We start from the raw sequence: 144,179 nt of genomic DNA, 5'->3' as shown, positions 1-144,179 counted from the left end.
GCGCCCCCATCCCCTCCATCCTCCTCGCGCACGGCATCACCTGCGCCCAAACCCCAGCTCCTACTAAGCGCAAGGCACAAGCAGAGACTGAAAACCCTACCCCTATCGTCACCGCGCCGCTGATTGCCTTAACTGTAGCCATACAAACCAGGCAGGCTAGCCTCACCTCAATGCAAAAAGACAACACAGCCTGGATCGCTAACATCGTAAACAGGTTGACAGCGCTCCAGCAGCGCCAGCATGCACAAGAGGCCACCACGGCTCAAATGCAGGCCCAGTTTAATGGGCTTCAACTCCCCAAAATGACAGGACCGTAACCGGTCGAACACCGTTCCCTCACCCCGCCAGCACAACATGGCTGCACACCGTAAAGGGATACTTACATATGTAAGACAGTGGAATTGTAGGAGTTCCCGTTCGAAACGAAACTTACAACACCTGCAAACCCTTCCGAATCCCAACATTCCCCCCATAATCACCTTACAAAAAGTCTTTAAAACGCCGCGCCCGCTACTATCCTGTCGAGAATGCTATGTCATGCTGATAACGCGCATGCCGTTCGTTACTGGAAAGTACCGGGCTCACCACGTTAAAGAAAGTAGATGAGGACAAGACAGATGACGATAATCGTTGTGTGGCAAAAGGGTGTAATTTTCTTTAAGAGTGTAGTCTGTGGTCATCCCGCGGCCGGTTCCAATCCAGTTTCAGAGAGCGCGCCGGGTCCCGGGCCGGTTCCAGATCTACCTTAGCCGCAACAGTATAATTGTCGTCTGCCTTGCTTGCGTTTCCTTTCTTCAAAACGCCTCGCCCGCTACTTTCCTGTCGGGAATTCTGACATGCTGATAACGCGCATACCGTTCGTTACTGGAAAGTACTGGGCTCACTACTTTAAAGGAAGCAGATGAGGCCAAGACAGATGACGATTATCGTTATGTGGCAAAAGGGTGTAATCTTGCTTAAGAGTGTAGTCTGTGGTCATCCCGCGGCCGGTTCCAATCCACTTTCAGAGAGCGCGCCAGGTCCCGGGCCGGTTGCAGATCTACCTCAGCCGCAACAGGATAATCGTCGTCTGCCTTGCCTGCGTTTCCTTTCTTTAAAACGCAGCGCCCGCTACTTTCCTGTCGAGAATGCTATGTCATGCTGATAACGCGCATGCGGTTCGTTACTGGAAAGTACCGGGCTCACCACGTTAAAGAAAGCAGATGAGGACAAGACAGATGACGATTATCTTTGTGTGGCAAAAGGGTGTAATTTTGTTTAGGAGTGTAGTCTGTGGTAATCCCGCGGCCGGTTCCAATCCAGTTTCAGAAAGCGGGCCGGGCCCCGGGCCGGTTCCAGATCTACCTCAGCCGCAACAGGAGTCGGTCCACTTCCTTTCCACCCCTCACTGGCCAGAGGAACCAGCCCACCGCACTACAACAGGTGAGCTGGAAAGCACGATCGCTATCGCTCGCTAGAGAAAACACGAAGCTAAGAGCACAACCCCATTAACAAAACCTCGAGATCTCGGAGCTCAAACAACCGCTTCAAATCATTCTCCAATAACTTCCCCAACAACAGTATATATAGCTCCCCAGCTTACCCCACTCAAACAGCCAGCACACATAAAGAGGCGCCCCTATCGCCTCCATCCTCCTCGCGCACGGCATCACCTGCGCCCAAACCCCAGCTCCTACTAAGCGCAAGGCACAAGCAGAGACTGAAAATCCTACCCCTATCATCACCGCGCCGCTGATTGCCTTAACTGTAGCCATACAAACCAGGCAGGCTAGCCTCACCTCAATGCAAAAAGACAACACAGCCTGGATCGCTAACATCGTCAACAGGTTGACAGCGCTCGAGCAGCGCCAGGATGCCCAAGAGGCCACCACGGCTCAAATGCAGGCCCAGTTTAATGGGCTTCTACTCCCCAAAATGACAGGACCGTAACCGGTCGAACACCGTTCCCTCACCCCGCCAGCACAACATGGCTGCACACCGTAACGGGATACTTACATATGTAAGACAGTGGAATTGTAGGAGTTTCCGTTCGAAACGAAACTTACAACACGTGCAAACCCTTCCGAATCCCAACACTCCCCCCATAATCACCTTACAAAAAGTCTTTAAAACGCCGCGCCTGCTACTATCCTGTCGAGAATGCTATGTCATGCTGATAACGCGCATGCCGTTCGTCACTGGAAAGTACCGGGCTCACCACGTTAAAGAATGTAGATGAGGACAAGACAGATGACGATTATCGTTGTGTGGCAAAAGGGTGTAATTTTGCTTAAGAGTGTAGTCTGTGGTCATCCCGCGGCCGGTTCCAATCCAGTTTCAGAGAGCGCGCCGGGTCCCGGGCCGGTTCCAGATCTACCTTAGCCGCAACAGTATAATTGTCGTCTGCCTTGCTTGCGTTTCCTTATTTTAAAACGCTTCGCCCGCTACTTTCCTGTCGGGAATTCTGACATGCTGATAACGCGCATGCCGTTCGTTACTGGAAAGTACCGGCCTCGCCACATTAAAGGAAGCAGATGAGGCCAAGACAGATGACGATTATCGTTATGTGGCAAAAGGGTGTAATGTTGCTTAAGAGTGTAGTCTGTGGTCAACCCGCCGCCGGTTCCAATCGAGTTTCAGAGAGCGCACTGGGTCCCGGGCCGGTTGCAGATCTACCTCAGCCGCAACAGGATAATCGTCGTATGCCTTGCTTGCGTTTCCTTTCTTTAAAACGCCGCGCCCGCTACTTTCCTGTCGAGAATGCTATGTCATGCTGATAACGCGCATGCCGTTCGTTACTGGAAAGTACTGGGCTCACTACTTTAAAGGAAGCAGATGAGGCCAAGACAGATGACGATTATCGTTATGTGGCAAAAGGGTGTATTGTTGCTTAAGAGTGTAGTCTGTGGTCAACCCGCCGCCGGTTCCAATCCAGTTTCAGAGAGAGCGCTGGGTCCCCGGCCGGCTGCAGATCTACTTCTGCCGCAACAGGATAATCGACGTCTGCCTTGCTTGCGTTTCCTTTCTTTAAAACGCCGCACCCGCTACTTTCCTGTCGAGAATGCTATGTCATGCTGATAACGCGCATGCCGTTCGTTACTGGAAAGTACCGGGCTCACCACGTTAAAGAAAGCAGATGAGGACAAGACAGATGACGATTATCGTTTTGTGGCAAAAGGGTGTAATTTTGCCTAAGAGGGCAGTCTGTGGTCATCCCGTGGCCTGTTACAATCCAGTTTCAAGAGCGCGCAGGGTCCCGGGCCGGTTCCAGATCTACCTCAGCCGCAACAGGTGTCGGTCCTCTTCCTTTCCACCCCTCACTGGCCAGAGGAACCAGCCCACCGCACTACAACAGGTGAGCTGGAAAGCACGATCGCTATCGCTCGCTAGAGAAAACACGAAGCTAAGAGCACAACCCCATTAACAAAACCTCAAGATCTCGGAGCTCAAACAACCGCTTCAAATCATTCTCCAATAACTTCCCCAACAACAGTATAGCTCCCCAGCTTACCCCACTCAAACAGCCAGCACACAAAAAGAGGCGCCCCTATCCCCTCCATCCTCCTCGCGCACGGCATCACCTGCGCCCAACCCCCAGCTCCTACTAAGCGCAAGGCACAAGCAGAGACTGAAAATCCTACCCCTATCGTCACCGCGCCGCTGATTGCCTTAACTGTAGCCATACAAACCAGGCAGGCTAGCCTCACCTCAATGCAAAAAGACAACACAGCCTGGATCGCTAACATCGTCAACAGGTTGACAGCGCTCGAACAGCGCCAGCATGCACAAGAGGCCACCACGGCTCAAATGCAGGCCCAGTTTAATGGGCTTCTACTCCCCAAAATGACAGGACCGTAACCGGTCGAACACCGTTCCCTCACCCCGCCAGCACAACATGGCTGCACACCGTAACGGGATACTTACATATGTAAGACAGTGGAATTGTAGGAGTTTCCGTTCGAAACGAAACTTACAACACCTGCAAACCCTTCCGAATCCCAACACTCCCCCCATAATCACCTTACAAAAAGTCTTTAAAACGCCGCGCCCGCTACTATCCTGTCGAGAATGCTATGTCATGCTGATAACGCGCATGCCGTTCGTTACTGGAAAGTACCGGGCTCACCACGTTAAAGAAAGCAGATGAGGACAAGACAGAGGACGATTATCGTTTTGTGGCAAAAGGGTGTAATTTTGCCTAAGAGGGCAGTCTGTGGTCATCCCGCGGCCTGTTACAATCCAGTTTCAAGAGCGCGCAGGGTCCCGGGCCGGTTCCAGATCTACCTCAGCCGCAACAGGACTCGGTCCACTTCCTTTCCACCCCTCACTGGCCAGTGGAACCAGCCCACCGCACAACAACAGGTGAGCTGGAAAGCACGATCGCTATCGCTCGCTAGAGAAAACACGAAGCTAAGAGCACAACCCCATTAACAAAACCTCGAGATCTCGGAGCTCAAACAACCGCTTCAAATCATTCTCCAATAACTTCCCCAACAACAGTATAGCTCCCCAGCTTACCCCACTCAAACAGCCAGCACACAAAAAGACGCGCCCCTATCCCCTCCATCCTCCTCGCGCACGGCATCACCTGCGCCCAACCCCCAGCTCCTACTAAGCGCAAGGCACAAGCAGAGACTGAAAATCCTACCCCTATCGTCACCGCGCCGCTGATTGCCTTAACTGTAGCCATACAAACCAGGCAGGCTAGCCTCACCTCAATGCAAAAAGACAACACAGCCTGGATCGCTAACATCGTAAACAGGTTGACAGCGCTCGAGCAGCGCCAGGATGCACAAGAGGCCACCACGGCTCAAATGCAGGCCCAGTTTAATGGGCTTACACTCCCCAAAATGACAGGACCGTAACCGGTCGAACACCGTTCCCTCACCCCGCCAGCACAACATGGCTGCACACCGTAACGGGATACTTACATATGTAAGACAGTGGAATTGTAGGAGTTCCCGTTCGAAACGAAACTTACAACACCTGCAAACCCTTCCGAATCCCAACATTCCCCCCATAATCACCTTACAAAAAGTCTTTAAAACGCCGCGCCCGCTACTATCCTGTCGAGAATGCTATGTCATGCTGATAACGCGCATGCCGTTCGTTACTGGAAAGTACCGGGCTCACCACGTTAAAGAAAGTAGATGAGGACAAGACAGATGACGATAATCGTTGTGTGGCAAAAGGGTGTAATTTTGTTTAAGAGTGTAGTCTGTGGTCATCCCGCGGCCGGTTCCAATCCAGTTTCAGAGAGCGCGCCGGGTCCCGGGCCGGTTCCAGATCTACCTTAGCCGCAACAGTATAATTGTCGTCTGCCTTGCTTGCGTTTCCTTTCTTTAAAACGCCTCGCCCGCTACTTTCCTGTCGGGAATTCTGACATGCTGATAACGCGCATGCCGTTCGTTACTGGAAAGTACTGGGCTCACTACTTTAAAGGAAGCAGATGAGGCCAAGACAGATGACGATTATCGTTATGTGGCAAAAGGGTGTAATCTTGCTTAAGAGTGTAGTCTGTGGTCATCCCGCGGCCGGTTCCAATCCAGTTTCAGAGAGCGCGCCCGGTCCCGGGCCGGTTGCAGATCTACCTCAGTCGCAACAGGATAATCGTCGTCTGCCTTGCCTGCGTTTCCTTTCTTTAAAACGCCGCGCCCGCTACTTTCCTGTCGAGAATGCTATGTCATGCTGATAACGCGCATGCGGTTCGTTACTGGAAAGTACCGGGCTCACCACGTTAAAGAAAGTAGATGAGGACAAGACAGATGACGATTATCGTTGTGTGGCAAAAGGGTGTAATTTTGCTTAAGAGTGTAGTCTGTGGTCATCCCGCGGCCGGTTCCAATCCAGTTTCAGAGAGCGCACCAGGTCCCGGGCCGGTTGCAGATCTACCTCAGCCGCAACAGGATAATCGTCGTCTGCCTTGCCTGCGTTTCCTTTCTTTAAAACGCCGCGCCCGCTACTTTCCTGTCGGGAATTCTGACATGCTGATAACGCGCATGCCGTTCGTTACTGGAAAGTACCGGCCTCGCCACATTAAAGGAAGCAGATGAGGCCAAGACAGATGACGATTATCGTTATGTGGCAAAAGGGTGTAATGTTGCTTAAGAGTGTAGTCTGTGGTCAACCCGCCGCCGGTTCCAATCGAGTTTCAGAGAGCGCACTGGGTCCCGGGCCGGTTGCAGATCTACCTCACCCGCAACAGGATAATCGTCGTATGCCTTGCTTGCGTTTCCTTTCTTTAAAACGCCGCGCCCGCTACTTTCCTGTCGAGAATGCTATGTCATGCTGATAACGCGCATGCCGTTCGTTACTGGAAAGTACTGGGCTCACTACTTTAAAGGAAGCAGATGAGGCCAAGACAGATGACGATTATCGTTATGTGGCAAAAGGGTGTATTGTTGCTTAAGAGTGTAGTCTGTGGTCAACCCGCCGCCGGTTCCAATCCAGTTTCAGAGAGAGCGCTGGGTCCCCGGCCGGTTGCAGATCTACTTCTGCCGCAACAGGATAATCGACGTCTGCCTTGCTTGCGTTTCCTTTCCTTAAAACGCCGCACCCGCTACTTTCCTGTCGAGAATGCTATGTCATGCTGATAACGCGCATGCCGTTCGTTACTGGAAAGTACCGGGCTCACCACGTTAAAGAAAGCAGATGAGGACAAGACAGATGACGATTATCGTTTTGTGGCAAAAGGGTGTAATTTTGCCTAAGAGGGCAGTCTGTGGTAATCCCGCGGCCGGTTCCAATCCAGTTTCAGAAAACGGGCCGGGCCCCGGGCCGGTTCCAGATCTACCTCAGCCGCAACAGGAGTCGGTCCTCTTCCTTTCCACCCCTCACTGGCCAGTGGAACCAGCCCACCGCACTACAACAGGTGAGCTGGAAAGCACGATCGCTATCGCTCGCTAGAGAAAACACGAAGCTCAGAGCACAACTCCATTAACAAAACCTCGAGATCTCGGAGCTCAAACAACCGCTTCAAATCATTCTCCATTAACTTCCCCAACAACAGTATAGCTCCCCAGCTTACCCCACTCAAACAGGCAGCACACAAAAAGAGGCGCCCCTATCCCCTCCATCCTCCTCGCGCACGGCATCACCTGCGCCCAACCCCCAGCTCCTACTAAGCGCAAGGCACAAGCAGAGACTGAAAATCCTACCCCTATCGTCACCGCGCCGCTGATTGCCTTAACTGTAGCCATACAAACCAGGCAGGCTAGCCTCACCTCAATGCAAAAAGACAACACAGCCTGGATCGCTAACATCGTCAACAGGTTGACAGCGCTCCAGCAGCGCCAGCATGCACAAGAGGCCACCACGGCTCAAATGCAGGCCCAGTTTAATGGGCTTCTACTCCCCAAAATGACAGGACCGTAACCGGTCGAACACCGTTCCCTCACCCCGCCAGCACAACATGGCTGCACACCGTAACGGGATACTTACATATGGAAGACAGTGGAATTGTAGGAGTTTCCGTTCGAAACGAAACTTACAACACCTGCAAACCCTTCCGAATCCCAACACTCCCCCTATAATCACCTTACAAAAAGTCTTTAAAACGCCGCGCCCGCTACTATCCTGTCGAGAATGCTATGTCATGCTGATAACGCGCATGCCGTTCGTTACTGGAAAGTACCGGGCTCACCACGTTAAAGAAAGTAGATGAGGACAAGACAGATGACGATTATCGTTGTGTGGCAAAAGGGTGTAATTTTGCTTAAGAGTGTAGTCTGTGGTCATCCCGCGGCCGGTTCCAATCCAGTTTCAGAGAGCGCGCCGGGTCCCGGGCCGGTTCCAGATCTACCTTAGCCGCAAGAGTATAATTGTCGTCTGCCTTGCTTGCGTTTCCTTTCTTTAAAACGCCTCGCCCGCTACTTTCCTGTCGGGAATTCTGACATGCTGATAACGCGCATGCCGTTCGTTACTGGAAAGTACCGGCCTCGCCACATTAAAGGAAGCAGATGAGGCCAAGACAGATGACGATTATCGTTATGTGGCAAAAGGGTGTAATGTTGCTTAAGAGTGTAGTCTGTGGTCAACCCGCCGCCGGTTCCAATCGAGTTTCAGAGAGCGCACTGGGTCCCGGGCCGGTTGCAGATCTACCTCAGCCGCAACAGGATAATCGTCGTATGCCTTGCTTGCGTTTCCTTTCTTTAAAACGCCGCGCCCGCTACTTTCCTGTCGAGAATGCTATGTCATGCTGATAACGCGCATGCCGTTCGTTACTGGAAAGTACCGGGCTCACCACGTTAAAGAAAGCAGATGAGGACAAGACAGATGACGATTATCGTTTTGTGGCAAAAGGGTGTAATTTTGCCTAAGAGGGCAGTCTGTGGTCATCCCGTGGCCTGTTACAATCCAGTTTCAAGAGCGCGCAGGGTCCCGGGCCGGTTCCAGATCTACCTCAGCCGCAACAGGTGTCGGTCCTCTTCCTTTCCACCCCTCACTGGCCAGTGGAACCAGCCCACCGCACTACAACAGGTGAGCTGGAAAGCACGATCGCTATCGCTCGCTAGAGAAAACACGAAGCTCAGAGCACAACTCCATTAACAAAACCTCGAGATCTCGGAGCTCAAACAACCGCTTCAAATCATTCTCCATTAACTTCCCCAACAACAGTATAGCTCCCCAGCTTACCCCACTCAAACAGGCAGCACACAAAAAGAGGCGCCCCTATCCCCTCCATCCTCCTCGCGCACGGCATCACCTGCGCCCAACCCCCAGCTCCTACTAAGCGCAAGGCACAAGCAGAGACTGAAAATCCTACCCCTATCGTCACCGCGCCGCTGATTGCCTTAACTGTAGCCATACAAACCAGGCAGGCTAGCCTCGCCTCAATGCAAAAAGACAACACAGCCTGGATCGTTAACATCGTCAACAGGTTGACAGCGCTCGAGCAGCGCCAGGATGCACACGAGGCCACCACGGCTCAAATGCAGGCCCAGTTTAATGGGCTCCTACTCCCCAAAATGACAGGACCGTAACCGGTCGAACACCGTTCCCTCACCCCGCCAGCACAACATGGCTGCACAATGTAACGGAATACTTACATATGTAAGACAGTGGAATTGTAGGAGTTTCCGTTCGAAACGAAACTTACAACACCTGCAAACCCTTCCGAATCCCAACACTCCCCCCATAATCACCTTACAAAAAGTCTTTAAAACGCCGCGCCCGCTACTATCCTGTCGAGAATGCTATGTCATGCTGATAACGCGCATGCCGTTCGTTACTGGAAAGTACCGGGCTCACCACGTTAAAGAATGTAGAAGAGGACAAGACAGATGACGATTATCGTTGTGTGGCAAAAGGGTATAATTTTGCTTAAGAGTGTAGTCTGTGGTCATCCCGCGGCCGGTTCCAATCCAGTTTCAGAGAGCGCACCAGGTCCCGGGCCGGTTGCAGATCTACCTCAGCCGCAACAGGATAATCGTCGTCTGCCTTGCCTGCGTTTCCTTTCTTTAAAACGCCGCGCCCGCTACTTTCCTGTCGGGAATTCTGACATGCTGATAACGCGCATGCCGTTCGTTACTGGAAAGTACCGGCCTCGCCACATTAAAGGAAGCAGATGAGGCCAAGACAGATGACGATATTCGTTATGTGGCAAAAGGGTGTAATGTTGCTTAAGAGTGTAGTCTGTGGTCAACCCGCCGCCGGTTCCAATCGAGTTTCAGAGAGCGCACTGGGTCCCGGGCCGGTTGCAGATCTACCTCACCCGCAACAGGATAATCGTCGTATGCCTTGCTTGCGTTTCCTTTCTTTAAAACGCCGCGCCCGCTACTTTCCTGTCGAGAATGCTATGTCATGCTGATAACGCGCATGCCGTTCGTTACTGGAAAGTACTGGGCTCACTACTTTAAAGGAAGCAGATGAGGCCAAGACAGATGACGATTATCGTTATGTGGCAAAAGGGTGTATTGTTGCTTAAGAGTGTAGTCTGTGGTCAACCCGCCGCCGGTTCCAATCCAGTTTCAGAGAGAGCGCTGGGTCCCCGGCCGGTTGCAGATCTACTTCTGCCGCAACAGGATAATCGACGTCTGCCTTGCTTGCGTTTCCTTTCCTTAAAACGCCGCACCCGCTACTTTCCTGTCGAGAATGCTATGTCATGCTGATAACGCGCATGCCGTTCGTTACTGGAAAGTACCGGGCTCACCACGTTAAAGAAAGCAGATGAGGACAAGACAGATGACGATTATCGTTTTGTGGCAAAAGGGTGTAATTTTGCCTAAGAGGGCAGTCTGTGGTAATCCCGCGGCCGGTTCCAATCCAGTTTCAGAAAACGGGCCGGGCCCCGGGCCGGTTCCAGATCTACCTCAGCCGCAACAGGAGTCGGTCCTCTTCCTTTCCACCCCTCACTGGCCAGTGGAACCAGCCCACCGCACTACAACAGGTGAGCTGGAAAGCACGATCGCTATCGCTCGCTAGAGAAAACACGAAGCTCAGAGCACAACTCCATTAACAAAACCTCGAGATCTCGGAGCTCAAACAACCGCTTCAAATCATTCTCCATTAACTTCCCCAACAACAGTATAGCTCCCCAGCTTACCCCACTCAAACAGGCAGCACACAAAAAGAGGCGCCCCTATCCCCTCCATCCTCCTCGCGCACGGCATCACCTGCGCCCAACCCCCAGCTCCTACTAAGCGCAAGGCACAAGCAGAGACTGAAAATCCTACCCCTATCGTCACCGCGCCGCTGATTGCCTTAACTGTAGCCATACAAACCAGGCAGGCTAGCCTCACCTCAATGCAAAAAGACAACACAGCCTGGATCGCTAACATCGTCAACAGGTTGACAGCGCTCCAGCAGCGCCAGCATGCACAAGAGGCCACCACGGCTCAAATGCAGGCCCAGTTTAATGGGCTTCTACTCCCCAAAATGACAGGACCGTAACCGGTCGAACACCGTTCCCTCACCCCGCCAGCACAACATGGCTGCACACCGTAACGGGATACTTACATATGGAAGACAGTGGAATTGTAGGAGTTTCCGTTCGAAACGAAACTTACAACACCTGCAAACCCTTCCGAATCCCAACACTCCCCCTATAATCACCTTACAAAAAGTCTTTAAAACGCCGCGCCCGCTACTATCCTGTCGAGAATGCTATGTCATGCTGATAACGCGCATGCCGTTCGTTACTGGAAAGTACCGGGCTCACCACGTTAAAGAAAGTAGATGAGGACAAGACAGATGACGATTATCGTTGTGTGGCAAAAGGGTGTAATTTTGCTTAAGAGTGTAGTCTGTGGTCATCCCGCGGCCGGTTCCAATCCAGTTTCAGAGAGCGCGCCGGGTCCCGGGCCGGTTCCAGATCTACCTTAGCCGCAAGAGTATAATTGTCGTCTGCCTTGCTTGCGTTTCCTTTCTTTAAAACGCCTCGCCCGCTACTTTCCTGTCGGGAATTCTGACATGCTGATAACGCGCATGCCGTTCGTTACTGGAAAGTACCGGCCTCGCCACATTAAAGGAAGCAGATGAGGCCAAGACAGATGACGATTATCTTTATGTGGCAAAAGGGTGTAATGTTGCTTAAGAGTGTAGTCTGTGGTCAACCCGCCGCCGGTTCCAATCCAGTTTCAGAGAGAGCGCTGGGTCCCCGGCCGGTTGCAGATCTACTTCTGCCGCAACAGGATAATCGACGTCTGCCTTGCTTCCGTTTCCTTTCTTCAAAACACCGCACCCGCTACTTTCCTGTCGAGAATGCTATGTCATGCTGATAACGCGCATGCCGTTCGTTACTGGAAAGTACCGGGCTCACCACGTTAAAGAAAGCAGATGAGGACAAGACAGATGACGATTATCGTTTTGTGGCAAAAGGGTGTAATTTTGCCTAAGAGGGCAGTCTGTGGTCATCCCGTGGCCTGTTACAATCCAGTTTCAAGAGCGCGCAGGGTCCCGGGCCGGTTCCAGATCTACCTCAGCCGCAACAGGTGTCGGTCCTCTTCCTTTCCACCCCTCACTGGCCAGTGGAACCAGCCCACCGCACTACAACAGGTGAGCTGGAAAGCACTCTCGCTATCGCTCGCTAGAGAAAACACGAAGCTCAGAGCACAACTCCATTAACAAAACCTCGAGATCTCGGAGCTCAAACAACCGCTTCAAATCATTCTCCATTAACTTCCCCAACAACAGTATAGCTCCCCAGCTTACCCCACTCAAACAGGCAGCACACAAAAAGAGGCGCCCCTATCCCCTCCATCCTCCTCGCGCACGGCATCACCTGCGCCCAACCCCCAGCTCCTACTAAGCGCAAGGCACAAGCAGAGACTGAAAATCCTACCCCTATCGTCACCGCGCCGCTGATTGCCTTAACTGTAGCCATACAAACCAGGCAGGCTAGCCTCGCCTCAATGCAAAAAGACAACACAGCCTGGATCGTTAACATCGTCAACAGGTTGACAGCGCTCGAGCAGCGCCAGGATGCACACGAGGCCACCACGGCTCAAATGCAGGCCCAGTTTAATGGGCTCCTACTCCCCAAAATGACAGGACCGTAACCGGTCGAACACCGTTCCCTCACCCCGCCAGCACAACATGGCTGCACAATGTAACGGAATACTTACATATGTAAGACAGTGGAATTGTAGGAGTTTCCGTTCGAAACGAAACTTACAACACCTGCAAACCCTTCCGAATCCCAACACTCCCCCATAATCACCTTACAAAAAGTCTTTAAAACGCCGCGCCCGCTACTATCCTGTCGAGAATGCTATGTCATGCTGATAACGCGCATGCCGTTCGTTACTGGAAAGTACCGGGCTCACCACGTTAAAGAATGTAGAAGAGGACAAGACAGATGACGATTATCGTTGTGTGGCAAAAGGGTGTAATTTTGCTTAAGAGTGTAGTCTGTGGTCATCCCGCGGCCGGTTCCAATCCAGTTTCAGAGAGCGCACCAGGTCCCGGGCCGGTTGCAGATCTACCTCAGCCGCAACAGGATAATCGTCGTCTGCCTTGCCTGCGTTTCCTTTCTTTAAAACGCCGCGCCCGCTACTTTCCTGTCGGGAATTCTGACATGCTGATAACGCGCATGCCGTTCGTTACTGGAAAGTACCGGCCTCGCCACATTAAAGGAAGCAGATGAGGCCAAGACAGATGACGATTATCGTTATGTGGCAAAAGGGTGTAATGTTGCTTAAGAGTGTAGTCTGTGGTCAACCCGCCTCCGGTTCCAATCGAGTTTCAGAGAGCGCACTGGGTCCCGGGCCGGTTGCAGATCTACCTCACCCGCAACAGGATAATCGTCGTATGCCTTGCTTGCGTTTCCTTTCTTTAAAACGCCGCGCCCGCTACTTTCCTGTCGAGAATGCTATGTCATGCTGATAACGCGCATGCCGTTCGTTACTGGAAAGTACTGGGCTCACTACTTTAAAGGAAGCAGATGAGGCCAAGACAGATGACGATTATCGTTATGTGGCAAAAGGGTGTATTGTTGCTTAAGAGTGTAGTCTGTGGTCAACCCGCCGCCGGTTCCAATCCAGTTTCAGAGAGAGCGCTGGGTCCCCGGCCGGTTGCAGATCTACTTCTGCCGCAACAGGATAATCGACGTCTGCCTTGCTTGCGTTTCCTTTCCTTAAAACGCCGCACCCGCTACTTTCCTGTCGAGAATGCTATGTCATGCTGATAACGCGCATGCAGTTCGTTACTGGAAAGTACCGGGCTCACCACATTAAAGAAAGCAGATGAGGACAAGACAGATGACGATTATCGTTTTGTGGCAAAAGGGTGTAATTTTGCCTAAGAGGGCAGTCTGTGGTAATCCCGCGGCCGGTTCCAATCCAGTTTCAGAAAACGGGCCGGGCCCCGGGCCGGTTCCAGATCTACCTCAGCCGCAACAGGAGTCGGTCCACTTCCTTTCCACCCCTCACTGGCCAGAGGAACCAGCCCACCGCACTACAACAGGTGAGCTCGAAAGCACGATCGCCCTCGCTCGCTAGAGAAAACACGAAGCTCAGAGCACAACAACATTAACAAAACCTCGAAATCTCGGAGCTCAAACAACCGCTTCAAATCATTCTACAATAACTTCCCCAACAACAGTATAGCTCCCCAGCCTACCCCACTCAAACAGCCAGCAAACATAAAGAGGCGCCCCTATCCCCTCCATCCTCCTCGTGCACGGCATCACCTGCGCCCAAACCCCAGCTCCTACTAAGCGCAAGGCACAAGCAGAGACTGAAAATCCTACCCCTATCATCACCGCGCCGCTGATTGCCTTAACTGTAGCCATACAAACCAGGCAGGCTAGCCTCACCTCAATGCAAAAAGACAACACAGCCTGGATCGCTAACATCGTCAACAGGTTGACAGCGCTCGAGCAGCGCCAGGATGCCCAAGAGGCCACCACGGCTCAAATGCAGGCCCAGTTTAATGGGCTTCTACTCCCCAAAATGACAGGACCGTAACCGGTCGAACACCGTTCCCTCACCCCGCCAGCACAACATGGCTGCACACCGTAACGGGATACTTACATATGTAAGACAGTGGAATCGTAGGAGTTCCCGTTCGAAACGAAACTTACAACACCTGCAAACCCTTCCGAATCCCAACACTCCCCCCATAATCACCTTACAAAAAGTCTTTAAAACGCCGCGCCTGCTACTATCCTGTCGAGAATGCTATGTCATGCTGATAACGCGCATGCCGTTCGTCACTGGAAAGTACCGGGCTCACCAGGTTAAAGAATGTAGATGAGGACAAGACAGATGACGATTATCGTTGTGTGGCAAAAGGGTGTAATTTTGCTTAAGAGTGTAGTCTGTGGTCATCCCGCGGCCGGTTCCAATCCAGTTTCAGAGAGCGCGCCGGGTCCCGGGCCGGTTCCAGATCTACCTTAGCCGCAACAGTATAATTGTCGTCTGCCTTGCTTGCGTTTCCTTTTTTTAAAACGCCTCGCCCGCTACTTTTCTGTCGGGAATTCTGACATGCTGATAACGCGCATGCCGTTCGTTACTGGAAAGTACCGGCCTCGCCACATTAAAGGAAGCAGATGAGGCCAAGACAGATGACGATTATCGTTATGTGGCAAAAGCGTGTAATGTTGCTTAAGAGTGTAGTCTGTGGTCAACCCGCCGCCGGTTCCAATCGAGTTTCAGAGAGCGCACTGGGTCCCGGGCCGGTTGCAGATCTACCTCAGCCGCAACAGGATAATCGTCGTATGCCTTGCTTGCGTTTCCTTTCTTTAAAACGCCGCGCCCGCTACTTTCCTGTCGAGAATGCTAGGTCATGCTGATAACGCGCATGCCGTTCGTTACTGGAAAGTACTGGGCTCACTACTTTAAAGGAAGCAGATGAGGCCAAGACAGATGACGATTATCGTTATGTGGCAAAAGGGTGTATTGTTGCTTAAGAGTGTAGTCTGTGGTCAACCCGCCGCCGGTTCCAATCCAGTTTCAGAGAGAGCGCTGGGTCCCCGGCCGGTTGCAGATCTACTTCTGCCGCAACAGGATAATCGACGTCTGCCTTGCTTGCGTTTCCTTTCCTTAAAACGCCGCACCCGCTACTTTCCTGTCGAGAATGCTATGTCATGCTGATAACGCGCATGCCGTTCGTTACTGGAAAGTACCGGGCTCACCACGTTAAAGAAAGCAGATGAGCACAAGACAGATGACGATTATCGTTTTGTGGCAAAAGGGTGTAATTTTGCCTAAGAGGGCAGTCTGTGGTAATCCCGCGGCCGGTTCCAATCCAGTTTCAGAAAACGGGCCGGGCCCCGGGCCGGTTCCAGATCTACCTCAGCCGCAACAGGAGTCGGTCCACTTCCTTTCCACCCCTCACTGGCCAGAGGAACCAGCCCACCGCACTACAACAGGTGAGCTCGAAAGCACGATCGCCCTCGCTCGCTAGAGAAAACACGAAGCTCAGAGCACAACTCCATTAACAAAACCTCGAGATCTCGGAGCTCAAACAACCGCTTCAAATCATTCTCCAGTAACTTCCCCAACAACAGTATAGCTCCCCAGCTTACCCCACTCAAACAGCCAGCACACAAAAAGAGGCGCCCCCATCCCCTCCATCCTCCTCGCGCACGGCATCACCTGCGCCCAAACCCCAGCTCCTACTAAGCGCAAGGCACAAGCAGAGACTGAAAACCCTACCCCTATCGTCACCGCGCCGCTGATTGCCTTAACTGTAGCCATACAAACCAGGCAGGCTAGCCTCACCTCAATGCAAAAAGACAACACAGCCTGGATCGCTAACATCGTAAACAGGTTGACAGCGCTCCAGCAGCGCCAGCATGCACAAGAGGCCACCACGGCTCAAATGCAGGCCCAGTTTAATGGGCTTCAACTCCCCAAAATGACAGGACCGTAACCGGTCGAACACCGTTCCCTCACCCCGCCAGCACAACATGGCTGCACACCGTAAAGGGATACTTACATATGTAAGACAGTGGAATTGTAGGAGTTCCCGTTCGAAACGAAACTTACAACACCTGCAAACCCTTCCGAATCCCAACATTCCCCCCATAATCACCTTACAAAAAGTCTTTAAAACGCCGCGCCCGCTACTATCCTGTCGAGAATGCTATGTCATGCTGATAACGCGCATGCCGTTCGTTACTGGAAAGTACCGGGCTCACCACGTTAAAGAAAGTAGATGAGGACAAGACAGATGACGATAATCGTTGTGTGGCAAAAGGGTGTAATTTTCTTTAAGAGTGTAGTCTGTGGTCATCCCGCGGCCGGTTCCAATCCAGTTTCAGAGAGCGCGCCGGGTCCCGGGCCGGTTCCAGATCTACCTTAGCCGCAACAGTATAATTGTCGTCTGCCTTGCTTGCGTTTCCTTTCTTCAAAACGCCTCGCCCGCTACTTTCCTGTCGGGAATTCTGACATGCTGATAACGCGCATACCGTTCGTTACTGGAAAGTACTGGGCTCACTACTTTAAAGGAAGCAGATGAGGCCAAGACAGATGACGATTATCGTTATGTGGCAAAAGGGTGTAATCTTGCTTAAGAGTGTAGTCTGTGGTCATCCCGCGGCCGGTTCCAATCCACTTTCAGAGAGCGCGCCAGGTCCCGGGCCGGTTGCAGATCTACCTCAGCCGCAACAGGATAATCGTCGTCTGCCTTGCCTGCGTTTCCTTTCTTTAAAACGCAGCGCCCGCTACTTTCCTGTCGAGAATGCTATGTCATGCTGATAACGCGCATGCGGTTCGTTACTGGAAAGTACCGGGCTCACCACGTTAAAGAAAGCAGATGAGGACAAGACAGATGACGATTATCTTTGTGTGGCAAAAGGGTGTAATTTTGTTTAGGAGTGTAGTCTGTGGTAATCCCGCGGCCGGTTCCAATCCAGTTTCAGAAAGCGGGCCGGGCCCCGGGCCGGTTCCAGATCTACCTCAGCCGCAACAGGAGTCGGTCCACTTCCTTTCCACCCCTCACTGGCCAGAGGAACCAGCCCACCGCACTACAACAGGTGAGCTGGAAAGCACGATCGCTATCGCTCGCTAGAGAAAACACGAAGCTAAGAGCACAACCCCATTAACAAAACCTCGAGATCTCGGAGCTCAAACAACCGCTTCAAATCATTCTCCAATAACTTCCCCAACAACAGTATATATAGCTCCCCAGCTTACCCCACTCAAACAGCCAGCACACATAAAGAGGCGCCCCTATCGCCTCCATCCTCCTCGCGCACGGCATCACCTGCGCCCAAACCCCAGCTCCTACTAAGCGCAAGGCACAAGCAGAGACTGAAAATCCTACCCCTATCATCACCGCGCCGCTGATTGCCTTAACTGTAGCCATACAAACCAGGCAGGCTAGCCTCACCTCAATGCAAAAAGACAACACAGCCTGGATCGCTAACATCGTCAACAGGTTGACAGCGCTCGAGCAGCGCCAGGATGCCCAAGAGGCCACCACGGCTCAAATGCAGGCCCAGTTTAATGGGCTTCTACTCCCCAAAATGACAGGACCGTAACCGGTCGAACACCGTTCCCTCACCCCGCCAGCACAACATGGCTGCACACCGTAACGGGATACTTACATATGTAAGACAGTGGAATTGTAGGAGTTTCCGTTCGAAACGAAACTTACAACACGTGCAAACCCTTCCGAATCCCAACACTCCCCCCATAATCACCTTACAAAAAGTCTTTAAAACGCCGCGCCTGCTACTATCCTGTCGAGAATGCTATGTCATGCTGATAACGCGCATGCCGTTCGTCACTGGAAAGTACCGGGCTCACCACGTTAAAGAATGTAGATGAGGACAAGACAGATGACGATTATCGTTGTGTGGCAAAAGGGTGTAATTTTGCTTAAGAGTGTAGTCTGTGGTCATCCCGCGGCCGGTTCCAATCCAGTTTCAGAGAGCGCGCCGGGTCCCGGGCCGGTTCCAGATCTACCTTAGCCGCAACAGTATAATTGTCGTCTGCCTTGCTTGCGTTTCCTTATTTTAAAACGCTTCGCCCGCTACTTTCCTGTCGGGAATTCTGACATGCTGATAACGCGCATGCCGTTCGTTACTGGAAAGTACCGGCCTCGCCACATTAAAGGAAGCAGATGAGGCCAAGACAGATGACGATTATCGTTATGTGGCAAAAGGGTGTAATGTTGCTTAAGAGTGTAGTCTGTGGTCAACCCGCCGCCGGTTCCAATCGAGTTTCAGAGAGCGCACTGGGTCCCGGGCCGGTTGCAGATCTACCTCAGCCGCAACAGGATAATCGTCGTATGCCTTGCTTGCGTTTCCTTTCTTTAAAACGCCGCGCCCGCTACTTTCCTGTCGAGAATGCTATGTCATGCTGATAACGCGCATGCCGTTCGTTACTGGAAAGTACTGGGCTCACTACTTTAAAGGAAGCAGATGAGGCCAAGACAGATGACGATTATCGTTATGTGGCAAAAGGGTGTATTGTTGCTTAAGAGTGTAGTCTGTGGTCAACCCGCCGCCGGTTCCAATCCAGTTTCAGAGAGAGCGCTGGGTCCCCGGCCGGCTGCAGATCTACTTCTGCCGCAACAGGATAATCGACGTCTGCCTTGCTTGCGTTTCCTTTCTTTAAAACGCCGCACCCGCTACTTTCCTGTCGAGAATGCTATGTCATGCTGATAACGCGCATGCCGTTCGTTACTGGAAAGTACCGGGCTCACCACGTTAAAGAAAGCAGATGAGGACAAGACAGATGACGATTATCGTTTTGTGGCAAAAGGGTGTAATTTTGCCTAAGAGGGCAGTCTGTGGTCATCCCGTGGCCTGTTACAATCCAGTTTCAAGAGCGCGCAGGGTCCCGGGCCGGTTCCAGATCTACCTCAGCCGCAACAGGTGTCGGTCCTCTTCCTTTCCACCCCTCACTGGCCAGAGGAACCAGCCCACCGCACTACAACAGGTGAGCTGGAAAGCACGATCGCTATCGCTCGCTAGAGAAAACACGAAGCTAAGAGCACAACCCCATTAACAAAACCTCAAGATCTCGGAGCTCAAACAACCGCTTCAAATCATTCTCCAATAACTTCCCCAACAACAGTATAGCTCCCCAGCTTACCCCACTCAAACAGCCAGCACACAAAAAGAGGCGCCCCTATCCCCTCCATCCTCCTCGCGCACGGCATCACCTGCGCCCAACCCCCAGCTCCTACTAAGCGCAAGGCACAAGCAGAGACTGAAAATCCTACCCCTATCGTCACCGCGCCGCTGATTGCCTTAACTGTAGCCATACAAACCAGGCAGGCTAGCCTCACCTCAATGCAAAAAGACAACACAGCCTGGATCGCTAACATCGTCAACAGGTTGACAGCGCTCGAACAGCGCCAGCATGCACAAGAGGCCACCACGGCTCAAATGCAGGCCCAGTTTAATGGGCTTCTACTCCCCAAAATGACAGGACCGTAACCGGTCGAACACCGTTCCCTCACCCCGCCAGCACAACATGGCTGCACACCGTAACGGGATACTTACATATGTAAGACAGTGGAATTGTAGGAGTTTCCGTTCGAAACGAAACTTACAACACCTGCAAACCCTTCCGAATCCCAACACTCCCCCCATAATCACCTTACAAAAAGTCTTTAAAACGCCGCGCCCGCTACTATCCTGTCGAGAATGCTATGTCATGCTGATAACGCGCATGCCGTTCGTTACTGGAAAGTACCGGGCTCACCACGTTAAAGAAAGTAGATGAGGACAAGACAGATGACGATTTTTGTTGTGTGGCAAAAGGGTGTAATTTTGCTTAAGAGTGTAGTCTGTGGTCATCCCGCGGCCGGTTCCAATCCAGTTTCAGAGAGCGCGCCGGGTCCCGGGCCGGTTCCAGATCTACCTTAGCCGCAACAGTATAATTGTCGTCTGCCTTGCTTGCGTTTCCTTTGTTTAAAACGCCTCGCCCGCTACTTTCCTGTCGGGAATTCTGACATGCTGATAACGCGCATGCCGTTCGTTACTGGAAGGTACCGGCCTCGCCACATTAAAGGAAGCAGATGAGGCCAAGACAGATGACGATTATCGTTATGTGGCAAAAGGGTGTAATGTTGCTTAAGAGTGTAGTCTGTGGTCAACCCCCCGCCGGTTCCAATCCAGTTTCAGAGAGCGCGCTGGGTCCTGTTAGATATGGCGCCGTTTCCTGAGGCTACTTCGAGTTCCCCAAAGCACTTCGAGTCGCAGCACAGCTAACTGAGGAATGCCGAAGCATGAAAGCACATTCCAGAGGAGCGGCCGAGCAAACAAGTTTAAGGCAACAAGTTCACGTGCCAACAAGTTCGTGCGCCGCCGGGATTAGCAGGTGGGCCTCGGACAATGGAGCATGAGCAGCCCTCCCCTTCTCCTCGTTAGAAGTGCATTGCCAGTCTGCGAGGCAAGACCGCAGAAAGCCGCCAGGTGTGACACCGCGACACGGGCGGCTACCATTGGCTGAAAGTGGCGTCATCGGAGCGGACTCTCCCATTGGTGAAACATGACGTGACTTACAGTGCTCGAAGGGTTTATAAGAAGCCTTCCAGAGAGACCTGAGCATGCTGGGACATTCCCTGATTCCCTGATTCACCTCTCTCGAACTTCTTGCCGCGGGCCGCAGCGTCCGAGTTGCTGCCGGCCCGTAATGACTGTACGTCTGATACTTGTCGCTCACCTCCCTGTACATAATGTAGAATAAATCCTCCCAAGTTTGTGGTTTTCATCCCGGAGTCCGTCCTCCAACTCCTACATCTGGTTGGCAGCTGTAGGATCGCCTCCGAATGCATCAGCTGGTGGCAGCGCTACGTATCAACCTTCGTCGAGACAGATCCTAAGGAACCGGGAAGAGCGAAGAAGAGAGAGCCGTCGTCGAAAGAGGTCCGAAGAAACTGGGAGTAGCGAAGAAGGAGCGAGCCTTCGACCCAGGGAGTCCGGAGGAACCGGGAACAGCGGACGAATGAACCGGATGGCAGGGTGCTGCAACCGTATGTGAGCGCGTGGTTTTTTTCCTTATGATTCGCCAGACTCAAAGGTTGTGTGTTCAATTTTGATAGTTCTGGGAATCGGGAATTTGTTGCATTGTGTGTTTGCACAAATTAATTAAGGAAAACAGTTTTAACCACCTGTCGGGGCAGCTGCCATGGATCTTAGAAGGTTGACGAGGTTAGACTTGTTGTTAGTGTGCGACGATTTGGGAGTTGAGGCGGACGAACGGATGAAAACGCCAGCTATCATAAAGGCGATTAAGGATAGTGGCAATGATGACAAAAGCATTGAACTTGCTTGGGAAGTGATACAGGAGCCACGGGAGCGCGAGCGTCGTGTACGTGTGCGAGAGCGTCGTGAACTTAGGAGTAAGCGTCAGCGTGAAGAACGCGAGAATGAACGGAAGCATGAGCTTCTAGAACTTACTCTTAGGTGTGAGCGTCACGGACGTGAGAATGAACGCGAACGTGAGCGAGAGGAAAAGTATGAGAGAGAGAAGGCAGCACTGATCAAAGAGATACAGTATTGTGATCAGTTATTGGCATAGAGAGAACGGCTGTCTGAGAATTCTGTAGGTAGTACAGAGCGAAAGAATGAGGAAGTGTCGAGCGGATTTTCGCCAGAAGCCGACGAGAAGAGTAGTGCCTGTGAGATTAGCTGCAGATTCATAAGTAAAGGGAAAAGGCTAGCTGCTAACGATGCCTTAGTGGCAACAGAGGCCGTTAAAGGCCGAAGTGAAAGCGACGAGGTGCTGTGCCAACAGATGACTGTGGAGACAGCTAGGCCAGCTGCGAACAAATTGGCACAGTTACCGAGCGTGTGCGTCGCTGGTAATGTTAGCGATGTTGCTAGCGAAGAAAGGGGTACTGTTGACGCGACAGACGCGAGCACCCATGTCAGGTCAGATCTGCGTTGTTTGAACCGCACCGATGGCACCGCCTGTTGGAATCTCAGTGTTGACACCCGTTATTGCAACTGGGTCGCAAGCCCCAAGGGTAGCGTTGGCCTGGCGGCCTGGGGCACACTGGAAGCATCCGAAGGTCCCGGCAAAGCATGAGGCGACTGCTAACAGAACAACTTGTTTATTCTAGCATCGCAAAGAGCGGGCGGTCAGGTCGACCGAAGTAGAGAGACGGGAGAGCACGTTACTCAACAGAAGAAATCGGAGCCTCTCCTGGCGTCCGGGGGCAGCTGCTCTTATACTCTTGGCGTCGCGGGCAAGAAGGAAGGTCACGAGATGACACCACGTGACAGCAAGGCACGGACGGACTGAGAGACATGTAGAGACAAGGAGGTGACGCATCAGCCGGGCCTGCGCCGGTCAGACCTCCTCGCTTCACACTGGGGGAGCTCCTCTCCCCGGCTGCCGCGCTTTGGCAAGCGTGGGCACACACACACACACGCACACACAAAGACACGTGGCACTGAACATGCCGGAACGCGCTCGGCGGGGATGCGTCGCGGCCGCTCCGAACGGGCCAAAATGTCCGCCGCTTTGAACGAAGCCCCGACGTCCGTTGCATCCGCGCCAGCCATATCGCGCGTCGTAGGCGAAACGTAACAGCGTGCAGAAGTGAAGTGCGAGCTGAGCGGTGCAGTTGAGAGTAGTTCTCGGGATAGCGAGCTCTGTAGTCCACGAGAGAACAACTGCATTGTTCAGGGATCGGTGCGGCTCTCCGCCAGTCTAGATAGCCTAGATATGGATGATTCAGTTAATCATTCGGACTGTGCGCGTGAGACAGCGATCGAGACCGACGGACTGTGTGTCGATGCACAGCGTGAGCTGGGCAATGCAGTAGAGGGCAGTTCACAAGAGTGCGAGTTGCATAACTCGAGTAGAGCCTGCTGCATTGTGCCAGAGTCGGTTGAGCTGTCCGACAGTCGAGGCAGAGAGAGTGTTGATTTAAGTGAGAATCACTCAGACTGTGCGGGTAAGAGACCGATCCGGGCCGACGAAATGTGTACCGGCCAGCACGAGGCACGAGAAGGCGACATGAAGGCGAGTGCAAAGAGAAAGCGCCGTAAAAAGAAGCGCGGTAAAGACCGAAAGTCGGTAATTAAGGTAACGCCGCCAAAGATGGCGAGAAACCCAAATGGGCAGGGCGCGAGGAAAAAGATGCGGTCGTCTCGGACGATGTTGACGCATCGCAAACGTTCAAGCCACCGGTCAAAGGGGGACCGCGAAGAATGTTCTGCACGGACGCGGACAAAGGGCACGAGGCAGTTAAACTCCTCGTCGTTCCGTAGTTCTTTTCACAGCTCAGCGTGCAGTTCGAAGAAACGCAAGGTGACAGGACGAGACTAGGTGGGGAGTAGCGACGCGGTCAATCGAGTTCGTGTTGAAAGCGGGGCGCGGGGACACAAATTGGCAGGAGACCGTAACGTCTTGGGGGAGCTGATAGTGAATCAGCCCTTTTGTTGTCTCTCGGCAGCCAGAGTAGCTTTCAAGCCGCGACCACCGCGAGGACGGCTCAGAGTATGAGTCAGACATAAGCGTTTGGAAAGGGAGGCGAAGAGCCCTTCCGTAGAAATGGAGTGTCTTGTTTTCTTATTTTGAGCATCGGAAAGTTTTTCGCGATTTGAGACTAGGATTTCTTTCAATATGTAAAGGTATGAGCTTTGTTTGTGTTTTCGTTTGAGAAGCTCGAGATTTGAAAGATGCGTTTTAAGTAAACATGTAGTCTCGCGAGATGCTCATTAATAAGTAGATAGGTTTTTTTTTTGTGTGTGTGAGTAACCTGAGGGTCAAGGTTACTGTTGAGAGGCCTATCGTAACGCGCGTGTGTTTTATTTAACCTTCTTTCTTTTTAAGTGTTGAATTTTCTAAGGTTAAGCGCGTAGATTTTCAGTGAGTGCATGATTTGCACTGAGGAGCGTTCTTAGTTCCATTAGCGCGTGTCCTGTGTGGACGGAAGGAAGCAGATTTATGACTGGGTTGCTAGTGTGTGTGGAGGGCAGCCGTATTCTGACTTCTCTGATAAGTACGCGTGGAACGAGTTATTAAAAGACGCATTATTTTAAGAGTTCTGCGGAGTGTGTAAGTCCCGCAAGTTTAATTGTTCGTTTAAGTCACGTGTCCTGTAGGACTTTCAGGAAAGAAACGTGAGTAAGCGTAATGAAGAGTTTGCCTACAACGCAAGTACGCGTTTTGTTTAATGACCACAAGGCTAGTGCGCTTGTGATTACGTACTTGTGAGGTTGACCAGATTATTCAGTGGCACCAATACGTGCGATAAGTACGCCACTGCGATAGATTGGAAACATGCTGTTCGGGTAGTTAGGCCACTTAAGTTATGGTCGGCTGTTTTCATTTGTTGTTTGCATCGTCAACGACCCTTTTGTTTTGCAACAACAATAATAGTCTGGTCTTGTGGGCAATCGAGGAGAAATGGATAGCTGTTTGGAAGGGTGGTTCAACTGTTTTGTCAAAATTGGGGAACTAAAAGATCAGAGTTGATTTTGACTCAGTAATAGCCTGGCGAGTCAGGGGTGAAGAGCCTGCGCTTACGCGTGGTGCAGCGCTGTGTTGTTTGGTTTGTTTGACGTATGTTCTCCAGGGCCCAGGATCCCGAGGGTTGTCAAACGAGGCTCGACCCCAGTACCCTGCAGCTTCTTTCAGCGTTCCTCATGGCCAGCGAATTGAGTTCACCGGCCATTCAGAACTACCGGGGCGAGGACGAGCTGTTAGATATGGCGCCGTTTCCTGAGGCTACTTCGAGTTCCCCAAACCACTTCGAGTCGCAGCACAGCTAATTGAGGAATGCCGAAGCATGAAAGCACATTCCAGAGGAGCGGCCGAGCAAACAAGTTTAAGGCAACAAGTTCACGTGCCAACAAGTTCGTGCGCCGCCGGGATTAGCAGGTGGGCCTCGGACAATGGAGCATGAGCAGCCCTCCCCTTCTCCTCGTTAGAAGTGCATTGCCAGTCTGCGAGGCAAAACCGCAGAAAGCTGCCAAGTGTGACACCGCGACACGGGCGGCTACCATTGGCTGAAAGTGGCGTCATCGGAGCGGACTCTCCCATTGGTGAAACATGACGTGACTTACAGTGCTCGAAGGGTTTATAAGAAGCCTTCCAGAGAGACCTGAGCATGCTGGGACATTCCCTGATTCCCTGATTCACCTCTCTCGAACTTCTTGCCGCGGGCCGCAGCGTCCGAGTTGCTGCCGGCCCGTAATGTCTGCACGAATGTTACTTGTCTCTCACGTCCCTGTACATAATGTAGAATAAATCCCTCCCAGTTTTGTTTTCATCCCGGAGTCCGTCCCTCAACTCCTACAGTCCCGGGCCGGTTGCAGATCTACCTCAGCCGCAACAGGATAATCGTCGTATGCCTTGCTTGCGTTTCCTTTCTATAAAACGCCGCGCCCGCTACTTTCCTGTCGAGAATGCTATGTCATGCTGATAACGCGCATGCCATACGTTACTGGAAAGTACTGGGCTCACTACTTTAAAGGAAGCAGATGAGGCCAAGACAGATGACGATTATCGTTATGTGGCAAAAGGGTGTAATTTTGCCTAAGAGGGCAGTCTGTGGTCATCCCGCGGCCTGTTACAATCCAGTTTCAAGAGCGCGCAGGGACCCGGGCCGGTTCCAGATCTACCTCAGCCGCAACAGGTGTCGGTCCTCTTCCTTTCCACCCCTCACTGGCCAGAGGAACCAGCCCACCGCACTACAACAGGTGAGCTGGAAAGCACGATCGCTATCGCTCGCTAGAGAAAACACGAAACTAAGAGCACAACCCCATTAACAAAACCTCGAGATCTCGGAGCTCAAACAACAGCTTCAAATCATTCTCCAATAACTTCCCCAACAACAGTATAGCTCCCCAGCTTACCCCACTCAAACAGCCAGCACACATAAAGAGGCGCCCCTATCCCCTCCATCCTCCTCGCGCACGGCATCACCTGCGCCCAACCCCCAGCTCCTACTAAGCGCAAGGCACAAGCAGAGACTGAAAATCCTACCCCTATCGTCACCGCGCCGCTGATTGCCTTAACTGTAGCCATACAAACCAGGCAGGCTAGCCTCACCTCAATGCAAAAAGACAACACAGCCTGGATCGCTAACATCGTCAACAGGTTGACAGCGCTCGAGCAGCGCCAGGATGCACAACAGGCCACCACAGCTCAAATGCAGGCCCAGTTTAATGGGCTTCTACTCCCCAAAATGACAGGACCGTAACCGGTCGAACACCGTTCCCTCATCCCGCCAGCACAACATGGCTGCACACCGTAACGGGATACTTACATATGTAAGACAGTGCAATTGTAGGAGTTTCCGTTCGAAACGAAACTTACAACACCTGCAAACCCTTCCGAATCCCAACACTCCTCCCATAATCACCTTACAAAAAGTCTTTAAAACGCCGCGCCCGCTACTATCCTGTCGAGAATGCTATGTCATGCTGATAACGCGCATGCCGTTCGTTACTGGAAAGTACCGGGCTCACCACGTTAAAGAAAGTAGATGAGGACAAGACAGATGACGATTATCGTTGTGTGGCAAAAGGGTGTAATTTTGCTTAAGAGTGTAGTCTGTGGTCATCCCGCAGCCGGTTCCAATCCAGTTTCAGAGAGCGCGCCGGGTCCCGGGCCGGTTCCAGATCTACCTTAGCCGCAACAGTATAATTGTCGTCTGCCTTGCTTGCGTTTCCTTTCTTTAAAACGCCTCGCCCGCTACTTTCCTGTCGGGAATTCTGACATGCTGATAACGCGCATGCCGTTCGTTACTGGAAAGTACCAGCCTCGCCACATTAAAGGAAGGAGATGAGGCCAAGACAGATGACGATTATCGTTATGTGGCAAAAGGGTGTAATGTTGCTTAAGAGTGTAGTCTGTGGTCAACCCGCCGCCGGTTCCAATCCAGTTTCAGAGAGCGCGCTGGGTCCCGGGCCGGTTGCAGATCTACCTCAGCCACAACAGGATAATCGTCGTATGCTTTGCTTGCGTTTCCTTTCTTTAAAACGCCGCGCCCGCTACTTTCCTGTCGAGAATGCTATGTCATGCTGATAACGCGCATGCCGTTCGTTACTGGAAAGTACTGGGCTCACTACTTTAAAGGAAGCAGATGAGGCCAAGACAGATGACGATTATCGTTATGTGGCAAAAGGGTGCAATGTTGCTTAAGAGTGTAGTCTGTGGTCATCCCGCGGCCGGTTCCAATCCAGTTTCAGAGAGCGCGCCAGGTCCCGGGCCGGTTGCAGATCTACCTCAGCCGCAACAGGATAATCGTCGTCTGCCTTGCCTGCGTTTCCTTTCTTTAAAACGCCGCGCCCGCTACTTTCCTGTCGAGAATGCTATGTCATGCTGATAACGCGCATGCGGTTCGTTACTGGAAAGTACCGGGCTCACCACGTTAAAGAAAGCAGATGAGGACAAGACAGATGACGATTATCGTTCTGTGGCAAAAGGGTGTAATTTTGTTTAAAAGTGTAGTCTGTGGTAATCCCGCGGCCGCTTCCAATCCAGTTTCAGAAAGCGGGCCGGGCCCCGGGCCGGTTCCAGATCTACCTCAGCCGCAACAGGAGTCGGTCCACTTCCTTTCCACCCCTCACAGGCCAGAGGAACCTGCCCACCGCACTACAACAGGTGAGCTGGAAAGCACGATTGCTATCGCTCGCTAAAGAAAACATGAAGCTAAGAGCACAACCCCATTAACAAAACCTCGAGATCTCGGAGCTCAAACAACCGCTTCAAATCATTCTCCAATAACTTCCCCAACAACAGTATAGCTCCCCAGCTTACCCCACTCAAACAGCCAGCACACATAAAGAGGCGCCCCTATCCCCTCCATCCTCCTCGCGCACGGCATCACCTGCGCCCAACCCCCAGCTCCTACTAAGCGCAATGCACAAGCAGAGACTGAAAATCCTACCCCTATCGTCACCGCGCCGCTGATTGCCTTAACTGTAGCCATACAAACCAGGCAGGCTAGCCTCACCTCAATGCAAAAAGACAACACAGCCTGGATCGCTAACATCGTCAACAGGTTGACAGCGCTCGAGCAGCGCCAGGATGCACAAGAGGCCACCACGGCTCAAATGCAGGCCCAGTTTAATGGGCTTCTACTCCCCAAAATGACAGGACCGTAACCGGTCGAACACCGTTCCCTCACCCCGCCAGCACAACATAGCTGCACACCGTAACAGGATACTTACATATGTAAGACAGTGGAATTGTAGGAGTTTCCGTTCGAAACGAATCTTACAACACCTGCAAACCCTTCCGAATCCCAACACTACCCCCATAATCACCTTACAAAAAGTCTTTAAAACGCCGCGCCCGCTACTATCCTGTCGAGAATGCTATGTCATGCTGATAACGCGCATGCCGTTCGTTACTGGAAAGTACCGGGCTCACCACGTTAAAGAAAGTAGATGAGGACATGACAGATGACGATTATCGTTGTGTGGCAAAAGGGTGTAATTTTGCTTAAGAGTGTAGTCTGTGGTCATCCCGCGGCCGGTTCCAATCCAGTTTCAGAGAGCGCGCCGGGTCCCGGGCCGGTTCCAGATCTACCTTAGCCGCAACAGTATAATTGTCGTCTGCCTTGCTTGCGTTTCCTTTCTTTAAAACGCCTCACCCGCTACTTTCCTGTCGGGAATTCTGACATGCTGATAACGCGCATGCCGTTCGTTACTGGAAAGTACCGACCTCGCCACATTAATGGAAGCAGATGAGGCCAAGACAGATGACGATTATCGTTATGTGGCAAAAGGGTGTAATGTTGCTTAAGAGTGTAGTCTGTGGTCAACCCGCCGCCGGTTCCAATCCAGTTTCAGAGAGCGCGCTGGGTCCCGGGCCGGTTGCAGATCTACCTCAGCCGCAACAGGATAATCGTCGTATGCCTTGCTTGCGTTTCCTTTCTTTAAAACGCCGCGCCCGCTACTTTCCTGTCGAGAATGCTATGTCATGCTGATAACGCGCATGCCGTTCGTTACTGGAAAGTACTGGGCTCACTACTTTAAAGGAAGCAGATGAGGCCAAGACAGATGACGATTATCGTTATGTGGCAAAAGGGTGTAATGTTGCTTAAGAGTGTAGTCTGTGGTCATCCCGCGGCCGGTTCCAATCCAGTTTCAGAGAGCGCGCCAGGTCCCGGGCCGGTTGCAGATCTACCTCAGCCGCAACAGGATAATCGTCGTCTGCCTTGCCTGCGTTTCCTTTCTTTAAAACGCCGCGCCCGCTACTTTCCTGTCGAGAATGCTATGTCATGCTGATAACGCGCATGCGGTTCGTTACTGGAAAGTACCGGGCTCACCACGTTAAAGAAAGCAGATGAGGCCAAGACAGATGACGATTATCGTTGTGTGGCAAAAGGGTGTAATTTTGCTTAAGAGTGCAGTCGGTGGTCATCCCGCGGCCTGTTACAATCCAGTTTCAAGAGCGCGCAGGGTCCCGGGCCGGTTCCAGATCTACCTCAGCCGCAACAGGAGTCGGTCCACTTCCTTTCCACCCCTCACTGGCCAGAGGAACCAGCCCACCGCACTACAACAGGTGAGCTGGAAAGCACGATCGCTATCGCTCGCTAGAGAAAACACGAAGCTAAGAGCACAACCCCATTAACAAAACCTCGAGATCTCGGAGCTCAAACAACCGCTTCAAATCATTCTCCAATAACTTCCCCAACAACAGTATAGCTCCCCAGCTTACCCCACTCAAACAGCCAGCACACATAATGAGGCGCCCCTATCCCCTCCATCCTCCTCGCGCACGGCATCACCTGCGCCCAACCCCCAGCTCCTACTAAGCGCAAGGCACAAGCAGAGACTGAAAATCCTACCCCTATCGTCACCGCGCCGCTGATTGCCTTAACTGTAGCCATACAAACCAGGCAGGCTAGCCTCGGAAGGATAGTCTGACGTAACGCCCGCGCGCGCGCGCACGCTACGTCACGTCGGCGAAAACCGGCGGTCTCCAACGCGCCCCGACGGGCCCGGCGCCGACATGGCTCCTGAGCCATTCGCGCGTCTAAGTCGGCGGAACTCTCGCACCACAATGCATTGCGCGCGAAGAAAAAGGCGCCAACACAACTCCGCAGACGTTTTTTGCGGACGGCGCGCGACTTGGCGAACCTTCTGCGCATGCTCCGGAGATAGCAGCCTTCGGCGCGCGCGCAACCGACGTAGCGTGACTGACATGGCTCCTGAGCCATTCGCGCGTCTAAGTCGGCGGAACTCTCGCACCACAATGCATTGCGCGCGAAGAAAAAGGCGCCAACACAACTCCGCAGACGTTTTTTGCGGACGGCGCGCGACTTGGCGAACCTTCTGCGCATGCTCCGGAGATAGCAGCCTTCGGCGCGCGCGCAACCGACGTAGCGTGACTGACCGCGAACGACGCTCGCCCGCGCGCCGATAACGTCGGACTATAAACGGGCAGGCCGTTTATAAACGAACCGGCCGAACGAACGCGCCGAACAATCATCTCCGATCGCACCCCAGATTTTCGACGATCGCCGAGTGTGTTCGCCGCTACCGTTGTTCTTTTGAGTGTAGCCTGTTTTTGAGGGCACAAGTTCGCCCAATAAAACGCTAGTTTCTATAATCACAGTTTTGCTGCCTTCTTCACCGTAACTACTACATGACAATAAAGCATTTGAGCAGACGATTAACCAACACGAAGTATTTCACTATGCGGAATGCAAAAAATAATTCCAGTATCTCCAAGCGACGGAAAGCAACATTATCTTGGTTTTGTTCAACTACGTGGCATTTCCATATTTTTAAATCTTGGTGCATAATAGTTGGGACACCCGCTACAATCACTTGCGAACAACGCAGGAGAATACCTCTAGGCTGCTGCAAAACTCTTGGAACCTATCATTTACATACTGAACTACCCAAAATAGCGGGACCGTAACCAGCCGAACACCACACCCCCCCTCCCCCCTCCCCCCCCCCCCCTCAGCACAACAGGGAGCGTAACGAGATACCTGTAAGGCAGTGGAATTGTAGGAGTCTCCGTGCGAAACGACACTTACAACACCCGCAAACCCTTCCGAATCCCAACATTCCCCCCATAATCGCCTTACAAGAAGCACAGAAACTTTGTAACTACACCACGCATGAACGGGAGGGAACGACACTCCCACGGATTGCCATACTCGTCCATTGTAACCTAATGGGTACGGACCATCCCCTGGAAGTGAACCATATACAAACGCATCTTGCCAAGCTTATCCTGAGAACTCGAAAATGTGGCCGCCTATTCCTTCTCAATACATAGGGCCCGCCCAAAGGCCACGCAGTCCCTCTACTAGCAGCCCTTCGGAAGGCCCTTTCCATTAGCGGCAATCACCCCCTTATAGTGGTCGGTGACTTCAACGCCAACCACACGAGTTGGGTCTACAAGAAGAATTGCACAAGAACAGCACTTTGGACATTCATCCAGTATGAGGGCCTGTCCCTCATCAATAATCTAGATCACCCAACTAGAATAGGCAACAGTGCCAAACTTAAAACCAGTCCAGACCTCACATCCACTAAGAACACAGCACACAGTCGCTGTACAAACACATACAACTCTTTCGAGAGCGACCACTATATCACAGACACAATAATTTTGCTCAATTCACTGATTTGATCTACTCGACGCCCCATTGAAATTGTAAACTGGGATAAATTTTGACACATTCGCAATTCAGCTCCGACACCAATGACGATCTTGACACATGGACTCAAAGCATCTCCCAGGACGTGGTATTAGCTACCTCCGCAATCCCAGACACCCCCGTCACGGACATCGCAGACAGCCGCCTCCTTCACATGTGGGAGTGCCATGCCAGCCTGCAAAAACTATGGTTATCCGACAAACATAAAAGAACACTCACGCTACAGATTGCAACACTGGCTAAAGAGATGGAAGCCCATGTGGGGCAGTTGGCAGCCAGCAATGGGGCCAGCTATGCGACCGCATGAGCAACAATCTCGGCCTTAAAAACACCTGGACATTTCTTCGCTGTTCACTGGACCCAGGTCATACCAAGAGCAACCAGCGAAAAAATGTCAACCAACTCCTCCACAAACTCCCCCTACAGGATGAGGCCCTGCTCAAAGCCCTCAAGGAACAATACCTCCCTACAACTACACGCACACCACTCCCCGACTACCGTGGCAACCCGAACCCAAATTAGACGCAGACATCTAGCCATGGGAAATACGAGCAGCCATGCACAAGCTCAGAACGACATCAGCTCCAGGAGCAGACAAAATCACTAACAAGATGCTCTGGAACCTGGATGAGCCCTGTATCCAGGCCATCACAGACCTCTTCAACGAGTGCTGGCAAAATGGAGTGCTCCCAGGGCAATGGACGCATGCCAAAATCACCCCCATCCCTAAACCAGGGAAACCTTTGGATCTCAAAAATCTTTGACCGATCTCTCTAACCTTCTGCTTAGGGAAACTTTTCGAACATGTGGTCCTAGGCCGCTTGCAGGAACACATGCACGAACAACAGGGATTCTCTGACTCCATAACTGGATTCCACAGCCATCTCTCCACCCAAGGCGTAATGTTACAGCTCTCACAAGAGGTACTACACCCCAGGAACGCTAAGCTCCCCAAGGCTTTCGACAACGTTTACCATTCGGCCATTATGAATGCTCTGTCGAACCTTAATGTAGGGAAACGTGCGCACGCACGTGGCGGGCTTCCAACTACGCAGCAGAGGTACACCTCAGGGCTCAGTCCTTTCTCCATTACTTTCCAGCATTACACACATTCCCATGGCGAACGCCCTCACAATTATCCGCCGCCTCCCATTCGTTCTACGCAGATGACAATACACTCTGGACATCCAGTGGTAATGTCGGCGAAATGGAGGAAACAGCCCAGGCTGGTGCGAACATCATCGCGGCGCACGCTGTGGTGGTGTGCCTCACCTGCTCCCCAACTAAATCAGAACTACTTCTTAAAAAGACATGTTTTTTGCTGCAAGTTAACACACTTCGTTCGCCTAATATTCCAGTCAACATAGAGAATCAACAAGTTCCCGAGGTTGATAAAGCCCATATACTGGGCGTCATTATTCAGAACAACGGCTAGAATACTGCCACTATTACTTAGCTCACCAACACAGTCCACCAGCCCGTGAGACTGATCCGACGAATTGCGAACCGCCACCGAGGGATGCGGGAACACGATCTCCGCCGCCTTATACATGCCTTTGTGAGCAGTCGAGTGGTATGCACCCTTCAATGCCTGTTTCTTTCCAAAGCGTAGGAAAAAAGTAAATGCACTAATCAGGCTAGCCTATAAGACGGCCCTCAATTTTCAGAGAAAATGCGTTCTGAAGCGTCAGCGTACCTATAGCGCAGTTCAAATCGCACGCCCTCCGATTGAGGAGTGGTGGCGTCATGGTCTCATAGCGACGTTGCGCCGTCGGTGAGTAAAACGCCGCCCGCATACAGCACTACGTCTTTTCTGCGCAAAACGCAAACGAGCGGCCAGAAACAGAGCCAAGACAGAGCCAACAGCAGTGCGAAAGTGTAACTATAGTGGCTAGCGGAAGGGAAAGCGCGCGACGATAAGCTGGTTATTTTCTGACGCCAAGCAAGCAAAGTGACCTCACGCTTTCTGGGAAAATGTTCTTTTGGTGTACGGCAACACTAAAGCCACTGGGTATTTGAAAATCTTGGCTGCAATATGAAATGCAATATTTACTCTAGCTGGTTATTACAAATTTTCCGAAATGAAATTTCAAAATTTGTTGCTATAATCGACTTCCTTCATTTGAGTAAGTTTGCCATACTGCGGCACACTCAATAAACCTCAGGCGCTGTATCTATAATCCACGATCCATGTGTAATGCCAGGTGCCTTGCGGCTGCTTCAGCTTCTTACAAGTGCGCAAGCGCTGCTGACACCAGCCTCTTGGACTGTCATGAAAATGGGATGACACTGATACCAACTGCGGCTCGCGCACCGAGCAGGTTGCATATAGCACTTCGTGCGTTCTGGATGGAGGCGAGAATGAAGTTCCTGAAATGGAAAATTACCCTTTCATAAAGCTTCCTCCAACTTGAGTATTTCTGCCAAACCGATTTTACTTTCTTCAAAACCATAACACCTATTGCATCATGCTCTTGGTTATGAATGGTTTCTACGCGAATAAATAAAAAGTATTTATGGGGTATTTTATTGCACAAGCAACTAAATATGCATATACATGTGAATCATGCTGTTCCTGGTCTAAAGTATCTAGGCTGTACTGTTGTCATTAATGACCGTTACACATAAAGGTGCTCATTGTTAGACTGGCAGGTTGTAATACATTCTTGATAAAGTATTCACGCAAATTAAAGATACTGCATAAAGAAGGCGAGAAAAAAAATACAACTGACATCTTCATAAAACTGACAACCTTGAACTCTTACAACAAAGTCGCATCGAACAAGAAGAATACCTTTGTAATATCAGATATTTGTTATAAGTGTACAAGCCGATATCTGGGGGGAAACATATTCACGTTGGGTCTCCGCAAGGGAAGCGCGAGCATGGTGCGCTTCTGTCTGTCAATCAAATGGTCTGTTGTCGATAATGAAGGCCTGTCGGCAGCCTGCCATGCCGATCATGGAAGGCAGCACAGTGTAAGAATAGGTTAGGCGAGAGAATGGCGCGGAGGCGATGCTTCATGCGGAGGTGAATTAAGTTCTGGTTAGGAGACCCCCCCCCCCCCGACAAGTGGTGTGCGAAACTAGTGCCTGCCTAAAGCCCCTCCATCCATGCCGGTCTCGCTCGCAGCGCCTGCACTTGTGAATGTGCACACATGTTAGCGCTTCGATCTGCTTCGTTGTTTAACGTACTGGTGTGCTACATGATGGGAAAGTGCTTTGTACTGTACTGCAGCACAGGTTATAGGTCCTGTAAAGTTATCGCTTTTTACACCGCCGCACGACCAAGCCAGGCTTAATGCATAAAGATGTGCGATCCCTCGCAAAGACTGGGTGCTGCAACGCACAGACCGTTTGTGAATAACATTTCGCTCCTCACTTTATATTGAAAACGTGGTCCGCAGCTATTGATGGCCGCGTTCTGATATCAGGCAACAGGAGAGCGGGGCTTACCAGGGATGCTCTGTGAACTATCTTTGAAGGAGCGCCGAGTTACCCGTCAAAGAGAGTCCTCGCATGCAGCCAAGGTGACAGACTTGCCGTACAGCTTCCTCTACGTCTATACGCAGAACCAGCAGTGGAGGTACCAGGTTTCAAACCCTGACAGAAACACCAGTAGCTCAGAACGCCGACGGTGAAGTCAACGAGAGCAGTGATATCAAGGCAAGTGACATCTGCACTTCGTCACCATTTGAAGAAACGTTCGGCGCAGCATCAACTTTGTGCCTTCCAACATCATCCTGGGCCATGCATCGCATCGACTCAAAAGGGTTCTGTGACCTCGTGTTCCACGCCTCTCTGCAACGCACAAGTGATGGTGCGTGTGTGCTTTTTAACCAAAAGTCTGTGCACGTTAAAAGTGACATGGCTGTGCAAGTGTACACATTCGGCAAACCGGTTGAATGCAGTGCGCTAGGCATAAATAATTTTGCTGTGTCAATTTCCCAAGTTGAGGATGTTCTAAAAACCGTTACACACTTGCAGCGGAGGACCCAATATGAAAGACTTTCCTTCTGTGGCTCCTGAATGTGCTTTCATTCACTGTCAGAGTAAATGGAGGCATAAAAGGTGCCCACTGCTGTTACCTGCCGGAGATATATGTTGTGCATGCAGTAGCCTATCTGATACTTTCAGAATCCATGCCGACCGGCAAGCTGCTCGAGCAAAACAGCGGAAACCACTGAGGTGCATCAGGCTGTCTGTGTCACCTGCCAAAAAACAGAAAGTTGACGCCTTGCGTCGCGCAAGGGCTGTCTTGCAAAAGTCACAGGCACGGCTACTGAAGCGCAACCGATTGATAACTAAACAACTTGAAGAGAGCAAAGATGAAATAATGAAATTGCAGGAGGAGGATGTCAAAAAGAAACTGCAAGCTCTTAACATTCCACCAATGCAAGGTTAGCGCACAACAAAGAATAGGCGCTATACAGATGACTGGCTACTCCTATGCCTTTTGCTAAACATCAGGAGCCCCACTATTTACTCATTCTTGTGAAGTAATAGCATATTGCCCATGCCATACACATCCACCATGAGTATATACACATGGTTGGGCTGAAATGTGGTTTTGATGAGAATTTTGTTAACCCCTTAACCGTTTTGGACGAGCTGTGCTCGTCCTTGCCAGGCCGTCCCCAAACCGTTTTGGACGAGTGTAGCTCGTCCGCGCTGAATACGTTCTTCCCTCCAGCGTTTCGGACGAGCGGCGCACGTTTGTGGCGTAGCTTGCATTTTTACTCGACAGATGGCAGCACTGACCGCTTAATTTCTTTTTCTTCAACCGCGTAAACTTTTTTTTTCGTAGGGCAACCTTGGTTTTAAAATGGCATCCAGTGGAGGCGACACGTGTATTGCTGGCCCGTCTTCTCGGAAACGGCGCTTTTCTTCGTCGTCATCTTCGTCAGACGATGGTGATTCAGACACTGATGTGTACATTGTTTCAGGGAGCGAGGATGACAGTGATGATGTTGTACTCAGCAGCTCTTCTGATGAAGAAGATGATTGCTCGGAAGCGAACTTTGCGAGCGCGCGTCAGTGGATGAAGATCGACGTCACGAACATTCCTACACGACCTCCTCGGTTTCCTTTTCTGGCAGTTCCCGGTAAGACGTTCACTATAAGCTCGCCTGGTGACTTGCTTGAATATATTCAGCGTTTCCTCGATGATGAACTCATTTCAATGGTGGTCGAAGAAACTAACCGCAATGCTGCTGAGAAGGTGAAGGGCTGCGGTCCGTGTGAGCATAGCCGCGTCAAAAAATGGGTGCCGGTGACTGAGGAGGAGATGTGGGTGTTTCTTGGTCTCTTGCTGTTGCAAGGAATTGTGCAGAAGCCACGACAGGATTGGTATTGGTCCAGGAACAAGCTCTTATTCACACCTATTTTCGGAGAGGTGATGAGTGGCAACCGGTTTCAGCTCCTGATGCGGATGCTGCACTTTGCTGATAATTCCAGTATCAGCGACCTTAGCAGTCACCCGCAGCCGAAGCTGCACAAGATATGGCCGTTTCTGGTTCGGTTGTTGAAGAACTATCGCTCAGCCTACGTACCGGAGCGAGACATATCCATTGATGAAAGCCTTATGCTCTACAAAGGAAGGCTTGGCTGGGTACAGTACATTCCCCTCAAGAGAGCCAGATTTGGCCTGAAATTTTTCATGCTTTGTGAGGCGTCATCGGGGTACGTGTGGGATGTTATCATCTACACAGGAAAAGGCACCAACCTCGGCACACCAGCAAATGTCGACCCTACGTCTCCAATGGGAACGAAAGTGGTGATGAAGCTTCTGGAGCCCTTGCTAGGCAAAGGCTACTGCCTGACCGTAGATAATTTTTATACGTCACCAGAGCTCGTCGACCTCCTCCTCCTGAACCGCACAGATGTCTATGGCACAGTCAGAGCAAATAGAAAAGACATGCCTCCCGAATTCCGCACACAGAAGCTGAAAAAGGGAGAGATCCAAGCTTACCAGCGCGGTAAGTGTGTCGCCCTCCAATGGCGCGACAAAAAAGTAGTGACTGTCCTGAGCACTGTGCACAGCGCAAACATGGAGACGTTCAAAGACTCGAAAGGGAGGGACGTGACAAAGCCAAGCATCGTGCGGGACTACAACCACACAATGGGCGGTGTCGACAAGTCAGACCAGATGCTGGCGAACTACCCTGTCCCCAGAAAACGGCAGAAAATATATTACAAGAAGATTTTTCGCCACTTGCTTGATGAGTTGACATTTAACTCCTTTGTTTTGTATCAAAAGGAAGGAGGGAAGATGAACCACCTCGACTTCCGCCTCGCCCTTATTGAAGCAATCTTCAATAGGTACCTCGACCCCGCGCGAAAGATAAAGCGTGGCCGGCCTTCTGGCGTACTTGATCCCATACGACTTCAAGAGAGGCACTTTCCAGCTTACATCCCTCCAACCGAAAACAAGGCAACTCCAACCAGGAAATGCTTCATTTGCTGCAAAAAGCAAGGAGACAAAGGCCGGAAAATTAGGAAGGAAACACGATTTTGGTGCAAGAGCTGCAACAAACCGCTATGCGTGATCCCTTGTTTTGAGATTTACCACACCGTCCCAATGCTTCCTCGGTGAAGCAATCAACTTTTTGTCACCACAACTCAGTGAAAGAGTTAAGAAATCGGTGGCTGTGGTCATTCTTTAATTTTTATTGTTCATTACCAGCAGAAAGTTCCTTTTCTTTTTTCTGAGAAACAATAAACTTGAATATGCTACTTTGACTTCGTGTTTGCTTTAAATATTTTTTTAAGATCGAATACATGCTTTTTATTGCAATAATAATCGAAATCAGGAATAAAAAAAATAAGCAGTTTTGTGGAGAAATTCGTTGATATAAAAAAACGGTGAAGGGGTTAAAGCTCTCAAGGTTAAACTAGGAGTGAAGACATTTTCAGCACAGAGGGATGCTGATTTTAGATAAAATGCAGGTCAGGAAAGAGATGACTGTAAACTCTGCTTTTGGTGGGCAAAGTAATGGGCTGGCAGACCGCATTCTAGTGTTTGCCTTTGCACCTTTTGCCGACAGTTATTTACAACCTGTAGCAGTGTTTGCTTCAAAAGGAGCAACAAAGGGGACTGTCCTTGCACAGCTGTTGCTGCAGTGCATTGTGCACTTCGAGCAGGCAGGAATTTTTGTTGATGTTGTAGTCTGCGATGGTGCATCTACTAATAGGGCCATGTGGAAGCAGCTCAGAGTAAGCGGTGCTCTAGGACATGTTGTTAATGGTTTCTGAACATCCACTGGATGCCTCAAGAAAAGTGTATGTCGTTGAAGACACACCTCATTTATTCAAGTGCATTCGGAATCGCCTCTATGACAAGATTTTGAAAGTAAATGGGTGGCTAGTGAAATGGTCATGCTATGATGCATTTCTGTAGCAGATACCAAAAGTACAGCTGAACTTACGGTGTGCCCAAAGCTCACATACTGTCATGTAAATCCTTCACATATACTCAAAATGCGGGTGCAGCTGGCCACACAAGTTTTCAGCAACTCAGTTGCAAAGGGAATATCTTTCTATGCACAGGGAAGTGCACCTTGGCTTGACAATGTCGAGCCAACTGTGGACTTTACCCTCTTTATGAATAACCTTTTTGACACTCTCGATCATTGCTTTTCCGCAGAAGGCCTTCCACTTGGATGTAAAGATTTCCAGGTTCTCGAGTCTGCATCCAAGTGGCTAGAGAGCTGGCAGCGGGAAGTTGTGAGGGGTGACATTCACAAAGATGTTTTTTAACACACTCAACAGCCGAAGGCTTTAGTGTTACCCTTAAATCTGTTCAGGAACTGTCAGCATTCCTTCTGAAGGAGTGCGGTTTCAAATACGTGTTGTCAGCCAAAATGAACCAGGATCCTTGCGAGTGGTTTTTTGGTATTATAAGACACGTGCATGGCCAAAATGAGCATCCCACATTCCCAACGTTCCTGCAGCTTTACCGCATGCTTTCTCTTTATTCTTTATTCAGGCCATCACAATTTGGCAACTGTGTAGCGTCCGAGAAAGAGCAGTCTGCTTTTCTCACCCTCAGTAACTTTAGAGACGTGTTTAAATTTGCAGGTGTTCAGCACACCGATAAAATTCATGTCCTCAAGCAGAAGCTGGATGGCCTTATCAGTCGGGAAACCTGGGAGTGCGATGATGTGTTTGAGCATGACTATTCGAATGCTGCAGTTATCGACTGCATCGAGATTATGTCACTGGATTTGTCACGAAAGCTTGATTCTCAAACATGCTGTAAAGTTTGTAAGGAGGCTCCGGTTGCACAGAAAGGCATTTCAAAGCTACCTGAAGCCGACTTGGTAAACTGTAAAACAAGAGGAAGGCTCATGCATCCGAATATGCATCTGTTTTTCCTTCTTAAAAATGCTGAGGAGCACTTCGCAAAACATGCTGGTGAAAGAGATGCATACGATCGCACGACTGACGCTGTGCTAAAAAACTTCAACTTCACATTTCCATGTGCTGTTCATAAAGAAATGCTTGCTAAGCTCTTACACTACTATGTGTGCCTGCGTATGCAACAGTACAGCTGACAGTTGAGAAACAAGCATGTAAAAAAAAGCCAGGATTTGTGTAAATTGTCGAAACTTGTATGATTTCTTTTATCCGGGACAAGCACAATGTGTAATATAGTGCTTATATGTAGTACATATGTGACAAAGTTTTCTGTGTGTGTGTGGTGTGATGTACACTGCCATCTTACTAATGTAATTTTTCTGTATTGCAAATAAATTACATTTATGAGGTCAATGCCTAATTGCCATCCTCACAAATGCATTCATTCTTCTCATGAACAAGACTATATACTGTATGTATCAAACCTAGATACAAAGTATACATGACAGCATCGAAGTTGTAGTTGCCAAAGACGTACACGCAGGCACTTCGTTGGGCACAGCAAAATAAGGTTGCAAGGGTTATAACAGTTTATTAGCTGTTTTCTGGGCCAAGATGTTGCAACTGCTTCCTGTGAAGTCTCTTAAAACCCACGGCGTTATTGCCATGACAGGTCGCTCGTGAGTGGCGGAAAATAAACTCTGGGTTATAACAGTAGCTGCGCTTGACCGCCTACGATGGGCGACTGGGGCCAGTGAAAACTTTGCAGACGCTTATTCATGCGATAGCCAGATAAAACTCGCTGTTTCGCCTTCGTGGCACATAGAACCGAACGCTAGCTGCTTGATAAATGATGCGCTTTTATAATGCAGAACATGAAGGTGGCAATATGTATTGATCAAAGTATTGATTTTACTGGACCATTTGCTTTGGCCTTGCAATGATGCCGTTGCGAGATCAATCGGACTTTTTATTTACTTGGTTATTGCTATTGCTGAGAAAGACATTTCCTTTACCAGAATGTACACTCTGAGCTGCTGATCGAATATTCATTTCGCCGTAACCAATTTTGTCTCGGATTTCACGTCTTTTGGTTTCGTTTAGCTGTAGGATACTCACTGGAATAAAGCTTGACCAAGCAAACTTTATTTACTTCGTTATATCCGATCATTCGCTATATCTGTGGTGCTTACGACGCGATTACGTAAAAGAAAGTTACACTGGAAAGAAAGCGGCGCTACTTTCTGCAGCCTGCCTCGTGTGCTGGCAGGAAAGTTGCACAGAAGGGTGTGTGATCGACCTATGGGAGATCTTCATGCTAGCCATAAATTGTGACATAACTAGACAGACACTTCCATAGGTGATGATTTGATGGAGCTCGGCCGCTGCTTGCACGGCATGCAGCGGCTCATGAAAAGAGGCAAATGTGCTGATGATGATAGTTTCGTCGCCCAAAGAAAATGAAGTTCCAATATTCTCCCCCGTAAACATATGGCACAAATCTGCTTCCACAGGAGTTAACAGCCTGATAGGCCGGTTGACCGTTGTATCGCACAGAAGGCGCAACGAGCACGACCAGATTTTACAATCTCATCTGTTGTACGTCTCTATTCTGGCTAAAGTCCACACTTGCCTTTGGCATTCTTTGTCACCAGTCTCAACACTACTTTGCCTTTCTTTAAAAGTTACCGACTCCTGTCTTTACTTGCACAGAAGTTCCACAGCTTACTCTGGTACTCCTTTGTCCACCTGTTTAAGAACTCTTTTATATATGTTACAGCGAAGCTGTATAGGGCAAGGGTTCCGTGCACTTTTGTTCTCCGTGAACAAAAAATAGCGCAAAAATGGCTCATACCCCCGTAAGTGTTCATGTTCCTCTAAGCAAGCAAAGAATTCAATGGCTTATAGCCCCGTAAGAAGGAGGCTACAAGCACTCAGCAAAGTGAAGCGAACAGTCCTTAAATTCTTTCTAATCTCACATACAACATACAGAACAGCATGTCGAAAACTCATCAATGGCTCATACCCCTGTAAGGAAGCAAAAAATGCAATGCTTCATAGTCCCTTAAAATTCATGGCTACTCACTTTGCGTGAATTAGCTGTAATGACACTACCCCTGTTGTTGTCGGTGATTTCAATGTGGATGTGTCGGTAAAGAAAAGGGAGCAGTTTACACGTTCCATGTTGCAGACATATCCCTTGCGATGACAGAGTGATCTGGCCCAACCGACCACCCAGCGGCATAGGTGCATTGATTTGACATTATGAAAGAATGCGATTGCAGTTGCGAGTGAAATAATAACCACCAATCAAGACAATTATTGAGTTCGTACCTTTTTCAAAATAATGTGTCACCTCCGTGTCGTGCACTAAACAGCTTCGCTGGTCACCCACCTTCAGAGTGGAATGGCTCATGATTTTTCTCGTATTTGCCAGAGTGCTGTAGCAAATCTTTTGTTGGATTCGTAGGTTCTGGTGCAATTAACGGCAGAAGTGTCGTAAGGCACCATCCTATAAGGAAGCAAGAAGGTGGCAGTGAATAAGGCTCGTCAACGTCATTAAATATGTAGGGTTAACGAGCTGGAATTGATTACTGCTTCTACATATTTTCAGAGTGTAAGCAGCTCCGCTTGACTAAACAAGGCGTCTTTCAGGCATTTTTCTCAATGATGTTTTCACGTAACACACAAGTCATTCATAAAATATGTCCCACTGTGGAGCACCAAAGCAGGTGAAATTCCATTGAATGTTGGAAGTGGTAAAAAAGGCGAGTACATCGTGGTGTTGTATTGTCGCCCAAAGTTTCGGAAGCTCTTTGGATGATCTCACGAAAGTTCGAGCATTGTCGCTGTAGTTTGTTTCACAGGGTCTCCGACGAGGCAAGAATCTTTGCAAAGCAAATGAAAAGTTAGCTTCTTGCAGTCATGCTCCCTTATAACAGCTCTGTCCACAACAGCGTGATATAAGCTCGCTGCAATTTGTCTTCAATGTAGAGGTGCTACAAAGTCGATTCTGCTGACTGAGAAATGGAGCCGCTTTGATTACTTTGTCATCGGGCAGTGGAGACATTTTTTCGTCAAATGGCTTAGACTGCTGTAGCAGCTTTTCGCTGCCTTTTGGGTCATGCTGCAACGCTGCCGCCGAGGTGCCCCATACCCTCCTTTCTTGGAATTGGACAAACTCCTTCTCCACATTATGGGGAGAATCCTTGAAAAAAGCTGTTTCCTCCATGCGCCATTGTTCTAAAGAGCATACAACTGACCGCATCTCGGCTTAGCCAGCGAGGACACTGCCTGCCGTTCCCCCTGCAGTGCCTCAGCCATCGCAAGCAACTAAGTGCGCCAGGGCTGAGAGCTCGGAGCATGTGAGCTGCGCTGAACCCTACTCAGTTTATTGTGTGCTTCCCGAATTTCCAGTTTTTGCCCCAACTGCGCAGAACGCCCTGTCGCTGCCACTTATTTGTTGCTTGTTGTGTAACTGAGGTGGGTAATAAACCCACCCAGTTAAAGATATCTCTGTCCCCATGGCCTGAACCCACTGTGGTCACGACACCGCAAATTGTGGGTTAGCGGTCCCAGCTGGAACTCCAAGGGCTGCTGCGGAAGTGCCAGCGAGCGACTGCCACTCTGCTGGCGCAGTGTGATCCTGAGAAGGGTCCAATCGCATGCGCAGACTTGAGTAATATCCCTATGCCACTGCCAAGTATGCTGTTTTTCATTGTTATTTCTACAATGACACTGTAGCTTGTACAGCTCCTATATATTTTATTTAGTGTAACTATGAAAATATTGACTGAAAAGTAGCGCTGCTTTCGCACCCTGAATTGCACTCTAAAAAAAGTTTACACACTTTGGGGCATATCTTGCCCCAAAACAATAATCACCATCTGCCTTGCTTGCATTTCCTCTCTTGAAAACTTGGTGCTCGCTACTTTGCTGTCAACAATGCTGTGTCAAGCTGATAATGCGTAAGCCGTTCGTGACTAGGAAGTACCGGGCTCACACCGTTATAGAAGTGAAATGCAAGCAAGTCAGATGACAATTACTGTATGGAGACAAAACACAACCCAAAGGGTGTAAACTTTTTTTTAGAGTGCGTCACATCGCCTATACTATGTGCAGCCTTGTGCTATATATGTCAGTTCAGCTCCAGCAAGGTGGATAGCAGAGCTAAATTTGTCAATATTTACTTAACGTCCTCTGTGTACTGCAAGAAAGGAACTTCAGCTACCACATTTCACACGTGCAGTGGCGCAGCCAGAAATTTATTTTGGGGGCGTGTCCGCTGACAACTACCACTCCTCCCACGCCTTCACTTCTGTCACATAAACGTGTGTGTGTGTGTGTGTGTGGGTTATACACAATGCAAACACCAACTCCTAGCACTTTCCGGACAAGAATGCTTTAACGAGGATGCACGTTTTTGCATTGGCGAAACAACACGTTGCTTAACTTCTGACAAAAGTTTTGCATTGTTGAGGCATGCAGCCACTTTGCATCAAATTAGGCTATCACACTCATATTTTGAAAAATGATGATATTAAAGAAAACTAAAATTTCATTTACGAATTGATGCATTTGTATAATGTATGTCGATGACCTAGCTGGTACACGACTTGGAAAAATGAACAGCGCTAAAAACGGGGCCACACAAAAACAAGACAGTACACGATCATGTCTTCTTGTCTACAGGTCAGACTTGTGGCCAAGATTACAGTGGAGATAACTGTTGTTTTCCAGCCAGATCTTCCAGTAAGCGGTGTGGCCACAGCTACGTACAGAATAGGGTGGGCACTATTCTGCAAGTTGCCTATCACTCAATCACGCTTCCGACATTGTGAGCATGCTATATTATTCTAGATTTAAACATATAGGAATGAAGCTTTGCACTAGAACTTCGATAGTATCACATGATGCAAAAAAAAAATTAAATTGTGGGGTTTTACGTGCCAAAACCACTTTCTGATTATGAGGCACACCGTAGTGGAGGACTCCGGAAATTTTGACCACCTGGGGTTCTTTAACGTGCACCTAAATCTAAGCACACGGGTGTTTTCGGATTTCGCCCCCATCGAAATGCGGCCGCCGCGATCACATGATGCAAGTCTTACTCCCTTTCAGTGACCTGCTGTTCAACTTGTTTGCCTTTCTTCACTTCGATAAAAAGTGGTTTAGGGTCCCTTTAAAAAAATTGTATGAGCTTGATCATCTGATCAGAGATGCACCCAGAAATTTGCCAATAAAATACTTGATTTCTTCAGGCTTATGCTAAGGAAACCACACCAAACACAGCAATTTAACTCAAGTGCTACTAGTACATATATATGTGATAACTACAAATGTAGACAAAAGCTCAGCTGCAGGAAGTTCACTACCAATGCACGGTACATGGTATATTTACGATAAACCCTGAGGGCCTTATAGGTATACACTGCCGAGTGCAACATGTAACTGTTGAAATCAGAAAGCCACAAGCAAAATGCAGTACTTTTTATATGTACCATGTTTTGAATTCACTACATGACAAACAGTACTGCGAGCGCATGATAATGCATAGCCTTAGAAGGAAAAACCCTTCTGTACATATCTGTAAGCGTGTATGTAACATACTTCAATTGATGTAATACTGACAGACCTACTAAGTGCATTTAAAGTGCACTTCACTGATATACCCAAGACAGATGACCTTCAACATTATGGCAAAACGTTATGTATTGGAACAAAATTTTAAAATTTTACACAACATATAAAGGAAAGGCAGATGCCGTAGGGGAATGGTGTACGGTCCGCTACATTATTTTAGCTGTAAAAAAAGTTGCTTGTGCTTTCAAAAGTCACATGAAGCCTGCAGAAAAACATCAACACGCTGGTTTCTTTGTGAACAGGTAACAAGGAAGTTTCAGAAGACATGCAAGTCTCCTAGGGATGCAGAAGAAATGTTGCTAACACATCAAGATTCTTTACCACTGCACTGTGCTGACTGCTTCCTTTTTGTTTGCGTCTGCACCTCTTGAGTGTCTGGCAGCTTCACATGTAGGTCAATGGGCTTGTCATACCCCATCAAGTGTTCCAGGGCTCCAGCGTCCTGGAAGTTTTGCACCTCCACAAACAATGGGCGACCTTTAGCCAGAAGGGTTGTGAATGGGCCAGGGATGGTAGGCACTTTTACGTCATCAGCAATAAAGCTCATGTGTTTCTTGCGGTTCAACAGGCTCAATGTTGTTGCATTAAACTCCTTTGTGTCTGGGTCGTATGTGAGCTCAGTAACATATCTAGACAAAGAAAAGGAAAAACATCAGTATTACAATAAAGCTGCAGTGGTAAGTACCTAGAGCAAAAGAAAAAAAAAATACCTACTTCACCATGAAAAGTTTAATAACAGTACCATCAAGGTACAAGTTACGCTCAAAAGTAATAACGAGCAAGCAGTGAGTGATGCTATGAGCATCATAAAATTGGTTATATCAGTATTCAGCATGCAATTATCACTCTTTGCTTTCAAAGTATGACAATCTGCAACAGGACACAACCCTCGGTACACTGTGGCATTCTTAGCATAAAACACAATCCCCCTACAGCAGGCATCCAACTTCGGGCACCAAAAAGGTAAGCATTTTACCTGCTTGCATCCCCAAATTAAAATTAACTGCCGTAAGTAACTAGAGTAACTAAATTGACACATAACGTATTTCAAAAAGAGAGTTATACCTCCTGGTGATGTAGTGCAGCATCAGTGGAGTGACGAAGATAAAGAATGATGCACATGACACCACAATCACGGTTGCACCCAGTGATGCGCCACTTAGCTTCTGAAGTAAAATGGGCTGCGCCAGAATACCAAGAAAGCTGGTGGTTAAGGACAGTCCTTTCACCATTTTTACTGTGGAGCGAATAGAGCCCAAGTAAACAAGGGTCTTGCTCTTTTCACCGTTATTGTGTTTCCTAGGCGTCGACGTTGACAAGTAGCTCCTTTGCAATACACGAGAAACAATTGGTTGCTGGAAGAAAAAAAAACGAAAACGTGAACACAACACGTGCGCACGTGAATACCATTTGCAAAGCTCGTGATTCCTCATTCCTATCATCTACGTAAAACTAAACAGCTAAAATTCGGAACTATCATGAATATAGACACTAATAGACAGCAAAGCTAACATAAAGTGAACTTACAGCGTGATTTCCGTAAAGATTATCGCATCTGAAATCCCGTAGGGTCACCGCTCCCAATAGAGAGTTGTGGTAAGAAAGCTTCGGAAGCTTTCTTACAAGGGCCACAACATTCATTTTAAACAGTTTTTTGCTTATGGTATGGCGAGTCAAGAAGCGAAAGAAGCCTACAGATCACACCATCACACGGTTCCACGATCGCGCACGGTTCACACCGACACACGACATTCAACACATTCGAAAGGCCATTACGCAACCAAAGAATAAGGATCCGCGCAACAATGCTCTGTCCGACCCAAGCCCGAATCTTGATGGTATGTACTCTTGTTTAAGGCACACACCGCAAAAAAAGGTAGCGCGTTGATCACAAATGAGCATTTGTTTTAACTTTTGCGTTTACTGTTATATGCAAATATCCATGGTAAACTTTTCTAGTCTTTAACTAAAAAGTTTTTTAACAGTCACTTTGTAGGCATAGATATAGTGGGTAAATTTAACGAGCGCAAATAAACGTATTTATAAAAATATTTATTAACTGTTTCAGTGTTAGTAATTTCTTTAACATTATTATAAAAACTACAATTACATACATTGAATGTACCCGTTCACATAAAAGTTTTTATAAAAATTTTTGTGGGGAAACTAAACACTTGGCGCACAATTTTTTTTTGCCTTCCTTTTATATATATATATATATATATATATATATATATATATAACCTTTGCATACATCAATTCGTGACTAGCCAAGTCAAGCGAAGCCAAGCCCGGTATCGATCGTGGTTGCAGCGTTACAGTGGCTATCGCGGTTAGAGGACAATTCGGCAAGAGTGGCAAGAGACTGATCAGTGATCTGCTTCAAAACACCGTGTACGCAGTGACCTGATCGGTGAAAATGGGTGTTGCTTGCGTGGAGAAATTTAACCTACGTAGGAAATTGGGTGTTGATTGAACTGTACCGCGATCACGTTCCATGGAAAATGTTGCTGTCAGTATTTGCGGGTGTCATAGGTTTAGCAGTACATGTCGTATTTCTGTTTTCAATATTTGATATTTATTTTAAGTCGCCTATCATTCACGGACTGCCGGCATACGAAGTGCCGTTGCCTTCGCCAGCTTCGAGGCTGGTGCTCATCGTTGCAGACGGTCTTCGCGCGGATAAAATATTCGAGCTTCAGAAAAATGGAACATCGAGAGCACCGTACCTGAGGTAAAAATTGAACAGTGGTGTAAAATTAAATCAAGGACAATTCACGGACAGTGTAGTGTGGTGATGGCCTGCATGCAGAAGTTAAATCTTACAGATGTTCAAAGAGTTCTTATGGTGTCATGTTTGCGGGTAAGGTATAATTTGCTCGATGTGGATCGGGTAATTGTCAATCGTGGGGATTTCGGTTGCATGCCTTGCTGCAGATGACGTATGGATATGCGAGAGCATGTAGTCGACTTCCTGGTACTATTGAAAATAAATTATATAACATAATGGTCAAGTTTAATCACATTTGTCGTAGCAATATTTTTAAGCTGTTGATGTCCACATCTATAAATTTATAACTAGCAAAGGTAATACTAACCGAAATGGCCGACAGCGTATACATTGTAACTTGCAATGAAGCAATGTACCTTAATGATTGTGTGTTTATGGTGTCTTGGTTACTTTTGTAGAGGCCGTTCATTTTTTAATTGTACGAAGGCTGGGCCGAAAGTACTGCAGGGATATGCATAATTCTTAAAATGTGACTAAGAAATAATATTAAATGCTGGAACCGTCACTGGGCAGTAGTTATGAAATGGCACCAGTGCTGTCTGTAAACATTCCAGTCTTCAATAACACTGCAGAGTTTTCTGTGCGTTTTGAACCAGATGCATCGCTTTGTTTACCAAGAATTCCATGACATTGATATTGATTATCAATTTTTCGAAAAAAGAATCTAACATATCTGCTTGCAAGATGGGTGACTGTACCCGAGTATACTATTTGATTTACATGTGTGCGTTAATAAAAAGGATGCAGCCACTTTCATATTAGCTTCAGTTGAACCCTGCTATTGGATCAGCTCATAGAGACAAGGGTAGGTGGTGGGGCAGCTACTTATGGCTGTACAGCCATTTTTCGACCCATTATTTGAGTCAAAATTTTGTGTTTCCTGAGCCATTTCAAACTTGCTTTTTTCAAGAGAACCTAAGTAGGCAAAATTTAAGCCAAAGATTGCTTATTCATATATAATTTGATATGTCTTGTATATACGAACAAAACTTAAAATTGCCTATACAAATAGTCCCCAGTTTGTCTTGGTCATTGCTTAAAATTTATTTGCACTGACACACTTTTAGTTGTGAACATCTGTGTGTGTGTTAAAGCTGTTGAAGTCTTTCACATGGGCCACTTGCTAAAGCTTTGCACTTGCTTTTTAGGATGCGCAATAACATTCGAGCAACATTTTCTGTGAGCATTTTCCTCATATGGGTGTGATGTGAATTGACGACGATAAAAACTTAGTTCATTTCACCAGCAGATTACGTTGAAAGGTGAAATTCTAAGGGGCTGTGCAAGTCGCTTATAAATAGTACATGTGAGAAAACACTTTCAGCCGACACTGCCGACCCACAATAGCAAAGTAATTTGATTAATTTTATTATTTAATGTAAAGGATTTCACAGTAAGATATTTGTCAAAATCCTTTGCAGCAACTTTTCAATAACATTGTTCGGAATTTTGTTAACATGCAAGGTTAACCCCTGTAACTAATACTATTTCGAATTTTGTAATGGAATTACTGTGCAAATGCAGGGAAAAGGGACACTATGCAAGCACAAAGCATTGTAAGCACAGAGTACCAATTGATCTTCATGAACCAGCGAGCTCCTCAATATGTTCTACTTTATAATGTTATTATAGAGCTTCAAGATTCTGGAATTGTTTTCACCTCTCAAAAAACAGCTGCTTAAGTTTCATTGCCTTTTGCATGAAGATAGTACCATAGCAACTGCAGTAAATTAATAGCTACAACTAATGGCATACATACATCATACACTGGGTTACGTTTTGTTTAGTTCAGTATATTTCATATTTTTCAGCATGTGTCATTTTTGACAAATGTGCCGAGGCTACTGTGCAAATAATTGAGAACTAACCTTATGCTGTTCGATGAAGCTTGCATACTATCCTTAGCACTTCAAACTCTGGAGGTTGAGGAAAATGATGTTCCTCAGCCTCCAGAGGAAAAAGCCCCTTGGGAGTTACACTAAAGCTTCACAGCGCAGAAGAAATCTTTTATGAAAGGCTGTACGTTATGCATACTCTTCTTTCCCCTGCCATTGCAACCTTCTCTTCATGCTATTCATGTGACCAGTGAAATTTTCTGTTCTGGTTTAGACAAATTACTGTGTATGCTCCCTGCAATGATGAATTGCATCACTGTGAAAGTGGATTAATTTTTTTTTAGATTATTTATGCGACAATGTTTATTTTACAAAGTTGTAAGGGTGTTTTAACACTTTTTTACAGGTCGATTATAACTGAAAGAGGAAGCTGGGGAGTGTCACACACCAGAGTGCCAACGGAGTCAAGGCCTGGTCATGTTGCCCTCATAGCAGGATTTTATGAAGATGTCAGTGCTGTCACCAAAGGATGGAAGCATAACCCTGTAGAATTTGATTCAGTGTTCAACAGAAGTCGACATGTGTGGGCATGGGGTGCAGCAGACATGGTGCACCTATTCACCAAGGGTACGATAATGCATCACTCCTCAGCCTCTTGAGGCTTCATATTTTACTTGTACAGCACAAAAGGCTTTTCAGCTTTGTAGTCATTTTCTTTACCTGATCCTGCTCTATATGTCAAGATAGTGCTTTATCTGTTGAGATAATGGTTAATGTGATCATTGAGGAAGAAAAGCTACTTGTTAAACTTGAGATAAATATCTTTTGCTACATGCATGTCAGTGCCTGACTGAAAACTGGTAACCAAATTCTGAATAATTGCATGTAAATATTGAATTTCAGAGGTGTAGTCTTGATTATCCTTTCAGTGATGCTTTTAACGGTACATTCAAATTGTACAAGCATTCCTGCTGCATTTAATAACCACAGGCTCACAGCAGTAGTCTTGGAGTTCCCTCTCATGTCTGACCTCATATACTGCTGTGGGCATGTTCTGGTGCCCAGAATGTAGCATGTTTGATCTTAGTTTTTGTTCGGCTGTTGGCTTCTATGCTGAACAACACTTAAGAAGGCAACCATGTAATGAAAAGGCCATTGCAATTAGGTTACTATGCTTCATACTCCACATCCAGTAATGCATTCGTGATTACAGTATTAGTCTCTTTATGTTTGTGATATTTTCCTTACATAAAAAACTAGGCCAGAACTTAGCACCACTAACTCTCTAAGTATGTGAAAGCTTACTTAGATTGTGGTGACTGTGATATCTAGATAGCTGCACGCACATGCGTCACGGGAAACCTTGCACACTCTCATTTGTCTATGCGTCGTTTTTATACCTCTTATCTCATAAACTTCAGATTTCCTGCACGCTGTGATGCGGCCACGTACGCTCAACACACCTTAAGGTTTCTGTTAGGTGCCTCCAAATTGGATGAAGTCCGCTTGTAATGTTGTAAAGAAATTCGCGACCAAATCTCGTTCTTTCAGCACAAGAGCCCACTGCTCTAACCATTAGGCCACAATCACACGCATGCTTTTCTTGTGCCAAAGTCGCTCTTTGAAATGCCTGGCGTGAGTGTCATGAGCGACTTTCGTGCATTCTTCCATTGTGATGACTACCGCTTTGAAGTGCTGTGTTAGACTGCATGAACGTCGGGATCGGCCCATGTCTTTAGGCCAGATGATGATACTTCCAAAGTGTGCAAAGTCCACTGATAATGTTATTGCCTAAAAATTACAATAGAGTGCTCATTGGTACCAGGGACTAACAGCGATTGAATGAGCAATGTCGCTGGAGCCAACATTTTGACAAGACTTCTTCATGCTGATGAAGACAACTCCCCTTGTTGAAACATTGGTTCCAATGACATTGCTTGTTCTCATTTTCTTTGGCAGTAGTGTATGACTGTCTATCTACATGATTTTGTTAATACCAAGGCATCAGAAATAATTATATAAAAGTACAGACCACTTTTTTTTAATAATGTCTCTAAAGCTTAACATTATTTACTGTTGCAGTTGCAGGCTTATGCCCATGGTGACCATTGTGTGTTCATTATCTTTCAACTCCTTGCAGAAGTGCAGTGGCTGAGCGTTGTGTTACTAAATTAGATTTTTATTAATCATATCATAAGAAGCCAACAAACACTGACACCAAGGACAACATAGGGGAAATTGTGAGAAAATGTTCCAAAAGCCAGGGGAACTCATGCTTCAAAGTGTTGTTTTCACTGGCTTTACTTAACGAAAAATAACAAAAACATAGCCGTTTCGCCACCTATGCAGGTGGCATCATCAGTACACAATGGCAACAAATGAGAAATACATCTTATTTATCTATGAAACTATGAGTTACATGAAGATTGATTACGACGGATGAACCATGATTCTACGAACTTTCTTGGGCCCCATCGGTGTTCCCGTGCTAGTGTGGTTACATTGTTAAAATCGAACATGTGTCCCTTTGATAAACAATGATCAACCAATTCTGTCTTGGCACGTGTAGCATGGGTGGCTTTCGTAGCATCTCTTAAATGTTCCTTGATACGGGTGCGACAAGAGTGGCAACAGAGTGTTGCCACTCTTTTGCATAAACAGAGTTACCCTGAGCACTTTGTCAATGGTACGCAGCGCCGCATGCAAAGACTTCGCGAGAGCAAGGCCGAAAGGCCAGCTTCCTTTGTGTGCATTCCGTATGTCCGTGGTGTATCAGAAACAGTGCGCAGGGCTTTACGGCCTTTAGGTGTTCGAACTGTGTTCAAACCCTCGTACACGTTGGGAAACGTGTTCCCGAAGCCAAAGGACCGCACACCCCCGGACGAACAAAGTGGTGTCGTCTACAAGGTCAACTGCTCGGACTGTGATGCCAGCTACATTGGCGAGACGGGGCGGCGACGTCGCACCCGTATCAAGGAACATTTAAGAGATACTACGAAAGCCACCCATGCTACACGTGCCAAGAAAGAATTGGTTGATCATTGTTTATCAAAGGGACACATGTTCGATTTTAACAATGTAACCACACTAGCACGGGAACACCGATGGGGCCCAAGAAAGTTCGTAGAATCATGGTTCATCCGTCGTAATCAATCTTCATGTAACTCTAACCGTGGCCCCCTGCCGGATGTTTACGGCAGTTTCATAGATAAATAGGATGTATTTCTCATTTGTTGCCATTGTGTACTGACGATGCCACCCGCATAGGTGGTGAAACGTCTATGTTTTTGTTATTTTTCGTTAAGTAAAGCCAGTGAAAACAACACTTTGAAGCATAGGGGAAATTACTTGTGCTTAATAAATGAAATAAAGAAACAATAAATTATTGGAAATGAAAGCGGATGAAAAAACAACTTGCCGCAGGTGGGAACCGAACCCACAACCTTCGCATTTCGCGTGCGATGCTCTACCAATTGAGCTACTGCGGTGCCGTTTCCCAATCCACTTTCTTGGGTATTTATTTGTCTTAGTAGAACCCTGGGAGTGTTAGCCAGCGCCACCACTTACAGACCTTAGCGGCGGATGTGGAACGTCCTTTTTGCTGCAGGTGTCACGAGAACGTGATCTTTTTGGGTGACGGCAACTGGTCAATAAACCCACACATGCTACCTGAAGGCATCAATGTTGCCGGATTCGGGACCCTCGTTATGTAATAAACAAGAAGAAAGGGGGTTAACCGAGGGGCCCGATTTTTATTCATCATATCATAAGAAGCCAACAAACACTGACACCAAGGACAACATAGGGGAAATTACTTGTGCTTAATAAATGAAATAAAGAAACGATAAATTATTGGAAATGAAAGCGGATGAAAAAACAACTTGCCGCAGGTGGGAACCGAACCCACAACCTTCGCATTTCGCGTGCGATGCTCTACCAATTGAGCTACTGCGGTGCCGTTTCCTGATCCACTTTCTTGGGTATTTATTTGTTTTAGTAGAACCCTGGGAGTGTTAGCCAGCGCCACCACTAACAGACCTTAGCGGCGGACGTGGAACGTCCTTTCTGCAGCAGGCGTCACGAGAACGTGATCTTTTTGGATGAAGGCAACTGGTCAATAAACCCACACATGCTACCTGAAGGCATCAATGTTGCCTGATTCGAGACCCTCGTTATGTAATAAACGAGAAGAAAGGGGAGAAATGCGAAGGTTGTGGGTTCGGTTCCCATCTGCGGCAAGTTGTTTTTTCATCCACTTTCATTTCCAATAATTTATCGTTTCTTTATTTCATTTATTAAGCACAAGTAATTTCCCCTATGTTGTCCTTGGTGTCAGTGTTTGTTGGCTTCTTATGATATGATCAATAAAAATTGGGCCCCTCGGTTAACCCCCTTTCTTCTCGTAAATTAGATTTTGTCTCGTAATTCTAAGCCACACCTCTATGTATTTACATTTCGCTCCATCTTACAGAATCCTCATAACTTGCTATTGCTTTCCACATACTAGAACGGCACCAGCTTATAGGCTTGAATCTTGCTACATAAATTGCAGAAATATTATTGAGTGGTGTCTACTTGTCTGCAGTTAATTTCTTGGCTTTAGTAATCTCAAATATAATGGTATATAACATCTACTATAGCACTGTGACTTACAGAGAGACACGTTCACAAAAGTAGGAGAACAGCAGGAGAGCCTTTTCCTATATCGTGTAAAGCAATTGCATGCCTCCACTGCCAGAATCGCTCTAGCTCCTTACAAGTAAGCATTCTTTAAACCAAGCCTACTTGTAGGTTTCTCTTGAGTGTAGTAGTGTGCTGTTTCAATACCTGTTATACAATGCAGTTCAATCCATTGTAATAACGTTGATAAAGCCATGAACTTTCATTGTTTTAAACAATTGTCACTGTGTCTGTTGTACCCTCACATATGGCACCACTGGAATAATTGTGCTCAAGTATAAAGGCACTGTTACCTTCTCATGATGGTGGCGTGGTGTGATGCTGAAGGAATGCACATTTTACAGATGGCTTAACACTATGTTTTTACAAATTTAACATAACTACACACATATCACGAGGTGATATTTGGATAACTTGAGAATAATGTTAATAAATTTCTTATTGCAACATGAACTATCATTGGAACTGTAGCCTTCGACTAAAAAATAAAGTATATTTTGGTGCTAACATTTAGTATAGTGCATGCACAAGTGCTCACACAGGCATGCATCACATTTTATGACATCGTTCCAACAGGACACAATGCGTTGCCCCGTGGGGCCAGATGCATTCTCTCTGGTAGTACAGCTGTGTTTGGCTGATACAGATATGTGTCATGGTAGCATATCAGGCCATTAATTAGGGCTTGCAGCCCCTAGATAAGATTTCTTCAAAGAGGCACTGTTGTTGGGCCACTTTGTGTTGTTGGCATGTCACTTCCTTGCACTTAGTCACACTCTCATTAACCCATAGACTCTTATCACATGCCTTCCCTCATTTGCTCACCTGTATTCTGCCAAGTATGTTGGAGAAATTTGTTTTTCAGCAAGACTTTCTAGTTGCTTGGTGGTCAAGCAAGCTTCATTTGAGACATGAAATTGGGGGCCATGGGGTGAGAAATCTCGCATTATATACTGAGTATGGTTCTGAACATATAAGTCAAGGTGCTTTCTTAGGTTCCTCATCATGAACAACAAAGCAAAACCTCATATTCGTGTTAATTTAGTTGACCACTGGCACACATGACTACTTCACTAATGACTGAAGGAACTATTGTTGTAGAAAATAAAGGCTAATGTTTAGTGATACAATGTGTTAGACATTAAACAAGCCAGAAATAAATATCTGTGCTTGATTCTGATTGGTAAAGCTTGAAAATAGTCTTGTGTAACATGAAATTGCTATGTGTGCTCTCACAGCTGTCCTGTAGGCAAATTAAATGTTTCTTCGGTATTTGAAGCATGTCTAGGGGTCTATTTGGGATACTTACAGCCTATTTGGGCATCATTTTTCCCAGTTTTCCCCAGATATCTCCAGATTAGAGCTTTTTAGAAACCGTGAACTATAATTTTACCGCATCGGATATCTCCTGTGTTTAGTTTACAAACTTTGATCTGCTTTTACCCAGATGTCCAGCATATGAATATATCCGATTTCATATTGAGTGTATTACATTGTGTTCTTTACTTTAGTTTTGAACATCAGTCTTTGCCTTTACAGATTCAGATTCAGATTTATTGGTTCCAAAAACAGAAATAATTACATGACAAATATACAGACGAGGGTCCCAAAGTGAATGGCACATCATGGCATATTCACACATCACATATTTGCATTATTTGAGGGAATTAATAGGGGCCTTTTGGCTGATCATGTCATTGTTTCATTCTCTTGCTCTTGAATTGTTCTACCTGAATGCCTGGTCAAAACTTAAAATGCTACTCTTACACAATAGGGGACCATGAAAAGCATGTTCACGCGCACACTTACGACACAAATGAGATTGACTTTGCTGATGAGGATGCCTCCAGGCTTGACTTATGGGTCTTTGGAAAGCTTCAGGTATGTGTGTGCTTTTACGCACTAATGTCTGCCCTATCATTTTTGTATACAGTGTGTATTAGCTGTACTGCATTGTCAATAACATCAGTTTATAATTGCAATTGGAAATATATAATGAGAATATTTTTATATTTTGCCAGCTTTCACTATGATAGTGTGAAAGGAATTCAATTGTAAGCTCTGCTGAATTTTATGCAGCCTGTTTAGACTTGAATATGTTGGCAGTGTTTCAAAATGCTTATAACTGCAGGTTGTTTAAAGAAATAGCAGACTTGTTATATTGCTGGCTAAACATTCTAAAATATCCCAGATTCACTAGCAGGTCCAGTTAGGACCCTATTACTAATGTTTGAATGATTTGTGCTTGGTTTCAGGAGTTCCTGCGCAGTGCAGAAGACAATCAGACACTGACTGATATGCTCAGACAGGACAAAATAGTTTTCTTTTTGCACCTTCTTGGTTTAGACACCATAGGACACGGTTATAACCCTGACTCTATGTAAGTGCTTTGTATATAACCTATAATATAGCCTCTATTTATTTTTTAGATTTTTGCAGCAAGAGTATTTTTCTTTTCTCTCTCTCTAGAGAGTACTATGAAAACATTGCATTGGTTGACCGAAACATCAGGCACGTAGTAAAGCTGATTGAAGAGTTCTATCAAGAGGATGGAAAAACTGCTTACATCTTTACGTCGGATCATGGAATGACAGACTGGGGTATGTTGTGTTTGTACATTTTTAACTAGAGTTGTTCATGAACTTTAGTGTATTTTCTTTCTTCCCTTTTTTTTTTTTTGCATTGTAACCTTAAAACATCTCACAGAATTAGACACCCTGCAAAAGAGAATATCCAAAATTATTTTTTTCTAGTTACGACATGTGATGAGAGCTTGTACCATTCTATCAACTCTTCAGTCCTGACAAAGCATGGCACAATGTAGTGCACCCTATGGCCTTTGTGTGGGTGTTTGCCTATTCTTTTGCCCTTTCTTTTCTTTTTGTTTCTACCCGTGGCTCATTCGGGCAGTGGCCAGGCTGTCACTTAACTGCCACTCCACCCCAGAAGGTCTAGTGGCCTGTTTCCATTGAAGCTCTTCTGGTCATGCTCTTGTGGTCATGCCCAGTGCGGCCACAAGAGCGAGCACAGAAAAGAAACCTCTGTGTGACTGCGCTAGGTGCAACTTGCTTGGACTTGAGGTCATCTATGGTGTCTTCCACCTACAGCGAGCACACTCCTTTCCAAATGCTATGCCAAAGAACAGTGCTAGTGCTTGTGCATGGACCTACTATGCTGGGCTGCACTTATTTGAGGCAAATGCGGCTGCAAATAGCCCTGTGCTCTCATGATGGAGCCCTTTGGCCTTTGCGAGAGTATGCATCATAGCCACTGGGAGCATTCTTCCCATTGTGGCATGTTGCAGGGAATTTTCGTTTCGTAGCAGTATACTAGTGTCACCCATTCTGCATATTGACTCTTGGCATGGGCTCTTCACTTCCCATGTTGCTTGGGGCCAGGTATGTGTGCACTTGTGGGATGTAGCTAAATATTGAGTGTAGATAAGCCCCTTTGTCAACTTGGGCATGCTATACTGTGTTTCTTGTGGCATTATGCTCCTTCCCTTTAGGAAGCCTAGTGTACGTGCACAGCAGTGCATCAGTTTACCCAGGACAACTTCTGACACAGCCTTTCAGTCCACTAAGCTGTTTGCTAGTAGCATTGAGTAACACCGAGGCACCACGAGTGTTGTACATTAAAATAAAGCATCCGTTCTAGAGGGCTTAAAGAAATACTTATGCATCTAATGTTTGCATGCAAGAGAGCACGTATGCAAACCTTCCTTTCTTTTCATAGTGTGGCACGGAATGGTATGCTCTTCACGCAATGGTATGCGTGAAGAGTGCGCGATCCGTCTCGTGCAGGCGTACGCAATAAGCTGCATAACGTATGTTGCCCCCTACCTGAGGTGGATCGGGTCCAAAAAAAAAACAAAGTCGAATACATGATCCGAAAGGCTTTCAAGAGGGCGGTCGGCGTTCCACTCAACGCAAGCACCGTCAAGTTTCTAGAGCTCGGAGTTCACAACTCCCTTAATGAGTTAATCGAGGCGCATGACGTTGCGCAATGCGAACGATTATCGAGGTCAAAGGCAGGTCGATGCATCCTCGAGTCGCTCAGCAAATATCGCGTACCACACTCAGCATGGAGAAAAGACAGCGGTTCCCGCCTCTGTTCGCGACCGCCTGATCATCCTGCCGCTTCCCAAGAGCATGCACCCGACGCACCACGCTGGGAGACGCAACAAACTAGCAAGCGACCTTCAGAAAAAGTTTGGTGACAACAACGAGGCGGTGTACGTAGACGCGGCGCGATATGAAGGAGTGAGAAGCGCACACACGATAGCGGTTGTAGACCGCACGAGTAAGTGCCTCGCGAGCGCCACGGTGACCACGGGACACACGGAGGCGGCCAAAGAAGCTGCCATAGCCCTAGCACTCGTCGCGGTGCCGAACACTGCGATCGTGATCAGCGACTCGCAGGCGGCAATTCGCGGCTTCGCACGCGGCCGTGTCTCGCGGGAAGTGGCCCGCATACTCCAAATTTCTGATGACGGCGACTCGTCATCGCCCTCGCAACCCCAAAATTCTACGGTCTTCCTCCTTTGGACCCTGGCACACACCGATGTTCCGCTCGCAGGAAATGAGGCGGCCCACGCCACGGCTCGAGGTCTCACACGCCGAGCCGCCGCTGATGATGTGGCCGCCTCCGCCCCCGAGAGCAGGGCATCGGATCTGCCGGATCGGGACACTACAACAGAAACACAGCAACAAGAAACACACTGGGCGTGGGGCGATCGCCTAACCACATTCAGAGACCTCACCCAACACTACAGACTCGAAAAACGCACATTCCCACCACCGCACGATAAATTGAACAGGATCGAGGCCGTAACTTTACACTTGCTCCAGACACACACCTACCCTAGCCTCGCTATCTTACACCACTGCTATCCGCGTTTATATCCAACAGATGCATGTAAAACATGCGGACATAAAGCAACGCTGCGACACATGCTCTGGGAATGTGCCGGCAACAACGGTAATCAAACCAGCTCCGTTCGTGACGCGTCCATAATCGCAGCCGTTGCCAGAGTAGGAGAAGGCTCGAGCTTGCTTCTTCCCGACGACGCCCCGGATGCGGGAGCCGCTGGGGACCTTCTCCGTAGGCGTCGCCGCCGCTGGGAGGCGGTTATCAAAAGTTCAGAGCTGGCAGACCAGCTCTGGGCCGTCCGGCAAGCCGAAGATGCCGCTCGAGTCCAAGGACTTCGAGCCGTCTCCTGAGGCCACCACAGCAAGAACTGTCGGACTATTCTTTAATAAAGTTTCTTCTTCTTCTTATATTTATAAATTAGTTTTATATGGGTGTCACACGGCACACTTTCGATTGTGATCAAGCCCGATCTGGATCGAATTTCTAGGTTGTGATTGGTTTCTTTGCGCAAGCTGCGCGAGGGAGCCAATCGCGGTGGAGAATTTCGATCCAAACTGGGCTTGGCCGCGATCGAAAGTGGTCGTATGACACCGGTATGAGTTGGGAAACACTGCCATTTTGAATTTTATACTGCACCTTTTGCAGTATAAACTACCAGTTAATGAGCTTGTGTATGAGGCAACATTGAACTCCTGAAAACTATTGCTATTTTCGAATTCACTGCAGATGACTAGCGTGCTGTGGTATTCTCCAAAACTTTAGTTTAAAAACTAAACAGCCTAGCATTTGATGGAGGCAGCAGTACAGTCGAGACTGCGTCTAACGAACCTGAGCGTCACACGGCGCCCGTTCGGTGTATCCCGAAGTTAGTACTAGTAAGTGAATCACAACTTTAAAAAAAAGTGGCTAGTCAAAATATAAAATTTATTTCTTTGCAAAGAAGTTCGTGATGATCGTCTGTTTCCGCAGTGCAGATCGGATGACAGTGGTCTTCAGTTTATTTAGAGCAGAAGCGTGCTCTTCGCCGAGGCCCTCTATGTAGCCCGTTGCTACAGGTGCACTTATGGGTGCTGGCTCATTGTCAAGTTTCATTGTCATCTGATTCCTCCACGTCGCTCTCCGCCCGCACTTCACAAATGATGCCCTCATCCGTGCACGGTTCCGCAATATCAGCGTCTTCATCAGCAGAAATAAAGTCATCCCAACCAATGTCGTGAGCCCCCATGTCGGAGTCGATGACGCGCTGCCGCAGATCGCCACAGGACTGATCATCTTCGGAAGCATCAAGCTCGGCATCAGGCACTGCGTCGACGAAGCTGCATTGCGGAAACAGTTCCGCACGCAAACGGCTGTCACCTTCGCCCATACCGCCTTCATCATCCCAATGGCTGAATACAGTGATACTCGAAGCGACAAGTTGGCGGCCCGGCGGTCAACAGCGATGAGCAAGCGCTCTGCAATGCGGCGCCCATAGGATGCCTTGAATGCGCCTATTATGCTCAAATCAAGCGGTGGCTGTACTTTCGAAGTAATATTGGGCAGCAGGAAATGTAGAGTAACTGCCGTCAGAGAAGTTCGCACATGGTGCGCTGAGGAGTCATCGAGCACGAGCAGCACACCCCTACCTTGTGTCTGCATGTTGCGCTCAAACTCGTCCAGCCACTCTGCGAATGAATCGCCCATCATCCAGGCCTTAGTACTGTGCCTGTAGCGCTAGGGTACATAGCTCCGAAAGCAACGCGGCTTCTTTGATTTTCCTATTACAAAGGGCACATGCCGGTCGCTGCCATCCATGTTAGTGCACAGAAGCGCACTTTACTGTTGTGCTTGCCGCCAGCACTTGATCGCCTTTCATGGCATGAGTGTTGTCGGCAGCATTTGATACAATAACGCAGTTTTGTCTGTGTTACAAATGTCCTGCCCCACATAGCTTGCAATAATGCCTCAGTTTCTTACAAGCCAAGTGGCAACGTCTTGGTCACTTACCAAAGCCGCGTCGCTGACAATCGATTTAAAAACAATCCTATGCCGCAATTTGAATCGATGTAGCCAGCCATTGCCTGGGCAGAAGTGAGAAAAATCTAGCAGAAATGCAAAGCTTTTAGCTTTGCCCAGCATCATTGGTCCACTTATCGGAATGTTGTAAGCCCGTGCATCGATGCACTTAAGCAACGTGCCCTCTACGTCCGCATAGGCGGCCTTCCGCAGACGCTTTCTGTTTGTCAAGTCGGCATCAGAGCTGGCGATCTTTTCCTTGTTCTTTAGAATCGTCGAGATGTTTGATTTCGACACGTACCTCTTCACCAACTCGCAGTTTTTAGCTTTTTGAAACAGGTCCGTCAAAATTGTTCGCTTCGTTACCATGCCCAGTGCTTTTGGTTTTGTTATGGCTGCAGGCACGGCATTACCGTCCGCCATCCTGAATACAACTTGAGTTCGACTAGAACGAAGCGCGGAAGTGAGGAAGCATGGAGACTTGTGTAAAGAGGCCTGCTTCACGGTAACGGCCAGAAAACGAAACTTCTGAAGTTTAGCCAGCGGCCGTAACGCGGCCATCGAGACAGCAATGGTATGACAATGGTGTTGCAAGAAAGAGTGAGGGGATGGGAGTGGAGTTGGCGGAGTTGCTAGGAACGACAGGAGGGAGACCTTGAAAACCACACACCAACACTCGTGGGCAGCGCGTAATAGAGTGCAAAGGGTAGCAGGGCACGAAATGGATAGTTCGCCTGCGAGGAGGTTTGGGAAAACAGACTGCACGCACGGAGGGGTCGGAGGTCATTATTTCGCATGGCGGCGCTGGGTGTAAGCCGTCTGTTGGTAACTGATCGGCAGGGCTGAAAGGCGTTCGTTATACGGGTGATGTTATGCCATTGAAATAATGTATAAATTGACGGTCGCACAGGTATTGTTCATTTAAGCAAAAGTTCGCCTTAAGTTGGGCCATTATATGTAGGCTAGACTTACATGGTCTAGTTATAATATCCCACCTGGATGAAGGTTTGACTTCTGTTTTTAGTATTGTACAAGCCATTAATGCGTCCTTAGCTAGTTTTTACTGTTAGCCCTATCAGCGTTACTGACGTGCCGGTACGTTTCCTTGTTTCTTCCCTGCCATGTTTCTATGCCATTCCTTTTGTCAGATAGGAATGTAGGTAAGGATCACACCAAGAGAACATTTGCCATCATCTGTGTCATTTTTAAAACATTTCTGCACTACCAAAAATAAGCCGTTGTGTTTGTTTTATAATATTCTAGGGAAAAACACACACACTGGGGGTACGTCACCTCTCAAAAACCCGACTCTGAAAGAGTTAGCATAGAGTTGTATAAGGGCAGAATTTTTCTCTTTTTTTCACAATTTTGGTGAGGTGAAGTAGTGAGGACACGAGACCGAACATTTTCGTCAAAATGGTGCCGGCACAGCCTTGACTCGTACATACCCCAGATCCCCACATGTACCATTGCATCAGAGGTCAATATGCAGCAAGCAAAAATTCACCGATGCACGTGCGCACGCACGGCATCGGGGTACGGAACGGAATTTGCTTCTCTGTTGAAATCATTTCTTTTTTTTCCAAATTTTGGGCTGGCAAGTTAGGGGTGCAGCCCTTAAAAGAGTCTATACGGTACTTGTATGAAGACTGATGCCTTTAATTGAGTACATCAGGGAATTTTGTCCGTTTAAGGCAGTAGGCAATATGAGTGACAGATGGGTGTTGGCACTAAGGGCTGTGGCCATGCTACCATGGTTGTGCAGTAGCATCAACATTGCACTTCTTAATAGTAGAGAATTTCACATACACAATGGCAACTGACTAGCAAATCAGCAGGCATTTAGATAATTCTTGCCATGCTCTTTGTTGTTTCTGTTTAGTGCAATATTTTCCACTCATCCTGTTTCTTGTATAAAGCACCCTTTACACAATGTCAAGTGCAGGGTTTATAAGGTATTTTTTTAAAAATACGTGAAGCTAATAGTTCCAGTGAAACCACAATAGCCATAGCATCAGGAGCAGTAGTGTGAAGGTCTTACAACATTTTTCAAATACTGTAAAAAGTACTATAGTAGTAGTCCATTCTGATGCTAATACAGTTAAGGTCGGCCTAGCATAGCTTGTATGCTTTTTTTGTCTGTTGCATCTATAGGCAAAGATGCTTTTGCACATTGTTTTACTGTCAAGGCAATAAGTTTACATTGCCCAGAGCTTCCGTATTGAACAACTTTTTTACATCTTTTTCATTTCATTAATCTAGCTGCTTTTACCATGCAAACCTTGATGTTCTTAAACCCTGTCAGTTGTTTCCAAGCCTTCACTGTCACATCCTTTTTTTCTGTCCTGCATAAATTTGTTGTGGTAAGAACTTGGCATTGCAGATGTGTCAGACATGCGGAATATGTATTATTAATTAGCAGTGATGCTAATGCTAGTAGGGGTCATTGATGAGCCAGATTGAGCAAGTGTGTGGTCAGCTGGAACATGGTGGTTTCGTTCCTATGAGCCAAGTGCAGTAATAGTATGCTTCTGTCTTAAATTGGGCTACAACATGTTCAGCACAATAATTAATAGAGGGAACTCTGGCGCTAGTGTCTGAAGTGGGGTGCTTCAGTCAGCATGAGAAGGATGGTTAGTACATGGATTTGCCTAAGCTTCACCCTCCTCACTTCAAACGGCTTCGTGACTTTTTAAACTCGTTATTTTCATCAAGATACTGCATTATAAATAATTAAATGATCTATAATAAAATTATCCGACGGCAGGAATCGAAGACAAGACCTGTAGCACAGAAACCCAATATTGAAACCATTATGCCACGGATGCATGCATCGATAAGTGGCGTAGAACACCTGTGTGAATTTCTCGCCGACAAGCCAGCGTGTTGAAATGCTTAGTGTGTTTCGATTTGGCCACCTCGACAGGCTGACCTGCTACAAATAGTATCGATTATGCATATTTGCACAGTCTTCTGCATTTATAAAAGTATAAATTGCTTTGAAATTTAGGACAATGAAGGAAGATGAAGTGTAAAAAACAGAGCCACAAGAATGTCTAAATCCACAAGCATGAAGGCCAAGACAAATCCATGTACCACCCATCATTTCCATGGTGGCTGAAAGATCTCAGTGCCAGAGTTCCTTCTAGTAATTATCTTAATAAACTCTATGGTTCAAATAAGCTCAGAGCAAATTAAGTGCATTACCTATTTCACTGGCTATGGCCTTCTGCTGCTAAGCATGAGGTTACGGATTCTGTTCTGAACTGCAATGGTCACATTCCGATGAGGGTGGAATGCAAAGTGCCTTATGTTCCGAGCTTTTAGTGCATGTTAAAAAACTCCAGGTGGTCATAATTAATCTGGAGCCTTCTGCTACACTCTCTTTCATGGCTAAGGTGTTACTTATGAATGCTAAACTCAGTCAATCAAGCAGTCATACCAGGTTTTGTTTTTATCTGCACCAAAGATTTAAAACTATAGAAATATAAGTCACGGTCATGTTATTGTCACCATTTGCATGTCCAGATTGGCAACCTCTAGATAAGCAATAACTTGCACAGTGATGTGTGTAATTTATGGCATTACGTTAACTATATTATTTATTATTGATCTGAGGTGGCTAAAGCAAATGAGCAGTTGGAAGCCCTTCCTCGACATTATCTAGTTCAGTGAAAAAGATGCTTCGTGAACAAATATTCCACTATCGAAGGCTCTCTGAAAGCGAAACTGATGCAGAAAAAGACATTGAACATTTTCCGCTACAGGCACACGCTTTTGCTCAACTGAATTGCACGGCATGTTCTATTTCCGCCCTGCTTTTTGTCACGCTGGCACCTTCACCACTGGCATGGCCTCAGGAGTAGGGGTTTTGTGGATTGCCTTCATAATAGGGGTTTAGTGGATTGCCTTCATTTCCTTCTTCTTTTAGGGGGTGGCATCAGTGTGATGTCTTAATGCCGGTGGTGCGCTAAACCTGTACCATCTTTCCATGGTGCATCCCTTCTGTGGTGTTGTAAAATTTTGGTGGCAGGTGTTCGCTGCTATACCGGCACTAAAATTTTGAACTGCTTACTTTCAAAATTGAAAAAATGGTGAATCAGAATGAAAGCGGCCGAGTCGCAAGGCATTGCTTGTGGCCAAAGAAGAGTTTTTTTCCTTCTTCCATGCTTGTGGTACCATGCCATTGATGACAACGGCAACAGGATGAAATGTGGGGGGCTTTCAGAGTTTTGCTTTCAGAGGGCATTGGATGTGAAATATTTGTTCACTCGTCTCTTACAAGAGCTTGATTAATGAAAAATTTCTCACACAACTATATAATGTCGGGGACAGATTTGAAATGGCTGATTGTTTTAGCCGCGTAAGATCAGTTATTAAAAAGTTAAAACATAACTCTGTTAATTACTCACATAACTGCACAAATTACTCCTTAGCTAGAGGCTGCCAATCTGGACACGCGAATGGTGACAATAACATCACCATGATTTCATGATTTACATTGCTCTAATATTAAAATTTTGATGCAGATATAGTAACACCTGGTATCTTCAATTTTTGCAGTTGCTGTTGCCTTGTACAATCCCCATATATAAGGGTAGTAACTAGTGCTCTCACTTAGTTGTTCTTTTGTTCTTCTTTGATTATATTGCAGTGGTTAAAAACAATTTCCTGCTTTTTACCCAGGTAATCATGGAGCAGGTAACCCGTCAGAAACTGAAACACCACTTATTGCCTGGGGAGCAGGGATTGCACCACCTCGATTGTCAGGGCGTGATGGCTACTACGATGGCTACTCGGAAGGTATGCATCTTTTGTCTGGGCCACCCATACACCCAAGCGCTCAATGTGATCACCAGATGTCGCGGTGCTTCTAGTGAGTCATGAGTGGCAAAGTGAAGTCAGTCACATGCATAATATTGGCTTGAACTAGTGTGTGCTCTTCACTACCCAGAAATGTTTTTGAATAAACCACTGTGATGTTCATTAGCCCTATAGCTTCTTGATATCTTCTGTTGAAAAATACCTCCTGTCAGGATATCAAACACTGAACTGAAAACCGGAAGAAAACATTATTTTTGCTCGAACTGGAACTTAATCGGAACATTGCTATTTTTTTCTTTTTCACTCTGGAGCGAAATCAACAGGAAAAAAACGGTTTTTGATTCAGGTTGGTAACCTTTTCTGGAGCCTTTCATCCACACATTTGCCTGCACTTGTGGCTTAACTATGCTACCTTATTTGTATGTAGACACCGTCTTCCTGTGATTTTAAATGTAGGAGCATCGTTAGTGGGGTTTTCAGTGTATAGCATCGGGGGGCAGATTAGGTGCTGTGTTAACACGGCAATATGTGTGAGTAAGCGCAGCAGCGTGTGATATTTAGAAAAAAATTATTTAGAAACATTTTACAGACTGTGCATTGTACAGGCTCTGCATCGGGCATTGAGTAAGGGGAGCATCACAACAATGAGCCATAGATGAACAATGGGAACTAAAGTACAAAGTGCAGTGTACAAAGTACTTGAGGCAGGGACACACATATAGAAGTTTATTGCTTGTCCCCGCTATGACTGTGAAACAGCAGGCATTGGGTGTTTCATCGGCACCAATTAACAGGCCATTCATTGAAAAACTGTTACTGGGCCTTGAATGGAGTGATCAACGAAATGAGCCATCAAGGCTCTTGAATATTTAGTTAGCAAAGGCCTGTGTTCAAGCTATGATTGGGTCCTTCCATCACGAGCCTGTATACAGTAGAACCTCATTTAGACGTTTTGGAAAAAGCTGAGAAAAAACATACTAGCCGGGAAAATGTGCGACCCGAAGCAGCAAAAAAATTTGGCAGACTCAACTATAGTTGATAGGTGAAGATGCTTATCGCAATAGGTTTGGCGGCGATAGTTGTGAATGCGGTGTGCCACGGCCCGGGCGGAGATTTGCTGGTACTGGAATAAGAAACTGCGCGCCGTCGTTTTCTCGTGAGGCTGGCGGCTACATATACTGTTCTCAATCGCGCGCGCCTCGTGCCTTTTCTTGTTCACAAGGGATCAAGCTGCCGGAAAACGTATACGATCGCAGTCTGCAGCAGGGAACGGGGGCACGTTTCGGTTATCTCCTATTAAAAGCGTGCGCTACGCTTCCGACAGCACCACGCTCTTTATATATGAAACACGTAGGCGAAGATGCTTATCGCATTAGGATTGGCAGTGATAGCTGTGAATTCCGCATTCGACGACCTCGCAGATTTGCTGGTACCGAAAGGAGAAACTGAGTGCGCGCCGGCGTTTCCACTTGAGATGGGCGGGCAAGTATTGCGGTGAAGCTGCCGCGGTGGGCAACTATATACTGTTCTCGATCGCGCGCGCCTTGCGCATTTTCTTGCTTACAGGGGATCTAGCGGCCGGGAAACGTATCAGACGACCGCATTTTGGCTACGTACTGAACATTGGTACCGAAAAATTGTGTTTTCCGGGAACATATGAGTTCGTAAAAAATTAGCGTAACTCTGTTGCGTCATTTTTAAAGGGACACTAACGTTTACTATGAAGTTAAGTTAAAGTGATAAAGCAATGCTCTAGAACGTCTAAGGCGTCAATATCATCGCGAACAGAGCTTTAGTAACCAAGAAAATGAGGTAAATGCGTGACACGATTTGAGACCCCCCCCAGATACATTCCGGTACTACACTCTTAAAAAGGTTGCACCCTTTGGGGTGTATATTTGTCCCACAACAATAATCGTCATCTGCCTTGCTTGCGTTTCCTTTCCTGAAAACTCGGCGCTCGCTACTTTCCTGTCGAGAATGCTGCATCACACTGATAACGCGCGTGCCGTTCGTGACTGGGAAGTACCGGGCTCGCAGCGTTAAAGAAAGGAAACGCGGGCAAGACAGATGACGATTATTGTTGTGGGACAAGATAAGCCCCAAAGGGTGTAAATTTTTCTAAGAGTGTACACTCTTAGAAAAATTTACACTACCCATACTTTCGACCATACTACCATACATACCCATACTTTCGACCACCCATACTTAGATGTATGGGTGGTCGAAAGGTTTCGTTTTCGCTCGACTCTGCGCGCTCGACTCTGCGTCGTGCTGCGCTGGTTCTGCTGGCTCGCGAAACTTGCATTTGGAACAAGCAGCGAGAACGCTACGTCCATGTGACGTCATGGGATGCGCGAACGGTCCGCGGAACTTGGCCAAGGGCAGTTGCAGCGGCGAATCCAACGTTACTTATAACTGTGTGCCAACGAGTGAACCTCTCCGTTCATAGTGGTTAAGTGCCGTACCTCTGCCACAGCGCGTTGGCGAAGAGCCGAAAAATCACATAGTGCGCTCGCTGCACTTTCGTCCAGAGGATTACGAGTTCAACGCCGACTTACTGAAGTCGTGTGGAGTGCCTTTCAAAGCAATGCTTTCCCGTAGCGCTGTTCCGTCGGTCTTGCCTGCATTCTCCGAAGCGCAAGAACAACTGCAGGTCGAAGACGGGGCGGTGAGTGCGGCATTCGGTTTTCAAGAAGGAAAAGGTACAAATGTGCGAATATGTACAGCCATGACATTCAGCTGCCGTCGTAGTAGTACGCAACGACGCCGGCAGCGCGATCCCTCAGCAGCAGGTCACGTTCATCAGTGCGTAAATCGCTGAAATCGAGTCCAGCATCGCGAGCCATTGTGTCGTTGTCAGGGTAGCCCATTGCAACGAGCGTCAAAGTTGGCGTCATAAAATAAAGAACCAGCTTATCGTCGCGCGCCACGTCGTGCGCTTTCCCTTCCGCTAGCCACCATAGTTCCGGTTTCACACTGCTGTCGGCTCTGACTTGGCTCTGTTTCTGGCCGCGTGTTTGCGTTTTGCGCAGAAAAGCCGTAGTGCCGTCTGCGGGCGTCGTTTTACTCATCGACGGCGCAACGTCACTATGAGACCGTGACGTCCCCACTCTCGATCGGAGGGCGGGCGATTTGAACTGCGCTAGAGGTACGTGGACGCTTCAGAACGCATTTTCTCTTAAAATAAGTATCGTCTTCACATGAAACAAGCATTTCGAGGTTTCTGGGATAGTATTTCAACAGTCCACGTTGACTTAATATTAACCTTTAGTGTCCCTTTATAGCGAAGCTTTCTTTGACTCATCTTTCAACTTTCCCACTGCTGCTGCTGCTGCTGTCGCGCACACCGCGTCGGGGGCGGGGGGGTCAGAGCATGAAGTTTTCACCTCACTGCATCGAAGGTGCACAATAAGTTCTGGAGCCCCCTGGCCATCCCCACTTGAGCCCCTTGACAGCTGTAATTATCCGTGACTCCCCTCAGAAGCATTGCAGAAACTGCAGTCCTTCCCTTTCTACTAACTTGCCAGGGGGGACTCAGATAGAACTGGAGAGAGGAGGAGAGGGAGGAGAAGAGGCAGTTCTCATACAAGAGAGGAGGGAGGTGACATGAGAAGGCAACACCACCTAGACAAGAGAAGCCAACACCACCTAGACAAGAGAAGGCCTGAGAAAGTGAAAATGACACCGCTGAAGAGATTGAAAAGAAAGTGTTAACTGATATTTTCCGTGACGTAATGTTAATATAACCACAGCGGAAAGAATATATAGGTTGGGTAGAAAAGGAAGGAAAAGTACGCCCAGTTATCATGAGACTTTTCGACTACAAAGAAAAGACTGCGATGTTTAAGAACTGCAGAAAGGTAGAAAGGACTGGTATTTCTGTCTCGAATGATCATTCTATAATCACGCTACGAAAGCAGAAAGATCTATGGGAAAGTGCGAAAGCAGAAAGAGAATGGGGCTGTTACGTTTCGCCTACGACGCGCAATATGGCCGGCGCGGATGCAACGGATGTCGGGGCTTCGTTCAAAGCGGCGGACATTTTGGCCCGTTCGGAGCGGCCGCGACGCATCCCCGCCGAGCGCGTCCCGGCATGTTCAGTGCCACGTGTCTTTGTGTGTGCGTGTGTGTGTGTGTGCCCACGCTTGTCAAAGCGCGGCAGCCGGGGAGAGGAGCTCCCGAAGTGTGAAGCGAGGAGGTCTGACCGGCGCCGGCCCGGCTGATGCGTCACTACACTCGTCTCTACATGTCTCAGTCCGTCCGTGCCTCGCTGTCACGTGGTGTCGTCCCGTGACCTTCCTTCTTGCCCGCGACGCCAAGAGTGTAAGAGCAGCTGCCCCCGGACGCCAGGAGAGAGGCTCTGATTTCTTCTGTTGAATAACGTGCTCTCCCGTCTCTCTACTTCGGTCGACCTGACCGCCCGCTCTTTGCGATGCTAGAATAAACAAGTTGTTCTGTTAGCAGTCGACTCATGCTTTGCTGGGACCTTCGGATGCTTCCAGTGTGCCCCAGGCCGCCAGGCCAACGCTACCCTTGGGGATTGCGACCCATTTGCAACAACGGGCGCCAACGGTCCGATTGCAACAACGGGTGTCAGCACTGAGATTCCAACAGCTGGTGGCAGCGCTGAGATTCCAACAGCCGGTGCCATCGGTGTGGTTCCAACAGCTGGTTGCCAGCGGTGAGATCGCGACAACGGAGGCCAGCAGCGAAGATATGCGGTTGACGGTATGCTGAGCAGCACAACGACCATCCGGGAGCAGTGCAACGAGCCCTGTGTGATGACTGGTTGCCTGCAGCGGAACGACTGCGCTGAATTCTTGGCTGTGAGGTTTGGTGAGTGCGGGACTTTCTTCTTCTGAGTTTTGCCAGGCTTTTGTTAGTGTCAGAAACAGAGCTGGTAATTGTGGTTGTCGTTGCTGCCAGGTTAGTTTGCGGCAAGACAATAGTAGGCAGTAGAGAAAGCAGCATTCAGAGCAGCCATGGATTTGAAGTCGTTGCGCAAACCGAAATTGTTGGAGCTTGCAAGAGAGTTGGGTCTGGATGTCTCAGACAAACTCAGAAAACCAGAACTGCTTAGCGCTATTCTTGAGTTAGAAGCTAAGGATGACGAGCTGTCGGAATGCCTTGAGACCATTGAGGAGAGGGCAAAAAGACAGGAGCGCGAACTTAAAGAACAGAAAGAGCGAGAGCAACAAGAGAAAAAAGAAGAGCGTGACCGTCAACACGCTTTGGAAATGAAGCGTCTCGAGGTAGAGATGGAACGCGCTCGTAATGGAAGTCAGGCACACGGTGCAGGAGAACGAGTATTGTTCAAAATGACTGACCTAATGCGGCCGTTTAAGCTTGGAGAGGACATTGGTTTGTTCCTGGTTAACTTTGAGCGAACGTGCGAGAAGCAGGGGTTCTGTCGGGAAACGTGGCCACAGCGCTTGCTCACTTTGTTACCCGGCGAGGCGGCCGACGTAGTCGCTCGCTTGGAGAGAGAGGAGGCAGAGGATTTCGACAAAGTGAAATCGAGTCTGCTAAAAAAGTACAGGCTGTCAGCGGAGGCGTTTCGTCGGAAGTTTCGAGAAAATGAGAAGGGCAAAAGTGAGTCGTATACAGAGTTTGCCTACAGGCTTATGTCAAACATGCAGGAGTGGCTCAAAGAAGAGAAAGCGTTTGGTGACCACGAGAAAGTTCTGCAGTGTTTCGGGCTAGAACAGTTTTATAGTCGGTTACCTGAGAACGTGCGGTACTGGGTCCTGGATAGGCCAGACGTTAGTACGGTGGCTAGAGCCGCTGAGCTAGCCGAAGAGTTTGTGACGCGTCGGGCTCGCGGAGCTAAGGACGGTCAAAAGGGTGAATTTGGCTCCAAGTTTGAGAGGCCGAAGTTCACGCCCATGAGAGCAAAGGGGGACACACGTAGTGCGGATGCGAGTGAAAGCATTCCGACCGGACGTAAGGAGACGGCGGCAGCCGAAGCCGAACGCAGAAAGCGGTTCGAGGCGAGGCAAGCGCGCGTGTGTTATACGTGCCAGAAGCCGGGTCACTTTTCGGCGCAGTGTCCGGAAACAAAAACAAAAGTAGGGTTTTTGTCATTATGCAGCACTGACGAGAACATGAAGCTTCTCGAGCCTTACATGCGAGACCTCCTCGTGAACGGGAAAGAGTGCCGAGTGCTTCGCGATTCCGCAGCTACACTGGATGTAGTTCACCCCTCTTACGTAGAACCCGATATGTTCACGGGCGAGTGCGCATGGATCAAGCAAGCCGTGGAAGCTCATAGCGTGTGTCTGCCCGTAGCAAAAGTGCTTATTGAAGGACCTTTCGGAGCACTTGAGACGGAGGCCGCAGTGTCATCTATGCTGCCTCCCCAGTACCCGTACCTATTTTCGAACAGGTCCGATCACCTCCTGCGCGAGAAGGGGCTTTTGTTTGGTGAGGCTAGCGTTCAGGCCTTAACCGGATCGAAGGTTCGGGAGCTCGCTGCAAAGGCGGTAGTTGCGGGGCCGACGTTGTCAAACGATGAGAAAGGATCAGAGGCGCAGCAAGCTGATATTCAGAGCACGCCCGAACTGAATAAAATTGAGCCTGTAGCGTTAAAGGCACCAGATACTGGAGAGGAAATGCCCGATGCGGGAAAGCTAGAAGAGCTATCTGCAGATTTGCTCATAGCGCCTACGTCAGATGGACTTGATAGGTTGCTAAAAGTCAGCCGGGCGGCTTTGATAGCCGAGCAAAAGAAGGATGGCAGCCTAGAAAACATACGCTGCATTGTCAAGGAAGGTATCACCAAGAAAAATGCTCGCTTTGTAGAAAGAGGTGGGGTCCTGTACCGGAAGTATCTAGACCGCAGGGGAGTGGAGTTCGATCAGCTGATCGTGCCTCAGTGCTACCGTCAGGATCTCTTGCGCTTGTCGCATGGGGGTTCGTGGTCCGGACACCTAGGAGTTAAGAAAACTAAGGACCGTCTCTTGCAAGAGTACTATTGGCCAGGGTGTTTTCGGGACGCAGACCACTTTGTGAAGACATGCGACACCTGTCAGCGGGTGGGCAAACCAGGGGACAAATCGAGGGCGCCGTTGAAGTTGGTACCTATCATTACGGAGCCTTTTAGACGGCTCGTTATTGATACAGTGGGACCTCTGCCGGTAACAGCCACGGGGTACAGACACATTTTGACTGTGATCTGCCCAGCGACAAAGTTCCCTGAAGCAGTGCCGCTTAAAGAACTCAGCTCAGTTGAGATAGTCAATGCACTACTGTCCATATTTGCGCGAGTTGGTTTTCCTGCGGAAATCCAATCAGATCAGGGCACAGTGTTTACTAGCGCTTTGACGACAGCCTTTCTCGAAAGGTGCGGGGTAAAGCTGTTAGACAGCTCAGTGCACCACCCCCAGTCGAATTCCGTTGAGAAGCTCCACTCCGTCATGAAGCGCGTGTTGAGAGCATTGTGTTTTGAACATCAAACTGACTGGGAGCTGTGTCTGCCTGGGGTGATGTTTGCATTACGGACCGCGCCGCATGCGGCTACGGGGTTTTCGCCAGCTGAGCTGGTGTACGGTCGCTCGCTGCGGTCTCCGCTTCGCATGCTTCGAGAATCGTGGGAAGGCAGGGGCAACGACCCAGTCGTGGTGGAGTATGTGCTTAAGCTCCTCGAACGCTTAAGAAGGGCACAGGAGTTGTCAGGTGAAGCAATGGCAAAGGCCCAGCAGAGGGCCAAAATTTATTATGATCGGACAGCCAGGGCCCGTCGTTTTGAGGTGGGCGATGAGGTCATGATATTGCGCACATCGCTAAAGAACAAGCTCGACGTGCAGTGGGAGGGCCCAGCACGAATTGTTCAAAAACTGTCGGACGTTAACTACGTGGTGAGTCTGCCAGGAAAACGGAAAGCACAGCAAGTTTACCACTGTAATCTGCTCAAACCCTATAAGCAACGGGAAGCAGTAGTGTGTATGATGGTAAACGCTCCCGAAGAGCTTCCGGTCGAACTTCCGGGACTAGGCTCAGTGACGAACAGGGAAGACACCGATCAAGTCATTAGTGACTTAATCAGTAAAGCACCGCTGTCGCCTGAGCAGAAAACCGAACTACACCAGCTCTTACAAGAGTTTCAAGGTCAGTTCTCTGAGAGGCCTGGTAGGACTTCTGTCCTTACCCATGATATAGAACTTACCTCCCCAGAGCCAGTACGATCCAAGGCGTACCGGGTGTCACCCCGCCAGCACGATATTATGGAGGCTGAGGTAAAGAAGATGCTACAGCTCGGTGTTATTGAGGCGGGTGAGAGTGATTATACCTCCCCTTTGATTTTAGTTGAGGTACCGGGCAAGGAACCTCGTCCTTGTGTCGACTACCGCAGGCTAAATTCCATAACTAAAGATCAAATTTATCCGATCCCTAACATCGAGGAGCGCCTTGAGAAAGTTAGTAGCGCTCAGTTTATTTCCAGCCTAGATCTTGTCACGGGTTATTGGCAGGTTCCACTTACAGAAGAGGCTAGTAGGTATGCGGCGTTCATTTCACCAATGGGAACATTCCGTCCTAAAGTGTTGAGTTTTGGTTTGAAGAACGCGCCATACTGTTTTTCAAGCCTCATGGATAAAGTGTTGCGGGGACAGCAAGAATTCGCTTTACCGTATTTAGACAACGTAGCGATATTCTCCGCATCCTGGTCTGAGCATATGACACACTTGCGGGCAGTGCTAACCCGCCTGCGCGAAGCGGGCTTGACAGTCAAGGCTCCCAAGTGCCAGTTAGCACAGGCCGAGGTTGTCTACCTCGGTCACGTGATTGGTCGGGGTCGTCGCCGCCCCTCTGAAATAAAGGTGGCCGCTGTGCGAGACTTTCCACAACCGCGCACGAAGACCGATATTCGGTCGTTCTTAGGTGTCGCCGGCTACTATCAGAGGTACATCCCCAGGTACTCTGATATCGCGGCTCCCCTGACGGATGCTCTAAGAAAGACAGAGCCGCAAACAGTCGTCTGGGACGAGACAAAGGAAAGAGCTTTTAGCGCCCTAAAGAGCGCCCTAACAAGCCAGCCTGTGCTACGATCGCCCGACTACACAAAAGGGTTCGTTGTTCAGTGCGATGCTAGTGAGCGAGGCATGGGCGTTGTACTGTGCCAACGGGAAAATGGAGAAGTAGAACACCCCGTCCTGTATGCTAGTCGTAAGCTGACCAGTCGTGAGCAGGCGTACAGCGCCACCGAGAAAGAGTGTGCGTGTCTCGTGTGGGCCGTTCAGAAATTGTCATGCTACCTAGCCGGCTCGAGGTTTATCATTGAGACAGATCACTGCCCTCTCCAATGGCTGCAGACCATCTCTTCCAAAAATGGCCGCCTCCTGCGCTGGAGCCTCGCTTTGCAACAATATTCCTTTGAGGTGCGTTACAAAAAGGGGAGTCTCAACGGTAACGCCGATGGCTTAAGTCGAAGCCCCTAACGTGGGAATCAGCCTCAAAATTGTTTGTTATTGATGTTTTTCTTCCTGAGGCAGGATTTTTAACATATTGCTTTTGTGTAGTGTTTCAAAGTGATGATGCGCTTTCTAGTGCAATTTTCCGATTTGTGGACGCGTTCTGAGTGCTGCTATAGACTACTGTAAGGAACTAGGCAGTAGTATAAAAGGGGAAAGAGCCTGGCATGGCTTAGTGAGGGTTGTGCCGTGCTTGCTGACTGAGCGGCTGAGTTTCGGCGCAGTTCTAACGCTTGCTGGGAAAGAGAACAAAAATGGCAACTCTCCTGAAGTCACTTTGCAGTGTCCTGTGTGAACCTGAACGTGAGAATGAGGCCTTCTCGGTGCGCTGCGCTCAAGAAACGCTGAGGGACGACCGACTTCGGTTATGAGCATCATCGAGCGACATCCCTCCGGACAGCAGATGCAGTCCCCTGACCATCGGGATCTCCTTCCCCCGGCGGGGCGGTCTGTTACGTTTCGCCTACGACGCGCAATATGGCCGGCGCGGATGCAACGGATGTCGGGGCTTCGTTCAAAGTGGCGGACATTTTGGCCCGTTCGGAGCGGCCGCGACGCATCCCCGCCGAGCGCGTCCCGGCATGTTCAGTGCCACGTGTCTTTGTGTGTGCGTGTGTGTGTGTGTGCCCACGCTTGTCAAAGCGCGGCAGCCGGGGAGAGGAGCTCCCCAAGTGTGAAGCGAGGAGGTCTGACCGGCGCCGGCCCGGCTGATGTGCCACTACACTCGTCTCTACATGTCTCAGTCTGTCTGTGCCTCGCTGTCACGTGGTGTCGTCCCGTGACCTTCCTTCTTGCCCGCGACGCCAAGAGTATAAGAGCAGCTGCCCCCGGACGCCAGGAGAGAGGCTCCGATTTCTTCTGTTGAATAACGTGCTCTCCCGTCTCTCTACTTCGGTCGACCTGACCGCCCGCTCTTTGCGATGCTAGAATAAACAAGTTGTTCTGTTAGCAGTCGACTCATGCTTTGCTGGGACCTTCGGATGCTTCCAGTGTGCCCCAGCCCGCCAGGCCAACGCTACCCTTGGGGCTTGCGACCCATTTGCAACAACGGGCGCCAACGGTCCGATTGCAACAACGGGTGTCAGCACTGAGATTCCAACAGGGCCTAAAGGTTCGACTCATGTATGAGAAGATTGTTATCGACAACGAGTTGTATGCATGGAACGATGCACCGTCTTGTAGAATAAAAACAAGCAAGAAAAACAACTGCATGCGAGTCTGAATAACACTGTAGAAACCAAATTCGAGATTTCACGCTAATAAATAATAATGCTCCCAGCCTAGTGAACAAAGCCATTGAATTTGAGCACCTTCTTTTTCTGTATAACCTCGATAATGTCATTGTGACCGAAACCTGGTTGTGCTCGGACATACGCGACAGTGAAATAATACTCCCCTCTTATCAAATATTCGAAAGGATTGTGAAACTCGTGGTGGTGCCATAGTGATTGTTCATAAAAAAGATGTTGAGCTTGTGATGATACGTGAATGCCCCGATAACGAAAGTACTTGGTACAGATCAATGCTGTGCGGCTCTCCTTGCGTAATTGGTGCTGTTTATTGACCTCGTAATGCCCTTCTTGCCTTTCTAAAATCAATTCATGACTTTTTTACTGACAATGTATCTGAAAACACGCATGTAATTATAGCACATGATTTTAACCTGCCAGATATTCATTGGGTGGTACGACAGATTGGCTCAGCAGACTTCAAACACTGTAATGCTTTATTTGACATGGTATTTAGCACAGATCTTACGGAGGTTGTTAATGAAGCAACCAGAATGGGACCAACTACTCAGTCAGTGCTTGACCTTGCATTTATAGATAGCAGGATTACTGATTATGCTGTTTCGTTTAATGACGGACTATCAGACCACAAACTTGTCCTATTGTGCATAAAAAAAGTTTTGCCAGTCAAGCTTCACAGAGAAAGAATACACGTAAGAAATTTTGCTGCAGCAGATGATGATAGCATCCTAGATTACCTGGATATGGCACTGGAGATGTTTCATAGAGCAGCTGAGGTCAATATGTTGTGGCATAAGTTTAAAGGTATTGTCAAATACTGTATGCATAACTGTGTTCCAGTGAAGATAAGCAAACGTGAAAAAGCGAAATCCTTGGGTGAACCGAGAAATCATTTAGTTAAAGCATTAAAGCAGAAATTAAAATGTAGAAGGAAAATTAAAAACAAAGATCATAATGAGATTCGAGATCTTTCGATAATACTAAAGGAAAAATTATCTGCTGCAAAAGAACCTTACTATTCCCACACTTTATCATGGTTTATGAAAGATTCGCCACAGCGTTTTTGGTGTCACATTGCTCCATCACGTAAGGATGTGAGGTATGTTACCAGCAATGAATGTATAATTACAGACTTTGCGCAGATCGCTGATAGATACAACAAATTTTTACATTCCATGTTTGACCATCCTTTACCATTGCCTGCAGAAATAAGAGAGAAAATTACTAATGCTCGTTCAGACATGCCAGACATTATTTTAAAAAGGTATACTTTCACTTCTTTTAGGTCTAGACACGAAAAAGTCTCCTGGCCCAGATGGCATCCCTAATGAATTCTTGAGATGATATGCTGAATGGATTGCAAAGTGTTTGCTGATAATTTTCGCTGCGTCTCTTGAACAGCACAATTTACCGAATGATTGGTTAATAGCGCGAGTCGTGCCAGTTCATAAAACTGGGGACAAACATAGAGTTCAAAATTATAGACCCATTTCAATTACAATACTTGCTGCAAGATGTTCAAGCATATCCTATCAAAAAGCTTGTTTAACTATGTTGTAAGCTCGAACATATTTTTTTCTAACCAGCATGGATTTAGGAGCCAATTGTCCACTATCACCCAGCTTGCAGAAAACAGTAAATGATTTTGCTGAGGTAATTAATGAAACAGGTCAGGTGGATGGAATTTGCCTAGATTTATCAGAAGCTTTTGACCTCGTTTCGCACTCGGATTTGATTGGTAAACTACTTGTTAATTTAGGTATAGTTAATTTAAATATATTTAAATGGATTCTTTCATACCTTACGAACAGGTTGCAATATGTGGAAGTGAAAAGAAACCAATAGAAAATTCTAAAAGTAACATCAGGTGTCCCTCAAGAGTCTGTGTTAGGACCTATACTGTTTCTATGTTATATTAATGACATGACAAATGGCCTTAATAATAAGATGATGGTTCATTTATTTGCAGATGATTGCTTAATATATTCTAAAATCTAATGTCATGAGGACCAATTAAAATTAGGTTCAGCATTAGAAGCAATCACTAATTGGTGTAAGCGATGGAAAATGAAAGTAAATTACAAAAAAACTGTTTATGCGCGAATAACTAGAAAAACAAAAAATTATTACTTTCCAATTATAAGTTAGGCGGTAAACCAATAAAACAAGTGAGCCACTTCAAGTATTTAGGCGTTACGATATCGGATGACTTATCTTGGAAAAAAACACATCACTTATTTATGTAATGCCGTAGCGGTTAAACTTTGGTCACTAAGATGTAGGCTTAAACTTGCTCCCCGAGATGTTTAACTAACTGCATATCTGGCATGGGTACATTCCGCGATAGAATATGCTCACATAATATGAGATTCATATAAGAAGAATGAAGTAAATCAAATTGAAAAAAATTGGAGGCTTAACCTTAGCGTATCCTTAGCGTTTGGAGGCATCTTGACCGCATACACGCCCGGCGCAAAGACGCTGGCGCGGTCGCGGGCACAGAGACTGACGCGACGGCAGGCGCGCGCCGCTTCATCCCTGGCGTGACGTCACATATCATGTGATGCAGCGATGGGGGCGCCGCCGCCGTGTCGCGCGCGACGGCGCGAACCGAAGCGTGGAGGCCTCCGCCAGGCAACGTCCGACGGCGCGATATGAGGCCCCATCTGCAGCCGGTGTGACGTCATCACGTGACGTCACATCATGTGATCTCACTTCAGGGTCAATGGTGGCCACCGCCGGGAGGCGACCGACGGCGCGATATGAGGTCCCATCTGCAGCCGGTGTGACGTCATCACGTGACGTCATGTCACGTGACCCCACTTCAGGGTCAATGGTGGCCACCGCCGGGCGTCGCGCGAAGGCCCGAAACCTACGTTAATATGCTTCGCATAAAATACAGAGGCACGCAGCAAGGTTTGTTATGTCAAAATATAGGTACACGGATTCAGTCACTGAGATGCTCACTCAACTAAACTTGCCGGAGCTTTTAGTTGCGGCGAAAAATGGCTGACTAAAATTTATTTATTTAATGAAATATAACCGCTTCAATTTCGACACTCAAAAGTAATTACAAAACAGAACATTGCGAATATCACGGTCCGTTAGGTCTAGTCACAAGGACCAATATATGCCCATACCTGCAAAGGTTGACTTATTTAAGTACTCCCTCTTTCCTAAAACGATTGAAGATGGGAATGCGCTACCGCATAGCATAATGAAAATTTATTCTCTAGAACAGTTTGAAAATCTGTAGTGGCATATTATTCTTCTATGTAACCATCCTCACACATTATTAGCTTTCTTGTGCAATGATAGGCAGCAGGTGTAAGCATGACAAGATTGAAATGATTCTATGGGATATTGTCGAAGTTCCTGTGTGTGATGTTGAAAATTTGATTTTGTATGGTGCAGTTGTTGCTTGTAGTGTTCGGTGCCTGTCATACAATGCTCATTTATATACCTGCAGATTTTCTTGTGTAAAATTGGCCTAATTAAGCAGTTGTATTTTCTGGTTTGATTTGTGTAGCGCTCATGTTTGTAGCGATCTTTGAAGCTTACTTTATGATTTCTCCACCCTGTATCGGTCTTTGGGCTAACAATATCAATAAATAAATAAAATAAAACCCCAGAGGTATTATTATTTTTGTTGTAATGCATTACCTTTTAAAATGTGGATGTTCAGATCTCCAGCGATTTATTTACAAGCAGCGTTGAGTGTGCTGGTAGGGGATGTACCTCAGCGTTGGTGCACGGCACTCCTACACCTGTAATGAAGTTTTCACTAGCATACTTCCACTATATCATATCAACAACAGTTCTAAACAGACTCAGCTGTATTATGTACTCATCATTCAGGAAGTGTGTAGCCTCTGTAGCTTGTCACTTTCATTTACCAGCAAACTTAAAGAAGAGATTCTATAAGAGAGTCTCTGATTTCATATTTAATTTAACATTGTAATTGTGTGAGGTCAAAATATTGACAGAGGTCAAAACTCTGAAATAAAATTAATACTATGTACCGTATTTACTTGCATAATGATCGCACTCGCGTAATGATCGCACCCCTGAATTTTGTCATCAAAATTTGATTTTTTTTTTTCCTTTCCCATGTAATGAACGCATCCCAAACTTGCCACAGCAATATGTCATGTGCCAAGTCTAGCTAATGATGATCATGCTTAGCATCTGTCGAATGCTATGCGAACAACTCTTCAAGACATACCAAGCAGTCTACACGCACCAAACATTCTTAAGTAGATGCCCCATTTCATTCCTTTCATCACTTTCCACACTTTCCATTTGTACTTTCCATTTGTAGGCTTTATAATGGTTGGGGTGAACAACAACAACAAAAATGGCACCTTTTGATTCCTCTCGTCTGCACTCGTGGGCACGCAACAAATCGCTAGCGGCAACGATAGTGGCTGCCAGCGTTTACACTGATGCGTTAGAAGTGTACCCTATTCATACGCCGACTCTTGTAACAGCTAAGATATTCGCCCACCCTTAGCGGTAACGTGCCACATTAGGATAGTATTGAAGACAAATCCCGCAATTTCCGCAGTGTGCCTGCCATGTGTTTCTATGTCACTGGCAGCTAAGCATGCCCATCACTGTTTCTGTCCCCTCAAAGTGGTCGTGGCTATGTTATTGCTACAAACTTGCCGACAGTAACGATATTATTCATTATTGACACGGAAGAAACTTTCAATGCGCGTAACATACTCGCGAGAAGAAAAAAAAATCGTGTTTGGCCCGTTCCGCTTGCTCTGCCAGCCGCCATTTTTGTTTTGGTGTCCAGCACTGTTACAGCGGCAGCTGCCTATTTGTTGGCCTGTACAGGAAAAACATTGATTCACAGTGGAGGAAAAGAACTAGGAAGCTCACAAGCAAGTATGCGACCTGTAGGGTAGGCAACACAGCAACAAAGAACGTCAAGCGGAAAGTCAGAGATGCTGAAATAATCTCCTGGGTGACGGCAATGGAAAGGAAGCCTGCCATGAGTAACTACTTAAGAGGAAAAAAAACAAAATCAGGAAAGAAACAATTTATGATAACTCAAAGGAAAGCTCATTACTTTTCGAAGTGAGATCGGGATACCTTAGAACAAGCACCTATAAAGCGAGATAAAAGAAGGAAGAAGAAGCATGTGCTTGCCGTGGTAAAGCGAGGGAAGCAATGCAGCATGTTGTATTAGAATGTGAAGATATCTGCCCAGCGATTGATTTAGGAATAACTGGCCTCCTTGAAGCCCTTGGGTTCAGCGAGAGCATGGGGAAAGTAAACATGTCCGCAATAGAAATTAGTAAGAGGCAATTGGAAGATTGGTAGAAGAAAAGTAGGGAAACTACAAAAAACGGAGACGTACAAAAGCAAAGTTCGCAATAGGGGATCAGAAAGTTGGGTTGTGAGAGTTCATAGGGTTTTTCTTTTTCTTCTTTTTTAACCTAGGTAGGAAATTAGGCAGTATAATAGCAAGAGCTTGGTGGCGCAACCCAGCGCCCTGTTCCAAAGGGGACACTCATAACATCCATCCATCCATCCATCTGTTGTCATCCCGCAGCAAACCTGAGATGGAAAAAAAAAAATGTTTCGCGGAAATTTAACTCGCGTAATGATCGCACCCCTGAATTTGCGTCAATTTTTTAAACAAAAAAGTGCGATCGTTATGTCAATAAATACGGTATGTACCTAGGTAGCCCTTGGTTCTAACAGCGTACAGTAGGCTAGCTGTAAATTTGTTTTGGCTAGAAGGCTGAAGCAGGGTGCTCTGTGCAGTGTTAAGTGTCAGCCCTCATGCATGGTTGTAGTCTTGTATGGTTTCTGCTTGCAGCAGAAACCATACAACCAAACAGTGGCTGCTTGCAGCCACTGTCTGGCTTTTGGGGGGGGGGGGGGGGGACAGGATTTCCTTATGAGAACTGATAACCCAAGCATTGGAGCAGAAGCACTCATGGCAGGGTCTGCCTTTTTCAGATATGCTAAAAGGAGTGATGGTATTCAGACTTGTCCGTGGAAATATCTGCACATAGTGTTAGGACATCGTGGGCAGGAACATAAAGTGTTAATAACAGCAAATTTTAACATGTATGCTACTGGCTTGGAGAAAACAGGCACGGATTACGGAACTTAAAGGGACACTAAAGGCAAATATTAAGTCGACGTGGACTGTTTAAATACCATTCCAGAAACCTCGCGACGCTTGTTTCATGCCAAGAAAAGACTTAGTTTACGAGAAAATTGTATCTGAAGGTTGGTCCGAATACCTTTTTCAAAATTCTGATCTCCTGCCACAAAGCCGAGGGGTGGGGACGTTTCATACACAATCACCACCCTTTGCTGCCGTCGGTGATTAAAAGGGCGCCCAATAGGTGGTGGTACCGAGCCCAGACAGAGCGGTCGATTCGCCACTGCAGCTGCTTTTTGGTCAAGTGGCAGATACCGTTCGGGCATCCCGCAACATCACATGGAAGTTGAATTCTCTGCTACTTGCAGTTTGTGCGAGTTTCTTGAGCCAGCAAAACCAGCGCAGCACTATGTGATACCTATTGAAATGCGAAAGCATGGCCGGCATGGAGTCGAGAGAAAATAAAACCGTTCAACCGCCTGCGTCGTTGTCAAGGGTGTCAAGTCGTTGTTGTCAAGGGTTGTCAAGTTTTGTCAAAAAATGAAATAGAACTGGACGATGAGCATTTTATTTCATGTTAAAATACAATACAAGGACGTCTTGTGCAACGAGTGGTTGAGTACTAGTGTCAGAATTTAATTGAGGAATGCTTTCATCATCTCGCAAGTACTTGAATGTCCTGGGGGAGTCTCTAATCATGTCCTGCATTTACCTCAATTTCTTTATTATTAAGACTCTGTTCACAATGTTCATGCCTTAGAGATTCTTGAGCACTAATCTATCACTTAGCTTAACTTAATATTTGCTTTTAATGTCCCTTTAAAGGGAAGAACACAGAGCTTAATGGGACAGTAAAGAGCAACAATAGAGCAGCTTAGGCTGGAAAATTTTTTTTTCATAACTATATTCAATAATTTGATAGAAAAGGATAGATTATTAGTGGAGAAAATGAAGGCCAAACTTTCCTTGTTTTTGTATACCAGCCCCAAAACCTCGACTTGGTATTTGGTATGTTTTGGCACAAGAAAAGTTCTTGAAACTGGCTAGGTTGAGTCTTCGGTTCTTTTAGAATGCATTGTACTCATTCTTTATCAATTTATGATTAAGTAGGCTAATGTAGATGCTGTCAAAAATCTATGATGTTATGGCGAGTTGGTGTGGGAGCTCTCTGGGCAGTGTTACTATCCATCTTTCGTTTTTATATCTTTTGTGAGTTGCCAAGACTTCTCTTACGGTAAGAGTTGCTATTGTGCCTATTACAGAAGTGTCATGTGCTATCACAACTTAGCATTTATTTTTAGTGTCCATTCAAAGGAGCGCTGACACAAAGATATATTATCTATCTTTCTTTGCTTTATTAGGTGGTTGTCAACTCGATATTTATGATATGAAGGCTCAATTTCGCAACTGCACAGCAAATCATTGTCACCTTTTGATACAACCAGTTCTAAATGCAGCACAGATGTGAAGCAGGAGGCTGGTTACGCCACAGAAATTGTAGGTTTGGAGGTACAGTAAAACCTCGTTAATTTGGATTTCATGGGACTTCGTCCGAATTTCATGGGACATCGTCCGAATTAACTGAATGTCGAATTATCAAAGGTATCAAGAAAACAATCAGCAAATGCTTACTATGTCAACATGCTTTTATTTCTTAAATAAATCAGCAAATCCTGTTTCTGTGTTGCACAAAACCAGTGCGGAAGTTACGACTCTCGTCATCTTATGACTGATAGAGTTCGCAGTGGCAAAGGCCTCATGACTTCCTTCGCAGCGCGACTGCAGCGTGTGTCTTCATCCGAGACACTTTTCACCACCACATACACATCCCGATTATTTTTCAGCAGGTTCTCAGCTGATCGTCTGTCCATTGGGATGTAGCCGGTGCTCTTCATCCTTGACAGCTTTGCACTGAGTCGAAACGAAGCAACTGTTTGCCGCAACTGCTGTGGACGTAACCGCGACTGCTATCGACACTATCATGAACTGCGACCTTGCAGTTCTTAAGGCACACAGCCAACGCACACACCGAGTCAAAACAACATTGCCATTTGGTGCAACAACTGTGGACAGAAATGCGGTCACTATCGAGGCGATCATGCATTGTGACTGACTGTGTTGTTTTGAAGGCACACGGCCGCCGATGCGGTGTTATGGATGGTGGCACCTGACACAGGCTAAACTTGATCCTCTGCTGTTTCTTCTCTAGGAACACAGAAGTGCCTCTCGCCTCCTTTCTCCTTTTATCCCATCACATGGTGGTAGCACTCGGCTTTCGGCGGTGTGGTTTTTTTGTGGGTGCACACAGCTGTGTAATACCATGTGAGCACCACTTCCGGTTCCTATGATGTATTGAGTCTTCTGCTTCACATATAAAGCCACCTTCCACCTTGAACTGGTCACATTAAAATGGGATTTAATTACATTTCTCACACCCGAAAGAAATTGGGGCTCCATGCTGTAATTACAGGGCTGACAGTTATACATAAAAAAAAAAGTTATTGCTCCTACTTTAAGTATTCGTACACTTAATCATTAGTGCTATAGTGTTGCTTATGTGATGCAGCTTTTCCTAGATTTAGAATTGATATCTTTTGCACAGAAGTGCAAGTTCTTACTGTTAGTGCTGTGCAAATGGGGATTCTTTAAAACTAATTCAAATATAAATCAGATAGTCATACTAACAAAGTGAATACTGAATGAATAATTTTTGGATACTTTCAAATACCTTCACAATTGTTTTCAAATTGCAAACTTATTTCTACTAAACATTTAAGCAAAGTGATGTGGTGCATCTCCTAGCATGGTTACAATAGTGTCTTTGCTACATATACCAGGGCGTAGTTGAACTGACAACAGTTCACTAGGCATTGACATATAGCCCTGGAGGTACCACAGCACAATTTACTGGCACAGAAACTATACAGTGAACAATGGCAGGAAAGCTTCAAGTGATACCTTTTACCAGCATCATGAAAAATATGTTATCATTCTGGATAGAAATCAACACTTTGTCATTTTGCTTGAATTATATTTAGCACACAGCAGCATGATTTTGTGTTCTCCTTTTCTTTCGTATGAGTCATCAGGATGCCATTATCTTTTATGCCTGCCAAAACAGAAGCAATGTGCCTGATTCTTTTTCTTTTCGTTATTGTAGCATGGAATCTTTCCTTGTACAGAAGAGTGGACATCAATCAAGCTGATTTGGCACCTCTTATGGCTGTTCTCTTGGGTGTGCCTATTCCAATCAATTCTCTTGTGAGTCTTTGAGGATTGAAGCACAGTTGCAAGCATGAGACTTATGCCAAGTTATATGCATCATTTGTATGTTGTTCTGTTAAATCTTTTGTGCAGGGTGTCTTGCCTGTTGAATACCTCAACACTGACTGGCACTTCAGAGCAGTTGCACTGCTTACAAATGCAAAGCAGATTCTCGCACAGTTCAAGGAGCAAAAACAGATTATAGAGGACACAACATTTTCTTTATTTTTTCGTCAGTTCAGGTAAGTTTAGAACATATTGAACCTCATTAAACATGTTTTGTAGGTGCGATTCTGTTGGAGCTTTCATATTTTGTCTTGTTTTTAGGGACATGATGCCCAAGAGACAGCATGAGCTGATTGAAATGATTGAGACTTTACTCAAGCAGTCAAGGTACAAGGAGGCAGTAAGTGTTAATGCCATGCTGCAAGACATTTATTTTCTCACAAAAAAAAGAAGGAATTGGACCAGCTTGTCAGCTTTTAGCACCTGGAAGTTCCACTAGTAACAACCCTAATTTTCAACGCTCTGACATATTTGTAAATTTCAGGCTCTAGTTTTCATGTATGACTCATGACACTCCATTCATATGTGGATATATTTATAGTACTAAAGTATGTGACTATATATTTAATGGCAAAAATGAAAAAGTGGGAAGAGAACTAATTGTTGGGTTAAGTAGTTGGTCTTGCATGCTTACAAAGGTACATTCTCTCATCAAAAGTCCGAGGATGAGGAAAAAGCTGCGAGTGTTGCAGGGAACTGATTATTAGGGGATACTCTATCTTCTTGTTTAAGGAACACAACCCTAAATTTGAACCTAAATATAAAAAAGAAAATTTTAAAAATATTTGTGCATGAGCCACTCTTTGTCTTTCTAATAAAAATCAAAGCCCTCGGTTTCCTTTTTTTTTGCATGCACCTTGTCATCTGTGGTTACGTGACATGTGCTTCTTTACCTCTGTGCAATTCATAAAGGCACATTGTGTGGCTCTTTGGTATTTTCTGTGGTCTGTTTGTTGCTTCTATGGTTTGTAGTCTGTTTGAGGGAAGCTCATTAACTAAGCTTTAGTGTCGTGGGAACATTCACGTCTCAGTAATTAGCGGCTTGTCCCTGCTCTTCATAACTTCACGCTCTTCCATATCTAGTACAGCAATGAATGCTTGTGTTATAGAGCAGCCCAAATTCTGCTGCAAGCTTATAAAGTAAATGTACACATATAAAGTAAGTGTAATATCTAAATTTAATATACAGTGTGTTTCAGTGAACATTTTCAACATTTTTTCAATATTGCCTGTGACGGATAGCACAATTCTAGTCCCTGAGCTAGTCTACTCGAAGAGGCGGACATTACTTGCGCAAAAAAATGGAAATGCATAATCGACTAATAAAAAAATCACTAATTAAGTTTTTAACTAATGGCCTCATGGCCCTTGTCATAATTTACTAATTCTAGCGGGTGAGTCTGCAAGGCATATCCACTTGAAAATAATTGTATGGATGACACCATTTACGAAATATAAACCGTCAAACTCGCGGTAAAAATGCACGGTCATTCCACTAACTTTCTTAAGAAAACGTCGTTTTATGGACCGAAGCGCGCAAGTAACTGGAATGCCAATGCATTTCTCTGCAAAGTTAGGGAATTACTATCTCGAAACTGGTGTCATCCTGTGAATTCGTTTCAAGTGGATCTGCCTCGCGAACTCCCTGGCTAGAATTTGTAAATTGAAATATGTGCCATAAGGTAATTAGCTGAAAACTGAATGAGTGATCTTTTAAATTACTTCATTATGTATTTCAGTTTTTTGCACAAGTAATGTCCGCCTCTTTGATTAGACCAGCTCATGTACTAGAATTGTGCTATCTGCCATAGGCAGTTTTAAAAAAATTTGAAAGTGTTCGCTGAAACACCTGGTATATAAAAAGGTAAATGTATACATTAATTTTTCAGAAATCTTTAAAACATAAAAAAATATTCTCCCTACCGAGAAACATATTGTACAGAGCACATCAAGCTACGTTTGGACAGATTTCAGGGGACAAAATAACAACAGAATTCATTCCAGAGAAAGAGCTACTGTGCATTTGATTGTTGGACATAACAAATTTCCTGTTGTATGGAAAGCTTTTCCTTTTCTTTCTTTCTTTCTTTCCTTTTTTTTTTTTGCCCTGTCAAGTGAGAAATCAGATGCTTTTTATAAGGCTACACGACTTATTAAGGGACATTATTATAAAATCTCACTTTCTGTATGCCGAAGTCTCTCTTCTGTATACATTATATACTATTTTCTATTGTTTCTAGGTCCAAGTCATCGAGAAGTTTATAGAACTCTCTTTGAAAGGGCTTGTGTACTATCAGAAGTATGACAGACTGACCTTGAGGTAGGTTTGTTCATATTTTACTTGTCCCCATAACTCGTGTAGCACTGCTACTATTTTGGATGCTCTTGCTAATCATGCCATGTGGAGAAACCTATGTGAACATGACATCACAAACAGTTTAATTGAGGAAGAGTACTTGTTTTGTGTGCTGTTGCTAATTATACTATGTGGAGAAACCCATGGTGAACATGACATCATGAACAGTTGAATTGAGGAAGAGTGCCTTTATTCAGTCATTGCATTTAGCTTTCTGACATGTGTAGTTTAATTGCTAAAAAATCCTCTCTTATAAAAATACCACAAATGTATTTTATTTTATTGTGCCCTCAAGATTGAAGTGTTACATAAAGGAGTGGGTAAAAACATGCAAAAGTAAATAACAAAGCAGCAAAAAGTGGCTAGTTAATACAGCAAAATTTATTAGTTAATTGTATCCCAGAGGGAATGAAACTGAATTGTCTTTGATTGCAACAACTTCGCCGGGAAGGTGGTGCCATTCGTGAGAGTTCCTAGGAATAAATTGTTCGTGGCAGGTTCTGGTGTGGCATTGAATTATTCCAGCCTTATGGCTATGATCAATGCAAGAGGAAATGTAGCTTATCGCGCAGATGGGAATTGTGGAAATATATTTTATGAAATAAAGCAAGGAAAAAGTACTTGCATCAGTTTGAGAGTGGAGCTAGTAGCAAGGAGTTTTTCATGGAAGTTACGCTTGATGTGCAGCTGTAATTGTTATAAATGAAACGCGCGGCATTATTTTGGATTAGTTCAAGTGATTGAATAAGGGTTTTGAGGTGCGGGGCCCAGATGGATGTGGTGTACTCCATTTTACTCCTAATAAGTGTTTTGTATAAGGTTAACTTTAATGATGTAGGAGCAGAAGAAAAATTTCTGCGAATATAAGCTAGCATGAGGTTAGTATTGTTAATTACCTTATCGATGTGTAACGACCAGGAAAGTGTCGAGGTTATGTGGACACCTAGGTATTTATTCATAGGAGGTTACAGTTTCTAGGGGAATATCATTAAGGTAATAGTTTGGCGAAGGAATATCACTGCAAGTTACATGCATACATGTACATTTACTTATGTTAAGTTGCATTAACCATAAGCCACATCACTTACACATAGCGTTAATATCATCTTGTAGGAATTTCTTATCAGATTTGTCTGAGATTTCACAGAGGATAACACAATCTTCTACGAAAAGGTAAGTGTTAGAAAAAAAATAATTGAGTAAATCATTAATGTAAATTAGGAAAAGAAGAGGGCCTATAACTGATCCTTGGGGCACACCAGAGTCTACATTGTTAAATGAGGACATATGGTTATTTGACACAACATATTGTTACCGATTAAGCAGAAAATGTTGAAGCCATGCAAACACGTTAGGATCAAGACTAAGTTTACTAAGTATAAGTAAAAGCAATTTATGACACACTTTGTCGAAGGCCTTGGCGAAGTCAAAGAAAACGCAGTCTGCGAATGAACCTTTGTTGAGAATAAGATGAAAGCTGTGATTGAAAGAAAAGAGTTGTGTTTTGCAAGACAAGCTTTTTCGGAAACCTTGTCATGCTTTTGTGAAAAATGAGGTATTGTCTAAGTGCTTTGCTAAATGTGAGCACAAAATATGCTCAAGAACCTTCCAAGGAATGTTCGTGAGGGAAATAGGGCGGTAGTTGAGTGGCGAATTTTCGCTGTCGGACTTGTGAAGCCTTCCCGACCTTCCAATCTGCAGGGAGCAGATGGGTGCCTAAAGATTGCTGAAAAAATTCTTAAAAGTAGAACAAATGAATAAACAACAGTACTTTTCAGAAATTCCATGTTAATCTGATCAGCACCATCACTTGATGAAAACTTCAGACCTTTGATTACATTTTCGACCCCAAGAGGTTCAACGATAAAAGTCCATAGCTGGGCAATTCCAAAAACTCAAGAGTTGGAAGTGCAAGGTCAGTGCATACGACAAAGTTGTTACAGAATACAAAATTAAGGACATGGGGACATACATCATCGGGTACCGGTGGACCACTGGAATCAATCAGCGTGACTGAATTATGTCTGGGGGGCTAATAACACACCAAAACTTTTTAGGGTCATTCGCAAGCATTGTGGGCAAAGTGTGTTCTTGGAACGCCTTTTTGGCAAATATTATGGCAAGTTTTATGGCCTCTGTGTAGCGATTGTTCGCTTCCTTATAAGCATCCCTTTTCGAAGCCAGTGCACTTTTATTCGCTATTCGATACAGTCATTTTTTTTTTCAGTTGGAAAGCCTTTTTGAACTTGGAGTTGGACCAGAGCTCTTTAACATAGCATGGTATTGCACTTGATGAAACAAACTTATTGGTGAGCTCATGTATTTTATTTTTGAAAACGATCCAGTTCTTATCAACCATGTGATCATCAAATTGGCTTGGAAAGGATTAAGAAAGGTAGCTAGCTCAATATTAACATCATCAAAATTTTCCCTATCATAGTGGTAAATTATTATTATTATTTCAACAACTGGTTTTAACACAGGAGACAATATGTTGGAACAAAAGCCCCAGTTGATACTTAAGCCCGGTAAGCATGAAACATCGGTAACTATGTTAGGATGAGAGAGTAGGATTAAGTCAAGGAGGTTAGCAGTGCTGTCTGAGATCCTAGTTGGTTCTAATACTAATTGTGTTAGGCAAAATAAAGAGCAGAGATCAAGAAAGTCTTTACTTTGTGAAGAAGATGGATAACAGCACGGAAGATCAGTAGTCCAGCATATGTTGGGGAACCTAAAATCCCCCAATAATGTAATGAGGTTTGAAGGATGCCGCAATGTAACTGTGTTAAGCACATTGTGAAGCTCAGTGCTGAAAGTGGATGGGTAGGAGGGAGGGCGGTAGCAAATAGTGATGATAATTTCACGCTAACCGATATCAACGCAAGCACACACAACTTCTAGGTTACAATGAATGTGGACGTTATGACACTGCAGGGGCTTTGAAATACTAGCGAGTAGTACGCCTCCGCCTTGGCGAGCAGTGCAATTATAATGGAAGATACGAAATCGAAACAAGGAAAAGATTTCACAATCTTGTACATGAGGTTGTAGCCACGTTTCTGTTAATGCAATCAGTGGCGTAGTCAGAAATCTCGGTTAGGGGGGGGGGGGGTCTCACTCTGTAGCTTGGCCTCCTTCATATAGTATTTGTTGAGGGATCAAATACATCAATAATAACTGCACTGGCATTGCCAATGGTGCTGTAAACGAATTCTTGAACACTATGCACTGTTAAGACAAGCAAAGTATGTATTTTTCATAAAATAATATATTCGTATGTCCCAAAATTTATGCCAGAAATAACTGATATAAATGCTTCCATGTGTTTTGTCTATTTAATAAGTACAGAAAATATCACATGAATTTTAGAACTGTATCAGTTCTAAGCATTGCATTCTGCTGATATGAAAAATGTAAAGGCCACAAAATTAACAAGTTGAAGACAAATATTTTAATGAAACTTTGTCATTCCATAATCATGTTTACATCTTTGTATAATGCAACGGCCAGGGAAAAATCTCAATAACGCTGTCCTTCGTTCGAATGTATTGCGCAGCAGCAGCTGTCAGCAGTCATGTATTGTGAGTAATTGCACCGAAATTGTAGTCACAACAGAGAGCACATATAAAAAGCAGGGGTTCTACAAAATATGCATTAGAAATGCGAAGATACAGCTTGATAAAGGGCAAAAAAGTGTCACTGGAAACAATGTTCACTGCATGTATATACACAATACCTCACAACAAGATATTTAAATGTACGTACAAGTGTCTAATAAATCCATGCATCTAAGCAAAAGTCACTGCATATAATGCACCAGACAAGGCAAATAAACATGTTGCGCAACATGATTGTGCAACCTAAGGCCCCTCCCCTTCCCGCCTTCCCTCCGCTCACCCTGATGCATTGCGTGCAACTGAAGGCAGCACGCTTCCTCCCCACTTTTCTCCCTTGCGCACATAAGACTGAGTCATCATCGTCGCCTCACCCATCCTCCCCACCCCCCCTTACGCTTTCATTCGCACATACAACAAGCGGCGTGCGGTCACAATGTTATCGCCCTTGGACTTCACATGGAACATGTCGGCGACGGCAGGAATGCGCCTGGAGTGTCCATATAGTTACTATCGCAATAATGTAATAAGAGTATCCGGCAACTGAAGAGTCCCGTGGCCCATTACTTTCCGCAAAAGAAGTAACAAAATCAAACTTTCACCACACGTCACTTTGCTCCACCGCAGCAATGCCTTTTTTTATGTGTGTGTGAGGCAGGGGCACCGAAATGAATAAAAATGCAAAGGAAGCAATGCTGGCCACAATCCAATGCTTACTTTGGGCACCTAATGTGGCTACCTAAGGAATATCAAAGAAAACGTGAGATGCTTGGTCCACAGAATTATACGCCTACTGCTCGGTATCCTACACTGGTCAAACAAAAGATTTTCTGGAGAGGTTGCAATAACATCAAAGTGAAGATGATGCCCTCAAGTGAACACGTTGTAATCCGTCGAGTCCCCACAGTGGTGGTGGCGAGTGACCATTGTTTCTTTTTCTCGTTTGCTAGCCAGAAAGCGTCCTAAACTCTGCCAGGCCAAAATCCACTCAGCCAGTGAAAAACAAACGCACACCGAAGTGGGCAGCGCGGTGGTCAGGGCAACACGAGAAAAATGCGTGCGCTTTGGCTGGCTCTGGCAGCCTGCGGGTAGCGAGAACAAGAAAATTGAAGAAGCTTAATGTGTCAAATGCGAACCAAAGTGGACCGTGCTGTGGTTGGGGCAGCACGAGAAAAACGCATGCGCTCTGACTGGCTGTGGCAGCCTGCGGGCAGCGAGAACAAGAAAATTGAAGAAGCTCAATGTATCCTCGCAAGTAAAAGTCAAAGTAGAAAAAAATAAATAAGAACGTAGTTACGTTTGCTGTCTTTAGTGTCTTGACATGGAGGCTTTGGTGCAGGTGGAAACAGTGTTGATGTTCTTTTCTGCGACATGACGGCACAAATCAACCACCACAACACTTCGTCTGATCGGACCTCGCTGCGTGCTTTGTCAACTTACCTGATAGCGTGTCGATTTGGCTTGTCTCGTTTTCTGGTCTGATGTAAGAATTTAGAAAAGTCAGTGCACCTTTGGCGCCAATTGTTTATAAAAACATTAAACCCACAAAGTTCCGGAATTGAAAATTTAAAGCACGACTTTGGAAATGTCAATGCACCCTTCACATCAAAAGTTTATGAGAACTTAATACCCATGAAGTTTTGGAATTGAAATCCATGCGCTCTGTAGATTCCACGGCCTGTGCGAGACGCTGTGACGAGCCCGCTCGCCATCAAAGTGCCCTTGAAACTTTGTGCTTGGATGGGTCTTTTTGCATTGTGCGACTCTAGGTACATGGGCGTTGCCATGACATTCAACTCGAGTTCACAGTGTTCGTGTAGAAATGTCTTTGCAAGCGTGAAAAAGACATTCTAGACAAAATCCATAACGATTTCCAGTACCGTGGCTTGTTTTGGTCGACGGTGCATGACAGCATGAAAAAATATTGTGTGTGTGTGTGGGGGGGGGGGGGGCTGAAGCCCCATAAGCCACCCCCCCTCCCCCTGGCTACACCCCTGAATGCAATAATACCAGCATCACAGCTATCGATGAGCAAGTCAAGTGCCTTGTGCTTGTTAAAGATACACCATTGCCCCTCACGCATTCCTACGTAGTAGGGTGTTGACACAGATTGTCGGGTATGCTTGCATGATCTGGAACAGCACTTTTAACTCACTTAACGCTGTCACTTGTTGGATCAAATTGTGCACATACTTAACCTAAGCCTTTCTTTCTTTAGCATTGCAGTAGCCCTTGGATTCATTGGCTGGATGGCTTTCGTAATCCTTCTTGTGCTACGCAACTACACCGGTATCATGTGCAAGTCACTAGAAAGCCAGTCTAACAAGAGAAGTCAAGAGTGGCAAGGAAAAGTGAAGATTATTTCTACATCCATATTAGTGCTGTTTTTGTCAACTATACTCCTATATGGTGAGAACATATCTTGTGCACCTTGAGTTTTGAAGCTGAAACTTGTTAGATGCTAATTCTTGAAATTTGATACTATATAGTACTTGCATTTTGCTGTTTTAATTTAACATGGTGCTGCTTTAAAATGAAATCATGGAAGCCTACCTTCGGCAGGATTTTATGTTGGCCATTTTGCTGAGCACATTTTCTATTAGGGCTTCATGATGTTTTCTGCCTGCTCCTAGTAGAACTCTTTCTTTATCATCATCAGCTAATTTTATGTCCATGTAAAGATTAATGCCCATACCTGCCAACTCTGCCGAATTTTTTGTAATGTTTATAAATTCTGCCTTGTTGTATGGTTTTGCTAATGTTACTGGAATTTTTATGAAAAATAGTTTTTCTTCTCAAAATAAATCCGCTCATCGGTCTCCTACCATACTACTAGTAGTTGGCTGATTGTGAGAGGGTACTAGAGGTGTATCTCCTTCAAGCAAGATTTTTTTCTGACACGTTCCTGAGGCAGGCGAAATTGACAACAAAATGTCATTGAAAATGTCACTGTAGTCTAAAATACATGTTTCTTGTCAGTTTCCACTTTTTCAAGTTTGCTGCTGTTTGTGTGTTGCGTCTAAAGGCAAATAATTGTTAATAAATTGCATATGTATCTTACACAAGGTGTGTGCTCAAGGCAAACTTCAAAAGAAATCTGTCTTATCTGTGCCCTTCCCCTTCTCCCTCTTTCGGTGTTGTTTCGGCAGGAGTTCTATTAATTTTAAAGTTGGAAGAGTGGCAAATATGAACACCTCTTCCAGCTACCCCCAGTAACCCCTTTCTTTTATCAGCCAATTTTGTCCTGTGCCTGGGAATTTCCTAATTTGATCACATTTCTGTTCTTTTTTCACCCACTCTATTACTCGACAAGATTGCTAGTTATCTGCATGACTTGCCAAACTCAACTGCTTGCTCACTATGTTCGCTAAAATACAGCTGCTTGCATTTTCTCTCTAGAACTGATTACTTCATGGCAATTACTGCAGTATGCAAGGACAAGTTGGACATGTTTTTACTGTTTAGTTATGATAACAGTCCAGGAAGTTTTTTAGGTAGAAGCGATAGCTTCTCTATTTTTTTGATGCCTTGTTACAAGCGCTCTCAGCACGTACAGAGAAACAACAGCTCTCTTCATTTGTTTGTATAGTGCACGTTTTAAAACTGAGAAACATTTGTCCAGATTGTTATAAGGTGTTGCTTGACTGAGCCCTACAATACTTTTTTTAAAATCATGAACAGTCCTACTATTGCTAGACAATGCTGCCACAAACATAGTATGAGCTAAGTATTATTCATGTACTACATGCAGCAGAGAGCCTATACATAATTGTGCTTCAACTGCCTGGAATCCCTGCTGCTTGTCATGTTTACTGCTGCTTATCTATAAACATCATGGCTCTTGGCCAGATTTTGTAAGATGCCATGACTGTGCAGTGATTGGCAGAAGCAGAAGCAAAGAAATCTTTCAACTGATAAGACGATGGGAACACCTGGGAGCAGAGAATGATACCATGGACTCTGGAATAAGTGGCAGGGTAGAGGTTTGCACCACCTGACTTGGGAGGCCATGTCAGTCTGTGTATTAACTCTACGATACCAAAGCCCAGCATGTAGATAGGCAGAGCATGATCAGATTATTCTGGGCGGGCATATCAGCATAGCTTCAAGAGCGGTAGGCATAATGAAAAGGAGGTGAAAGCTCACAAAGTTGTGGCTGGGGCAATATTTTACTTGCCATTCAAAAACATTTTGCTGGAAGGATTAGCGAGGACATACCCTTTGATGCGACATTCCACAACTTTCATAAAAGGTATACAAGGCTCTTTCAAAGATGTTTTCTTGTCATAACAATTGTTTTTGTCTGATTACATGTTAAGTTTATTGAAAAGAATGGTGCAACCAAGCTACATTATGCATCTGGCTAAAATTCATATGTTGTTGACTACAGATGTTTCTGTGTAATAAAATAATGCTGGTTTTAATGGTAATATTTATGAGTAGCACTAGGAAATTTGAATTTGTTCTCGTGAAGAAATACATAGTCCAGTTGACCTACTAGCTAACCTGACATATCTGTTTTCATTTCAGTGCAAAATGCACGCTTTATGTACTATTTTTACTTCCTCATCCCAATTGTTTTATGGACAATGGTTTTTTATGAGTAAGTATTGCATGCAGTTTCACAACTATTACAACAGTATGTTACTAATGCAGTGTTTTTTTATCGTTGGTATTGTTTCTGATGTAAAGAACTAAATGCTTGAGGCTGACTGACTGAAGTGGATGCCTCAGCACTGTGTTACTTCTAGTGCAGTAACTTGAATGCTGTGTACAAAGTGACAGCAAGTATTCACTGGTTCCGGTGTTGCCTTACGCAGTTTGTCACGCTGCTGTGCATATAGTCACCACTGTTCAGTCGTGCAAAGTGGTGTTTGCAAGCAGAGGTAAAAGTATTAAACTTGATGACCAGATTCTCATTGACGATTTTATTTCATGGTGTCTGAACATTTGTTTAATGTCTGCAGGGCGAGAAATTTAGTTGCTACAGTATTAAGACTGTGGAAGCATTGGAAAAAGGCAACAGACAGAAAGGGAAATGTGTACACATGTGTGTATGTGCCCTTCACTGTCAGTAAAACTACATATAATGTCATTTGACAAAGATAAATTCCTTGTAATATGGCTGGCTCAGGATCTTTTTGTATTGTTCATTCAGTAGAGACTCCACTTCTATCTCGTCACCATTGCCATGATTACTGTTTTGTTTATTGCAGCTAGAACTGCAAGGCTATTAACAACTTCATAGATGCCATGGTTGGGACATTTTCTGATACTGTCAATGATGATATCCTCCAAAGCATTAATGTGAATGTAGCAATAATTAAGTTCAACAAGAGATAGGAGTACGGTGAATTACAGTCCGCGTGTCCTTATGGCAAAGAAAGAGGGCTCTTTGGTAATCTTAAATTAAGGTAAATTCTCTGAAAATCCTTGTACAGTGGTAGAGAAGAAGTTCATGCAAGCTTCCCTGAAAGTTCAAAAGCTAAATGAAAATGCCCACTTGGCTGCTCTTCCACCTAAATTTAGAGTGATTGACATACACTGTAAAAGAAGCAAGAAATTTGGAACAGGAGGTGTTCTTTTCAATAAAAACCTATTGGCCTGGAGTGCCTTTCAGAGCTATTTTGTCAGACTGGGACACATGGCAGTGCACAATCCCATGATATTTGTAGGGAAACTTGGAGCGCTTGACAGTACCAGGCACTTTCAATGTCAGCAACTTCCAGCTGTAGTCCAATTTTCAAATGATAATCCAGGGGACTGCAGTGCATTTGCTGTCATAATAGAAGGCATATTAGTTATCCAAAAGGATGAATTGGCAGCCTCTGTCAAGGAATGTGTCCATGTTGACAATAATAAATGGGCATTTTGTATGAATAGTGGAATTTATGACATTTCTTTAATCAGTTGCACTCTTATTGCCTAAATTAATGTTTATGTCATAGAACAAAGACGCTTTTCATCAATGTTGAGAGATATGCACTAGGTAATCTCCTGTGGATCCAATGTCATGTGATGGGATACGTTGATGATTTTCTGGCTTTCACTCATGCTGCTAATTCTTACTGCAACATTGGAAACGTTCCTAAGGTGTAAAATTTTAAGAAAAGTATTATGTCACTTAACGTTTTCCTTTGAGCTGCCGAGTAGGCGACAGTTGCATTTTCTTTATCTAAGCTTGGTTTTGCAGCTAGGTTGGATTTTCTGGTATAACTGACCAATATCTGTAAAGCCCATACTTAAAGATTTTATTTCTGCATGTTCCAAATTAGTAAAGAGAGGAGAAGAGTTTTGAGCTCTTTACTGCTGTTGCAGTAAACAGTAAAACACAGCACTTTTTACTTCACACATTTCAAGTAGGTGATGCTCTCCAAAATTGAGAGCAGGAATGATCGTGATAGGTCAGCAAACAAGTTGACTCAGAAACATGCACTTCAGTTTCACTGGGCATCGTCAGACCTGTGCCACTATCACGAACACCACAACAGTGAGAGTAAACGTTGCTTCAGAAGGCACAGCGATTTTCTACCATCGGATTGAGGACTCAAGACTGCATTTGACACTTCACTTGGAGCTTTTCATTATTCCATTACTGCATCATTTGACATCCAAGCTCCCTTTGTGGAACACATACTGGGACACATAGCTTCTATTTAGTTGTCCAAGTCTTGCATTGAATACCAGGTATAAAACCCTGCAAACATTATCCTTTGCTTGAATTAAATGGTCGTTCAACATTATAGCAAGCCACTGTTAACTGATTCCTCCCTTATCATCCGGGGCACACAGACAAAATTTTCGCGACTAGATTTCTAGCCAGTGCTAGAAGAGGTATAAAGCACTTACTCGCACATCATTAAATACAAATAAATAAATAAATAAACATGAAAGAATGCCAGAGTTTGCAGCCAAATACAAAAGGCAAGTGCACGAGGACGCTAGCAGACAATTGAAATTGATGCATGGAACACCCTGCCACTGGGGGTGGACAAAGAAATCAGAACCATGTTTGGGCTGTTCCCGCTCCATAACCAGGTGGCATTGTTCATACACCTTCATGTATGAACAATTCCACCGTGGTTCCAGCTCAGTTGAGTAAATTTATTTAATTGTATATCTTACACTCAAGGAATGACTCCAGATACAAGGAACATTTTTTGCATTTTCTAAAATGGTTATGAGAAATATTGGTAGTGGTAGTCTAAGCAGCATGAAAGTCTTCATTGACCATTGGTGTGCTTCAGCGCTCATGTTCTTTGTAAAAAAGGCGTGAAATGTGAATGTAAAATCTGACTGCTCCTTCTATGAACAATGCTTTGCACTGTAAATATGACTGAAGTGCATGCGTTTATGACAGTCGTGCCTTGGCAGTACTGTGTAAAATCAAAACTTTGTTTAAATGGAACAATGTTTCAGTCTCCAAAGTTCCATTTAAACAGAGTGTATAGCTAAGCTTGTAGCATTTCAGGTAATAGTACAGAGATAGCGATAGTTCAACCATGTGGTGATAACTTGCTGCTGTGTGTAGTTATTTGTTAAATTAAATTTGTGCAGCATGTAATGCAATAATATAAGGAGAACCATTACTTCAGCTCTCAAGAAGAAAAAAAACTGCATAGATGTCAGTTTAGTTTAGTTTTTTTTTTTGTCTTTTTATGTGCACCCACGCTACATGTCATGTTTGCAAAACATCTTTTGTCCTGTCATTTCCATCTTCTAGTTTTCAAAATCCTACCTAATGGGGATAGCTGTAGGGATGTCAGTATATTTACTTCGTATATTTGTGTTATGTTCCAGGCTCGATGTCTACTATGAAGCTAAAGCGTATATGCGACGTTTTGATGTAAAAATGTGGTTTGTGGCTCTGACCCTGGTGGCAATTTTCGCAATGGAGCTTGTGGTGAGAACTTGAATTGCCTGAATTGTTGAATATTGAAAATGTCTTACAACTTTTAATTAAGGTGTGCTCTCATTTTATCAAAAACAGGTCATCACATTTTTCTACAGAGGCATTATGTCTCTTGGCTTGTTGGTAATAGGCTGCTGGCCTTTCAGCACTTCTTTATCAAAGGTATGTGTATTACTGGTAGCATTTTTTTACCAGTATTCGCTTCAAGCATTTAATATGACACTAAAGAGGGATGTTAAGCCGGATTGGTAAATCGCACTTATCAAGTACTGGGTACATCTTTCTTACCATCAGCAAAATCTTGGGAAGCTAAAAAAGATGTAAAAACAAAAGACAGGCTTGAAATTCTGATGCTAACTTCTTGTGATTTCATTATATTAGGACAGCATCTGCCTGAGACATATCAATAGTTTATTGATAAACAAGGATTACACTACATTCTAGAGAAATCATACACTCAACTTAGCTTTGAGAACTTCTTCCTTGTAAAAATAGACAAAACATACAAAACAGTTTCAAATTCATGACATAGTATTGTACAATGCTGTGGTTCAGGCTTGAAATTCCAAAAGGAAGACATTTGCTAACAGCCACTGTTCTTTCACCAAATAAATGTATATATAGAGCCCTGAAAAAAAAAAAAAAGATACTTCACCAGACTAAAACTAATGCAGCTTTTCATTCTCCTTTCTAAATTAAAAGAATAGCTACAGATGAATGCCCTTTCATTCATTTGGAGTCAGCAGACACTTGTAATAATCTGTATAATTCCTATAATGTGATTATTTAGGCATGTTGCCTCTGTAAACAAATAAGGCGTCACAAAGCGTTGCAGGAAAATTTAATTTTGCGCACTTTTTTCACCTTTTGAATAAAGGCTTATAAAAAAAAAACACTGCAGGAAGCTAAGTGTGGACCATGGTGTAAAAGTAGACAGGTGTCAGAACAACGCCAGAGAACACATCAATTGCTTGTTCGGAATTTCTGCCTCTCTCGCAAGGGGCGGTACAGGTCAAGGAGCGTCACTTCCCAGTACGAAAGCATGGAACTCTATGGCGCAGCCTCCACAATCACATATAAAGTGGAGAAAAGGTGCAATAAAGCAGAAATATTCTGTTTAAACAACCAATGTAATAAGTGCTGTTCACCTTGAAAATAACATTGCTACTTTTTCCACTTTTGTCTTTACTGGGAAACCATAATTGAATAACTCCTGGGGTTATAGGGAATTGTTTCAGAGCTTTCTGATACGGCTTCATGGTCGCACATGGGATGAAGCTCGGAGAAGAAATTTCAAAGCGAATTATGATCACGTTGGCAAATTGTCTCTTCGAATTGCACTTCTCAATGTTATTGAGAGTATGCTTATGCTTTTTTTAATAGGAAGCCTTTTCCAACACTTAAGAGTGAGAGAATACATGTTGATTGTCTATCAGATATGTTTACTTAGGTTAATAAATTGTAAGAATGTGTCAGAATGCACTGGAAGATTAAGAGAGCAACGGCTCTATTCCTCAAGCTGTGTATAGGAAGCCATGGACCACAGTTTGCCAAGTACAGCAATGTCCACAGTTAGAAATTAACTTGCTCCATTTGAATCTATTTACTCCGAGAAGTATCCATCTTGTTTACCGAATGAATGCCACCATTAGGTTCTGGGGTCAAATAGTAAACACAAGTGCTGCACGACTGCAGACATTTCCCAGTGCAACAGAGTAATGTTTGCATAATGCACAAGACAGCTAGAATAATGTGACAACAATTGTTTGTGAGCCAAACAATGAGCAAACAGGCAAACAAAGCACCGCTTGTTTGTTTGTCTGTGGAGCAGTACTTACAAATAAAAAAATCTGAGGATTCTTGCGCATCCTAACAGAAATGTGCACCTATGGCTTAGACTGCACAATACTCTCTATCACTGCCTTCAAGCTAACACACACTCAGGGCAATGGTGCAGCAATTTTCAATTGACACTCTACACAAGAGGAAACGGGTATTGCCAATATTATAATTGACATTAAGAGAAAAAAAATGGAGCTGGGTAGGCTATGTATTCCATAGGTTAGATGACCGGTGGACCATTAGGGTTACAGAATGGGTGCCAAGAGAAGAGAAGTGCAGTCGAAGACGGCAAAAGACCAGGTGGGGTGGTGAAATTATGAAATACGCAGGTGCTAGTTGGAATTAGGTGGCGCAGGACAGGGGTAATTGGAGGTCGCAGGGAGAGGCCTTCGTCCTAGGCTGATGATGATGACAAGCACAGCTAGACATGCAGAGGTGGAAAACTTGATGAAGTACACCAAGTAACACATTGTATGAGGCCAACTGACTGTGCAGCAAATCATGATTCAACAGGGGGTTTGGCAGCTAGTTTCTATCTGCATATTCAATTTTTTACTACAAATTGTGTTGCCAACCGTAATACAGAAACAGCAAGGGCTAGTGGTCCCACAGAAGTAACTTCATGCATTATAGGGGCTTTAGTGAAATGCATGAGTACAGTGCCTCATGCAATTAGTCGAAGACAGAAAATGATGACCCCAACACTGTAGCACCCTGTTGGCGGAGGAAGGAAGAGCGAACAGGGGTGTAGTCACCCCACTTTGCTGCTGGACGGCCTCATTGAGACACCTGTTTATTCTTCCACAATGGTTGAACATAGTGGCACTCCAGCCTAGGGAATTTAATTGCTCCAATCATCTTTGATAGCAACAAAGTAGCTCTTTTTCAGCACAATACGTTGGTGGGCTAGTTGGTGCGAATCCATAATTACTTTGTTTAGCGCAAAACAATGAACACAAGAGAGACGAACAGGACAAGGCGCTACTCTCAACTGGCATCATTTTATTGCGTCACTCCTTTATAGAGAGCAGAATCTAGAAGAACCTGCACAGCAAGCACCATGTGCACCAGAGCGCACTCATGTAACAGAATCCAAAAAACCATATTCAGTGCTGTACAAGGTTAAAGATGGCACACTGTGTGCCTTCACCCCTCCAATTGGCAGATGCGCACTCAGCACAGTGCAATAACGCCCACGAAGGAGTGTGTCTTGCAGTGCGCTATTAAAAACCCAGACTGAGCAAACCCAGAGAGATGAGAAAATATGCTTCTGGAAAGATACAACAGATGTTGGAACTTCGTGCAAACTTTGTGTCACTGCGCACATCCGACTCGAGAGAATGGAGGACGGCACTGAAAGGGGTTAAAGGAGTACTTATGTGACATCTTTTATTTTTCATTTTTTGTGTTAGGTGATAATCCTGGAGCTCAAAGCCCTATAAAAAAATACTGGCAAGCCTCAGACTGCCCAAAATAATTTCCAATAATACCTTTTCTATGTACCAGATTTGTTTTCCAAGATGTGTATGTGCCACAGCGTCATGAAACAGAAGGTAGTCATGTGGGAGCTAGACATCACAGTGTTTTGGCACTTCCTCCAGCTTGTTTGGTGGTCTACTATGCTGCTACATTGAGCCATGCAATGAGTAGCACCATAGTAGGCTACCGTGTGAGCTGGAGCACATGTCAAAATATTTCGATGCCCTGCTCTCACATGACCACTTGTGCATCATGATGTCACAAAATATAAACCTCCTGTTATATGAAACTGAAACTGCTTGTAGAAAAGCTACTACAGTAAATTAGTTAATGCACTCTGAGGCTTGGAAAAATTTTTTTTATTAAGGTTTCAAGCTTCAGGGCCTATATTTAACGAAAAAAAAAAAGGAGTAAGAAATGTTATGTCAGTACTCCTTGAAGAGCTACCAATACTGTACACCTATTAAACTTCTTAAAATCTGTAAAAAAATATACACCCAGGAAAAAGGGATGCATGCATTCATCTGGCTTCATGCGTGCCCAGGAATTCCGCCTGTGAGACCCTTGGGTTCCTCAGGATCTAGGCTGGGAACTGCGGTGCTAGAAATACAATTTTCAAAATCCTACAAATAAATATTTGCACAGTTTTTGCTAAGGAATACCTTTTTGAGTAAGTGAAATTTCTGAATACGTTTTTCTTCTCCCCCTAGAAAATGAGTTGTGCATGGTTGATAGGGTGCATCGTGCTTGGAATATTTCCCCTTTTGCCTGTGATTGGCAAACAGCACAATTATACATTGGTGTGAGTATGACACTGGCTTCTTTTTATTTCACTTGGCATGCTTTCTTTTTTAATTATATGCATGTTTTCAACTACTCCATCATTTTATTGTGAATTATAACTGGAGCAAAGTTGTTTTCCTGATGTAAATCCCATAGCAAAAATCTTACAATGCCAACAGACAGTGTGCCAAGGAAATCGTAGAGGAAAAAGCTACTTTTTAGTTGCAATTATAGCTGACAGGGTTGAATTTGCAAGAAGCTTCATAATCGTAAGACGTAACAAAAAAACCTGTTTTTTCTGTTCTTTTCCACTATGTATATATATATATATATAGTGTGTGTGTGTGTGTGTGTGCGCGCGTACTTGCTCTTGTTGGTTATAAATTTTACTATTTGAATAGAAATAGACTTGCCATTTCTGTGCTTTACTGTCTTTTGGCTTCGTATGGTTGTTACTAGACATCAAGCCTCTTGGTTCCTTCAATAGGGTTTGCTGTTAGGCTGCTGGGTAGGTAGAAAATAGCAACCAGAACAAAAATAATGTTAACTAATAGGACAATGAAGAGAGACAACAACTGTTCTCAAGGTCACTTGGTTTTCATGATTCTTCTCGCTTATTCCAAAATCCTTGTGTCCTTAGTTTAACAAAAGTTAATGAGCTGGTATGCTGTGTATTGCCATCAAGGACTTGTTTGTACTTGCTGGTTCATTAAAATTTTGTTAATCTGAATTTGTCTTTAAAGTTGGCACTGTGCTTGTGAAGATTTCTGATGCTAAGGCTAAATGCGAAGATATTTTGTTAATATTCAATTACATACTGTCACAGGCAGATTTTTAAAATTTACTTGAATCCCTTGTTCATGCATCATTCTCTGCTGCTTTGTGCTGTCTTGAAATGTGTGACCTTGTTTGTTATTGCCATTGTAGTTTCTTCAGGGGTAGACATCGAGACTATGTGGAAGTTTTGTGTATTGTGGTGCCCTGTTTCTTTGAAAGCGCATGGTGTTTCATAACTGTCTTTTATTTGTCCAGACACTGTTAGCAACTTTTTTTTCGCGATGACACATTACCTGCACTTTTGTTCTCAGGACGCTTTCTGGCTGGGTCTGCATAATTATATTTTCATATTGTGCCAGAAGGTACGTATTCTTGTTCTAACATGTTTGCTTCCATTAAACTTTGGCCCATCAAATTCATTCTTTTTTTTTTCAATCAAGGTATCCATTTCCTTAGTCACTTTTCCCCAGTTATTTGTGTCATTTTCATTAATAATGAGTCATGTAGAGTTCATTTTACAAGCAGTACACTTTAATGAATGTGGAAATTACTATTAGGATACTATTACAAATGAACAGTGCACTGTAAATTTTGCTTTGCAACGGTATAACAAAGGTATTGTGCTAGAATAAAATACCCTGAGTTATGACGACCCAAACAAGATAGGTATGTGTCATAGATTTAGCTTGGGCACTACTCAAAGTTCAGTATCCCTTCACAACACAGGTACACTATGCAAAGATATTGAACAGTGTTTTAATGGCAACTTAGAAATTGTCCTGAAGATTACTGAATTAGTCTGGGTTTTTTGTTTTTCTTCCTTTCAATCAACAACTTTTGCAGGCGATATTATTTTCTCTGCTTTAATAGCTTGTGCAGAAACAAGAAAATAAATGTGGAGTTTATTTAAGTGAAGGTGGGCTTCATCTAAATTGGAATAACTCTCACCACTGCACACTAAGAAGAATTTTCTCTCATAAGCTGCAAGTAGACAACACACGTTTCTCTAAGCGACTCATAGATATAATAAAAGACGTGCTGGTAGTTAAGGTGATGCAGATTTCACAAGCTGAGTGTACTGCTTTTCCTGCCACACCTTCTCGGACACCTTTCAGCCATTTCTGAGTTTCCACACATTGGTAACCCTAAACATCAGGAACTTCCAAGATTTTTCATTTGGTGCATTATGTGGCATATATAGCTATGAAACAATTGTACAAGATTTATAAATACTTTTGCCCTAAAGTTCATAAGGCAACTTTGCATTGCTGATGTCTTGAAGCTCTGCTACACTTGCTGTGTGCTTCTTTCAGGCCAGAATTGGGATTGATTAGAAATAGCAGACAAATACCAAAAGAACCACAGAGGTCTGTTATTTTGACTGCTGTGCAGGTGAGTTAAGAGCATAACTTCTTGCTTCTGTGTAGTTAGGTATATCATTTGATTAGTATTGTGCTGCATCTGCCGACATTCATCCGTAAGTCTTTAAAAATGCCACTTTAGACATCGTTATGAGAAGAAGAGCAAATTATGGTAACTGGTAGACATGATATGTTAGCGATACATTAGTGTGTCTTGGATCAGTTTTGCCCTTTGTGTCGTAGTTGGGAAGGTGCAGTAAAATCTCCCTACAGTGAATATTTCTGCATTTTTCCATGGCCAAAATACATGTACCACAAGCTAGGCACTTTCTTGTGGTTATTGCGCCATGGCAGAATGAACCCTTTCAGGCACTATGTGCTGTGGGGTCTGGGTGGGATATCTCACACCGTACTCTTGAGACAAAGGAACGACAACACAGTAGTGCAAACAATCACAAGGGCATTTATTGCACCTTTCATACATCAATGCCTGCTAGCCGAGTTGCTATCCACAAAACATGCCGATGGGCGCGCGACAAATCTAGAAGTCCGACTCACCGCGTCCTCGCGAGCGAATATGTTCGCTCCATGCTGGATCCCAACGCCTGGTCGTTCGCGTGTATAGTCACGCGAATCGTGGCGCGTTCGAAGGCGGCCACGCGAGGCGGTCTCGCAGAAGCATGGGTGGCGCGCACGCGGGAAACGTCCCCGCCGTGCGTCGACCCGCCGGGAAAGAGAGTTCCTGCACGTGCGGCACGTCCCGCTTCCTGTCTCCAACCCAAGAGAGCAAGCGCCTTCCTTTCGGCGCCCAAGTAACCTCGCGGCGTTAGCCGCGCAACACTCGCGCCATCTCTCGCACTGCGCCTGTACCATTCCGACCACCGCATGTGCGGCGAAGCCGCACTACAGGAGACGCACTATGCGGGAAAAACATCAGGGGAGGCGCGAGGGTCGCGCATCCCCACAGTGCAGAATTGTGTATGCCAAGATAGTGCATCAACAGCAAAAGCATTGATGAAAGTAATTGTATTTATACTATGTCACGTACACCTTGAAGCCCTTCTGATTCGAATCGTGCTCCAAATTTGAATGACGTGCAAAAGTTTTTGTAAAACGAGTGGAAAAGTACACTGGTGTGTATCTTTACTACATGTGGGTAGGTTGTTGTATGTAGCGGGTTGACTTGTTTTATTGTTTTTCACAATTTGCGGCACCAGCCATAATTTTCAAGTGGCTCGATAGGTGCTTTTCAAGCCTGCCAGACATGAAATATGATTTCTCATATCTGATGTTCCTATACAGGGTTATCGCATGGAGTCTACATTCTGTAGACTTGACAGAACTCTCTAAAGTATTCAAAACTCTTCTTATGGTATCTTCAACTGGTCGCCTCCATCCCCCGAAGCAGAGTCGGGCAGATATGGCGTTCCCCGAACTCAGAGGTAGAGGGCACATGCACAAGCCTAACATATGACTCGCTTTCGAAGGAGGAACTGGCATATGCGAACCCACTTGAGTACTGCTAATGTCCGATGTTTTGCCTGTGAAAACTGCCGGAAAAACTGGCAGATGCGCTGGCTGGACGAATGTTCGTTGAGACAACAGCATGCAGTGGCCTAGGTTGCCTAGGGAAAACAGGGGTAAGGTGGGAGACAGAAATTCAAGACGATGAGCAAAACGACAACAAGGTGAAAGCGGGAACCAACCTTTTGACAAGTGAACTTGTCTTTTTCAAGGCAACATATGCTTTCCTCGGCCCAGTATACATAGGTAGGGTTCTTCTAAAGGGGAGAGGGGGTAAGATGGGTGGGTGTGGCAACGAGTGAAGGTGTTTTAACGGCGAGGGTGTAGATTTGAGAATAAGGGAGTGCTGCGCACAAGGCCAATGACACGGCCAACTGTCAGTCACATGTCAACTACCCGTGTGTCAGGCGGCGTGTCAACGGCGTGCACAGCACCCCTCTATTACATGCTTTGCTGGTAGTCATGGGCTATCCTATCTCTGAAAGAGATAATAGAAGAAGCGGTAGAAACCGGTGCTCATGAAAAATATATATATATATATAAACATACTGAAATCAAATAAATAAAGAAAAGTTAAAACAAGGAAAGAAAGGCAAAAAAAAAGAAAGAAAGGACACTAAGCAACCAAACTAAATGTTGTTGCCTATAGCTTAAAATTTAGCATAGTGAATAGATTCTAAAGTACCCTTTTGAACTTTAGAATCTATTCGCTATGCTATATTGGAAGCTATAGACAACAACACTTAGTTTGGTTGCTTAGTGTCCCCCCTTTTGTGTCTTTTTTTCTTTTTCTTTTCTATCTTTTATCTTTTTTTTTCTTTTTTTCTTCGTGTTTCTTTCCTTTTTTACCTTTTATTGATTTATTTACTTATTTATTTATTTGTTTATTTATTCCATTTCAGTATCTATACATATATCATCATCATCATCATCAGCCTGTTTTATGTCCACTGCAGCACGAAGGCCTCTCCCTGCGATCTCCAATTACCCCTGTTTTGCACCAACCGATTCCAACTAGCGCCTGCGAATTTCCTAATTTCATCGCTCCACCTAGTCTTTTGTCATCCTCGATTGCGTTTTCCTTCTCTTGGTACCCATTCTGTAACCGTAATGGTCCAACGGCTATCTAACCGGCGTATTACATGACCTGCCCAGCTCCAGTTTTTCCTCTTAATGTCAGTTAGAATATTGTCTATACCTGTTTGCTCTCTGATCTAAACCGCTCTCTGTCTGTCTCTTAACGTTATGCCTAGCAATCTTCGTTCCATTGCTCTTTGCGCGGTCCTTAACTTGTTCTCAAGCTTTTTTTCAGTCTCCAAGGCACTGCCCCATATGTCAGCACTGGTAAAATGCACTGATTGTACACCTTCCTTTTCAATGATAATGGTAAGCTTCCAGTCAGGAGCTGGCAATGTCTGCCGTATGCGATCCAACCCATTTTTATTCTGTGAATTTTCTTCTCATGATCAGGGTTCCCTGTGATTAATTGAACTAGGTAAACATACTCCTTCACAGACTCCAGAGGCCATCTTGCAATCTTGAACTCTTGTTCCTTTGCCTGGCTATTTATCATTATCTTTGTCTTCTGCATATTAATCTTCAACCTCACTCTTACACTCTCTCTGTTAAGGTCCTCAATCATTTTTTGTAACTCATCTGCATTGTTGCTGAATAGAACAATGTCATCGGCAAACCGAAGGTTGCTGAGATATTTGCCGTCAATCTTTACTCCTAAGCCTTCCCAGTTTAATAGCTTGAATACTTCTAAGCACGCAGTGAATAGCATTGGAGAGATTGTGTCTCCCTGTCTGACCCCTTTCTTTATAGGTATCTTCCTGCTTTTCTTGTGTAGAATTAAGGTAGCTGTAGAACCTCTGTAGATATTTTCCAATGTATTTACGTAAGCGTCCTGTACTCCTTGATTACGTAATGCCTCTATGACTGCTGGCATTTCTACTGAATCAAATGCCTTTTTGTAATCTATGAAAGCCATATAGAGAGGCTTATTGTACTCTGCGGATTTATCGATAACCTGATTGATGACATGGATGTGATCCATTGTAGAGTATCACTTCCTGATGCCAGCCTGTTCCCTTGGTTGACTAAAGTCTAGGGTTGCCCTTATTCTATCGGAGATTATTTTGGTAAATATTTTATATAATACTGGGAGTAAGCTAATGGGCCTATAATTTTTCAATGATATATATATATATATATATATATATATATATATATATATATATATATATATATATATATATATATATATATATATATATTGTTTTTTTTTTTTACGAGCACCGGTTTCTGCTGCTCCTTCTATTATCTCTTTCAGAGACAGGATATCCCACATCACCAGAAAAGCAGGTAATAGAAGGGTGCTGTGTCACCGGCCTTGTGCGCAGCACTTCTTTATTCTCTGGTGCACACCCTCGCTGTTAACACACCTTTGCTCGTTGCCGCACCCACCCACCGCCCTCTACCCTTTAGAAGAACCCTACCTATGCATACTGTGCCAAGGAAAGCATATGTTGCCTTGAAAAAGAGAAGTCCACTTGTCGATACGTTGGCTCCCACTTTCACTTTGTCCTCGTTTTGCTCATCGTCTAGGTTGCCTAGGTTACAGTTCACCGTTGCCAGCAGCGGCGACCCTATGTTGTGAAGACGTGGCAAGGAACACTCTGAATCTCGACAGCTGCTCCGACGACAGGACTCAGAGTGCCTCAGAGCACTCAGAGATGGAGAAACTCGCGAGAGCAGTCTAGAGCACTCTGAAACGGCCAGCCAAAGATGACAGTTTATTCTGCAGCTGTATGCTTCGTATGACTCTGCTGATGTTAGAAATGTGGTGAAAGTAAATTTTCAATGAACTGAATTAATTAGTGCCTGAAGGGGTTAATGTTTTCTCTAATCATGCTCTGGTTATTAGCCAAATTTTCTGACATTGTGACAAGTTGTCTACAACAAAAGATTTTGTGCTTTTGTTCATTCTACAGCCACACTTATTGGCGGCAACTGGATCACTGACTGTAACTGGGTACATGATTAGTTGTATAGTAACCATTACTAGTGTTTATTCCGGGTGACATTCGTCCTTGAGCATTCATCACGGGGTGGGTGACCTATATGATGTAGGCAAACTGTGAAATAATTTTGAGATGAGCCTTCAGGACAGGCATATAACAAAGCGTTTCTTTTAAAAAGTTCATATGGGAAGGAGGGGATGTTGGCATTGACTGCACCAAATAAGAAATTGTATCCAACATCATCAAAATTGAATCTTCAAAACAGTCTTGAACATTGCGTGCAATTAGCAGAGCCACCCTACTAGAGCTTCAAGTGTGCTGGTAATGTGCAAGATCAATAAAAAATCTGAAATGATGTTAGCTCAAATTCTCAATAGCTAGTTCATATTCACTCAGTTTTGTGTCGTCAGCATCATTATCATCATGTTTATTTTGTCTCCACTGCAGGATGATGGTTTCCCCAGTGATCTCAAATTACCCCTGTCTTGCATCGGCTGGTCCCATCCTATACCTGCACCCTTCCTTATATTGTCATAATTGTCTTCCTTCTTCAATTGCATTTTTCTCCCCTTGGCATCACTTCTGTTACTCAAATAGATCATGAGAGTGGCTTGTTGGGCTAGTTGGTACATGGTTATGCTAGGAGAATGCCAGCAAACTTTAGAGCAGGAAAAAATCGAGAGGCAGACATAGACAAAGAGACAGTATGTACATGGCATTTCTCATCGATTGAAAAAGATAGCGGCAAGAAACGACGTCACTTTGGTTTGTTCTGCGCCTTGTAAGCTTGCTAAACTTTGCAGTAGGGTCTCACAGCACAGTTCGCGAAAGATAACGTGCAATACCAAGCATGTTGTGAAGCACCGCACGTGCGACACATGTGTAGTGTACAATATCCCTTTGACATGTGGTAGAGATTATATAGGACAAACCGGTCGCTGTGTCAATGATCGCATGCGTGAGCATGCAAATCTAATACCCACAGGCACAGGAGGTAATCTTCCGCTGCATTGTAAGGAGTGCGGTTGTGATCCTATCTTCAATGACGTTTCGATCTTGGCGAAGGCGAAGACTCAGCAAGACAGAGAACTGATTGAAGCCTATCGCATCTATAAACTTGGCCCCGAGAAGTGTGTAAGCGCCCCATCTGTGTTCCTAACCAAGAAAGAGCTTTTATTTCTTGATAACTGTAGACATGTATAGATAAGGTGTTGACTGTGTTTTTGTTTTGTTGTGCCTGCGCATGTTCAGTACGGACTTGGGGGACGTTGTTTTCATGAATAAAGTTCAGTTGTCCAGCCACCTTCCTGTCTCTTTGTCTATGTCTGCCTCTCGATTTTTTCCTGCTCTAAAGTTTGCTGGCATTCTCCTAGCATAACTCAAATAGATCACTGGTTGTCTGCTCTGCATATTTCATAACCTGCCCAACTTCATTTCTTCCTCGTAATGTCAACTAAAATATTAGCTATACCCATTTGCTCTCTGACTCATGCTACCATGTTTCTGTCTGTTAGCTAAACCGATCATATTCTGTTCCATCGTTCATTGCGCAGTCCTTGACTTCTCTAACTTCCTTGTTATCCTCAAAGTTTCAGCCTCATTGGTTACTACTGGTATAATGCAGTGATTGTACAGCTTTCTTTTCAAGAGTAACAATAAGCTGCCCATCATAAATTGGGAGCACTTGCCATTGCTTAACTTTGACAGTCAAGTTCTGCTATAATTTGTTTTAAGTCATCCCCAGCATTGCTCAACAGGACAAGGTAATCCAAAAAACATTTTGTATGAGTGGTTCCAAACGTAGTTCAATCTAAAATGTTTACATTTCTTTGTACTGCCATGCAGTCATCATATCTTGCATTATGTGCAGGTACAAGCTTTGAGACTTCTTTGTTAAACTGCCTGATAGCATACGGCTGCTTTAGTGGCAGTGCATTAGCAATGCTATTTCACTAGGTATTGTTTACTGTTTACTTTCATGAGCAACATGAGCGGGAACATGCGAACGCGTGGCAAATAGCCTCGAAATTGAGTTAGATTGATACGTGGATGGCACTATAAAAAACAGAGGGAAAAAGGGGGTGCTCTTCTGCTAACTGTGCTGGCATCCCCACCGTGCCTGTATTAGTTGAAAATGGCAGCTTACGGCATTTCATTGGCTGCCGATAGCTGATAAGACAGTTACGTGCACAATGACTTACAGCGAGTCACTTTTTTTTTCAGTCATGCTATGTTTTTTTTTTAGAGCACAGCTCTTAGGCGCCTGGTCCTGTGTTTAGCGTAAGGTATCTTCATGGTATACCCCCATAGTACCTCCTGTATATCTAATGGAGCGCACCGTGTCATGTGTTCCAGACAGACGGACAGATTTCCCAGGGAAGTAGTTCTCGAATGCTTACGCTTCAAAACAGTGTTGCTGTTTGCCACGCTTCCGTGCACAAATTTATCAGTAACCGCAATATAAAACAGCTTTATCAGTGTGCACATCCGATGCAAAGTAAGAGATGCATAGGGAGAATGCCAACGGTTGTTAGAACAGCATCCTCCTTTCCACTTTGTATCTGACTGTGGCCACTACATATCGCCCATAGCAGGGTTCAAGGCTATCTGACATGCGCTCCTGTGTTCCCACTCATATTGCTCTCAACAGTACCTAAATAATGTAATAAGCAACAACTTTCAATATTACCAGTTCTTTCAAGAAGCAATATTGAACCCTGTAAAGTAGACTCTTTTTCTCTTTCAGATTGTGTTGATTTGGGTGGCCATTGCAATTGTGAGAAGCACTGCAGATAGCATTGAGCGCAAAGAGGGACTCCCATTATTCAACCAAATACTGTCATGGCTTCTGCTGAGTATGTGAATGGTTTTACAGCCATGTGGGTATATGTTATGTGAAAAGCAGTTGTATTGATAAACAAGTTGTAAAAACCATATGGATGGCATCATGCACATGAATGTGCATGCCTAACTGCTGCTTCGGATTTTTAAGACAAGAATTCCGAGTGCTGTACTGTGGCTATTAAGGACAGGCTGAGTGACCTAGAATAGGCATCCGAGGCATCATGTGAGGCCTGTGGCAGTGGGCTGTAGCTCATTGTGTTCTTAAGTGTTTGAAGTATTTAAGTGATGTATGCTTTGATGGGACTTATTATTGCAGCTAAAACATTTTATTATGTGCTGGCAGTCTCAATCACGTTTTGAGAAACAAAGTTCTCTATGCAGATGCCGCAAACTCTATATTGTCACCGCTCATATCAATATGAGTACTAGGCAGTCATTATTCATTGTATATTGCCAGATCTGCCACTTAACTGAGATTGGCTTACAGACCTATTAGATATCAGACACATTTCAGTTAGTTAATTAGAACAGCATTCCAATGAAAACAGCATCACATGAAGGAAGAATCCATACAGGACAAAGGCACTGTACTCACAACTCAAATGTTAAAGCAGAAGTGCAATGGGTGCATGTACAAAATATGAAACTGTGAATACACAGCCCATTACTCTGTGGGCAGACTAGAATTTTCTAGCTTGTATATTTGCAGCATGCTGGGGTATCCTTTGTGTGTTGCCATCTTCATTACACTTGTGGCATGACGAATATTAACCACTTTGCCAAGTTTACGCCTTGTTTCAATTTGTCATGGGTTACCTTGATAACCTAGTTAGCGTATCATTTCATGTATGTTGCCCTTCACATAAAAAAAGAAAAGCCATGATATCCTAAGCACCATTTTCAGCGGTCAGTTGCATGCATACAATGACAGTGCTGCCCCCTTAGGCACGCTACAGATGAACAAAACATGCTAGTATTACTCTCTTTGTAGAAATTACTGGTAGTATGGTAGGTGGTAGAATTACTGGTAGCTTGGTAGTATTGCTGGCTTGGCACAAGAAAGGCAAGACACTCAGGCAGTCAGAGTCCTGTAGCCTTCATTTATTCATACCGCTAGCTTCTAACATGTATTATTTCACTTGCCTTTTTCTTGTGTTTTCCTTTACTATTAGTTCAGATGTTTTAATTTTTATGTGTTTGAGCTGTATGCCCTTTATGTGCATTGTGCCCCCATACACAGTGTCTCTCGAGGCCTGCAAGGTATTTTTAAATAAATAAACAAATAAATCTACGCTGGTGCCGGTTACTACATTCATGCTAGTAATTTGCTTGGTTGCAGTATGCTGCATATCTAAAAATCCTTAGTGATCTGTGATACAATGACTTCCACAGATCAATCATCAGTGTCAGGAACCATAGTAAAGAATGAGCTTGCAGCATTATAGGGAACCAATGGCTAGGCTTTTTACTGCAGCCACCACCAAAAGTAGGCATTTTCTCTCTTCTGCACTACCAGGTTGGGCCATCAATAAAATTTATCTGCTCACAACACAGTTGAGTACTTTGTTCTCAAAGTGCATAGTCCAGAATTTGCACCAACTTTCTAAAAATGTCTCCACCTTTCTGTTTGGTGCTCCCCAAAAAAAGAAAAACAAGAAATGTGCTATGGGAGGGACAACTGCTTCTGGTGCGAGTTGATAATTCATACTGTATGAAGATGTGATAAAAGCTACGGAAGTGGATGGGAAAACAGTGCCGTGGTAGCTCAATTGGTAGAGCATCGCATGCGAAACGCGAAGGTTGTGGGTTCGGTTTCCACCTGTGGCAAGTTGTTTTTTCATCCATTTTAATTTATCGTTTCTTTATTTCATTTATTAAGCACAAGTAATTTCCCCTATGTTGTCCTTGGTGTCAGTGTTTGTTGGCTTCTTATGATAGGACTGTTAGTAGGGCACACGTAGAGACGCTTAGAGATGGTAGTGGAACTAGTAATTAAAGTTTATTGCATTTCATGTGTTCATGTAAGTAGGTATCTCATAAAGAAGTTCACTATCTTCTTGCTGATGTTAGGAAATATAAATTATTTGGGCGACAAAATAGATTGTGCAGCGATACACATTGGACCTTCCTTCATTGGTTATGGGTTTTGCCTTGATAATCTCTCACGTGAATTTACCTTTGTGTGAGCTGATTATGATGCACTTTGAAAAGAGTGCAACACATCTACAGTCATGGCAATGTACTGTCTCTGTAACACATAAAGCTTTATAGCATTTCATCTGTTTATCTGCATTGTTGTTACTACATGAAGAAATATGCTTCTCAAACTTAGTGGTAACCTAAAGAGCATCGCATAGTTTTGCGATGATGTACAGTTGCTAACTGTGCTCCCGTATTTATAGTAAAAATTCAGCTTGTAGAGCAGTGCTTCTTCTCTCACTACTCCACATTGTCCAAGTTTCTTTGTGCACTGATTATGTTGGGTAGGTATCAGTAGAAACCACTGTTCTTGTTTGCAAATATTAAACTACTCTCCTCACTTCTGCTTGTCTACCTTGCAGTTTTTTCCCCAGTATTGTGCCTCTTCTCAACTACAAGTCTCTTGAACCGGCTGCAAAACCTAACTTTGTCATTGCTGGTTCCATTTCTTCTGATGTGCATCTTGTATCCTTTTTTATAGAGCATTGAGGCTGGTGCGTAGTGCATTCAGGAAAGGTTATGCAAATGAGCGTGGCTGGCTTATACAGTGGGCTCCTCCTAACGTGAAACTGTTAGAGTTGAATTTTTAGGTATGAAGAAGTGTGAAAATGTTATTGGTTTCCCATATTCCAAATGGAAAAAATATCCACTTAACATAAAACACTAATTTGGTTAAGCTGAACTTCCGCAGCTGCAACTGATGTCTGCTATCTGGTGCAGCAAGAGACCTGGATCAACACTCTTGGAGGAGATGACTCTGATAGCTACACGAGTTCCAGTGGACATAAACAATTACACCAGTGTCAAAGATGATGTGGAAGCTTCTAGAACTGATACCATAGAAACAATAATTGAGGAGGTCCTTGAGGTGCCTGTGCTGGCTGGTAATTATAGTGATGACAGAGCCCAAGAGCCACAAGAACCTCCCGCATCCACACGTAGTGCCGTGATAATACCCTAAATACTTCAGTGCATTTCCTCATCACGACAGCTCTGAAGAAAGTTGCGCAAGCTAGGTGAAATGTTAGCTTTTGTAACATTGCACAGATTTTCACTGCATGAGCAAGCAACGATTCTTCCAATAGTTTGAGTAACAGTCCATAAAACAATACCTTCTATCAAATCCAAGAAATGTCTGTTTTTATGTCTTTCCTTTGGCTTTTGTATTATACCGCCGATATGAGGTTGTTGCAACTCGAGGTAGCGTTTAGGCCAGGAATCCTAAAGGCACAGGGATGAGTACTTCCAAGAGTAGGAGCGAAAGAAAAGGGGTTTCTGTTACATTATTTACACTGGCTCCAGAAATGTAATCCCACTCCATGAGAACCACTTCAAATGTCTGAACTCACTGCATGTTTGAGCACACATGAGAACACGTCAGGACACAACTCTGCAGATGTCGGGACACACTACTGCACCAAAGGTGTCCGCTTTTAAAACAGTTCATTTCCCTAGGTGACTAGACAGTGAAATCTGATGGCTATGTCTCGGCCAATCACAATCGTCGAATCGTTTGCAAAATCCCTCCCATGACGTTGCACCGTTCCGCAGGACTCTGCTTCCAACGTTTCACGATCTCCCCCGCATTTGAGGCAACCACTTGGCAATCTGGGAATCTGACGTCGACGCCGTTCCCAAGGGAGACGTTGGCCCCTTGCATCAATTAGTGGGCTCTGCATGACGGTCAGCTTGCAGCGGCCTGGGAAGCCTGGCCTTCACGGTGGTTACCGCGTCTACAGAATCCGGTGGTCATTCTCAACGTAAAGGGAGCTTCTTTGTTGACCCGTCAACAGTAAGTGGCAGGGCTGCATTGACATCTGAGCGGGCACTGATGGATGAGGCTTCCTCATGGGAAGCACCTAAGGAATACCCTTTTCAGTTTCGAGACATGACAGGGTGCACCAGTGATATACTTGTATTTCGAATTTTGGCAGTCCCTTTGAGTTCGTCCTAATGGAAGTCTTGTGTACATTAATCAATTCATTTTAAAATGGCAACACTTTTGTTCTTGTCACCTTGTCATTTACTTCGTTTCTTACTGCGAACAGTAGTTATGAGGCTAGGAAATGGGCCATGCATGTTTGTTCATGCATTTGTTTTTTCATTTGTCCCGCTTTGGTTCAGGCATGCGGAATGTGACATAAAAAATAATTTATATAAATCAACCTGGGATCAAAACCGTGATCATGCAGCTTCAAGCCAATCATTCCAATCACTACATCACGGCAGCTTTGCACAAGTGAACAGATAACAGTTGCATTGGATGCTGATAGATGCTAATAATTTTCCATCAGACTCATCTCGTTCTCTACATCATAGAATTGATTGAGATGCAATGCATGAAATGTTGGTGCATGTGCATTGTGGTGTGCTCTTCCTTTGCTCCACTTTCATTTGTATACATCCTTTCTGCTCATGGTTTCTGCAGTATCTGCTGTGTAATGAAGCAAATATGCAAAAGAAATGTGTGAAGAAATGTGCTACCTCAAAAGGGCTCAAACTGGGTATGTTTTGAATGTGCTGCTTGCCATTGGATGATACTGCAGATAATGCACTTCTGCTTCTGCTTACAAGCCGTATGCTTCTTCAGATTGTGGGGGAGCCTCTTGGCGTTGTCTAGGAGTTTGTCTAGTAGCTTCTTGGAATTCTTCAGGTGGCACTGAGTATCTCAGTACTGGGGTGTTCTTTTCAAGGTCACATGGAATTCTCTAAACATATTAAGTAGTTGGGGTGCTCATAGTTGCCATTGTCAGTAATTTAGAAGAGAATTAGAATCAAAGTCTGAAGATATGTTTTTTCATGTACCTATGAGAAAATAGCTTTTATAGTTGTCTCATGCTGCACATTACATGGGAAACGAAGAAACAACATGGAGGTACAAAAGTGCGAATTACGAACTGTTTTATTGACTCTGAATTGGCACCAACTAGCTCCATTTCTTCCATTGCTCAATGAGAATGTAGCTTATGCCTCATGGCTGAGCTGGGCAGTATTTGTAGAAAGCACTTATCAAACTCCCCAACTTATACCTATTCAATTAAATATGCTGTTGCTGCAACTTTGCCACTACCCTTCAATTTCTTGATCCAGCTATTGTCATCCAATTTGATGCTTTTGCCAGTGTCAGCCAATTGAAGGCTATTGTTGATTTCACGTATATGTAATGTTGGTGATGCAGCATTCTTGCACTGTAATCATGCTTTTGTTTGCTTGTGTGTTCTTGTATATGCTTTAAATGGCTGTTCTTGTAAAAACTTCGTGCTTTATATTGTTAGTATATTTTGCATTGAATTCATTGCGCAACTATAGACCTTGATTTTACAACAGCTACGAAAGCTTGTTCCTTATGGCGTTATGCTTTGTGATGTTCCTCTGGATCTGTATTGAACATCAGCTTTCAGGTTCTACACTGAGGGTATGTATATGGACAACAAATCACTCATAATTAAAAGTATTTATCTGGAAAAAAATTTATTTGCCTCCTTGCTCTCATTCTTGCAGCTACAAGACATGACTTTTGAGTCTCAAGATGCTTTGTCACAAACAAAGGCTGTGACATATCACATACGAATTGATGATATCAGAAAGGCCTACTTCTTTGTATCCTTTTGTGTAGCCAAGTAGAATGTCTTGCTTCTGTTACTTTGATTTGATTGCTTTGATACTTGTACCCCCTGTTAACAAACTGAACTATCATCCAGATTTTCTTTATGCTTGTTGCATTCTATGGCACTGGAAACATCGCCAGTCTTAACAGGTGAGTTCCTAATCAGCTTGACTATAGCAGAGCTTTAGGATCAGTGGCAGGTGTACAGTATAAAATGTGAAGACGTGGTTCCATATAAGCTCATGTATGAGTTATGTGAGGATCAAGGTGCCTTCCTGCATGTGTTCACAGCTATTTCAAGCTAGGTCTCCAGGAACCACCAAGCAGGTGGGGGTAAACATGGCTAGCACACCATAGCTATTTGCATTGAGCTTGGCAAATGGGTGTCAACGCATGCGAGCTGAGGATTATACGCGGAAGCACCTTGATCTGCACAGGTAATGGGATATAGGGCATATGATGCTCCTAGATTTATGGAAGACTTCTGTGGCTGTACACCAAGACAAAGAATAAAAGGAAACAAAAGAATCTTAAAGGGAGCGTGTAAAATACACCATACTTTATTAAATGGGATTGAGGTGCTGTTATTGATGGTACTAACTTTTCACCATCTGAACCAACTTTATTGCCACTGTTCAATAGCTCAGCTTGTAGAACACTCCAGAAAATGAAAGCTTGCTGAAATTCCTGTGCTTTGCTTTTAATTTTAAAACAGGAAAGCAAGTTCAAGTTGTTTTGAAATTTCCTGATTTCCCCCAGAGAAGGTCTCCTTTGCGTGTGGTGGAAAAAATGGATATAAATAGTCATGTGTCCATACCTTTTTGAGATTATTAGTAATACCGTATATATACTGACTCCACTCATGTAAGAGTCATACCCGCAACTTGGCAGCCAAAGATTGGAAGAAAAAAAAACAGAAGTGGAAAAAAAGAATTTGAAGACACCGACCGGACAACTGAAGAGAGTGTCGCTGCAGCCTGTGTGCATTATCTTGAATTCTGATTATGTAGCTTTCGCTGTCTTTAGACATCATTGCAAAAAGCTTTGATGTTACAGCTATATCTAACGCCACAGAAGGCACTGAGGATAAGTGTAATTATGAGTGTGCTGCCAAGACGAACCTCCGGTCACAGCGACAGCAGTGAGGACTACACGAGCACCAGCTTTGTGGTGTGCACGCTTGAACTCACAAATGCAGTATAGATACAAAAGCGCTCACTCTTTTTGCACAAAGGAATCACTGTTATTATGCACAGCCAGAAAAATTGTACCAAAATGGCCCACCCCCATGCACCTCGTCAAGATTACAAAAAAAAAAAGTGCAGCTCTGAAGCACATACACAAGTATATACAATGTCTTCCTTTCTTATTATAGAGCTGTCCTCTTGTATTATAAGTGCTTTTGCACTCTAGATTGAGTACTCGTTGCCATGATCCCAAGGCTAAAACTGAAAGCTGGCTTTGAATTTGCATCAAAGGAGGTTTACACACTTAAGGAAATCAATAATTGGCTGAATAGAGCCTATAGAAGTCACGGACAAGAATCAACACTTTATTGGACACCTAACTGGAGAAAGGAGCAGCACAGTTGGATGGGTTGCAGATGCACTCAGCATAATAAACAACAAGGCTCATGTTACACCTGCAGGAGGCCATCTGCAAGTAGGGAGAATTAAGAAGCACTCATTTTATCCAGCTTTATTATTAAAATGTAAACCTGCATGTAGTTTCATTGTTCACAAAACTGCTGTGTGACTGGCTGCTCGAGCCATTTTGCGTGTATTCGTGGGCTTCTTTCACGCACGGAAAAACACTTTTATGTAGCACGTATTGAGGAACAGAAAGCTGTATCGAGAGTTCTTTATGTTGCTCTAAAATTTTCGCATTGACACTTTTAATGTAATTGTTATATTTGAGAACCTGATTAATTAATTAAGACTAATTCTCCAATTAGGTGTAATGAAGAAATAGTTTAAGTATCCCCAAGCGACGGCATACAACATTACGTTTGTTCTTTCCAGCTACATGGCACTCGCATATTGTTAAACTCTGGCGTAAAGTTAGCCGGGACACCCTGTATATGAGTTACTATTCAAGCATGGGTGTGAGAAATATGGGAGAGAACACCGAATTCGCTTTTAAGCAAGGATTACTTGTGATGTGTAGACTTAAACTTGACCATGTGACATGCAACAAGTAATTGTCAAACCTTTAGTCTTATTGAGCACTATTATGTGGTGCATGTTTGTTTAGCCACTAGGACATCTTGAAAGTAATTTGTCGTCGAGAGGGTACATGAATGAAGTTACTGCAGCTTTTAGGTAAATAAATAAGCCAAAAGGCATAACCCTGAAGTTCTCTAAACTGCATTTGCTATATGAGCTCATCAGTGTACTATCTTATATGCTTTGAATACTGTACTAATTGTGTTCACTGGTGGCCTCATGTAGAAGAAACTTCAGTCTATAATTGGTAAATGTTTCTTATTGTGTTGTTCATTATAAAGTCATGGTTTATGGAAGCATTGCATTTTTGTCTACCTTTGTACTGGTTGTAACAGTTTGCTGATATGTCATAATGGAGGCATAAAACCAGTGATATGTTTAATTGAGCTTGAGTGTACAATGCAGTTAAGTTTTCAACCGTAGATTTTTCTCATAGAAGTTAATTAAATTAATTTATTTTGATGCACATATTTATATGCAATGAACAGGACATTAACAGTATGCGCCTTTTATGTAGGTGCCTTTTATGTAGGTGCTCTTTGTTAATATTCATGTCAAATTTATCTCCTTTGCTGTGTGTGCAGGTATGTTTAGTATATAACTTAAAATATAGCCTTATTGCATCTTAGTCATGGCATAGTTTCAGATACAAATGCACTTTTATTGCTGCTTTTACATAGATTTCTTTCGTTACAGCTTTTCCATCTCAAGCTTCTACTGTTTCATGACAGTATTTCGACCATTCACAATGGCTGCCATCTTGCTCATCAAGGTTCTATGAATTTTCTTTCTCAGAGGCAGTATCATTATAGTGCTGTTAGGGTTTTTTATATATATATATATACAGGTACTGTGTATTTTCAGAACTTCTGCAATGTATACATAACTTAGCAGAATCTCACTATTAACAGATCACCACAATTTCTCAATATAGCCATTACGCCAAGTATGGCCGTGGTCTTGGTCACAATATTGTCCTAAGGTTGCAGTGTTTCAAACAGGGAGGCCAAGGCACCATTGCTACAGCCCACCCAACCACTGAGTGACTGCTCTTTGGTAAAAAGCAAATAGTTTCCAACCAATTGTTTGGATGACTGCTTCTTTGGGCGTGCTTCTTGGCGGCACTGTCATTCACATTTCTTGGTGGCACTGACATGCACAGAAGGAGGTGTATAGCCATTGTACAAAGGCTACCTAAATTACAGGCTACCCATGACGCTCCATCTAAGTTTTGGTCGTAGTTCATGCATTCCACTTCACTAATGTAGCTGCCATGTGCCATTTTGTTTGCTGGCAAGCCAAAGCACTGTGATTTTATGTATGTAAACTGAGCACCAAACACATCATGCTGTAACTTTGGATATTTGACTCTGACTGCCACAAGAATGTCATTTTATATCAACTATCAATTTCCTGCAATCATTAGGTTCCCATTTCCATACACTAGGGGCAGAAAACCTGAAATTGCGCTGCCCTAGACAGCCACATTTGACTGCCTTGAAAGCCTGCTGTAGTCCTTTCTGATTAGTCTCCTGAGGAAATAGTGAGCCAATGAAGGGAAATGTGTCATTTCTTTGGCCAGGATCCTATTTCTTGAACAATTCTTTAATGTATTTTTTTCCCCCTCTGTACAGGTTTTGATCCCATTACTTATAGTGAGCTGTGCATTTCGGGCCCTTCTACAGTCAATTAAGGTATCGAACACGGCTCTCTTCCTTCTAGTCGTCGTCTTGTCAGACTTCACAGCATTGGTAAGCACTGTTAGTATGCTCCCATTTCTTTTTTGCAAACAACATAGTGTGTCCCTGTTTTCAATGAAAGGCTGTTGGTAGCAAATATTTTAAGCTTTCTAGTTTGGTTTTTATCACTGCATGCCTTGTTGCCAAGTGAACATTTGTTGCCTTGTGGGGATAGCATAAGGCATTGTTGTAAGACTTTGCCTATGTTAATAGACTGGCCTTGTGTCCTTCATATTATGCTACTGCCAATAGCATGCCACTTCATCTTTTTATTCTCTGTATTCTTTTTTTTTTTCAGCACTTCTTTTTTCTTATCAAAGACAGTGGCAGTTGGCTTGACATAGGCATGTCAATCAGCCATTATCTGCTTGCCATGGGAATGATCATCTTCACAGCAGTGTTTCATGGCCTTGCCTGGTTTATGACCACATTCTCACTGGAGTGCTCTGGACATGAGTTAAAGCGTCATCTTTTGTGACATATTCCAAGCTTAGTATTTTACAAGCACTTTGGCTCTGTCACTTATGGCCAAGAAGTTTGATATTACTGCCTCACATTCCTTAAAGCAGCCGTATTCAATCTCTGTAGTATATTATAGTTATTGGTGAAATTTCAGTTGTTTAGGATAGTTAGTTATTGACACATTTTTTTAATTTACTTAAGCTGCCTCCTGTACTGGTGAAGTCTGTTTTCTCTGTTTAGTATATGCATTACAAATAGTCTTGACCATATAGTCTTTTATTTATTCATACCTGAACCTCAGTGCAAGTTCATTCACATTGGGCACTCATCATCTGTGAGCAAGATTATTTTTGAACCTTTGTTTACTGCATATATCTAATTTGATGCCAAGAAAATAAAAAGCACAGTTTCTTTTGATCTCATTTCATGTCACTCACATCTACCATTAATTTTGCTGAGCCATAGGACATAAACTGTAAGGCTTGTTTCGTACCAATCTAATGGATTCTGCCTTAGAACTGGTCTCATTAAGTCTTGTACATTTTCTCAGATACATGTCCCAACATCATATGAATTAGTCTGAGTATTAAATGAACTGGTTCCAGAGGACACCTCTGTCATTCATTTGTGGGGCTGGTGCTTCTTTTCACTTAGTTGCAAGTCATTTGCTGCATTGGATGGTAAAGATATATGGCACGGAAGAGGTTGTACTGTGTTGTGGCTGAGCACTGTGATAGGTTGCTGATACTCATTGCAGTGCTGTAACACTGTAAAACTCTTCATGACTGATTACGCTGTGAAATCCTGGAACCAAGATGCCCCTTTGGCAAAGGCTAATTCAAAACTTGGCAGTCCATCAACTGTCACATACCTGCCTACCAGTTTTGTGCTCATTGTATTGTATTAAAGGGTTTTACTAAATAAATTAGCTTAACGCACTACTTTATACAAGGGGCTAATGGCAGCTACACCGCCTCTGAAGACTATCTTATTTTTAATGGACCACTAAGCGTATGCATGAGACCTTCCTGTTCATTTGATAAAATATGAAACTGTGCATGATATTGAAGCTTAAGGGGTCACCTAATGTTCGCAATAATCATTGTACAAGTTAAAATGTTTGTCACTGCTTGTATTCTTCAGTGAAAAGATAGTATGTTTATAACAGCACCCTCTGTGTTAAATTTTTTTTTTTTTAAGGCAGTTCAATGCATTCTATTCTGCACCGATAGTACATTATTGGCTGTGTTATAAAACTGTAGCAATATTCTGTGAATGATTCTACTGTTTGGTGTGCATATTCAATGCACTATATTTTTCTGAAACGAAATCCTTGAGATTTTGTGCTAAACTTTAGCTTTTCCCAGTGCCTCTAAGAGAGCAAGTTTGAGCTTTAAAGTGAAGGATCTGTGTCAAAGGACTTGGAAGGTATGAGTCATAATAAGTGCTCCAGTTTAAATTAACGTGTATTGATGGAAACATGCCAAAGATATGTGTTAGAGGTTTGCAAACAAATTGAATTGTGAGTATCTAATGCAAAGCAAGAATCAGTAATGCAGTGTTTGTGATGTACTCGTATTGTGCCAAATCCACTGTACTGGGAAATGGTGTGTATATTTACACTGCCCTTTTTACACCTTAGAAACGCACAAACTATAGAATAAATCAAATGTTTAAGTAAAGCATTACAACGATGGATAGAAATCTATGCACATTGTTCTTAAGTGGATAGTGTTCTTAAACTGCCACTATCTCGTTTTTTTAAATAAAAATTTTTTACTCACATGTGTCCTCTCCATTGGCAGCTAAAAGTGTAGTCTAATGTTGTTTAAGGGAGTTGGATGCAACATGAAATCCAAATTTGTTGCTTTTTAATGCCCTTAGCCGGTGATCAAGTTCTGCATTTGAAATTTTGCTTTCTGGAAGACGCCTCTAGTACACTGTACTGAAGTGGTGAGTGTAGTATTTACCATAATGAGTCTCATTGTAAATGGCTGTAGTGTTGTGGTAAGATTGGGTGTAGAACTGACACCATTTACAAAATAAAATCACACATTTCTCACTGCTTGCATTACCATTGGACATAGTCTTCTGGCGGCTCAAAGGTACAAGTTGCTGTATCTGTTATTGTCGGTGCTTCATTATTCTTGGTTAACGCTAACTCCCATCCTCCTGAAAAAAGAAAAAAGTTACATTCTTGCAAATTTTTCCTCAGCCATACTGTTGCACAATATATTCTGATGATAATCAAATGTGGTATTTTGAAAAATAAAAAGGCTCTTCCATAGCACATGTGCAAGTTTCAGATGTAATTATAGCAAGAGATGATAACATAAGGAATGTAATGCACCAAATAATTTAACTGCTAAAATTCAACTCCACGATGCAAAATGACAACCTCAACTTATCTCTGGCAAGCAAAGCATGGACACCTAGTTAGTAGAGTTTTTTGGCAGTATTGTTAAAACTGCAAGGATTAATGCATCTTGGGCTTGGGATCTGAAGGGTTCACAAGACAACAAAAGTATGGCAGCTGCAACTTTCTCTTTAGAGCGAAGCTTGCATTGCCTCTTCCCCTGGATTTGGTGTTCCTCATCGTTTCCTCACTGGATATATTTATGGATATATGTAGACAACTTGGGTCACTGGGTGTCTGCTGGCTGCTGTTGTGCTGGGTAGATAATTTGATCACTGGGTATATGCTGAACAGACAACTTCGGGGTGTGTGCAACTGGGTATCTGGTACTGGGTACGTATGTACTTGGATATTATTGGCCAGTCCCCTTGAATATATTTGCCACTGTAACACAAGGGGTATGAAACCTTAAACATATTTAGATATGTGTCGTATTCCTGTGTGCATGCACTGCTCATCAACATTCTTCCCTTGACGAGCATTGTACGTTGCCTTCCTCCTTATGACAGACGGCTAACAGCTACAGGCAATGAGGCTATCTTTGTATCCTCAGCTACTGCTGCTAGATTGCCAACTTGCACAAGCTTTGCATCATTAAAAGTTCAGCATTTTCATTGGATCTGCACATTTTTTTCTAAGACAAAGTCTTTCTTGGCGAGTTACCCCCGTATTTCCATATCAGGTATGTTTCTAGCCTAATCATGGGCCGATCTTTGAAATAGTTCTGATACCGGTGCTCCTGGTGGCATCAGTACCAGTGTTACCACCGTGCAGCACCACTGCACAATAGCGGTACTGCCATACAATGGTACCAGTGGTAAGGGGAGTGTTCTGGCATTGTTCCTTCATTACAGCTAGTGTTTTGAGATGCTGTTATTGAGATGCTGCAGGCCTCATGGGATAAATTCCTATGTGCCTTTACACCCCCATTCTCACCCCCAACTCGCTGAGGAAGACATGGTTGTTTATTGATTTCAACTGGAGGTCGTGTTCAGTGGTGTAGCCAGGAATGTTGTTCAGGGGGGCTCACATTGCAGCTCGGCCTCCTTGTTACGAGAATTTGTCGGGCGATCAAATACATGAATAGCTGCATTGCCATTGCCAAATATGCTGCAAATGAATTTGAACGCTAAGCACTGGAGACAAGTAAAATGTATTTTTTCATGAACGAATAATAGACTCGTATGTCCCAAAAATTGTACCCGAAATAACTGATATCAATGCTTCCACATTTTCTCTCTATTTAATAAGTAGAGAAAATATCACACGAACTTTAGAACTATATCAGTTTGAAACCAGCAAAGCAGTACGTGCCGCTGAAACGAAAAATGTAAAGGCCATGAAATGAACAACTTGAGGACAAATATTTTAAGAAACTTTTTCATTCAAAAACCTTGTTTATATTCTGTTACAAATGCAAAGGCCAGGGAAAAATCTCAATGACGTTCTTTGCTCCAATGTATTGCATGGGCACAGTTGTCACCGGCCATGTATTGTGAGTGATTGCACCAAAATTATTGTCGGAACAGGGAGCACATATAAAAAGCAGGAGCTCTGCAAAATATACGAGGGCGAGTCGATGAAAGTGAGCCAATGCAAATGTATGACAAACGGTGAACTTTATTTAAAAGTAGTCTCCATGACCATTTAGACATTAGTCCCACTGATTAACGAATTGCATGATTCACCTATCATAGAACTCCTTGGGTTGCTGCTTCAAGAATTCTGTAACTGGCTTTTTCACGTCGTTGTCCGACACAAACCTGGTTCCCTTGAGCTGTCTTCTTCAATTGCCCCAAAATGATGAAGTCTCAAGGCGACAGGTCTGGGCTGTATGGCGGATGTTGCAGCATTTACCACTTGAACTTTGCCAGTTTTGTGTTAATCACATCAGCGACGTGGGGACAGGCATTGTCGTGGAGCAAGATGACCCCATTTGTCAAATTTCCATGCTGTTTGTTGTCCGACGTTTCACAATATCGGAAACAATTGATAGTCTCTCCAGGTTTAGCAAATTCGATCAGTAATGTGCCCCTGATGATCGAAAAAAAAAAAAAGTCCACAACACCTTCCCGGCGGAAATGATGGCCTTTGCTTTTTTTGGAGTGGTGAATTTGAATGTTTCCACTGTAAGCTTTGCCATCGTGTGTCAGGCTTGTAGTAGTGTCACCATGATTCATCCCCAGTCACAGTTGCAGACAAGAAGTCGTCACCCTCATTGTGGTACCGGATCAGGTGAGCCAAGGCACCGCCAAACCTCTCCGTCTTCTGGCGGTGGTTCAAAATCTTGGGCATACATTGCGCACACAAGAGCCGGTAACCGAGATTTTCATGAATTGTGATGTGAACCAAACTGCGGGTGATGTTCGCACGCTCTGCCAGTTCATCTCTTATCCTCCGTTCTTGTCTAATCAGCTCATCAACCTTTGCAGTTGTGTTGGGGGTGATTACACAATGGCTGTGGCCCGTTATTGGATCGTATTTGAAACTTTCAAGTCCTTTTTTGAACCATTTTCTCCAATGCTTCACAGCTGCCAATGAAATACAATGATCAACGTACACAGCAGCTATACGACGACTAATTTCTTTTGGGGAAACACCTTCAGCCGTCAAAAACTTCGCGACACCATGCTGTTCAACTTTAGTAGCATCTATTATGTCACACAACTATGTTCAATGCAGTGTATTAGAGCATTAAAGAACATTTATTCTCACACCTGTGTGTCACTTTTGTAAATGAGAGATGCCTGTGTGCTACTCACATGCCTCACAGATAATGAACTGAACCATTATTGCACAGGATGGGTTGGCTCACTTTCGTTTGACTCACCCTCGTACATTATAAATGCGAAGACACAATGAAATATATAAATGCGAAGATGCAGCTTGATAAAGGAAAAAAAATGTCACTGGAAACAAAGTTCACTGCACGTATATACAAAACCTCACAACAAGATATTTAAATATATGTAAAAGTATCCAATAAATCTACATATATAAAAGAAAATCAGGGTGTATAATGCGGCAAACAAGGCAAATAAACATGTTGCGCAATCACAGATTCATAGATCACAGAATTAAGGCTGGCCCCTCCCTCTATTCCTTCTGATGTAACGCCCGCGAAGGAAGGCGGCGCGCATCCTCCCCGCTCTTCTCCCTTGCGTACACAAGACTGAGCCACCATCGTCGGCTCATCCATGCCACCCCCCATCAAGCTTTCACTCGCACATACAGCATGCAGTGCACGGTCATGACATCATCGCCCTTGGACTTCATACAGAACATGAGGATGACGGCGACGGCGGGAATGCGCCTGAGTGTCCATTTAATTGCTGTTGAATAATATTATAAGAGTATCCGGCAACTGAAGCGTCCCGCAGCTCATCACTTTCCGCAAAAGAAATAACAAAATAAAACTCGCCATGCGACAATTTGCTGCGCCGCAACAATGTCTTCTTTTCTTTAATAGGGCGGGGGCACCGAAATGAGAAAACCCGAAGGGAAGCATGTTGGTCGCAATCAAATGCCTACTTTGGGCATCTAATGTGGCTACCGAAGTAATGTAGAAGAAAACGTGAGACACTTGGTCAACAGACAACCATACGCATACTGCTCGATATCCTACACCGGCGAGACAAGACTTTCCAGAGAGGTTGCGCTCAAGTGAGCACATTGCAATCCATAGAGTCCCCACAGGGATGGCAGTGAATGACCATTGTTTCTTTTTCTCATCTGCTAGCCGGAAAGCGTCAAACTCTGCGAGGCGGAAATCCACTCGGCCAGAGAAAAACGAATGCGCACCGAAGTGGCTACACGGTTGTCAGGGCAACACGAGAAAAACGTATGGGCTCTGGCTGCCTCCGGCAGCCCGTGGGTAGCGAGAACAAGAAAACTGAAGAGACTCAATGTGCCCTCGCAAATAAAAGTCAATCTTTTTTTCCTGAAGCTGTAGCTTGAGCTGGAGGGTCTCGCGCTGCTTCTCGTCCTCTATGCGTGTTAATTCAGCAGATTTCATGATTTCCCCTTTCTGCAAAAAAAAAAAATAATAAGAATGTAGTTACCTTTGCTGGCTTTATTGTCCTCACATGGATGCTTTGGCACAGGTTTAAAAAAAATATTGATATTCATTTCTGTCACACGACAGCACAAATGAACCATCACAACACTTGGTCTCATCGGACCTTGCTGCATGCTTTATCAGCTTGTCCGATGGTGTGTTGATTTGGCTTGTCTCGTTGTATGGTTCGATGTATGACTTATAAAAACTCAATGCACCTTTGACGTGAAATGTTTATAACAACATTAAACCCGCAAAGTTACAGAATTTAAAACTAAAGCAAGACTTTGGAAATGTCAATGCACCTTTTGCATCAAAGTTTATGAGGAGTTTATACCCATGAAGTTTCAGAATTGAAATCCACGCACTCCATATATTCCGTGGCCTCTGCGAGGTGCCGCCACGAGCCCGCTTGCCGTCAAAACGCCCTTGAAACTTTGTGCTTGGATGGGGCTCTTTACGTTATGCGACTCCAAATGCATGGGCGTTGCCATGAAATCCAGCCCGAGTTCGCAGTGTTTGCGCTGAAATGTCTTAAGTCTTGTTGAGCGTGAAAAAGACATTCTAGACAAAACCCAGAATGATTTCCGGTGCCGGGGGTTGTTTTGGTCGGCGGTGCATGACAGCACGACAATGAAACGTTGCTACTAGACACTTACAGTGGTTACGGACAAACTGGATAAATTTGAGTTCAAGGTGCAGTAGTGTATGTTTCTGCCATTTCTGAAATATAAACACAGTGCAAATTTGTGAAGTGGACAATTGACGCAGGCGTACAGATGCAAAGCCGCATTAAAACACCATAGCATGTACGCTACACTGTGGAAGCGGTCGCACATTAAATTGACACTTCTGTGCAGCCGCAGTAGCGTTGTGGCTATGGCATTGCTCGACGTTGCAGGTTCAATCACAGCCACTGCATTTCAACAGGGTCTAAGTACAAAAACGCTCGTGTATTTATATTTAGGTGCACAGTAAAGAACCGCAGTGGGTCGAAATTAATTCAGAGTCTGCCACTACGGCGTGTATCGTAATCCACTTGTGGTTCTGGCCGTATACAGCCCTATTATTCCCTTGCGTATACAAGCGCCTACGTGCTGTCTCGTGTCCCCCTTCTTCGTGTGTTGTTTTATTCGGCACCGTCTTTGTAATCCTATTATTCAAATAAAATTTAACACTCTGCCACGACGTCCCATCGTGGGAGGCCTAGGCCCAGCCGACAAAACTGCTGGTGCTTATTAAAGTTCACTCTCTCTCTCTCTCTCTGCCACGATGAAATGTGCCATGTGAGTCAATGACAATGGTAACCTTCTCGGAATTTATGAACAATGACGCACAACAAAGCATCAAGCAAACGCATCTTGCTGTGTGTTCTTTGTTCTACACAGACAATCAGCAGTGGTGCATGAAAGGTAACGTTTAACAACTCGACATTCTCGCCATCAACATCACCGCTAGTTGTCAATCAAAGCAAATAGCACAGAAAGCTTTGCTTACCTTGATTCCCACAATGCGTGGGATCTGCATGATTTTTTTTAATTATTATTCTGTCAAAAAGCAGCGGAACGTTGAGGAAAATGGCAGGTAGTTGCGACATTTCAAGTTGTATAACACGCCAGCGCTTTACATTTTCCTCTGAGAATTCCAGTTTGTGCTACTAGGAGTTGCAGATTAGTTGCAATCACAAAAAAAAAGCTTTTTCAGTGAAGGGCTATTCTAAACATATATCTCCCTAAATTGTTTCACTTTTGTATTTTGTGCATTTTGCACATGAAAAATACAAGCAAGCCCAGCACCTGGAGTATACAGGTTTGCCTATGGTTTTGTTATCCAGCAATGCACTTGCCATGCTAATAAGAATTTGTCAATTCAAAAATAATATTCTTTTCTCCGAACAACGCAAAAGAAATTGCACTGCATTGTAAGATTGTTGGGCTAAAATACATTCCTGTTCAACATGAAGCAAACAATGAAAGTAATTATGTGCGATGATTTCTTTCACAAATAAAATGCATGTTGCATGAAAACATGAAATATTTCCGACCACCTAAACATATTATTATCTGCCTCTTCCATCACGGCACAATATGGGCCACGAGTAGTGGATGCAGCATTTTGGTAAATCGGGGTAAAAATTTGGTTAAATTAGGTAACATTTTAGGAGGCTCCTTATGTTACACGAGTGAAATTTATGCTCAGCATGGGTGTAGTCTCCAGTCTGCAGCTTCACGGTGCTATGTTTGTTATCCTGTTTCACTTCCTTTACTTGTTGTAAAGGAAGTTCTCTGCATGGTTTGATCGACCACGTGACCTCGTGCAAAAGGAAAATGCCATAGGCACCACGATGGCGCAGGCAATTGCAGTCTTTGGGAAAATAAGACCTGAAAAGTAATTAATTACCTTTGTCATTATTTCCAACTTGTTAAATTGCTCAACAGCGTTATAATAGAAGACGGATGCGAAAAAATACCAGACTGATCAGAGAAATACAGCCATCTTTGCAAGAAATTCGGCTGACCTGCAAGATTAAAGGGATACTAAAAAGAAAAATAATTTTAGTTGCATTAGTAAATTAGTGTTCTACAATATCAATGAAAGCCACTTTTGCCATGAGCAGAGGCTTGGTATGCCATGAAAGGCGCAAAAACAAAAGACTGCATGGTGACGGCACTGCCTTGGAAGTTCCCATACCAGCTTGCCGCAATGTCATATATATTCAAGGCGTCTGTGGTAGGTGCCGACTAGGGGGGGGGGCGGGGGGGGGCAGGAAGCTATTAGTCGCCATAAAATTTTGGATGAAACAGTTGAGGCATTCAAAAGAAACCTCAGATGATGTGGGTAACAGAACACTCTGGTAATGACACTTTCGGGGGGGGGGGGGGGGGGTTGGTGGAAGAGCCCCCCCTCCTTGTGATGCTAGGTGATGCTGTAGCCTAAACTCCCCTTAGGTGTCAGTACAAGAGTTCTGTTACCCACATCCTTTGAGGAAGTTGCCTCTACCGTTTCATTCAAAATTTTATTGCGGCTTAAAGCTTACTGCATCATTGGCAGTGCGGACATGCACGACTGTTAATTCATGTTTTCGTTTTATTTCTGCAAATCCTGACAAGGAGGTCAAGTGCACTAAAGCACCAGCGGCGGCTACCTAATCTGTATTTTTTCTCTTCAACACTTTTTTTTTTGTTTGATTTCAGCTGTGACTATCATGTACAGACACAATGTATGTACATATACAGGGTGTCCCAACTATGATGCGCCAAGATATTTAAAGATATGCAAATGTCACGTAGCTGGACAGAACCTAGGTAATGTTGTTTGCCATCGCTTGGAGATACTCGGATTATATTTTGCATTCTGTCTCATTACATAATTAGTCTTAATAAATCAACTTCTCAGATATTCTAATTAGATTAAAGGAACCCTGAAACGATTTTGGCGATTTTGTACAAGCACACTGAATCATTAGAGTAGTTCCTTCTGATCATTAATTGACACATCGCTGCCGATCCCAGCACACTGCTCGGAGGAATTTTCAGCCGCCCCTACCCATATGACGTAAATCACCCAATTGACGTCATTAGGGCGAGCTATCCGATTGGCTGCCCAGGGTGCGTCATTGATAATTTCTCCACCTTTATGGTGAATAAATTATGTTCGTAATAGTTGGAATGTTAGTTAATTTGTTTCTATAAAAAGAAAGTAACAGAAAGAGAATGCACAAGAACAATTTTTCACTACACTTAAGCACTTACGGCACACAGCGAGCGTCGTCTGCTTGTTTTGCAACATGCTCCATTTTGAAGAGAGCTCCGCAGTCAGAGTTGGTCTCAGACTTTTCGCGAGCACTATGATTCGACTTTGTTGCGTTGTGGACTGCAAACGTAGCGACTGGCAATGCTTCGACCTCGTGTCCCTCTGCAAGGCAGCAGACGAGCGGACTGGCTGCAGCACATCGGACTGCCGCTATCCGATCGGCGCCAGGATTTGTGCGTTTGCGGCCGTGCGTTTCGGGACCGTGTTTCGTTACCGCCCGTGTTGGTTATGTGTTCTCTCCCGCTGTCCCCGTCTTTATTTGCGGTCAATATGATATACAGTAAACACCAACTAGGCCAAACTGAAGTTCTTCTGGCGCGTTTCGCGAGTCCGGTATTAAGGCCAACGCAAGCGCAAGGGGACAGGGCCTGGCCGGTTTACCATAGAATAAAGAACCAACTTTACCGGGTTGTTTCGCGGGATGAGCAGAAACGCAAATGTGAACCATGGTCTGCACGGTGCAGCCACCTGCTGGCACAGAGCTCAATCACACACAGTACCACGAACGAAATGTATTCTTATTTGCTGCTGGTGTAAATTTTTCGCAGGAGTGTAATCGTTCACACGTTGTTTTTGTAAATGTTTAAAATGTTTTACACTTGGTTAGAGCAATATTAGCGCTTTGTTTGGCTGGTTAAGCTCTGCGCCAACGGGTGGCTGGAACCATAGAGTTTCCTACAAGAATTACGTAGGAAACTCTATGGCTGGAACGGGGAGACCGATCAGGCAGCTCACGTGCGCCTACCTATGCGTCTACGCTAATGCTCCTTCATCAGCTTGAGTTTATGCCTCCAACCATTCGTCGAAACGCCGCGCTCGCCTATGGTTACCGGAATATACCAGACACGTTCGGCGCTGCGACAGAATGCTCGCAACACACGCTGCTTCGATGTCTCTCGCTTGGAGTCGACTGCCAAGCAGCTGGCGGAGAGTTTGGAGAGGCTTCGCCATAGCTTCGCGTGCTCGCTCCTAGAGAAGCGGAAGTCGACGACACGACGTGCCATCATGAAGCAGAGCCAGTGAAGGCGGAGCTTAGCCCCGATCACTCGGCGAACGAGTTAAGGAGAAAATGCATGACTATGGAGGAGGCTAACTTGTAATGACCCGTAGCTCTCTTAATATGAGACTTTTCACACAAATTGTGGCGCGAATGATTACCTTTAGCTGTACCCTACGTGTCTACAAAATTTGTCTGAACTGTTTCAGGGGCCCTTTAAAGTGTCAATGAGAAAATTTTAAAGCAACATGAGAAACTGCCGATACAGTTTTCTGTTGCTATATACGTGCTACATAAAAGTGTCTTTCTGAGCATGAAAGAAGCCCGCGAATACACGCAAGATTGCCGCGCGACTGGCTGCTCGAGGCACTTTGTGTGTATTCGCGGGCTTTCACGCTCAGATATATACTTTTGTGTAGCACGTGTTAAGCAACAGAAAGCTGTATCGGGAGTTTTGCATGTTGCTGCGCAATCTTTTCGTGACACTTTTAATCTAATTATACTATTTGAGAAGTTCATTAATCACTTCAGATATTTAAGTAATTAAGTAACCCTTGAGTAACCGTTTCGGCAGAGTCTCATCGACAGCGTGTAAAATGCGCGTGAATGGTAATAATAATAATAATATATGGGGTTTTACGTGCCAAAACCACTTTCTGATTATGAGGCACGCCGTAGTGGGGGACTCCGGAAATTTTGACCACCTGGGGTTCTTTAACGTGCACCTAAATCTAAGTACACGGGTGTTTTCGCATTTCGCCCCCATCGAAATGCGGGCGTGAATGGTAGATGTCTCAGTATTGCTGCAGTAGGCAATGCTACCGACTCATGAAGAAAGAAAAGAAACTATTATAATAATTTACGACATTAATTGGGGATGAAAACGTCACTTGCATGCAGAGGTCATAAATAAGTATGATCTCCTATGTAATCGAAATGAGGCCAAGCTAGTTTCACTAGAAATCGGAATCAATAACTGTCATGCTCAGCAGCGCTTATGCTCGGACTCGCAGAAAAGAAAATGACTCGCCATTCCGGCTCGGGCCTGCGAACGTAGATGTCCAGCGAAGCTGTTGAAAACCACCACTATAACTGCTGGCGGGAGTATGCAATGCTTTATTGCATTAGAGTAATGGTAGGAATGTGAGTAATGCTAATTTTGACGTCGCGCCGCCGCTGGTCGTATTGCCATTTTTTTTTCGCTTTGCAGCTGAGCTCGTATTCACGCTGCTCCTCTAGAGTACTAACTATGCGTTGCCTACCCATAGCGGTGCTGCAACAACAATGAAATCAGTTAACAGGCTGGTTCTTTTATATACGAAATGCCAGCGACGTCACTAAACCACGTCGCAAGCTGTCGTCGCCGCAGCAGTCTGCGCAACAGTAATCTTTACCTGGAAACGTGTGCGGCGAGCGCTAGCGCTTTATCATCAATTCTGTGGTTCGGATGCTTGGTTTGTGCTCGTTCTTTATTGGAACGACTGCTGTTCTTTATGCTATATATGTGATTCCATAGAATATATGCACTTCTTGCTTCACTTTCCGCGTGCTTGAAGCCTGCCTCACCTCCGCCGCGGGTCTGCCCGGTATTGCACAAGCTTCGGAATCGGCCCACATTTTTGCCCACGGACGCGGACACGAAATATGCCAACCAAAGAGCGGCTAACAGCTTCGCTGTAAAAAAAAAAAAGAGGCTGCAGTTTCGCCGCAGAGGCGAAGAAGGATTAATAACAGTTCCACTAGAAGAAACTTCGTGTGACCTCGAAGAATTATGCACTGAAGTGACGGCCTTATGTATTTACGAGACCTCATAGTCGGGGACAGTTTAATTTCACAGCCTCGGTCCACTCGCACCGCCAAGAGACTCGCGTCTCTCAGTGGTGTAATCTTCCTTCGTGTAATTTTCTCGTACTTTGCTATCACTAAAGGTAACACACACACACACACACACACACACACACACACACACACACACACACACACACACACACACACACACACATATATATATATATATATATATATATGTGTGTGTGTATATATATATATATATATATATATATATATATATATATATATATATATATATGTTGTCACGATGCCACGAGAGAGACAAAGACGACGATCACCAACAAGACGAAAGAGACGACGTAGTGGGGCTAACCTAACGTCCGGCCATACTGGTTATACCGGCCATATCTCTGCCCATTTCATTTTTGGTGGAGGTGCGGGCAGTGGCGTAGCCAGAAATTTTGTTCGGGGGGGGCTACGCCACTGGCCCCATGTGTGTGTGTATATATATATATATATATATATATATATATATATATATATATATATATATATATATATATATATATATATATATATATATATATATATATATATATATATATATATATGGGGCCAGTGGCGTAGCCAGAAATTTTGTTGTTGCATTTAAAAGAAAAAGTTTAATTCTCGTGACTACTGGTTTCAAATTTTTTATTTCGTGGTCAATTATTTATTAAAAATTGGCCAAAGCGAAAATTTTCAGAAAACGAAACTATCAAGTTTAAAACTCCGTGATTCAACAATGAAAAATGATATCACAATTCTGTGAATTGCAGCGGACAAAATGGATATGTTACACATGAATCTCAAAAAAATTTTGTATTGTGGAAATACGGCTTGTGCAGAACCCTTGTACACAACGTAACCAATTCATGCAAGATACAAATTGACATAGCAAACTTGTCCGCTTTGGCTGTTATAATAGATGCCGTTTACAGAACCACAATGTCTGTTATTCATGCATAGCTATTAGTTTGTAAACGTGGTGCTTCTATATTTTCAAATTTTCGAATTTTTCCAAATATTTTAAACAACATTCAGGCCCTAAATCGAAGTTGTGTTTCCAACAGAACTAGGATTTAACTTTCTCTCTCAAATGCGACGAATTTCAATAAAAGCGATTAGCAGGATTATCTAAGAAAAGGGTTTCTGCGTTTTACAAGTATTTGAATAGGACGCGTCGGATTGGGCCCGAGCTAAAGCTTCCTCTTAAACAATTTGTCAAGGGATCAAATCCATGAATAATAACTGCATTGTCATTGCCAAAGATGCTGCAAACGAATTCTTGAACGCTACGCACAGTCAAAACAATAAAATATGTATTTTTTCATAAAAGAATATACTCGTATGTGCCAAAAATATTGCCCAAAATAACTGATACCAATGCTGCCATATTTTTGTCTATTTCAGTAAAGAAAATATCACACGAACTTTAGAACTATATCAGTTCGAAACCAGGAAAGCAGTGCATGCCACTGGTATGAAAAATTAAAAGGCAATGAACTGAACAAGTTGAGGACAAATATGTTAATGAAACTTTGTCACTCAAGAATCGTGCTTACATTCTTGTATATATGCTATGGCCAGTGAAAAATCTCAACGACGCTGTAATTTGTTTTAATGTATTACGCAGAAGCAGCTGTCACCGGTCGTGTATCGTGAGTAATTGCACCGAATTCAGTCGCAACAGAGGGCACGTATAAAAAACAGGAATTCTGCAAGATATACGAGGGCAAGTCAAATGAATGTGAGCCAACAACGGGGTACTTCTTTTAAAAGTAGTCTTCATGAGAATTTAGACATTTGTCCCATTGACTAACGAGTCGCGTGATTCCCGTCTTATAAAACTCCTTGGGTTGCTGCTTCAAAAAGTCTGTATCTGGTTCCCTTGAGCTGTTTTTTCGGTTGCCCCAAAATGTAGAAGTCGCAAGGTGACAGGTCTGAGCTGTATTGCGGATGCTGCAGCGTTTCCCACTTGAACTTTGCCAGTTTTGTATTAACCACATAAGCGACGTGGGGACAGGCATTGTCGTGGAACAAGATGACCCCATTCGTCAATTTTCCACGTTGTTCGTTCTTGATTGCGACACACTGCCGTTGTGGCATTTCACAATATCGGAAACAATTGATAGCCTCTCAAGATTTAGCAAATTCTATCAGTAATGGACCCTGACGACCGAAAGAAAAGCCAACAACACCTTTCCAGCGGAAATGATGGCCTTTGCGTTCTTTGGGCGTGGTAAATTCGAATGTTTCCACTGTAAGCTTTGCCGTCGTGTTTCAGGCTCGTAGTAGTGGCACCAAGGTTCGTCCCCGATCACAATTGCAAACATGAAGTCGTCATCCTCATTGTGATACCCGATCAGATGAGTCAAGGCAGCGCGAAACTTCTCCGTCTTCTCGCTATGGATCAAAATCTTGGGGATCCATTGCGCACCAAAGAGCCGATAACCGAGAAGCTCATGAATTAAGGCATGAACCGAACCGTGACTGATGTTCAGACGGTCTGCCAGCCATCGATGCTTATCCTCCGTTCTTGTTTCATCAGCTCATGAACCTTTGAAATTGTGTGGGGGGTCATTGCACGATGGTTTTGGCCCGGTCTTTGAATGTCTTTACAACGTCCTTTAAACCGTTTGCTCCAACGGTTCACAGTGGTCAATGAAATGCCGTGTTCAACGTAAACGGCAGCCATACGGCGATTAATTTCTGTTTCGGAAACACCTTTAGCTGTCAAAAACTTCGCGACACCGAGCTGTTCAACTTTTGAAGTGTCCATTATGTGACGCAACCATATTCAACCCAGTGTATGAGAGCATTAAAGAACATTTATCTTCACACCTGCGTGTCACTTTTGTAAATGAGAGATGCCGTTCTCCTACGCGCATGCCTCGCAGATAATGAACCGAACCATTATTGCGCGGTTAGGGTAGGCGCACTTTATTTGACTCGCCCTCGTACATTAGAAATGCAAAGATACAATGATATAGACAAATGTGAAAATACGGCTTGATAAAGGACAAAAAAGTGTCACTGGAAACATAGTTCGCTGCATGTATACACAAAACATCGCAACAAGATATTTAAGTATACGTATAAGTCTCCAATCAGTCTATGTATGTAAGAAAAAGTAACTGTATGTAATGCGTCAAACAAGGCAAATAAACATGTTGCACAATAATAGATTCACAGAATCCTAGATTCCGCCCCCATTCCATCCACTCCCCCCGATGTATTGCGCGCGACGGAAGGCGGCGCGCTTACTCCCCGCTTTTCTCCTTTGCGCACACAAGACTGAGCCACCATCGTCGGCTCACCCATTCCACCTCTCCCCCCCTACGCTTTCACTCGCACATACAGCATGCAGCGCGTGATCACGACTTTATCACCCTTGGACTTTATACGAAACATGAGGGCGACGGCGACGGCAGGAATGCGCCTGGAGTGTCCATATAATTGCTTTCGCAATAATATAATAAACGTATCCGGCAACTGAAGCGTCCCGTCGCCCATTACTTTCCGCAGAAGAAGTATCAAAATCGAACTTTCACCATGCGACAATTCGCTGCGCCGCAACAATGTATTTTTTTTCTGTGGGGCGGAGGCACCGAAATGAAAAAAAAAACGCATAGGAAAGTATGTTGGCCAGAATCGAATGCCTACATCGGGCACCTAATGGGGCTACAGAATTAATACCGAAGAAAACGTGAGACGATTGGCCCACTGAGAACCATACGCATATTGCTCAGTATCCTACACCGGCGAAACAAGACTTTCCGGAAAGGTTCCGCTCAAGGAACGCGGTGCAATCCTTCGAGTGCCCATAGTGATGGCGGCGAGCGACCATTGTTTTTTTTTTCTCGTCTGCTAGCCAGAAAGGTTCCAAAACTCTGTCAGGTGAAAATACACTCGGCCAAAGCAAACCGAACGCCCACCGAAGTGCGCTGCGTAGTGGTCGGGGCCATACGAGAAAAACATACGCGCTCTGGCTCGCTCTGGCAGCCCGCGGGTAGGGTAACGAGAACAAAAAAAATTGAAGAGGCTCAATGTGTTCTCGGCGAATAAAAGTCAAAGTAGAAAAAATAAATAAGAACGTAGTTACTTTGGCGTAGTTAGTGTCTTGACATGGTTGTTCTGGCGTAGGTTAAAAAAGTGTTAATATTTTTTTTATGTGACATGACGGCACAAATGAACCACCCCAACACATCGTCTCATTGGACCTCGCTGCGTGCTTTGTCAACTCGTCTGCTAGTGTGTTGATTTGGCTTGTCTCGTTGTATGTTCCGATGTAAGACTTTAGAAAAGTCAATGGACCTTTGGCGTCAAATGTTTATGACAACATTAAACCCACAAAGTTCCGCAATTGAAAATTTAAAGCACAACTTTGGAAATGTCAATGCACGTTTCACATCAAGAGCTTATGAGATTTACACCCATAAAGTTTCGCAATTGATATCCATGCGCTCCATAGATTCCGTGGCCTCAGTGAGATGCCGCGGCGAGCCCGCTCACGATCAAAGCACCCTTGAAACATTGTTCTCGGATGGGACTGCTTGGCGTTATGTGACTGCCGGTGTATGGGCGTTGCCACGAAATCCAGCCCGAGTTCGCAATCTTCGCGGTTATATGTCTTTTCGAGCGTCAAAAAGACATTCTAGACAAAATCCAGAGTGATTTCCGGCGCCGGGGGCCGCTTTGGTCGGCGGTACGTGGACAGCACGAAAAAATTTCGGGGGGGGCTGAAGCCCCATAAGCCCCCCCCCCCCCCTGGCTACGCCCCTGGGTGCGGGGTATTGCACAAGACGAAACTCCTCAGCGGGCTTGTCCTCGGCCGTCCTACCATGCTGACAGACGACCAGGCCACTGGGTTAAGTACGGCGTCAGCACCCGGCACATCTGGGCCGTCAGCATCCGCGACACCGCAACCGTCAGTCGTCTTGACCCATCCGCGCGATCCCGGCACCTTATCTGGTAACGGCACCGACTAAGTCGACATCGAAGAATGGCTTGGCACATTGGAAGGCGTCATTGCACATGACAAGTGGGACCTAACAGTGATGCTCGCAAATCTTCACTTCTACCTCCACGGACCAGCACGCACCTGGTATTTCATTTCATTTCATTTCATTTTATTACCTTAAAAGCCCCATAGGGGCATTACATATTACATTACTCCCGTCAGCAGTTATAGTGGTGGTTTTCAACAGCTTCGCTGGACATCTACGTTCGCAGGCCCGAGCCGGAATGGCGAGTCATTTTCTTTTCTGCGAGTCCGAGCATAAGCGCTGCTGAGCATGACAGTTATTGATTCCGATTTCTAGTGAAACTAGGTTGGCCTCATTTCGATTACATAGGAGATCATACTTATTTATGACCTCTGTATGCAAGTGACGTTTTCATTCCCAATTAATGTTATAAATTATTATAATAGTTTCTTTTCTTTCTTCATGAGTCGGTAGCATTGCCTACTGCAGCAATACTGAGACATCTACCATTCACGTGCATTTTACACGCTGTCGATGAGACTCTGCCGAAACGGTTACTCAAGGGTTACTTAATTACTTAAATATCTTAAGTGATTAATGAACTTCTCAAATAGTATAATCAGATTAAGAGTGTCACAAAAAGATTGCGCAGCAACATGCAAAACTCCCGATACAGCTTTCTGTTGCTTACCACATGCTACACAAAAGCATATATCTGAGCGTGAAAGCCCGCGAATACACACAAAGTCCCTCGAGCAGCCAGTCGCGCGGCAATCTTGCGTGTATTCGCGGGCTTTAATGCTCAGAAAGACACTTTTATGTAGCACGTATTGAGCAACAGAAAACTGTATCGGCAGTTTTTCATGTTGCTTTAAAATTTTCTCATTGACACTTTTAAAGGGCCCCTGAAACAGTTCACACACATGAAGAAGAGTAGACCAGCTGGGACGTATGCGAGCAAAAACTCTCGATCTGCAAATGCTCTCCTTATCTTGCCAACAGATCAGAACCTAATCACTGTGGAAGTTGATGCTCTACCTGTCACTGCCCTGGTGGACACCGGCGCACACATCTCGGTCACGAGCGCTGATCTCCGGAAGCGGCTCAAGAAAGTGCTCACTCCTGCCGAGTCCCGCGTCGTACGAGTCGTTGATGGGGGAACTGCCGCTGTGCTGGGAAT

At 45.1% G+C, this 144,179-nt stretch overlaps 3 protein-coding genes across 4 annotated transcripts; 2 read left to right on the top strand and 1 right to left on the bottom strand.

Annotated features, from left to right (window-relative positions):
- Positions 1 to 36,287: 36,287 nt before the first annotated feature.
- LOC139054225 (piggyBac transposable element-derived protein 4-like) lies at positions 36,288 to 38,711 on the top strand. Its single transcript, XM_070530909.1, has one exon. It carries the CDS (start codon positions 36,796 to 36,798, stop codon positions 38,563 to 38,565), a length of 1,770 nt encoding a protein of 589 aa, XP_070387010.1. The 5' UTR covers positions 36,288 to 36,795; the 3' UTR covers positions 38,566 to 38,711.
- A 3,974-nt stretch (positions 38,712 to 42,685) lies between these two features.
- Positions 42,686 to 47,928, bottom strand: LOC139054226 (transmembrane protein 70 homolog, mitochondrial). Its single transcript, XM_070530911.1, has 4 exons — positions 47,499 to 47,928; positions 47,037 to 47,326; positions 46,293 to 46,600; positions 42,686 to 42,840 (listed from the first exon to the last, which is right to left on the bottom strand). Exons 1-4 carry the CDS (start codon positions 47,610 to 47,612, stop codon positions 42,716 to 42,718), a joined length of 837 nt encoding a protein of 278 aa, XP_070387012.1. The 5' UTR covers positions 47,613 to 47,928; the 3' UTR covers positions 42,686 to 42,715.
- Positions 47,929 to 48,227: 299 nt separating this feature from the next.
- Positions 48,228 to 125,315, top strand: LOC139054224 (GPI ethanolamine phosphate transferase 1-like). Of its 2 annotated transcripts, none has more exons than XM_070530908.1 (25): positions 48,228 to 48,365; positions 51,004 to 51,224; positions 57,052 to 57,158; positions 57,533 to 57,657; positions 57,747 to 57,877; positions 66,831 to 66,947; positions 86,979 to 87,079; positions 87,176 to 87,324; positions 87,410 to 87,488; positions 89,389 to 89,468; positions 95,337 to 95,527; positions 97,649 to 97,721; positions 100,919 to 101,021; positions 101,109 to 101,192; positions 105,062 to 105,153; positions 106,223 to 106,273; positions 107,225 to 107,303; positions 114,569 to 114,677; positions 117,228 to 117,330; positions 120,193 to 120,280; positions 120,367 to 120,465; positions 120,567 to 120,622; positions 123,394 to 123,469; positions 124,332 to 124,448; positions 124,735 to 125,315. In XM_070530908.1, exons 2-25 carry the CDS (start codon positions 51,203 to 51,205, stop codon positions 124,912 to 124,914), a joined length of 2,412 nt encoding a protein of 803 aa, XP_070387009.1. In that variant the 5' UTR covers positions 48,228 to 48,365; positions 51,004 to 51,202; the 3' UTR covers positions 124,915 to 125,315. The 2 variants fall into 2 exon arrangements, with proteins under 2 accessions (XP_070387009.1, XP_070387008.1); XM_070530907.1 differs by having other exon boundaries at positions 48,250 to 48,705.
- Positions 125,316 to 144,179: the final 18,864 nt, after the last annotated feature.

This window comes from Dermacentor albipictus, chromosome 1 (genome assembly GCF_038994185.2).
Source record: "Dermacentor albipictus isolate Rhodes 1998 colony chromosome 1, USDA_Dalb.pri_finalv2, whole genome shotgun sequence".
Classification (NCBI taxonomy): domain Eukaryota; kingdom Metazoa; phylum Arthropoda; class Arachnida; order Ixodida; family Ixodidae; genus Dermacentor; species Dermacentor albipictus.
Note: the sequence above shows the minus strand (reverse complement) of the source record. Positions and strands in the feature narration are given on the sequence as shown.

Coding starts and splice junctions, on each gene's coding strand:
- LOC139054226 (XM_070530911.1), bottom strand. CDS start 47,612: ATGAATGTTGTGGCCCTTGTAAGAAAGCTTCCGAAGCTTTCTTACCAC. Junction 47,327..47,498: donor ATCTTTACGGAAATCACGCT/GTAAGTTCACTT, acceptor TTTTTCTTCCAG/CAACCAATTGTTTCTCGTGT. Junction 42,841..46,292: donor GCAGTCAGCACAGTGCAGTG/GTAAAGAATCTT, acceptor GCTTCCTTATAG/GATGGTGCCTTACGACACTT.
- LOC139054224 (XM_070530907.1), top strand. CDS start 48,476: ATGTTGCTGTCAGTATTTGCGGGTGTCATAGGTTTAGCAGTACATGTC. Junction 114,678..117,227: donor ACTGTCATGGCTTCTGCTGA/GTATGTGAATGG, acceptor TCTACCTTGCAG/TTTTTTCCCCAGTATTGTGC. Junction 120,466..120,566: donor TCAGAAAGGCCTACTTCTTT/GTATCCTTTTGT, acceptor ACTATCATCCAG/ATTTTCTTTATGCTTGTTGC.
- LOC139054225 (XM_070530909.1), top strand. CDS start 36,796: ATGGCATCCAGTGGAGGCGACACGTGTATTGCTGGCCCGTCTTCTCGG.